Source organism: Mirounga angustirostris, unplaced genomic scaffold, assembly GCF_029215605.1.
Source record: "Mirounga angustirostris isolate CCGP_5_RB_7025 unplaced genomic scaffold, mMirAng1.0.hap1 SCAF_4, whole genome shotgun sequence".
NCBI classification, from domain to species: Eukaryota; Metazoa; Chordata; class Mammalia; order Carnivora; family Phocidae; genus Mirounga; species Mirounga angustirostris.
Window position 1 is genome coordinate 167,164,899 of NW_026991712.1, and position 141,200 is coordinate 167,306,098.

General features: G+C 54.2%; 2 protein-coding genes across 2 annotated transcripts; both read left to right on the forward strand.

Annotated features, from left to right (window-relative positions):
- Positions 1-245: 245 nt before the first annotated feature.
- On the forward strand, positions 246-25,237 carry LAPTM5 (lysosomal protein transmembrane 5). Its single transcript, XM_045898252.3, has 8 exons — positions 246-424; positions 16,306-16,399; positions 17,049-17,125; positions 18,721-18,852; positions 19,536-19,658; positions 21,086-21,181; positions 23,036-23,128; positions 24,405-25,237. Exons 1-8 carry the CDS (start codon positions 338-340, stop codon positions 24,492-24,494), a joined length of 792 nt encoding a protein of 263 aa, XP_045754208.1. The 5' UTR covers positions 246-337; the 3' UTR covers positions 24,495-25,237.
- Positions 25,238-36,267: 11,030 nt separating this feature from the next.
- MATN1 (matrilin 1) lies at positions 36,268-45,826 on the forward strand. The gene is made up of 8 exons (XM_045895470.2): positions 36,268-36,361; positions 38,472-38,818; positions 41,045-41,267; positions 41,986-42,111; positions 42,579-42,995; positions 43,577-43,729; positions 44,566-44,646; positions 45,308-45,826. Exons 1-8 carry the CDS (start codon positions 36,268-36,270, stop codon positions 45,355-45,357), a joined length of 1,491 nt encoding a protein of 496 aa, XP_045751426.1. The 3' UTR covers positions 45,358-45,826.
- The last annotated feature ends 95,374 nt before the right edge of the window (positions 45,827-141,200 follow it).

The following is a 141,200-nucleotide window of genomic DNA, read 5'->3' on the forward strand; positions in this document are numbered from 1 at the left end:
TGGAAATGAGCTTGGTAACTCTGCTTCCAGGAGCGATGGGGAGCAGCTCGTAAGCAGGGCGTGTGTCTGCTCACCCACCAAACTGCTGCGTCCAAGGTGCCGGGACATGCTCTCCCCAGGGAAGCCCCCCCGGGGGTGGCAGAGGGCCAGCTGCGGCGCTCTCGAGGCAGGCTGTGGCTTGTCCCCGCTGCCCCGCCCCCGTGGTGACAAGCTGGCCCCTGCCTGTCTGAGGGGCAGGAAGGAAGTGAGGAGGGCAGCCAGCAGCTTCCCCTTTTCTGCCCTGCTCCGGGTGCTGGGCTCCCCACCTCAGTGCCTAGGAGCAGGGGACAGCGGCACCATGGCCCCCCACGCGCCTGCCGCCCGCCAGACCTGCTGCTGCTTTAACGTCCGCATCGCCACCACCGCTCTGGCCATCTACCATGTGGTGAGTGTGCGGGCAGGCGCGGGGAGGCTGTGTGTGCCTGTGTGTGTGTGTGTGTGTGCGTGTGTAAGAGAGAGGGCCCTGACCTACGGATGCCCCCCGCCCCCGACCGCGGGAGGACGGCCGCCCACCACCTGTCTGCGGGACCCTGGACCGATCCCGTCCCTGCCCTGGGCCTCAGTCTCCCCCTCTGTCAAACGGCAGGGAGCCCTGCAGCCGCCTCCGGAGGGGAGCAGGGGTGGGAGAAGGGGCCTCATTCCAAGCGAATGGAACCCCCCATCTCCCCGAGGCTCAGTTTCTGCCTCTGTAAAATGGGACAACATAGCAGTTGTAAGGTTCAAATGGAACGCAGCCTGGAAAGGGCTGTGGAAGGCAGGAATGTGTGCAGAACTGTGGGCTGGGACTGTTGCCCGGGTATGGAGTTGGACCTGCTTCTTCCTGTGGGGGGCCAGGGCCGCTGGTGGGGTGGAAGGTGGGGATCTCTCCCCTGTGCTCCTAGCAGGGAGGGAGGGGGCTGGATCCTCCTGTTGATAGCTCGGCACTCTACTGCCTTCTCTCCACCAAAGAAAACTTGAGGTCTTGTGCTAATGGGTAGGATGGCTTGCCTGGCCCACACTCTGGAGGAGGAGAGGCCCCGCGGTTCCCCTTTGGAAGCTGGTATGCACAGCCCCGGTGTGGAGCCTCTCTGTCTTCTCTGAATGGAGAGTGACTCTGGGTGAGCCACAGCCCCTTGGGGCCAGAGGCTCCCCGCTCCGTCTCGGTGGGTGGACCTTGGGGTCTCTGTTCAGTCCTGCCCAGATCATCCCACCCCCCCCCCCCCCACTGCCCAACTCCGAGCCACACCCAGCTCCCCCAGACCCAGGCACCTTCCTCCTAGGGTGACTCAGGGCCTGTGGTTAACAGTTCTCTCATGAGCCTAGAAGGGCTTCCTCAAAATTAGCCTAAATCTGGCATTCCGTGGTGGGCTGCTGTAAGCTGCTTAACCTGGCTGCATCAGCTTCCTGTCGCCGGCAGGGCTGCGGCCAGAGCCTGGCCGTCCGAGCGGTGGTGCAACTCAGCGGTCAGTGCACAGCCTCTGGATTCACGCCTGTGTGCAAATCCTGGCCTCGTCGCTTCCTAGCTGTGCAGCCTCGGGCTGCTTACCTAACCTCTCTGAAGCCCAGTTTCCTCACCAAAAACAGTACCACCTCTCTGATAGGGCTGCTGAGAGGATCAAGGGAGTTCCCATCTACAAGGCGCATCAGCAGCGCGGGACGCAGAGGACGTGTTGTTATCAGCGTGCATCAGATGCAGCGCCTGAGGCTGTCAGACCCCAGAATGCTGGTTTGGGGTGTTGCTCAGCCAGCGTGAGAGTGACCCTGAGAGATGTGAAGGGCACCTTGGCTGTCCCCACACCAAATCCTTAGGGCCTCTTCAAGCTCTGAGATTGTGGAATGTTCTCCGAAGGACAGTGATGGACGCGGAGGTGTCCCTGTGGGAAGCGGGCCCCTGGGCCCTGACCCCAGCTCTGCCGCTAACTGCCTGTGTGACCTGGGACGATTTTCTCTCTTGGGTCTCAGTTTTCCCTTTAGAAAGATGATGGGTGGGGAGGGGGACTGGTTCAGAGGGTTCAAACTCCCCCTGTTTGTGGGCCAGACAGGTCACGGAAGTGAGTGCGATAGGGCAGACGGTCGGCGCTGACCTGGGGGCCCCGTCCTGGGTCTGTTCTGGAAACCGGTCTCTGCTTCTGCTGATTGTTGCCACCAAGGAATGTGGGCCCGGGAGCTGCTCTTCTGACATCTAGGGAAGTAGGGAAGCAGGAAACATAGGATTTTATGCCGCATTTTCTGATATATTTCCGTATCGGTGACTGATTCAAGGTGAAAAAGAAATCCCTGTGCTGGCCAGACCGGGTCCATATGCAGGCTGCGTGGGCCTGGCCGCTGTCCCGCACACCCCAGACTTTGGGACTCTTGAGGTTTCTTTTTTTAAAGATTTTATTTATTTATTTGACAGACAGAGACATAGCGAGAGAGGGAACACAAGCAGGGGGAGTGGGAGAGGGAGAAGCAGGCTTCCTGTGGTGCAGGGAGCCCGATGCAGGGCTCGATCCCAGGACCCTGAGATCATGACCTGAGCCGAAGGCAGACGCTTAACGACTGAGCCACCCAGGCGCCCCGGGGTTTCTTCTTGATCCCACCGTCTGAGGTCCTCACCTGTAGGTGGTGAAGTGATATCAGTGCCTGCCCACAGAGCTGGACAAAGTGTGGGCAAGTGATCAGGGAAGCCTTCTTGGAGGTGGTGCCATGGGTGGAGGTGTAGAGTTTGCTTGTGGGGAATATGGACGGGGAGGAACAGGTGTGCAAAGAGTAGAGGCTGAGGGACGGTGGCTTGTGTAGGGGACACTACCCAGACCAACCTGGAGGCTTCAGCTTGGGGTGCGGGAGGTGGTAGGCGCTCAGAGAGACAAGCTGAAGAGAGTGGACCTTCGTTGTACCACACAATCGATATTTGGGGCTGGAGAATTCTTTGTCATGGGGACTGAACTTCACATTGTAGGATGGTTAGCAGCATCGTTGGGCTCTATCCACAAGATGCCGGTAGCACCCCTGGGCTGTGATAACCCAAAATATCTCCAGATGTTGCCGAATGTCCCCTGGGGACAAAGTCACTCCCAGTTGAGAACCACTGTCTGTAATGTGAACCATGGGGAGCCAAGGGATGTTCTAAAGCAGAAGGCATGAGAATGGAGGAGAAGCCTGGAAGCTGTACGCCCAGCCCAGGCCCCTCTCTGGGGTCCTTGGTTGGTTGCAATGGGGGATCATCGTCTGGAGAAGCCTCTGCTCCTTCCCAGAAAGGGGCAGGGGCTGAGTAGCAGGTGTGCTGGCAGGGTCTCTAACATCTGGATGGAAAAAGAGAAGCTGCTGTCCAGATGTGTCGATGGCCCAGATTGTTGTCATCTGGAGCCAGTCATGGATGACAACTGCACACTGAGAGCTATTCCTGGACTTGGCCTCTCTGGGGAGGGTTAGATTGGGTCTTTGGTGTCCTAAGACAGCGCTACACTTTATTGGTCATCAGGGACCTTCTTATGGGAGGACCCTTCTGTGTCCAAGGGCTGGAGGGCCTCCCTCAAGGTCCTGCTGGGTTTGTGTAGAGGGTTTCCTCGGTCATGGGTGATTTCTGACTCAAACTTGCATGTGTAGGGGAGTCAGAGAACTTTCTTTCTTTCTCTTTTTTTAAAAGATTTTATGTATTTATTTGAGAGAGAGAGAGAGCATAAGCCGGGGAAGAAGCAGAAGGAGGGAGAAGCAGACTCCCAGCTGAGCAGGGACCCTGACTCGGGGCTTTATCTCAGGACCCTAGGATCATGACCTGAGCTGAAGGCAGACGTTTAACCGACTGAGCCACCCAGGCACCCCCAGAGAACTTTCTTAAATTGGCCTCTTTGGCCCTGGCTTGTCTGGCAACCCAAGTACGTCCTAAGTCAACTGTGGGGTGGAGAATCCCCAGAAGACCCTTTTGCCCAGAAATATCTCCCTCCCTGACTACTCCCCTACTGCCTAGAATTCCATTAGAAATGCATTGCCTAGATGAAAAGCTTACACCTGCTTTAGGCCAAGGAGGGAAGGAGGTTGATGCTCGCTGTCTCTGGGTTATAGGATTATGAAAGCTCTAATTCTTTCTACACTCCTGTATTCTCTCTGTTTGGTACAATGAGCATGTACTACTTTTTTTTGTTTTAAGATGATATTTATTTATTTATTTATTTATTTATTTATTTATTTATTTATTTATAGTATGAGCAGCGGGGAGGGCAGAGGGAGAGGGAGAGAGAATCTCAAGCTGGCTCTGCACTGAGCAGGGAACCCTACTTGGGGGTCGTTGGTCCCAGGACGCTGAGATCATGACCTGAGCCAAAATCAAGAGTCGGTCACTCAACCGACTGAGCCACCCAGGTGCCCTGAGCATGTACTGCTTTTTAAAGTAGACTTAATTTTAGAACGGTTTTGGATTCACAGAACTACTGTGAACACAGTACAGAGTTCCTGTACGATCCTCACCTAGTTTCCCCTGGGGTTAGCATCTTACATTAATACGGCACATTTGTCACATCGATGAGTCCACATTAATACCCTAACTCAAGCCCATGCTTTATTCAGATCTTCTCAGCTTTTCCCTCCTATCTTTTTTCTGTCTCAGGATCCCATCCAGGATACCATGTCACATTTAATCCTCACGCTTCCTTACGTTCCTCTGGGCTGGGACAGTTTCTCAGATTTTCCCTGTTTTGGGTGGCATTGACAGTTTTGAGGGGTACTGATCAAACATTTGGTCAAATATTCATCGAATGGGACTTGTCTGATGGTTTTCTCTTGGTTGGACTTGGGTAAAGTGTTACTGGGAGTGAGACGGCAGAGGTGAAGGGCCATTCTCAGCACATCCTATCAAAGGTGTGGACTCTCGACATATCTTATCACTGTTGATGGTGACCTTGATAACCTGGGGAAGATCGTGTTTGTCAGGTTTCTCCCCACTGCCCCCCTCCCCCCTCCCCACCCTCCATACTGTCCTTTCTGGAAGAAGGTCACTTAAGGAGTGGAGAGTTATTTCTTGAGGGCAGACAAGACAAATTTGGAATTTCTCATGGGAGATTGGTCTGTTCTCCTTATTTGTTCTAAAACTAGATGATTTATTTATTTACATCAGTAGAAACACACGGATATTTATTTTACGCTTTGGGTTATAATCCAGTGCTACTTTATTTATTTGGTTGCTCTAATATACTACTTTTTAAGTTGGCAAAACAAAAAAAGTAAAGCAACCTCTCTTATTTAAAGGCATCTGTCCCTAATGCAGATAGATTCTCCAGCCTGCCTTCATTTTTCTGTGCTGAGCCCGGGCCAGGGTCCGGGCCTGACACGTCCATGGCCTGTGCCTCCGGGGGCTCTAGGCCCGAGGGGAGCCATGATAGTGGCTTTGCTGGACGATGCCGACACACAGATGAGGGGCCTCAGCCCAGTCCTGGAGTGGAGGCTGCGGATTCAGGAATGGCTTCTTGGAGGAGGCCTGTGTGCTAAGGATGAGCGGGCATGTGCTTGGGGCTGCTGGGGAGGTGAGCAAAGCCTGGGGGAGGGAAAGGCCCTGTGATGTTAGGAACACTGATACGTTCATAGAGCTGGGGGTTAGGGAGGGATGGCTGTGAGGTGTGGTGGGGGAGGCTGGACCGAGTTCCTCATTTCTTTCAGGCTTCATAACCCAAGAGATGGATCTCTTCTTGGTCCAATCCTCTCCTTTTAGAGATGAGAAAGCAGGGGGCCAGGAAGGTTCCTGGCTTGCTCCAGATCACCGGGAGGTAGGGCTTGTCCTGGGTCGCCCCTTCCAGTACACAGGTGTGGGCAATGAGCCAGTGAACAAACAAATGAATTCCTTACCTGGCCCATGGGCTGGGGGTGGCCCGCCTGTCTGGGAGGCCCTTCCCTCACCCAGTCTTCATTTCTTCTTTATGGTCCAGCTCACAGGAAGCCTCCTCCTCCAGGAAGCCCTCCTGATTTGTCCTTCTCGGACTCTTTTCTCTTTCTGTTGCATTTTGGGATTGAAAATCAGCACTGTCTCCATCACTAACTTGTGATGTAACCTGGAGCAGGCAGACACCTTTGCCGTCTGGGCCTCAGTTTCCTCATCTGCTACCTGGGGCCAGGAGTCCCTGCCTCAAGGATGACTGCTTTGAGGTATTGAGCTGATGTGGCCCCATTGGAGTTGAGGGCCTGCCGGCTGGGGCCCATAGTGGGCTGGGGGAGCAGACCACACCTTTGAAAGCTCATCTGTTTAGGGCCAAAAATAGGCCCCAACTACCAGGTGGGGAAAGCCCCAGATGAAAGTCTGTTAGAGCCTCTGCCTTCATGCCTGATGCCTCCGTGTGGTCTGTGCCCTTCCTGAAGGTGTGAAGAGGCCGGCGGGGGTGGAGGGGTGGTAGGGTGGAAGTTGTGGCCTCTCCCCGGTGCCACGGCCCAGGGGCCTTAGTTGGAACCGAGTTACACTCCTCATCCCTTCTAACTTATTTATTTATTTATTTTAAAAAAAGATTTTATTTATTTATTTGACAGAGAGAGACACAGCGAGAGAGGGAACACAAGCAGGGGGAGTGGGAGAGGGAGAAGCAGGATTCCTGTGGAGCAGGGAGCCCGACATGGGGCTCAATCCCAGGGCCCTGGGATCATGACCTGAGCCGAAGGCAGACGCTTAACTACTGAGCCACCCAGGCGCCCCCACCTTCTAACTTATAAAATGTTGGAGGCCCACACAGCTACTTGAGGAGGCCGTTGGACCCACTGGACCAATTGGGGCCTGCACACAAGGTCCCCTGGGGGCAAAGTAAAACATTTGCTGTGGCACCAGGCCTGGAGGGCTGAGTGATGGAGGTCTTTGTCCTGTGAGGTGGGTGAGGATAGGCCAGACCCTAGGCTGGGCCTCATCCTCTCCTCACTTCCTGGTTCTCAGGCCCAAGGGAAGGGAAGGAAGGGGCTTCTGGGAATGGGATGTGGGCAGTGGTCCCAGCCTTCAGGAATCACCTGGGTTGAAAGGACCCATTGCCGTCAGAGCTCCATGGCTAGGGGAGACACAGGCTGGGAGGAGGGGGTCCTCCCATTCAGACTGGGCCCCACCGCTGGAGGGTGGAGTCCGGGGGAGCTGATGCTTCTCGGTCACCACCCTGACCCTGAGCCTCCTAGGAAGTGAGGCTTTTATTTTCAGCCCAGGGCAGCGGACCCAGAACCCAGACTTCACTCTGTGCTCCCTGCGGGGCTTGTGCTGGTTTCTTATGGGGAAAGGGGCCACAGAAGCCAGAAGCCCTAACGAGGCCGGAAGCCGAGCAAGATGCTGCGCAGGGGAGGGTGCAGGCTCCCTGCGCTTCCAGCCTGCAGCCCTGCTGTGAGCCCAGGGCATCCTTCCCCTAACGCCAGTCTCAATCTCCTCTCCTGGCAAATGGGGGCCAGTGACGCCGAAGTGCAGGGTCATTCTGAGACTCACAGGAAACCAGGTGGAGGCACTCCCAGGACCTCATGAGCACCCCACAAATGGCAGTGAACCCTGGAGCCCCCATTTGGCAGAAGAGGAAAGAGGCTTGGAGAGGCCAGTCAGCTTGGCAGCCTGTGGTGGATAAAGAATGAGAGGCTGGTGGTCTTGCTTGTGGCCCAGACCGTGGTGGGGAGGGCACGCTTCTTGGCAGTGACGGGGTAGGGGTCACCTGTAAGATCCAAGGGGCCTGGCTCGTCGAAACATGGAGCCCACATGCAAAGACGCAGTCTCAGTTTCACTCGCAAAATGGGGAGAAAGTGGGAATAGCAGGACTTGCCTCACAAGGCTGAGGTGAGGACGAAGGGCTGAGGGTGTCCCGAGGAGGCCCTGGCCTCTGCTGAGTGCCCAGCGGTTTTAGCAGTAGCCCTCATGGGGGGTGCTTCGCTCCGAGGGTAAAGAGGGAATTGCTGGTTTATGGGAAAGGTTTGGATGCAGGGTGTTTCCCCAGATGCTCAGGAAGTGGAGGATGATGGGGGTTTGGGCCAAGCCTGGAGAATGACACTGAACCCCCCCAAAGGGGCACCCCCCTACCAACCATGGAATGGCAGAGGCCCCTGGGATTCACTGGGCCAGGAATTTCATGGAAAGGCCTGCCATCCTGTCTTCTTTCTTAGGGGACGGTCTGAAAGGGCAGAGGGCAGAGGGCGGGCCTTGCTGGGCTGTCATGTGCCGGGGTGTGTGTGTGTGTTGGGGGGGTCGCTGAGGATGGCACGCTGGCTTGCCCAGATAGCCTAGGCCAGAGCGAGCTACTCCCCATGCGGTGCTCCTGCCTTGGCATTTCTTCTTCTTCTTCTTCTTCTTCTTTTTTTTAAAGATTTTTTTATTTATTTGAGACAGAGAGAGAAATTGCGCGAGAAAAAGAGCACAAGCTATGGGGCAGGGGTAGAAGGAGCGGTAGAAGCAGGCTCCCAGGACCCCCGGACATGACCTGAGCTGAAGGCAGACATTTAAGTGACTGAACCACCCAGGCGCCATCCACCCCTTTTTAAAGATTTTATTTACGTCATGGCACTTGGTATGCTACAGGGCGATAAACTGAGGCATGCGCCATCTGAATTGTGTTCTCTGGGAGCTCCCCGCCGCCTTTGGACAAGCTGTTTTTTCTGCCTGGAGAGCTTTCTCCTGGCTCTGCTGCTCCCAAAGCCACGCCCCGGTGAAACCACCGGCTCCCCCATGTCTTCTAGGTCCTTCCATCAGCCCAGCCACGCGGCAGCTACCATTTCCTGGGGGCCCACTGGGTGCCTGGCACATGGATGACCCCCGAGTCACAGTCCCCAAGAGAAACTTCTTGCAGTTTCCTGAATGGGGCTCGCCCACTTTTTTTTTTTTTTTAAATAAAGATTTTTATTTATTCACTTGACAGAGAGAGAGACAGCGAGAGAGGGAACACAAGCAGGGGAGGTGGGGGAGGAAGAAGCAGGCTTCCCACCAATCAGGGAGCCTGACGTGGGGCTCCCTCCCAAGACCCTGGGATCATGACCTGAGCTGAAGGCAGACGCTTAATGACTGAGCCACCCAGGCGCCCCAAGGGGCTCGCCCACTTTTGCTTTTGCTCCTGCCCTTCCCTCTGCCTGACACACCCATCCCACTGCCCTTTGGGAGAAAACTTTAAGACTGACTGCTTCTCAGAAGACTTCCTGAAGCCCCTAGTCCTGGACTCCGAACTCTCAAAATTCACCCCCATCCCAGGGCAGCTCCCCATTCCCAACTCCTGGGGCCCCGTGGACCCTGTCTTCTGGCCTGGAGGCCTGGAAGCCTGATTTATCTTTGTGATCTCCTGACACATAGTAGGTGCCTGCTAATCTCTATCTTATTTTACTTTTGCAAACATTTACATATCACAAGCGTACATCTTGATGAACTGTTTACAAAGTGAACACACCCATGTAACCTTCACCCAGATTGAGAAATGGGACGAGACCAGACCCAGAGGCCCTGCGTGCCCCCTCCTCATCACCACCCTCGCTCCACTGGCCTCTTCCAACGTGTGTTCTAGAACTAGGCAGGAATGAGATTACACAGCAGGTGCTCCTTTGTGTCTGGTTTCCTTCTCTCAGCACTGTGTTTGTGAGCTTCCTCCGGGTTGCAGTGTGTGGCCAGCTCATCCCCCCCACCGTCCACCATTGTATCTCATTGGGCGAATATATCACCGTGTATCTGCCTGTCCTTCTGCGGGAGGGTTGCTTCTAGTTTGGGGCTGTTACAAATAGAGTGGCCATGGCCGTGGGGGGCTTGTGGTTTGGTGTCCACACAGAAGCACTTCTGCTGGTCAGTGGGTCTCTCTGAGTGGGTCAGTCTTCGGTAGCAGACACATGTCACCTCATCGGCTCCTCGAGGCAGCCTCGAGAGGGGGTGGATCCTTCTCTCCATTCTGCAGATGAGGGAACTGAGGCACAGAGACGTAAAGTGGCCAGGTGGAGGGTTCAGTGAATAGTGGAGGGGGCAGGGGTGGGAGGGAGGAGCAGCCTCCGTGTGGGTGTGGGGGGGGCCCGGCTCTGGGGCAGGGCAGCCCGGCAGGGGCTGCAGCTGAGCCGGGGCTCCTCCAGGAGGGCCCGGCAGATGATATCCGGGGTTGGCTGGGGAGGTGGCTGGGGAGATGATGCTGTGGGGGAATGGCCCCCACCCAGTTGCCTTGATAAGCCTCTACAGGAAGTATGGGGTGGCAGAGGAGGGGGTGGGGGAGGAGAGCTTCCTCTTGACACAGATGCATCTGGTTCTCTTCTCCCATCCTCCTCCCAGAGAAGCCAGGGGCCCCCAGGGAAAACAGAGTGGGCGGCTGAGCTTCAGGGAGGGTCTGATGATGAGATGATGATGATAATGGTTTAAGTGTGCAGCAGCCCTTGGGTCGCTAGGCCATCAGAGCCGGAGGACACAGGGTCGGGGTGGAGCAGTCCTGGAAAGGGGGGGGGGCGGTCAGGAAGGGGTGAGCACTTGAGACCCACTTCCCATTTTGCAAACTGAATTATCTGTTGGGAAAGGGTTGAGGACATGCCCGGGCCTGGCTCCTTGTGCAACCTCTGCCAAGTCACACCCAGGCCCCCGTTCTCCTCCGATGTAAGTTGGGGGGACTGTCTGACCTCATAGATTTGCCAGGAGCACATGAAGTGGAAGGCTAGCAAAGGGCCCTGCACTGGCTGGCACCTAGCAGGTGCTCACCGAGGAGTGGGTCTCAGTAAAGGGTGCCCCCTGGCATCTCAGAGGGCGGGGCTCTGCCCGCCTGCTTCTGAGAGGGTGGGTCCCGAGCCCCCGGGGCTCCGAGAGGGTGGCCCACGTTCCTGGACTAGAGAGTGGTGTTTGAGCCCCAGAATCGGGACGTTCGTGTCTCTACCACCATCACCACGATTGTCGTCACCGCCATCATATCAAGATGTCACTGTCGGCAGCAAAGTCATGGCCGTTTTACCACTGCAGTCGATTACCACTTCCCAGCATGCCTGCTGGGCTTTTGTCCATCACCATCCATCACCCTGCCTCAGCCACGGTCACCTCTATTACTCCTGCCCCTGTCACCACTAGTCACCAGCACGCCAAACCCAGCCGCATGACCGCCAGCCCCCATGTCCCAGCACGGCCGCCACCGTCAGCCCCAGCCGGCCAGCATCTTGTCCACGACATTCAGCCGGGGCACCGCCCCCGTTCCTCCCGCCGGCCCTGATTCTGCTGCCTCTAGGTCGGCTCAAGCTGTTGGTTGCTCCTCAGAACCACCAGGCAACCCAAAGAAATTCTCCCGGCTTCCTGGCCACTTCCCCCATTGCTGAGCTTTGGGAGGTTGTGTTTGTTATTGAGAAAGAAGGGACAGGCTGGGGATGGGAATGGGAACTAAAAGCAGGAAGAAGCAGAGGGAAGAGGTACAAAAGGGGAATGGAGAGCAGGGGTGACGGCGGGGTGGGCTGAGCATGGTCAGCACCTATACGGTCTTGTCGCCTGAGCCCCGGCTCGGTGTCAGGACCGAGGCTGATTCTGGTTCTGCAGCAGACTTCCTGCGTGAACTTGGGCTGGTCACCGCATCTCCCTGGGTCTCACTTGCACACTGGGAACATCCCCTCCCTCAGGGTGAGGCATTCCCGCCCACGGGTTTCCCTGGGTCTGCCCTGCCAGCCTCTGGGCCTCCGCATACGGTGTTCCTTCTTCCAGGAATGCTTTTTTCTCTTTTCTGTTGGGAAACTCCTGCTTATCCTTCAAAACCCTGTTCAAACTTTTCCTATTTGTGAAACCCTCCCTGAGTCTTCTAGACGGTGGTGCTCACTCCCTCATCAGGGACCCATAGCCCTCTGCGTGTCCTTGTTGTGACTCTGAACACACCGGTCACCCGTGGTTTCCCCCGGGGACCGTGACACCTGCAGGCCAGGCCAGGGTCAGTGGCTTTGCTGGACAGGGCGTGGAGCCAATATGTGCTCTGAGGGTATTTACTGGGTGAACAAACAGGAGTGACTGAGTACCTACACAGACTGATGAACGCTGCCTACCGTATTCGTTTATGGAGCCCTTGCTGGATGCCTGGCTCTGTGCCAGCGTGTCATTTGACCTGACAGCAGCCCTACGAGGCAGGTCAGGTTATTGTCCCCATTTCTCAGGCGAGGAGACAGGCTCAGAGAGGTCAGTGGCTTGCTCAGGGGCACCGAGCTTGGGTTGGGCCCAGGACTATCCGAGCCACACACCCTAGCTCTACTCTGCACGACCCCGCTGCTGAAGAGGGAAGGCAGTGAGAGACGCTGTGCTGGGGGGTGGGGGTGGGGCGGGGGAGTAGTGGGAGGAGAGGAGCCCTGTCCCATCCCGGGAGGTCGTGGGTCACAGGAGAAGGCAGCTCTCTGTCCCGGTGGGTACCGGCAGGGATGGGGGTGAGGTGAGGGGCAGGTGAGGGCCAGGGGCCTGGGACATCTGGAACATGGGCGGCTCTGGGCCTCTCCCAGCATGCACTGCAGGTAAACCAGGTACTTTCCCGGAACTACAAAGGCTCTTGGTTAGGGACGTGGGTGGACCGGTGAGGGCCTTCTGATGAGCAGGGCCCAGCTCTGGGTGGGTCACCCTGGGAGGCCTCGGTGTGAGATGCCATAGTTTGCAGAGTTCGATCATCCCAGTGGCCCTGGGTGCAAAGGGGGGTGCCTCTCCTCATTGGCCAGAGGAGGTAAACTGAGGGCCGGGTGGAGCCAGAAACTGGCTAGGGTTACACAGCCGAGAGGCAGGGTGGGTGGCCTCGTGCTCCAGTTGCTGGCTCCTGAGCAGGGCGTGTCCAGAGCTGCCTGGGGAGGGTGGGCAGATGGTTAGCAAGACCAGGGTCTGGGTCCACTCAGCCCTGGGTGGAGCCCCAGACCCTTTGGGCATGGGCACCCCGGTTCAGATCCCTGCTGGGCCACGTGAGTTCTCCTCTCTGAGCCTCTGTTTTCTCATCTGTAAAATGGGGGAAGTGTTGCTTCTCTTGCAGGGTTTTGGGAGACTGTGATGTAAGCCTGTGTGTGCAGGTCTGAGCACACAGTAGGTACTCAATAAATGTCAGTTCCTCTCCATCCCATCTTCTAGGGAGCTGAGACTCCTGTCTTTCTCCCGGATTGAGGCTGGTGTCTTCTGCCGAAGGTTAGGGGCCAGCAGAGGGTCTGAGGCCGATTCTGAGGTTGCCTGTCTCTGAGACTCGAGGCTGGTGCCTGCCTTCTACGGGCCTCAGGGTTCTCATTTGGCAAATGGGGACAGAGTTCTCTCCCTCCCCTTCCCGGACTGTTGTAAAGGTAGAAATGGAGGAAAGGCTGAGCCTGGTTTTAAACCCAGATGGTTTTTACAAAAGGAAGACTACTTCTGGAACCTGCTGTTTTGGGAACAAGCTGTGGGGAGGGAAGAGATGGCACCCCTCTGACTCTGCTGGGGCACTGGCATGGGGGTGGGGAAGGCGGGCAGTCTTCAGGCAGAGGCCGGAGCTTGGGAGGTACAGGAAGGACAGTGGAGGGCATCCAATCTAGGGCCCATTGGCCTGGGCTTGAATCCTGGCCCTACCCATTACCGGCTGGAGGCCACAGACAAGTTACTGGACCTCTCTGAGCCTTGCTTCTCTCGTCTGTGCAGGAGGGGTGGGAGTATTCAGAACAGTCCTTTCGTTGGGTTTGGGAAGATTGTTGGGATGGTGAGGGGAATGCACCTTGGTCAGGGTGTACAAAGCTTTCTCCCTTTCTCTCCCCTTCTCAGGATCATAGGATATGGTGGGGGAGGTAGGGGGACGGTAGCTGGGATGCTAATGGCAGGATCATGGGCACAGTGGTGCGGATGTGAGAGATGTTTAGGGCCTGAATTGAGGGGTTGGGGACAGCTGTGGGTTAGCACTGGTCTCCAAAGAGGGGTGATGCCTGAGATGACTGCTGGGGCCTTAGGAGGACAATATTAGCATTTCCATATTTTTCAACTATATTCTTTATTAACTTCTGGATTTGTGTTTGTGTGTGTTATGATGTTTGTAATAACCAGAGCAGTAACACATGTATATAATTTTGAAAGAAAAAAATATAGAGGATGTGTTCAAAAGGTTTTGCTGACAAAGGTGCATGATCAAAATACTTACACCCTCTGGGGTCCGGGCTAGTGGGGACTCTGAGATGTTCTGGGGAGTGGGGTGTGTGCAAAGGCACCAGGAGACCACTGGAGGATTTGGACTCCAGTCTCCACTCTGTCCCCAACTTGTTGCATGTCCTTGGGCAAGTCACCTAACCTCTCTGAGCTTATCAAACAAGCAGAGGCTCTTTTAAGCAACTGGAGCTTGGGATTGTCTGATTCTGAGCTTCGTTCCAGATCTCAGACAATTCTGGATTCTTGGGACTGCCAAAGTCTTCTCTTGTCACACCTGGTAGATACTCATGTGCCCTTCTAAGCGCAGCTGCGTCTTATCTGTGCTCTGCTTGCATACCACCCCCCCAGGTGGGGAGCTCACCCTCTCTCAGGGTGCCCTGTCCTGTCCTGGATGAACCTGTCATCTGCCTCCCTTCCCCCTTCCCTCATTAAAGGTGAAATTGGGGAGGGCAGGGGCTGGAGCCTCAGGCTTCAGGGGCTGAGGAAGCGGCTTTTCTCTCTGGGGCTCTTTCCTGTGGGTGCCAGTCACAGCCCCCACAGCATCCATGTGCCTTCCGTTCGGGGCTGCTCTCAACCTTTTTGGTGAAACAAAGCCTTTTTTGGTTCACCCTGCAATAGGAGGGGGCAGCTTGAGCGAGCTTGCTGTCCACCCCCAGCACCTGCTCCTGGTACATTCCATCACCCCATGTAAGCTCACAGCAGCCAAAAGCAGATTGTGTTTGCTGAGCACCCACCGTAGGCCCCAGGCTCAGTGCTTTGCAAATACAGTGCAGTTTTTTCCTTACCAAATCCAGTGATTGTCAGTTTCCAGATGACAAAACTCAGAGAGATGAAATGACTTGCCCAAGGTCACATATTGACCTGGATTCAGATCCATCTCTGTCTGACTCTGGAGCTCAGCTCTTCATCACTCTTCTGTGCTGTCCCTTTGTGCCCCCTGAACGGACTGTAACATGGCAGGAAGACAAATTGAGACCTTTGTCTGAGCTAAAAAAAAACCCCCACACAGTCAGCAAGGGGCAAACAGATAGTGGGTATTTGGTTGCCTGTCAGCTAAGCATGAGTTACTAGTGCAGGACCACCCAGAAAGCCAATGTAAACTTCGGCCATATTAAAAGAGGTAGGGCATCCACTACAAGGAAGGAGATAGTCTTGTGATTCTCAGTGCGGGCAGATGGTTTCTGGAGAATAGTGTGCAGTGGTGGGGGAAGGGCAGAAGGCTTGCTGCAAGGACATGGACACACAGAAGACTGTAAGTTCCCCTGGCTGGAAGTATTTAAATAGAGGCTGCATGGCACAGGAGTCCTGTGTTGGATGGCGGAGGGCACAGGCAAGGTGACCTCCAAGGTCCTTTCAAACTGCAGTTTTGTGGCTGGACTCCGGTTGTCACCAGGGCCACAACACTCAGGCCCATCAGATTTCGATGGGGTACATTCATTTGTCCACCCATCCACCCATCCATCCATCCATCCATCCATCCATCCATCCATCCATCCATCCATCCATCTAATATAGTAGCTAGAGCAGTGAACAAGAGAGACATAAGCCTTCCCTGCCTGGAACCTACAGTCCAGTGGGGATAATAGCAATCATAACACTGAGCATAGGCACCTTAAGTGAATTATTCCATCTGGCCCCACTACAGGTATTATTATCTGCATTTTGCAGATGGAGAAATTGAGGGGCCATGGGGGATGGGATTGGCAGGGCTCCCCGGGGAGTCACGGATCAGGTGCTGCCAGGCCTATGTTGATAATTCCAAGAACCTGAGGCTCTATGATGCTCAGATGCTGTGACTAAGATCCTATAGTGCCCAAAGGCTGTTGTTGTAAAAGGGGGTGCAGAAGAGGGATCCAGTTACTGATGGGAGCCTTCAGGCCCCCCCAACCTTGACCTTCAGTAGCCAGAGTTATTGTTTTATTGAGACCCAGGCGTGGTTCTACGTGCTCTCCTGGGATGTCCTCACTTGCTCCTCATAATAACCCTCTTAGGTAGCTACAGGCACTGTCATTTTACAGATGGGAAAACTGAGGTATAGAGAGGCTGAGTAACTTGCCCAAGCTCACACAGCTGGGAAAAGGAAGAAGGAGCTTGAGCCGTCTATCTGTACAGGCCACACTTTATCCAGGATGCTCCATGGACCCAGCCTTCCGGCTGTCTCCTCCAGGAGCCTCCTTACAGCGCCCCCCACCCCCGCCCCCGGACTGCCCCGTCACCAGGGTGGGAGGGGGCAGGGGTGGAGCTGTGCAGGCCCCACTGACGGATGCTCTGTGTGCCCCCAGATCATGAGTGTATTGCTGTTCATCGAGCACTCAGTGGAGGTGGTCCACGGCAAGGCGTCCTGCAAGGTGTGGCAGACGGGCTATCTCAGGCTCGGTATGTCCTGGGGGGACTCGGGAGTGGGAGGGGCAGGTGCGGGGAGGGGCCCTGGCTCTGGGCAGAATGGCTGGGGTTTGATGCCCTGCCTCTTCCCTTCTGAGCCACAGGTCTTTCCTCTGCAAATGGAGACCTGTCCCCATCCAAGTCTCTAGGTGTGAAAGCAGAGAGAAAGGTGCTTTGCAAACCTAACCAGCTTAGAAGGTGACAGCAGGCTGCCCACCACCCTGGAGTAAGACAGAAACTCCCCACGGTGGGATCCCGCCCCTCTGGCCTCTCTGGCTCCGTCTCGAAGCAGCCCCTTGCTCCCTGTTCCTGCTGTGCCAACCACACGGAGCTCAGCCCCGTCTCAGCTGCCTGGACTCCTGGTCACTTGGCTCGCAGGCTGCCTCCTCAGAAGCCTTCCCCGGCCTACCCTGGCTAAAGCAGACCCAGGCCATCTTCCCACCCTGCATCCCATGTTACCTGGAATGTTCTGTTTGCTGTCTTTGTAGTCCCCCAAGACTGAGAACAGCAGGAGGGCAGGGCCTGGGCTTACTCCTCATTGTCATAGCCCCCATCCCAATGGTTCCCAAAATGTGGTCCTCGGAACCTGCGTGGGGTCCTGGGGGCACCTCCGGGCCCTTCACTGCTGTCCCTTGCCTTTCAGCCAACCTGATCTCCAGCTTCCTGCTCATCACCATGCTCTTTGTCATCAGCTTGAGCCTGCTGATCGGAGTGGTCAAGGTGAGGGCTTGGTCGGGGGAGGGGAATGGGAGTCAGGACCTGGGAGCTGGCCAGGAGCCCCAGCTACCCTCCTGCCCCCCCTCCTATTCACACCCACTGGGTGGGCAGCCCTGGCTGCCAAGAGGGTGGGAGGTGGGTATTTTGGGAGACCCCGCACCCTGCACCCTAGAGATCTTCATGCTTGCTTCCAGTTTGGAAAGCCTCGTTTCCACACCAGGCTTCTCTGGCTGGAGGCCTTGGTTCCCTACTAACACATAGCCTCCGTGTGGGGGGGTGTGCACACGGGTACTTTGTTGTACTAGCCAGTGACCCACATGCTTGGAAGCTGCAAATGCAAGCAGGGAATGTTGATAGAGAAAAGAGGAAGGGTCATTTCGAGGCGTGGGGAGAGGGGAGAAAGCAGTGGCTTTCGTAATCAGTGAGAGGAACTAGAGCTAGGGGAGCATCTGGCTCAGTTCCACCCAGCTAGCTGGTGAGAGAGAGAGAGAGAGAGAGAGCGAGACTGGTTGTGGCTCAGCTGTCTGTGAAGAGGAACCGGTCTGTCCCTTGGCCCCGGGAGGCAGGAAGCCAGGGCCTCACCACACAGCCCCTGGAGCAGGACTCAGCAAGAGCATCCTCCCCGGGGAGCCAGTGGCCTGGCACTTGCAGGCCAGCAGAGCGGGGCAAAGAAGGATGGGGGGCTGCTTTGGAATGTGCCCGCCTTGCCTGCACCGCCCCCACCACCCCCTCAGCTAACAGCACCCTTTGGAAGCTCTGTGCCCTAGGGAGTGATTGTACCTTGTGCAGGGTGGGTCCCGGGCGCTCGTGCAGAGACGGGCATGGTCCAGCTGGAAAAGTGGACCAGGGCATCCCAGAAGACCCTGAGATTGAGTCTCGGCTATTCTGGCTGACTCCCGAGTGACTTGAGACAGCCACGTGAGAAACCACAAAACCACCTCTTCTGTGATTTTGTCCCCAATGGCGGGTTCATGTGCACTCACACTGGTCACAGTAGTCACTTGCTTGAAGTTGAAGGAGAGGGACTTCAGCCTCGGCCTCCCAGGGCCTCTGACCATGACCGCACACCCCAAGAGTGGTCCACACAGAGGAGGGTCCCACCATTGAAGCCATGCGGGCTTCCCCTCTCCCCCACCCACTGGACCTTTGCTCGTGTTGGCCCTTCTGTCTCCAGTACCCTGCCCATTTCCCTCGTGGTTCTTCCCAGATCTGGCCTCAGCGTCCCCACCTCTAGGAAGTCCTCTCTGATGTCTTCTCTTCTGTAAAGTGGACACAAAGCCCTTCCTGGTTGGGTTCTGGAAACCCTGCTTCTGGAGGCCTGGGAGCACTTATCTCTGCAGATGGGGACACTTCCCTGTGTCTCCTGGGACACCAAGATGCCTGGCACTTGGGGCCTGAGTCTTACCTTCTTCCCATCCCAGAACCTCCCTCAGGGGAAGGCATGTGGGTCCATGTGGAACTACCTTGGCCCAGCCACGAGGGGATGATTTGGGAAAGGGCCATATTACCTAGGGAGGGAATGGAGCTGCTGGGGAGGGGGGCGTGTGGGGGCCTCAGGCTGCTGGGGACTCCGTGACAGTGCTGGGCCTGTCTTCTAGAACCGGGAGAAGTATCTGCTGCCCTTCCTGTCCCTGCAAATCATGGACTTCCTGCTGGGTCTGCTCACCCTGCTGGGCTCCTACATCGAGCTGCCCGCCTACCTCAAGTTCGCCTCCCGTAGCAGCCGGGTTGTGAGTACCCAGCCCTGCCCCACATCCCACAGCTGGCCAGCCTGGGGAGGTGGCAGGGGCTCTGTCCCCTGGGCCCCTCCCTCGTTGATGAGCCTGAGCCCCATCAAATCACGCCAACTTTCTTGCTCTGTAAAATGTGCCTGCAACGGCTCGCCATCCCACGTGTTACGGTTATGAAGTAAGGACAGTGTATACAGGGTGTCGGCACGTTGTGGGCACCCGGCAAATACCAGCCACGTGTGAGTTTACACTACAGGGAAGGGCGCGTGCCCACTGCTGTGCCCAGCCCCTGCTTTGTCCCTCCTTTGTAACCAAGTAAAGAAGGAAGATAAGTCGATTAAAGCCAACGATGAACATCCACAGGGCAGAAGCCCATGACGGAGGTGCCAATCCCTGACTCGGCTCCCCGAAAGTTACTTTTCAGACTTTCCTTAACTGTTGTCCTAGAAGAGGCTGAGTTGCTGGCCCAGGGCTGGGCATCAGGAGATCCTGGTCAGAGGCCAGGTCTTGCTACCAGCCCTTGGCGGGAATGTCTAAAAACTGGGCATCCGTTTCTTTCTGGGTCCTGTGGGTTGGAAAGTCCCCAGTGTCTCTGGCTGACTGTCTCTCGAACAGCCTGGGGATCTCTGGCTTAGGGCTTCATTGCTGGTTTGTCTCCTTCCTCCTGCCTTTGCCCTCCCAAGGGCCCCTCCAAGATCCCACTGATGACCCTGCAGCTGCTTGACTTCTGCCTGAGCATCCTGACCCTCTGCAGCTCCTACATGGAAGTACCCACTTATCTCAACTTCAAGGCCATGAACCACATGGTGAGTATGGGCCAGACACCCACCCCCATCACGGACTGTGTGGCACTGAGCAAGCTGCTTCCCCTCTCTGTGCCTCTGTGCTTAGGCTGGGTGCCCTAAAGGTGGAGCCTGGGAGGAGGATTCTTGTGTAAATGATTGAGGGAGACCTCTCAGGAAGACACTCGAAAAGGAGAGTGAGGCAAAGGGAAGAAGCCAGGTAGATGTGTGACTTTGGGGACGGCCTTGCCCGATCCCAGAGGGAGCCCTGGTCTGTGAATTGCATTGCAGAAATAATATCCATTTTTTATGCATGGAGAAAGGGGCACTCAACACATCTCAGGATGGCCCCGAGGCTTCTCTGCACAATTTTAGGGCACTACACCATAAAACTAAAGAAGACTGTCCGACTTCTCCAGGTCCTCTATCTACATCCCTTGATCAGTGATAAAATAGCCTGGGCTTTATAAAGATGCGTCCTCAGATTTTTGCAAATCTCCAAATTAACACCACTAAAGTATATAATTATCCCTTCCTTCCCCAATACGGTATAATTTTATCAGAGTAACCACACATACAACACATAAGAAACTACAAAAACATTCTGAAATGACAGGATGGGTAATTCCCAGGCTCACTTGTTACCTATATAACTTGTTCCCACACATCAACCTTGCAAAATAATGTAACTGTTCAGGAAGAGCCTTTTGCATCGCCTTTTATATAATCCCATGTTTTGGTTTAATGTTGGATTTAGTATTTCACTCCAAAGTGTGCATAAGCACAAAAGGAATTAAACACAACCCACAATCTCATTCTCAACATTGAAATTATTGTGGCCATACAGTAAATGATTCTGTGAAGTTCATGTTTCAATTCTATATATATTCTTAAGGCATGATGAGATTCTTGAATCAATGAAAATCAGAGTTGTCCCCAAACGTAGTGACTTGGAACAATACACAGTTGTTATCTCACACTGTTTCTGAGGACCAGGAATTTGGGAGTGGCTCAGCTGGGTCGTTCACACTCAGCGTCTCTCATGAGGTCTCACCAGAGATGGGGATGGGGCTGTGGACGCCAAGGGCTTGACTATGTCTGGAGGGCCCACTCCCAAGATGGCTTGCTGGCACGGCTGGGGTGTGCCTCCCACGTGTGTCAGGACCTGGCGCTTCTGTCAGTGAGCCTAGCCTCTAGAGAAGGGCCCACCGCAGCTGGGGGCTGGGGGCCGGGGGCTCCAGCCAGGTAAGAGCCAACTGGGCGGATATCCATTGCACCTGCTTCCCTTGGTTTGCTCGCCTGTCACAGGGGGCTGATGGTACGTAGTGCCGGCCTCCTAGGGCCCTGGCAGGGGTCAGCCAGGACAGTGGCTGTGTCATCCTTCCACGTGTGGATGCTGGAAGAGTTTCTTGTGGACAGAGGCACTGATGCAGCCTCCAAATCTGTTGCAGAATTACCTCCCCAGCCGGGAGGGTGTGGCTCACAGCCAGTTCATCAAGATGATGATCATTTTCTCCATCGCCTTCATCACTGTCCTCATCCTGAAGGTGAGAGTCCGCCTAGCACGGCTCTGGGGAGGGTGGGGAGCCCGCGCTCGCCAGGCCCTTCCATATCAGACTGTTAGGAAGCAGGGAAGTCTTTCACCGTCTTCCGCTGCTGCCCTCCCTGCTCTTGGCTCCTTCCTCCAGCCCTCCCACACCAGCTCCTTGGACCCCACTTGGGATCCTTGGGGACACCCCATTGAGAGGGAGGGGATCTGTGAAGACCACTTGCGTTCAGGTGTCAGGGACTTAATGTGCAACCCAAAGAGACCCTGATTCAGGGAAGGAGGAGCTGTTCTGTCTGAAATCAGATTCAGAAAGTCTTGGATGTGAGTCCCAGCTCTCCCCTTGCCAGCTTTGTGTGGTTGTCTTTCGAGTCACTTCTCTCTGGGCCTTGGGTCTCATCTGTGAAAGCGACAGATTCAATATTGCTTTGCCCCTGTCACAGCTTTATATGATTCAAGCACCAAAATGTAGATCGGTCCTGAGGTCATATTACTAGAGGTATGGTGATGTGAAGGAGGGAGGGGAATGGTTTTATTCTTCTCTGAGGTGGTCAGGCCCAGAAGATAGAGTCCCATGTCAGGTCCCCATTCTTAGAGAGCTATGACAGACTGGAGAGTGTTAACCCTCTGCCATCCGAGGGAGTCAAGGAAACCAGGGCAATTCGGCTTGGAAAGAGGTGAATCAAGGGGTCTCCAAATACCCAAAGGATGCTCATGGGGATTCTAGAGGCCAGCACTGGAGCCTGTATCCCAAAGCCCCGGGGAGGCTGATGTCGACTGAGCAGAAGGAAGGGCTTTCAAGAGTGTTCTTTTCTGATTGTGAAAATAACATGGGATCATTGTAGAAATTTGGAAACTACATATGAGCAGAAAGAAGGCAATCAGCTCACCCCCCACCACCACTCAGAGACCAGTGCTCCTGATACCTGGGCCCATTTCCTCCCAGTCTTTCTGTGTGTGGGTGTAACTGGACGTCACTGCCTCCTTTTACTGGCGGCCCTGGGCAGCTTCATGCCATCACCTAATGTCAGCCTGCAAATGGAACTTCCCTCCTCTGAGCCTTCCTTCAAAGGACAGGCCTAGCACAGGGGCTTCCATGAAGTGCAGTGAGAACTTTCCTGAAGGCTTAGGGGAGCCAGTGCGGGGGGGCGGGGAGGGGTTGACGTCATACACCCTCCTGGACAGCGACTCCCCAAGGCCCACCGCATAGCTCTGTCTCCCCCACCCCTCCAGTTCTTTATCCGCCTTGGGGGGAGTTCTCTCTCTGTTCCTCACTCTGCCTCATTGGCCACCCTCCTCCACCTGCCTCCTACTTCATTCTTTTATAATTCATTTTATTTATTCCTGCCACCTGTGTCCCCATCATGGGGGTTCCATAAAACAAGAGAACTTCCCGAAGACAGGACCCACTCTCCTTCCTTAGGAGGCAGTTTGGGGGCAGAGAGAGACCTATTGGCTATTATTCCTTGAACAGGCCCCTGGGGGCTTCACTCCCCACCCTGAAAATCCCCCCAGTGCTTATCCACTGTTAAGAGAAACATCACCGGCCATTTCAGGAGGTAGTGAGCTTCCAGTCCCAGGGGGTGGAGAAGAACGATTTGCAGGACCATTGCCAGGGAGGCTGGTGGAAGGGGGGTGCAGAAGCTCCCAGAGCCCCTTTCTGCGCAAGTTAGTGGAAACAGCAATCCTCAGAACACCTGGGACCGGCAGGTGAGGTGCCCCTCCACCAGGACCAGCCAGATGCTGCCTTCTGGGCTGAGCTGGGGCTGCCCAGGAAGTGCCCAGCATCTGTCCCAGGCCTGCTGGGGCAGTGAGAACGGTCAGCAAAGCATGGTCTGATCTGGCTGTTTCTCAGGTCTACATGTTCAAGTGCGTGTGGAGATGCTACAAATTCATGAAGTACATGAACTCAGCCGAGGAGAGGAGCAGCTCCAAGATGCTGCAGAAGGTGAGCCCCGTGGGGGGTCAAGTCCCAGCCCTGCCACTCCCTGGGTCATTGGGGGAAGGTCTCTCTCCCTCCCTGGGTTGTGGTTTCTCCCCTTTGTGGGATGATTGGACTGGAAGAAATGTGAAGATCTCTTTCGGCTCTGATAGTCTAGGATTCTATTCCTTCATTCATGCATTCACCATTTTCTGCCTCTCACTCTTTGTTGGCTTTGTATCCAACCTTGGGGGTGCAAAGAAAACTGAGATGGCACCCCTTCCTAGGGGAGTGTAGAGTCCACAGAGAATCCAGACACAGAGATCTGATTGCAATGAAGCATGAAGCATGGGGGAAATGGGAGCATAGAGGAGGTACCTGGCCTCATCTGGGGTATCAGGGAAGGCTTCCTGGAATGGGTGACACTTGATCAAGTCTTAGACTGCCAGTTGATACAAGTTAGCTGGGAAAGGGGAAGGGGCCTTCTAGGTAGAGAGATGAGGTGCACTTAGAAGCAGCTCATTGGACACATGATGGGAAAAGTGCAGCTGGCTTAAATTTCTGGTGTCACTTTCCTCATCTGTAAAATGGGGATTGTATTAGTCAAGACACTTTCAGTTGCAAGTGGCAGAAATCCAGCTCAATCTGACTTATGTGAAAAAAGGGAATTTATTAACTCCCAGAACCTGAAGGTCCAATGTAGGTCTGGTTCACGGAGGCTGGCTGAGTTGTGACACCTGGATGTGATCTCATCCTCTCTTGACTCTGCTTTCCTCAGTGTGGGCTCCATTTTCAGGCCACCCTTTCCTCATGGTGGAAAAATAGCTGCCAAAACCCCTAGATTGACATCACATCCTCTCAGCAACCCCAGCAGAAAGGCCCAGGAGCATGTCTGAGGGACCAGCTTGGGTCACAAGCTTATCCCCAGACCAATGATATTAGCCAGGGAGGATGAAGTTCTACTTCAAGTGGCCACACTCAGATCGCATGTCCCACCCCGGATCTGAGGGGTGGGACCAATTCTTCTGAAAGCATGTGGACGGAGAATGTTTTCCCAGGGAAAATGGTGCATCATTAACACCATAAGGGGGCTTGAAACTGGACAGGCAGAGGCAAGTCTGTCCCCTATAGCAATAGACACTGCACCTGTCTCGGGCATGCAGTCTAGCGTAGGAAGTACCCAAGGTGTGCTGGTCATCACCATCATCTGTTTTGCCAGAGGTGGGGGCTGGAGCTCCTTGACTCCAGGTTGGGATCTGGTTCCTTCCGGCCGGTCCTCAGTTCCCATCTCTCTTGTTCCCAGGTGGTCCTGCCATCCTACGAGGAAGCCCTTTCTCTACCGTACAAGAGTCCAGATGGGGGCCCAGCACCACCCCCCTACTCAGAGGTGTGACACCTGCCAGGCCCCAGCCCTGTGCTGGGAGGGGCGGAGCTGTCTCGCAATCCGCTTCTCTGCTTTGGTGGCCCCTGCAGCGGGGGTGAAGCACCCGGCTGACCTCAGGACAACCTGCTTGTGTTCCCCTCGCTGGCCTGCTTTTCCCATGGGGCCTGGGAGATGCTCACAACTGGGTCAACTTAAGGCCGAAAGACTTCTTGAGTCTCTTGGACATTCGGTCCAACAGCCCTCGGCTTATTGTGATCAGCCCCAACTTTTGTTTAAACCATTCGTCATTCCCAATTCAGTGGGTTTGGTTAAACAACTTGCAGCTTGACCCGTGGGACCATGTGGCCAACAAATGAAAAGCACACTTCTCAGTGCAGAGAACCAGTTTAGTCAGACCGCCACAGTCCATTGCATTGGTTTTAGACAGTTGTCCCTTCCCAGGGCAATGCGGCCAAGTCATCGTCCCTGGGTCCTCCCGACCAAATACATACGTCTGATTTCTTCAAATTCCTGGGTTCAACAATTATGGACAGCCAACCACCAGTCGATTCAAAGCAGGGTTAAAATTTAATAATAACAATAAAAATCAAATTAGCCCCAAACCATTCCCTTCGTTTGAATCCAATACCTGGCTGCCCACTCTGGTCAATCTGGTACTTCCGAGGGGCTGAGTGAAATTCGGGCAGTTGCCAAACGTCATCCGGCAGCTACTTCCAGGAAATAATAGTTGTCCCTATCATCCAACTGTCCTGACCAACACACAATTGTTTTTGCTGAAGACAGACAATCATCAGCAACAGTCGGCCACACATGGTCAGCATAGTTGCACAGCGGTGGGGTCCACGACAAGGGCGGCCTCCGGCGCAGTCGTGTCCGGCAGCGAGCTGCCACCATCCTGCAGCGGTGGCCCCATCTGTTGCCAATTCAAGCAGAGGCGCCTGCGTCCTGCCCAGTGCTTGTGCTTAAGCAGCAATTTAGCCCTGACATCAGGCAGGTCTGCTGGCTGGACTAAAGCCACGTGTTAGTTCAATCAAAGCCGGCAAACTCTTTGTGGGCGCTCGTGGCGGTGGTGGCAGAAGGGAAGGTTTGGGTCCCAACACCCCCTCTTTCGCCTGTTTCTCTGTGGGCTGGGGTTCCTGAGGGAGCTGCTCCCGAGGCGGAGATAATAGGGCTATGGAGGCAGGTTCTTTGGGGTCTGAGAGGGGGGTTCAGAGGCAGAGGGCTGTGTAAGAGGCTCCCCGCCAGCACCCCCTTGTTTAATTGCTTTGTGTGTGACGGGGAAGAAGTTTCAATAAAGCAGCACCACGCTTCACTTTGGCTGATGTGGTTCTTAAAATGTGTAGGCAGGGCTGGGAGCTCTGCATCCATTTCCCGAAAAACGTGAACACACACACGCACACCCCCCCCCACACCCACACCCATACTCAGCATTTATTCAGTCCAGAAACTCACGGGGGGTGACCCAGCACTGTTTCTGATCATAAGTCATGGACCACTTAAGTACCCAGATGTCTCCCCAGAGAAGGTGTGAAGCCCACTCACCTGGAGGGTGCCAACCTGGAGTCAGGTCCTGTGCTGGGTATGGGGGGTGACTGTAATGGGTCAGACTTGCCTCCAGTTACCCGCAGTCTGGAGAGGGGGAAGACAGATCCATAAGTGATTATGAGAGCCCGTGGCCAACACCACGATAAGGAAAGTCCCAGAGACCCCTACAGTCAGCAAAGGCTTCTTGGAGGACCTTTCACGAAGCGGAGTTGGAAGGATGAGCGGGCAGCGGTAAGCAAAGGGGGGAAGGATGCAGAGGGCCCCTGCAGAGATGGGGAGAGGAGCTGGGGTAGGTAGGTCACTGTGGCTGCACGTGGGGATGGGGAGCCTGGCGAGGTGGTGGGGCCTCTGCATTCATTACTGTCCTTTGGCCGCAAGCCCACCCTGGCTCACTTCAGCCAAGAAGGGCATTTGCAGGAAGGAGATGGTTGCAAGTAACAGAAATCTTCATGAGCCAAATTAATTAAAAAAAAAAAAAAAAGAAAGGTGGTTGTGGTATTTCTTGGCTCCCATAAATGACAAGTCCAGAGATTTCTGGCTTTAGGCATGGTTAGACCTAGGAATCAAATTCTTCAATAATCTCTTTCTCTCTGGGGTCTCCACCTCTGGCCTTTGTCCTCCAAGGCTGAGCTGCTAAGGACCTGCCTGAGTGAAGTCAGCAGAGAGCCCTGGGAAGTGTGAGCTGGGCTTGGTCCCCAGTATTAACGGGGCCTTGAATGTTGCACCCAGGAGCAGGGACTTATCTTGGGATGGGGGAGTCCCTGAAGGGTTTGGGCAGGGGAGTACAGGGTCAGGCTCTAGAAAGGATGAGATCAGAGGCAGGGAGCCACAAGAGGGCTGAGGAAGGAGTTACCAACCTTCTGGGGTTGTCAGCTTTTCTCAGGGGAGCAGATTTATTTATGGCTTTTATCACTCTTTGTCAGATCCCCAAGGAACTGATCAAGTGAGGCTCTGATAGAGATGGACGGCACTGGCTGTGTGTCCTGAGGACCAGTTGAAGTGACACCTCCCCCCACCCCATCCCTCCTGGCCGGAAGCCAAGGCTCAGGCAGAGATGTATAGCAGGATTGTGCCCTGTGGCCAGGCGGCCCGGAGGGGCTGGCCCGAGAAACAGGAAATAGCTGGGTTTGGGGAAGTTGTGTGGCCTGGCCAAGCCAAGCCAGCCCGCCGTCGGCTGGGCAGCCCTCACTACGGCCCTATCAATGCCCCATTTGAGACTCACACAGGGGTCCTTTGACAGGGCTGAGCTGGGACCCACTGAGAGGGCCTGTCTGAGCTGGAGGGCCCGGAAAGGAGCCAGCCCCAGGAAGGAGTGGGCTGAGCACAGGCTGGGCAGGTGAGGGGCGCCCGTGCACGGATGTTTCTCCCAGGGCAGGAGGGTCAGCAAAATCAAATCCGGGTCCCGGAGCAGGAGCGTCGGTTTCTCAGGACTGTGATGGTAGCTGGAACATTCCCCTGTTACTGAGTAGACTTCAGTGTCATCTCTGGGACTCTCCCCCCGGGGCCCCATGTGGCAGGTGCTATGTGATGATTAGTCCTGAGGCTCAGAGCTGGCAAATCACTCGCCCAAAGTCATGATCAGTTGGAGGGCAAAGCTGAATTTGACTCCAACAGGCCTGACCGGAGTCTGAGCTTGTCCCCCTGGTCCTTTCCAGCCTACTGCATCCACCTGACGAGGACATGATTTTAGAAGCTTGGAAAGCCCCTTGAAGATAGGGACTGATGCATAACCATCATTGTGCACTTGATGCTGAGGACAGGCCTGGGTCAAGAGCCCTGGTGCCGCTTGTGGTGGAGGACAGGGGTGCATCGAGGATGCAGGACCCAGACAGAAGGCGGATGGGGGCGTGGTCCAGGGGAGGGAGGCTGGGGGCATGAACTCAGGCAGTGGCCATGGGGCTGGGTAGATTCAAGAGGCATTTGGGAAGCAGGATCCAAAGGGCCTGGACATAGAAGTGAGGAAAAGGGAGGGTCAAGGCTGGTGCTTATGTTTGGAGAACATATGAGAAGGTGGTGCCCAGCTTTGAGCTGAGGACACAGGACAGGGAGCAAAAGAGGATGCCTTGAGTTTTGTTTGCATTTGTGATACCTTGGGGGACGCATGGGGCAGGAGCTCAGGGACACCTATGTCTATAGGTCTGGAGGTCAGGAGATAGAGGAAGGAGGGAGATTGGGATGTGAGTGTCATCTGTGGATGTATTGGGGGGATGTCATGTGGGTGGGGTGTCACCAAGGTTCATGGAGGTGTTAACCCATCGTGGGACATAATGCTGACCTCTGGCCACCCTAGATGTATCCTCGGATGAACGCCCTTGCCTCCTTGCCCTGTCTAGCCTCTGGCTTCCCACCTGGTCTGACTGCTTGTAGGGCCCATGACCAAGGCAGCATGTTCGAGGCCTGATGGACATATGAGAGGCCTCATACGCAGTGGTGTGTCCCAAAGGGACCATGGACAGGATGGGCACGCAGCTACCCCTCAGCAGCCGGGGGTGTGGGGATGAGTATGCCCACTTTGCTGATGAAGAACCCTTGCCCTGTGCTTACAGCAAGTTCTCCACTTTGTGGGGTCCCTTCAGACTTTTGGGGAGACCAGATTCATATCCACTTAGGCACTCTGAGAATGTCCCCAGTTTGCAATGAAAAATGTTGAGGAAAGCAGTTCCCAGGTTAAAGGGAGAGGACGATCCGCCCTTGGGCCCACCTTGGATTTCTCTGGGTGGTGCTGGAGCCTCTGCTGTGGGTAGAAGCAGCATCTGCTGCGGGTCTCTGTCCACTATCTGCCTGGATGGGCTCTCTGGGAGCCCGTGCTCACATTCCAGTTTCCTGGTGCTCTAGGAGGAAGCCTGCCTAATTAGCCACCAAGAGCGCCCTGATAGGCAGTGGGCTCGGCAGAGAGTGGCCAGCACAGGGGAGCCATGGCCCTAAATAAACAGAGTCCATCTGGTCAACCTCAGTGGCCCAGCTGGTCAGGCAGGACGCTGGCTTTCAGCTTCCTCTGTTCCACGTGCTGGGGGAACAACCCAGGCAGAGAGACACCCTGGGCAAAGACCTGGAGATGGGGCCGCATGTCAGGGGGTGACTCCAGCCCGGAGTCTCACCTGTGACGACCATTCTGAGCTTACAACATCACGAATACAGTCAGCCTTGACCTTGACCAACTTGCTGAAATTTTATAGTCGGTGGAACTGAATTCCTAACTGAGGGCTTTGGGAAAAGCCAAGTTATTCTCAAGCACTTTGGGTGGGCCATAGGAAGAAAAAAGAACATGCCAGGAATCTTACTCCTCACCTTCCCGGCCCCTCTTCCCGGGGAGGTGACTTCGGGTATCTCGGGGAGGCGGGGGAAGGAAAGGTTTAAATGTCTCGGGCATTGGACATCCTTAGGAAGGCTGGTAGGGGGAACAGCTTCAACACTAAAATACTCCTCGGTGCCTGTAGTCACTGCACGAGCAAGAACAGCGCCAAACCTTGCTCCCCGGTCATCAAACTCCATGGGGCACTTTTCCCACCCTCCTTCATCACCGAAGGCACCACGGAGGGAAGGGCCTGGAGACCAAATTATGAGACTAACCACTAGGCTGTCACTTGGGTAAGTTAGTTAACACCTAGTCCTTCCCGTACTGACCCTGAAGCAACTTTCCCCAAACTGAAGAGTGCCTTATTTCCTTCTCTGTGTCCTGCCCTCTTCCCTCCTTCCTGCCCTCCCTCATTCTACACTGGTCTAGACCACCTGAGCTAGGCAGAACTCTAGGATGGCCTCCAATGACCTCGTGTCTCTCTTTCTCCCTGAGTCTGAGTGGAGCCCGTGAAATTGATGGGAGAGTCACTCCTGTGATTAGATTATGTTTCGGGGCACAGCAGACTTTAAGAAAGGGAGATTACCTTGGGTGAGCCTGGCCTAATCAGGTGATCCCTAAAGGGGACCAGGCTCCTCCTGAAGACGGTGCTCTGCATGGGGGAGATTTGAAGCTGGAGTGGGCCTGGGAGGAGACCACATGACAAGCTGCTGAGAGTGGCCCCTGGTTAACAGCCAGCAGGGGATGGGGGTGGAGGAGGGGGTCCAGTCTGACTACTGCAAGGAACTGAATTCTGCCAACTGCTGTGTGAGCTAGAAAGAGGATCCTGAGTTCCCGAAAAACGAGGCCCAGCCAACGTCATGACTTCAGCCTCGTGAGGCACTAAGCAGAGAATCCACTTTAGTGGTGCCCAGATTTCTGACCTACAGGAACTCTGAGGTCATACATTTGTGCTAACTCGTTATATAGCAATAGAAAATGAAGGTACCACTCTTGCCCAACTTGGAGGAAGTTTATTTTTCCTTCCTTAAACCGCTAAGTGGCCACAGAGCCAACAGTCTTGAAGGTCTGAGGTCACGGTCAGTGTAGATTCAGAGTTTTGACGCTGAAGGATGAAACAGGTGAGTCGAACACCGGTCGCACATCTTCAGTCTCCAGTGGCTCCGTTTTGAAGTCGAGGGGAAAACAGCAGGGACTTCAGGCAGCATGAAGAGAGGTGAGGTAGCCTGGAAAATGGAGGAGAAAATATATTCTGTTCTGTGAGCTGGAGGATTATATTAAATTCAGAGCTCAAATCTTTAGGAGGGAGGGAGACAAATCAAAATGCCCTGGGAGCTGGCAACAGGCGGGTTAAGGAACCAAAATCCACGTGCTGTTAAAGATGGTGGTAGGAAATGAGGATGTTTTCCTCGGGGAAGAATCAGCTCAGTGGGGCCCCGACCATGATCTTTCAGGTCAGCGAACTTGGGACACAGGAGATCTGCCTGCTCTCTGAGCTGGATGGAACGCCCTGGGGGATAGCAAGCTCCCTTCCAACAGGTGTCCCTCCGTAGGCTGGACAACAGCTTTCCAAGACAGAGAGAGAGTTTAGGTTTATGTTATGAGACTGTGGTTTAGTTACATCAGGACTGCCTAGAGAGCTCCGAAATGCAGATTCACTGGGTCTGGGATAGACCCTGGGAATCTATTTTTCTTTTGAAAAATCTTAACCGATCTCTACTGATAAGTTTGTGGGTAACTAAAGGAAGGATAAAACAGAGAAAAGCCCATAAATGCAGGTAGGTGAGGATTCTGCTCAGAGCCCGCAGATCCTGGCTGGCCTCAGGGTCCGAAATGGGCATCTCTCTTCCCTCCCCTCGCCTGCCCTGCCTGTCAGAGGCCTCTTCTCTCTTCCCTCCCCTCCCCTGCCCCACCTGTCAGAGGCCTATTCTCTCCCACCCCCAGAAGGGCCCCAAGCACATCCTTGTCTTGGTCTCCCACACCTGGGAAAGCTTTGCCTTAGCTTCGTTTAAAATGCTCCCCAAAGCAGCTCCTGAGACAAGAACTTGGGAGCGAGTAGTTTATTTGGGCGGTGGCCCCAGGAAATATAATGAGAGGGGAAGCGAGACCGGGAGGGGATACAAGCCAGTAAGAAGTGCATTGATAAACGGGTTGCCTCCTGCATGGGACCCTCCAAGGAACCGCATGGGGTCCATGCCAGAATTGTCCAGCGGGGAACGGGGAAGCTGTGTGTCCCCGGCTCCTCTCCCTCACTGGCTGAGGGCTGCTCTGGGGACGTGCACTCCCCAGGCTGCCTGCAGCAGCTGGAGGTGCACACGCAGGTGGGCTGAGGGGCGTGGGACAGGCACCAACTGGCTCTGCCGTGGTTCCGAGCGCTAAACCTAAGCCTCCCCTCCAAACGCTCATTCCTCTTGCCGGCGTGCTGGACAGTGGGAGCCATTCCCCATGGAAAGCTCCACAGCTGCCCCTAGGGGTGGGGGCGGGCCCTCTGGCCCCAAGAAGGCACCAACGTGGGGGGGACTCTATTTTTGACAGGCGTCTCCAGGTGAGTCTGGCAGTGGCCAGGCTGGATCTACTGCTCTAGATGACCTCTGGGTTTCCTTCAGAGCCCAGGAGTCAAGGTTTTAGGCTTCCCCCATAGCAAAACGAGTCGCCATTTATTGAGCACAGACTGGGATAATGTGCCAGTGCAAAAAGCAGAGGTTCTACCTGGGAGGCCCCCACGGGCTCACGGGGCAAGAACCAAGAGCACCAGTCAGTAAAACCTGAAGTGGAATTTGCTGCAGTGAAGGCAAAAGTATGCTTTGCTCAGTGCCACAGAAAAGAGGGGACAGAGCAGGGGAGGCAGAGAGGGGACAGAAGGGAGACTGGAATGGCCCGGAAAAGGTGGCAAGAAACGGATTGTGAGAAGGCTTGAATGCCCAGTTGAATCTGAATTTTCATCTAGAAGTGAGGTGGGGCCAACAGAAGATTTTTTTTTTTTCACTTGGGAAGGGTGACACTAAATACCCATGTCCTACTCCTGGGCTTCTAGGCAGAGCCAGGTGATGTGTATTCCTTATCAGAGGGCATGAAGAGGGACGCTTGCTGTCTCCGTCACGTTCATGCGGCCAGAGACAGAGGACTTGGAAATGGTGGGCTAGTCAGATGGAGGTGGCTTTGGGAAGAGCCTGCGCAGGGGGGCCTGTGTCTAGCACTGGGCTGTGTCATGAGAGAGAAACACGCCCTTGTGCTAAGCCACTGCCATCCAAGGGCTTACTTGTTACCGCAGCTTAGCCTGTTCTCTTCTGACCGATACAAGAAGGCAAGGCAGAAACAAGAGACGTGGATGCAGCGTTCATCCATGTCATTCTCAACCGTCCTGTGACGTGGGCGCTGAGGTTCCAACTTTGCAGACCTGAAGCAGAAGAGAGAATGGTGAGGGGGTTCACCCGAAGTCACGCGCAGCCGGCGGGTGAAGCAACAGGGACTCCCACCCGGGCTGTGTCTGATTCCGGAGCTTTGCCCTTCACAGGATTCCTCAAAGTCTGGCATGCGTGCCACTGGCAGAACACGAGGTAATTTTCGGTGATGTGCGGATGCAGAGGTCAAATTTAATTAATTTCGAATGTATCTGGAAGGCACATTGGAATACCTTTATAAATGGTACAGCAACCCAGAGATTTCACGGCTGTTACTTCTTAGGAGGAGGAGGAGAGTGTTTTTCACCAAGTGAGTTGGTTGGTTTAGAGTTAATTAAAGAGACAGAGTAAATAAATAAGAGTAAAGGTATGTGTGGATCCAGCCAAACTGCGAGGTTGGCGGGGGGAAGGAGGGAGGAGGAGCGCGCGATAACCAGGTTTGCTCTTCAGGAAAGGAGTGGAGTCCTGGGGGCGCGGGAGGGGAGCCCTGCGCCCCTTGCCACGGAACTGCCTGCCCGGGGCCCCTCGCTTTAGTGCCAAGGCGCTCTCTCGGACAAAACACTAAAGGCTTTAAGTTTCTGGAAACCCGAGGTGTGTGAAAACAAGGAGAGGGAACAGCAGGAGCCCTTGACGGCTGCCTGTCTGACTTGCGAGCCTTTTTTTCCTCTGGTTCATACCGGACACACTGTTCCCGATTTTCATTCCTGGGGGGAAAAATGCTTCACATTTTGAAAACACAAATATTTATTTTCTTTCCTCAATGTATAGGCTGAACTTCCTCCCCCTAAGCCCTTGCTCCCGCTGTGGAATGTGAAAGCTGCCCCCTTTGGGGGGGGAACCTATCTCTGCTCCTGAAAACTTACCTGTGGCCCATTTCTGTGGCCCTGCTAATGAGCAGATGGGTGACACGGAAAAGGCGCCTGTGTTCCTTGGAGGAGCCCATAGAACGGCCATTCAGACTCGGGGCTGAAAGAGCTGTTTCATGGGCCCAGCTGCTGGCCTGGCCAAGAGAGCCGTGTACCCCGAGCTCCGGCCGCGGTCCCGTGCATCGGGGAGGGGACGCGGGGCCAGGAGGCTGCGGATCACGTTCTCCTCAGGCAGCTCCAGTGGGCCGCGGCCACCGCTGCAGACCCCAGCCTGACCCTGGTCGGTTCCCCAGGAAATGCAACCCGTGTGTTACCTGTTGCTTCTTTCAATGTATTTCTTCATTTGCTGACCAGATACCCTGTTCCGGCGTCGTGCCGGGTCCTGAGGGTCAGTGGCGGCTGAGTCGGGCCAGACGCCCCCCGCCCCATCCCCCAGCTCGGAGGGAGCTGATGGCCAGTGGGAGGCAGCTAACACATTTATGACCCAATTTTGGGAAGTGAGAGGCACTGCCGTTGTTTTGCCCTGCAGTGTCTTTGGAAAAAAGAATTATGCTTAAAAGTTGTAGAGGGATAAGGGACCGGCAGCCTTGACTAGCGTTTGGAGCTGGGGACGGCTATGAATGATACGAATAAATGAAATCTACGTGGGAAATGTCAGAGGGAAATGCTGTTTGCTTCCTCCTTCTCTAAACCGGGGGCAAAGAGGGATGAGGCCTGAGTTCCAGGCTGGGCTCCGCCCCTAACTGGCTGGTGGCTTCAGGCAAGTCATGGACTTCTCTGGGCCTCAGTTGTCTCATATGACAAATGGGCTGATGCCCTTGGAGCTGCTGACCTCACAGGTTTGTTTGGAAAACAAGGAGACACAGTAAGAGAGCATGGTTGCCATTGTCGCTGAAGATTGTGAGACTATTGGTTGGGTCACTTAAAAAAAAAAAGTCTGTACATTTCTTTTTAAGGCATAACTCATACAGGGTGAGGCACACAGGTCTTAAATGTTAACGATCCTGTCTGCTGGAAAGATGATAATCCTTTGACCCCCATCTCCCCTTCTGTCTTCTCACTGCCTCCTCACACGGTCCCAGTGAGGCAGGCAAGGCAAGAACTACCATTCCCACTGCATGATAACAAGTCGAGGCTCAGAGAGGTTACGTTAGCAGCTCTAGGTCACACAGCTGTTCAGCCACAGATGGAGATCTGAACCTGGGTCTCTCAGTTGGCCAAGCCCATGCTCTTTCCATATTACCAGACCTCCTTGCAGCAGCAGGGGCCATTCCTGGTGATGTTCCTTTACTTATAAGCCTTTATTTTTGCCTTCCAGTGCAGACCCTGGGCTGGGCCCAGATGCAGGGATGAATCAGTCAGACTCTTACCAGCTCCTGGGTGAGACACACAGTGATGGAAGCACGGGAAAGGGGTCCTAATCCTGGAGGAGCAGGGGAGAGAGGCAGCTCCACCAAGCTCCACCCAAGCAAGCAGGGTGGCTGACAGCACTGACCTGGGGCCCTGTTCTGGCAATGATACTTTTTTAAAAAAAAGATTTATTTATTTATTTTAGAGAGAGAAATAGCATACGTGCACACGTGTGAGGGGGCATGGGGAGGAGGGGCAAGGTGAGAGCGACAAAGAGAATCTCAAGCAGACGCCCCACTGAGCACGGAGCCCATCTCAGGGCTCGATCCCACGGCCCTGAGATCATGACCTGAGCCGAAACCGAGTGTCGGACACTTAATGGACTGAGCCACCTAGGTGCCCCGGCAATGGTACTTCTTAGCGGTGTGACTTCCGACAAGTTACTTCATCTCTCTGTTTTTCAGTTCTTCTGGAAAATGGGGATCATAATAGTAGCTGCATCACGGGGTTGTCAAGGGAATTAAATGAGACGATTCATAGAACCCTGCTCCTCTCATCCACCTTAGAAGGTAGGCTCAGAGAGGTGAAGCGACTGGCCCACGGTCACACAGGTAGCATCTAGCAAACCCAGGTAATCTGGCTTCAAGTCTTTGCTCCTGACTGTCCTCTCTACCGCCCTGAGCACACAGGTCATTTCCAGCGATGATCTTGAAAGATTCTGTTAGGCAGAGAGTGAATGGGAGGGAAGGGCGTTGGGGGCGGGTGACCCGGCCTGTACAAAGGTCCGGAGGGCACCTTGGAGACCCCAGGTGAAGGTGCCCGGCAGGGAGAAGGTGGAGAGGTAGGGGACAGCCGAGGCGGAGCAGGGTCAGGGCTGGATGAGGAAATGGATGCAGGTGAGCGAAGCGGCGCGGTGTGGGGTGAGGGTGCAGGGCTGGGCTGGGGCTTGAGGCTCCTGGGCTGGGCTTTCCCTGGGCTCGGAGTGGCAGCTTTGGGTCAGGGCCCGCTCCAACCCCTGGAGGAGCCACTCTCCACCCACCTGAGATTTCCTGAGTTCCGGCTGCAGCCCGGGCTGCTTCTCCAGGCAAAGGAGCCCTTGTGGTCGGAGGGGCCTCTTGAGCCCAGGCCAGGTGGCTCCCTCCCTCTCTGGGCACACACACCTCCATTCAGCCCGGGCCACGCCCCCCAAGGGGGCTAGGGGCCCGGGCAGCCGCCCCCACGTCAGTGGGGGCCGCCTGGCTGGGAGGCTGGGCAGCGAGGTTGATAAGCCCGGGACCCCCCTGGCCCCCAGCACTGTGCCGGCTCCTGCCCGCGCTGCCGGAACCATGAGGCTCCTCGCCGGCGCCAGCCTCGTGACGTGGGGCCTGTTGCTGCAGCTCCAGGCCCTGTGCACGCTGGGCCTCGCCCCCCACGCCGGAGGTGAGGGGGTCCACGGGAGGTGGGGGACAGGGGGCTGGGCCCCGAGATGAGCAGAGGTTGGGTGGGATCCTGGGGTGGGCCGGGGGGGGTAGCAGGCTGGCACGGGGGCCGACAGCAATGGTGACGTGCGTAAGGGCCAGAGCAGGGGTGACGCTCAGTCTGTTCCATTGAGGGACAGGGGTGGGCCTGTCTCTGCAGTCTCAGAGCCTTCCCTGGGGCTCCCCAGCTCCCAGGCCACCCTCGGGGACCACGCATGCTGCCAGGGCCAGTCTTGTGGGTCGCTGAGGACAGAAGATGGAGCTGCACCAGGCCCAGGGCCGAGTGCAGCTCTGGGGTGGCCAGGACTCCACCCCCCTTTCCCCAGCCCTTCCAGCATACCTGGGTGTAGGCTCCTACCTGCTGTACCACTCCCAGAGCTTCAGCCTTGGGCACTGAATCCCAGAATGCCCAGCTCATCCTGTACAGATGGGGAAACTGAGGCTGGAGAAGGGAGTTCTCTTGGTTCCCGATCCACTGCTCCATGGTGTGGCTAATTCCCTCACCCTCTGTGGACCTCAGTTTACCCATTTGTAGCTTAACTAGTAGGGACCAGAGTGCGGCTGCAAGGTCATTCCTCAGGTCCCTTGAGGAACTCTGGTACCTAGGGCACTGTGGCTGGGGGGCTGGGACGGCCCAGGACCCCTTCCCTTTCCTGAGCCTTCCTGCATCCTCACTTAGGAGCAGCTCTGCTCAGTTCCGGGACGCAGAGGGAAAGGCCTGTGTACTGAGCCCCGCCTGGCTGCAGGGCCAGGACAGTGACAGTACCAAGCAGTGAGCTTTATTCTCCCCACAGGACAGATGAGAAACTGAGGCTCCTAAAGGTGCAGTGAGCTGCCCAGGGCCACAGCGGGGCTGAGCCGGGATTCAAACACCACTCTGCTTCATTCCAGCTCCATGCACTTTCCAGCACATGGTGCTGCCTGCCCGGGGTGTCTGGAAAGATGTGCCTCTGTAGGGATATGTTAAAAGAAGAAGAAGAAGAAGAAGAAGATAACAGGAGGGGAAGAATGAAGGGGGGGAAATCGGAGGGGGAGACGAACCATGAGAGACTATGGACTCTGAAAAATGAACTGAGGGTTCTAGAGGGGAGGGGGTGGGAGGACGGGTTAGCCTGGTGCTGGGTATTAAAGAGGGCACGTTCTGCATGGAGCACTGGGTGTTATATGCAAACAATGAATCATGGAACACTACATCAAAAACTAGTGATGTAATGTATGGTGATTAACATAGCATAATAAAAAAAAATCTCAGCCTCGGGCAACTCACTGCCCCTCTCTGAGCAATCCCCTCTTTACAGGATCCATCAGGGCTGAGCAGCAGTGCGTGCAGGGTGCCAGGACAGGGCTGGGCACCAGCCTTAATCTTAATCTCAGTTTGTTTCCTGAGATTAAGAATTCCTCATATCAGTGAGGTCATATGATACATGTCTTTCTCTGATTGACTTATTTCGCTCAGCATCACACCCTCCAGTTCCATCCACGTCGTTGCAAATGGCAAGATCTCATTCCTTTTGATGGCTGCATAATATTCCATTGTATATATATACCACATCTTCTTTACCCATTCATCTGTCAATGGACATCTGGGCTCTTTCCACAGTTTGGCTATTGTGGACACTGCTGCTATAAACATTGGGGTGCACGTACCCCTTCAGATCCCTACTTTTGTATCTTTGGGGTAAATACCCAGTAGTGCAATTGCTGGATCATAGGGTAGCTCTATTTTCAACTTTTTGAAGAACCTCCATACTGTTTTCCAGAGTGGCTGCACCAGCTTGCATTCCCACCAACAGTGTAGGAGGGTTCCCCTTTCTCCGCATCCCCGCCAACATCTGTCGTTTCCTGACTTGTTAATTTTAGCCGAGGCTGAGATTTGAGCCTCTGTCTTTCCCACGGGGCTGAGCTGTGGGGGCCTTTGGCAAGTGGGTTGCCCGGGTGTCCACATGCTGACAGAAGGACCTACCCGGCCTGGCTCAGCTTCAGTCTACACTGCCGGAGGCCTCCAGTCTCGGTCTAAGGAGCCCCTGACCTTTGCCCTTGCTCTTGGCCCTCTCCCTCCCGTCCCCTCGCAGGGCAGCTCTGCCGGACCCGGCCCACGGACCTGGTGTTTGTGGTGGACAGCTCGCGCAGTGTGCGGCCTGTGGAGTTCGAGAAGGTGAAGGTGTTCTTGTCCCAGGTCATTGAGTCGCTGGATGTGGGGCCCAATGCCACCCAGGTGGGCGTGGTCAACTATGCCAGCGCCGTGAAGCAGGAGTTCCCGCTGTGGGCCCACGGCTCCAAGGCCTCGCTGCTCCAGGCCGTGCGCCGCATCCAGCCGCTGTCCACGGGGACCATGACCGGCCTGGCCATCCAGTTCGCCATCACCAAAGCCTTCAGCGACACTGAGGGGAGTCGTGCCAGGTCCCCCGACATCAGCAAGGTACGTGTCCCGCCCTTCCCCGCCAGCGTCCTGCTGTGAACCGCCTGCAGGATTCTCCAAACCGGCTCACAGTTGTGTCTTAGACCCAACGAAGCCAAGTGGCAGAGCTGGGATGTGAACCCATCTTTATCCACCCTCTGACCGCAGGACCTCAGTCTGGTGAGAGCTCGATTATTTCAGTTTGGTGGACTTGGCTCCCCGAGGCCAAGTGAGGCAGTCCAGACGCCCCCCACTCCCCGGACTGGCTGTGTCACCCTGAGCAGCGCGTGCAGCTCCTTGCCTCAGTCCCTTCACCCATAAAACCACAGTAAACCAACTTTCTCGAGGGGCTGTCGGGAGGACTCTGTGAGTCCGTAACATAGAGTGCTCAGAACAGCGCTGGCCCTACCAAGCCCCACGGAAGGGTTAGCTCAGGTTTTATTTAATCAGCCTCTGAGGGCAGGGGTTCAGAAAAATGAGATGATGCGCCGCAAGCCAACGTCAGTACGGACTCCAGGCCGGGTGCCGAGGACTTCACAGACCTGGTCCCCACAGCGGGATTTCCCAGGACTCAGCCCAGGGCCTGCGAGGCTGGTCAGGTGTTCTCTTCCGCGGTGGTCTGCCCACAGACGCCCACATCTCCCCTTCATAGCCCTCAACGGCCCCAAGGAGTCACCCTTTACCTGCCCAGGGCCTCGGCCCCGGGGACGTATTTTCTTACCCCCATGCAGGACATGCCTGACACATGAGCGCCGAAGGAATGCAAACTTGCTTGGAGGTGGTATCCTCATTTTGCAGATGAGGAAACTGAGGCATGGGAGGCTTAAGTGTCTTGCCCAGTTAGTAAGTGGCAGGGATGTCTAGAGATAATAGCACACAATCCCGGCCACTATAGCCCTCGAAGAAATGGCCTGTAGGGCAGCCTGTTGGTTGTCCTTTGTGGGGGCCCTTTACAAGCTCTGACGTGAGGTCCTTGAGAGGCTGTGATGACCTGGGGTGATCCTAATAAGAGAGAGGTGGTGAAGGGGATGGTGGTGACGTCCGTAGCTGTCACACCCCCAGTCACTTGTGTCAGTCCACATCAGGCCAGTGGCCTGGCGTGGGCATGTGAGGACAGAGAGTGCCAACTCCCCCAGACCTGGAGCGTCCAGCCTGGAATCCACCTGTGGGAGGCCCCTACAAGGTGAGTTCAAAGTCCCAAGGCTGGATTAAAGGGGGACAGTTGGGGTTGCAGAAGGCTGTGGGTCTCGGGGGAATGTGGCAGCCTGTGGCTGTGGACAGTCTCAGCTAGGTGAGCCTCGGCCTCTGGTGGGGAAGGGATGGTGCAAGATCACTCCCCAGGGGGTCCCGGGCAGTGATATGAAAAATAATCTTCCCCTTCCTGGCCTCGGACCATGAGTCATCTCATTAGATGACTCAGGAGGGTGAGCCGCATTTCCAACCACCATACTACAGGTCACTAAGACAGGGGTTTGGGGACCGGGGTCCGAGGGTGGGGACCCAGGAATCAGAAGCAGACCCAGGTCAGAAGCAGAGAGGCGCTGTGAGGACCCTGGCTTCAGGGCAGGCTCAGCTCAGGTCGGGGTGGGAAGGGCTAGGCCTAGCGCCAGGGTCCCCTCTGTCTCCCTTCCCAGGGCACAAACAGGGGAGCCTTGTGGGGAGGGGAGCAGACAGTGTTCTCCCCTACGGAAAGGACATGTAGCATCCTGGGGAACGGAGGGAGAAGAGGGAGCCATCTAAGTGGGAAGGCCGCCCCCACTCCAGGGCCTGGAGGGGAAGGATGGCCAGACTGGAGGCAGAACCGCCGTTCTTTAGCCTCGCCCGCCCTCTGCTGGCCAAAGGGCAGAACTGCACGGTGTCGGGCACACTTGCTGGGACCTGTCCTCGGAGGCCCCAGTCTGAGGAGGGAGACATGGTCCTGCCCTCAGATCATCACAGAGCTGCCTCCCCGAGAGGGGAGACACCCACAGGCGCTAGTCAGATGGGAGAACACCTCAGCCATGTCTTTCAGTCAGAGGAAACCTGTCTCCTCTTCTGCGAGTCAGGTTCTCCTCCCTGGGGCAAAACCCTGGCGGGGAATCAGATCCACCTGCCGTGGACTAGCTGTGTGACCTGCGCAAGCCACTCTGCCTCTCGGGCCTCAGGGTCCTCTTCTGCCAGTGGCCCCGGGGGCTTACTGGAGGGCTGAGCGGCCCAGCCCAGCGCGGGAGGGAGACCTGGTCCTCACACGCACCCCGCGTGTCTTAGGTGGCCATCGTGGTGACGGACGGGAGGCCCCAGGACAGCGTGCGAGACGTGTCTGCACGGGCCCGGGCCAGCGGCATTGAGCTGTTTGCCATCGGCGTGGGCCGCGTGGACAAGGCCACGCTGCGGCAGATCGCCAGTGAGCCGCAGGAAGAGCACGTCGACTACGTGGAGAGCTACAGCGTCATCGAGAAGCTGTCCAAGAAGTTCCAGGAGGCCTTCTGCGGTGCGCCGGGAGGGCCAGGGGGTGGACAAGGCTGGGGCGCTTCGGCGGAGCGTGGGGGGTGCTGGCGTCCCGGCGGGGCCGCAGCGGGGGGCGTGGCTGGACGGGGCGTGGCGTGACGGAGAGCATCGGGGCGGGACTGAGTCCGCATCGGGGGTGGGACCGGGGCGGGGCGGACAGGGATGGATAGGGCCACGGGGCGGGGCCAGGGCAGGGGCAGGGCGGGATGGGGGCGTGGCTAGAGAGCCCATCGGGGCGGGGCTGGACCGGAGGGCTGGACAGGGCGGGACTGAGTCTGCATGGAGAGCGGGCCAGGGCGGGACCGGACGGAGATGGACAGGGCCGACTGAGCGTCGGGGTGGGGCAGGGGCAGGGAGGGGGGGCGGGGGCGTGGCTAGAGTCGATCGGGGCGGGGCTGGACAGGGTGGGGCTGGACAGGGCGGGACTGAGTCTGCATCGGGGGCGGGCCAGGGCGGGGCCGGACGGGGATGGACAGGTCCGGGGCTGAGTTAACGACGGGGCGGGGCTGAATAGGGCGGGAGGCGGGGCTGAGAGTCAGCATGGGGCGGGCCAGGGATTCCGGCCCTGGGCTGAGGGTCTGGGGCTCAGACCTCACCCAGTTGGCGGCCTCAGTCTCCCTGAATGTTTGAAGGGCCACCCTGGCTGAGATGTCCAAGGCCCTGTGACAGTGAGATTCTGAGTTGTCTTCTTGTCCCCACAGTGGTGTCAGACCTGTGTGCCACAGGAGACCATGACTGTGAGCAGGTGTGCCTCAGCTCCCCGGGCTCCTACACCTGCGCCTGTCGGGAGGGCTTCACCTTGAACAGTGATGGCAAGACCTGCAATGGTCAGTGGGCTGGACACAGGCAAGCCCTGGGGAGGGTGGGGAGGGGGGCGGCTTGGCCACTCTCTAGGAAGCCCATTCGAGCCTCTCTGCACTTTGCTTCTGGACCAATCTGCAAAGGTGATAGATGCCTCCTAGAACTTGGTGTCTGCAGAAAGTTACCTTCTGACTTCTGTCCCTCTTTGTCACGGTGGGTGGTGGGTTTAGTATGGTGGAAGGAGTTACACAGTCTTGAGTTCAACTCTTGGTGCCACTCCTTCTGAGTTGTATGATTTAATGGCTTTGGAGCTTCCATTTCCAACGCTAAAGAACAAGGCCAGGAACCTTGGCTTTCTAGAGGGAGTTCTGAGGACAAAACGGGCTGGGATAATCCTCAGTACAGAGTTCGGTGTGTGATGGGTTCCTGACTAGTGGTCAGGGTGAACGACTGGTCCCTAAGCTTCACCTCCTCTCCTTGCTACCCTTCCTAGCCTGCAGCGGCAGCAGCGGCAGTTCGGCCACTGACTTGGTCTTCCTCATTGATGGATCCAAAAGTGTGCGGCCGGAGAACTTTGAGCTGGTGAAGAAGTTCATCAATCAGATCGTGGACACGCTGGATGTGTCCGACAAACTGGCGCAGGTGGGGCTAGTGCAGTACTCGAGCTCTGTGCGCCAGGAGTTCCCGCTGGGCCGCTTCCACACGAAGAAGGACATTAAGGCGGCTGTGCGGAACATGTCATATATGGAGAAGGGCACCATGACCGGGGCTGCCCTCAAGTACCTCATTGACAATTCCTTCACTGTGTCCAGCGGGGCTAGGCCTGGGGCCCAGAAGGTGGGCATTGTCTTCACTGATGGCCGGAGCCAGGACTACATTAACGATGCCGCCAAGAAAGCCAAGGAACTTGGTAGGTGATGCCTGGATCCTGAACGCCACTGATGGCCAGGAGTACCTAGGGAACAGCTCGACTATAGGTTGTCTGTTACTAGTGCCCTAAACTCAAGTTCAATGTGAATGAGGAGGGATGGGTTTGTCCAACTCTTTCTTATCGGGGATGAGAAAACGGAGGCCCCAGAAAAGTAAGCAGCTTGTTTCAATGGTCCTTTTGTAGGTGGGGTTTGGAGGTTTTCCAGTCGAATGTTCCCCAGAACACACCAACTGTTGGAAGGCAACCCCACTTTGGGACAAGCCGGAGTCTCTGTTTTTAACACCTATTTAATGAGGATAATAATAGCCACCAGATGGATGGTCATGGGGTGTATGAGGTTACGAAGCTCCCGGTCCAGAGAATCAGTACGGGTCTGACATAGGGTAGAACCTCAGTGAATGTTGGTTTCCTCAAGGTCTTTGTCCTAGGCACTGTGCCTGTAATTCCAGAAGCTGCCACCAGGAGGTGTCTGGTGTTGATCGCCTGGGCATTGCCCAGGAAGCTCAGCTGCGGCTGCCTGTCCCCATGACCACTGTCACTCATCTTGTTCCTCTTGGCAGGCTTTAAGATGTTTGCTGTGGGTGTGGGCAACGCCGTGGAGGACGAGCTGAGGGAAATCGCCTCAGAGCCCGTGGCAGAGCATTACTTCTACACGGCTGACTTCAAGACCATCAACCAGATTGGCAAGAGGTTGCAGAATAAGATCTGCGTGGGTTAGTGAGGCCAGGGATGGCATCGATGGGAGGGGTGGGTGGGGCTCCGGGGGGAGACTGGGGAGCCATTCTGGAACTGGATGTGGGTGGGGAGAAGCAGGAGCTGGGGTGGCAACAAGAGTTGGCAGAAGCAGGAGGAGGGCTGGCCAGTCTCACTTTGGCAACCAGCAAACATAGGCTGAATGCTTATTACATGAATGGCACTGTTGTTAGTACTCTCCAAATATTAAATCATTCAGTCCTAATTGGTAGAAATATTATTATTCCCATTTTACAGACAGGAAAACCGAGCCCAGAGGGGTGGAACAATCGTTAATAACCGGAGGCGCCAGGATTTGAACCTTGCTGCCTCCCCCGATCCTCCCAGTGGTAGAGAGGATGGATTCCAGAGTCAGACATGCCTGAGTTTGTGCGTTTGCTCTGGCAGGAACTGGCTGTTGGCCAGGATCCCGTTGTTTCACTGCTCGGGTTCTTTATTTGTAAAATGGGATGATTAATGACTTCCAACCCAGAGTGTTGGATGAAGCTGCCAAGATGACCCCGAGGCCCCTAGCAACAGTGCCCTGCATGCAGTGGGGGCCAGCACGGAGATGCTGGTATTGGAGGTTTTATCAGGGCTCTGTGGGGTTGGAGAACATTCGGAGTCTCCCCGTCCATCACTCCTGGGAGTTCTGCCTCAGAACCCTACACGTGTCTCTGTCTTCTCAGCTCTCCCAGGCCCCCCGCACTCCCCCAAGACTCCCTAGTCCTGGCCCTAGGTTGTGACCGCTCCTCGCTCCCCCGCCACACCACCACTCACCTTCCCTTTCTCTTTCCCTACTTCCTGCCCACTCCAGAGGAAGACCCGTGTGCCTGCGAGTCCATTGTGAAATTCCAGACCAAAGTGGAGGGGATGCTGCAGGCCCTGACCAGGAAGCATATCCTTTCCCAGAGGCCATTGAGGGGCGGGGATTGGGGGGGGCAGGGCACTGCAGGGCGGGAGAGGGAGCCACGCCCCTTGTGTGTGGGGTCCCAGGTGGGACTCTGCCTCCTGCTGGAGATAAGCTGGACTCCGGACAGATGGGCTGGCACCGGCTTTGGTACTGATCCTGTCAAAAGCAGAGGCTCCTAGAGGGTAAACAGAGAAACTGAGGCAGAAGCCAAGATCTAGAGACTGGACACACATCCAGAGTCCTAGCCATGCTCAGGAAAACATGGAGCCTGTGGCCTCCCCTTTTCTCAGGCTCTCAGTGACACGAAGAATACCAGTCTCTACTCAGATGAGGCTGGGCCTGGAACAACTCCCCTGCCTCTGTCAGGACGGGGTGGGGGCTCAGGTGGGGGACCCAGCAGGCCTGAGCTGCCACTGGGCAAGGCTGGGCCTTCAGGGCACACTGTAACTAGCGCGTTTTGGGGAAGGCACCATTCTGAGGGCAGTGACACTGGGGAGGACGCAAGCTGTAGATAGGGTGAGAGAACCCATGGAAGAGAGGCTCTTGGGAGGTGGGGGACACAGGAAGTGGGGTCCCGAGTGCAGGTGGGACAGCCATCACCCCCCTGCTCTGGTCAGCCTGCGCCTGTCCTTAACCGTGAGTCCACTGGAAGCTGTGAGTAAGCGGCTGGCCGTCCTGGAGAACAGAGTCGTCTGAGGCTGCCTGTCCCCGCCACAGCCTCTCTCTCTCCCCACCGCAAGCACAGCCTGCCGAGTCCTGCGTGTGTCCCCTAGAGCCCCGAGTGTAGTCTAGCTTTGCCATTTCAGTGAGGGGGGAGGGGCAGGCCCTGAGGGCACCAGGTCTCCCCCACCATCCTGCCAGCCCTGCTGGGTGTGTGTGTGTGCGCGTGCATGGGCATGTGCACATGTGTTAGGAGCGTGGCTATGTTTGGGAGCATGCGTGTGCGTGTGTGCATGCCTGAGGGCAGGCGTGTATCTAGAGCAGGGATGCGTGTGTGAGAGTGAGAACACAGGGGTGAGTGTGAGAGGGACTGCGTTTGCATTTTTTCAATTGAAAGCTTAATATATTCCTTTTTTTTTAGTTAACCCTTTCTTGACTGCGAGTGCTGTGAATCTCTTTCCTGATTTTTCTATTCCCTTCTGAAAAACAATTAAATATGATTTAACTTAAGCCCTGAATGGGGCCAGAGGCAGTGTGGTCATTCGGGGAGCCGGACGAAGGCCTGGTGAGGGCGGCGGGTGCAGGGGGCCCCTGCAGGGTGGCAACAGTGGTGGGAATAGTGGTGAAGGCCGCTACCCCGAATCCAGCGTGCGGTCGTCCTGCCCTTACAGGCTCTCCCTTCCTTCTCCAGCAGCCCTGCCCACGGTGGACTTGAGACGCCCTCATTATACACACGGGGAAGCTGTGTCTGGGTGTTCAGATGACTTGCTCAGCAAAGCATCAGCTGGAGAGATAGGACTTGTATCTAGGACTGCAAGACATCAAAGAAAAAGAAGAGCCATGACAGCAGATAGGCCGATTCAGGCATTCATTCATTCAAGCATGCATGCATGCAGATGACAAACACAGAGCACAGGCCCATGGCAGGCAGTGGGAAGATGGTCGCCTACGAGACAGACACAGTCCCTGCCCTTAAGAGACTTACAGTAGAGTAGAGTGCCCTATCACCCTCACCCAGCTGGGGAAAAAGAGTGGGTTTAAGTTGTAACAGGAGCCTATGGGCTGAGTGTATGTGCGTTAGTTAGAGATGCTGGGAGGGTCCCAGCCACACCGGCCCTGGCCCCAGGTGCCCCTCCCCCCTCAGCCCCACACCCATGTTGGAGTCCTCTCTGTTCCCTCCTTGGGCGTCAGCAGCTTCGCCTCCATCCCAGCACAGACGGCAGCAGCCCCCCACCTCAGGGATGGCACATGAGAAAGTGTCCTGATCCTCATGTCCCCTCAGGCCTACCTGGGGTCTGCCGGCCTCGCCCAGGCCCCTCTGGAGCAGTGCCCCCTGCAATCTCAATCCTTCGTCTCCCAGAGTGGGAGCTTGGGTGATTTGCTGAACTCATTCCTGCATCATGGGGCATTTTTAGTGTTACTACTAGAGTCACACTTGAGAGCCCGTAAAAGGCTTTTACGAGAGACTCAGACCATCCTGAGAGGTCTTCCTTAGAGGCAGTTTAAGCAGGCGGAATTACACCCCTGCACCCACCAAAACTCAGTGGCTCAAAAACAACCACCTGTTACTGTCATGGTTCTGTGCGTTGGCTGGGCTTTGTGGGGTGGTTCTTCTGCTCCATGTGGAGTCGGCTGGGGTCACACTCGTGTGGGTCTCGACTAGGCTGGAGCCTCCAGCATGGCCCACTCACCTGCGCCAAAGCCCCCTGATGTGACCGTTGTGGGGGGAGACGGGGCTGCAAGGCCTGGCCTCTCTTTACTTCTCTCTCCACGTATGTCCCCAGGGGCTCTCCGGCGGGGGAACCAGACTTCTTACCTGGCAGCCCAGGGCTTCTGAAAGCTTTTTAGGTCTGGGGCCCCACATTGGCATGGCGTGACTTTTGCTGCATTTTCTTGATGAAAGCAGTTTCAGGCCAGCCCAAACGCAAGGGGCGGGGAGGTACACTCCTCTTCTCCATGGGGAGAGAGCAACGAAGAATTGGCGGCCACTTTTCATCTGCCGCAGGAGGGCACTCTCTGGTGTCCCATTCTGGCTACACTCCCTGCCTTGACCGTTCGTGATACCCAGGAAACCCTCACGCCGAAGTGAGACGTACGTGGCTGAGCCCATTTCTGTTCCATGCAATGTGAGAGCCCTGACTCAGCCGATCTTTCACCTCTGTCTCCAACCCACGTGGTGGCCTTGGTGTCCTCGTTCTTGCTCCTCAGTTCTGGGGCCATCCTGGGTTCCAGGACCATGCCTCAGCTGCCTGGTAACTTGGTGGGGGCCCTTCACCCCTCTGGGTCCCCCACCTACATCCAAGACAAAGGATTCTGGCACCACCTCTCAGGTACTGCGGGGTGTCAATGAGGTGGGTGGGGGCACCCAGCACCGGGCCCGCCCACACTTGGCACCCAGAGTGGAGTTGGCATCATTGCTGCCTTCTAGGGGGTGTTTCCCAGACTCAGGGACACATCCAAGCCTGTCGGTGACTGAGCACCTCCCTTGTTCCCATCTGGGGCCAGTGTCCCTCGGGACACTGCAGCCACCTGGTCTCCAGCGGCTGTACCACCCGGGGCACCTGTTACCCGCTGGGAGACCAGAGTGTGCACCGTGGCTCTGGCCCACCTGCGTCACGTTGGCTGGCACCGACCCCCCAGCTCCACCAGGAGGCAAAGACAAGGACAGGCCTGCCTCTGCTTGGAGGGGTGCCAGCACATGCGTGTGCCGCGGCTCAGGGAGGCGAGGCGTGGAGGGCGGCGTGAGCCTGCGAGCTTCTGGGGACAGTCAGCCACCTCCACCACTTCGTCCTGCGGCCAGGGATTGTCCAGCACCCGTGCCAGGCCCTCGTCCAGACAGCAGGAGTAGAACGAGCCCAGAGACGGCACAAGCCCCTGCGCTCCGGGGCTGACGTCGCAGCCTCGGTGTGTTTCTTGCTGTGTGAGCATGGACAAGCCATCCCTTCTCCCTGTGGGCCTTAGTTCTTCATCTGTTGAATGGAGAGAGGATCCAGAAACGAGCAGTCAACAAGGAGAATCTCCCGAGGGACGCACGGTGTCACTCAGAGCCCGAGGGCTGTCATTACTTCCTTGATGAAATCAGACGAGAGAGAAGCGTGCCCGGGGGGCGCCTGTCTGGCCTGGCAAAGACCAAGCATCAGGCTCCGAGCTCCCAGGAACTATCCCATGGGGAGGTGACAGCGGAGGGGTTAGCAATTTGGGAGCCAACAGTCCTGGTGTGAGACCCCCCCAGGCCCCCTTGCCTTGGACAGACTCCTTTGCCCTCCGACCTCAGCTTCCTCGACAGTAAACAGGGCAACAGCACCCTCCTCACAGTGTTGGTGCTGAGGGCACCCAGACGGGGGGTGGGGGGCTTGGCATGGTTGTGGCCAGCCCTGGAGGGCTCCCTGGAGGAGACGGCAGAGGTGGCTTAGCAGGGGGCCTGGGCGCTGCCCCTGCAGGGGAAGTCTGGAATGTGAGGGGTGTGTGTGGGGGGCGGCTGAAAAGGGGCACATGACTGGGAGGGAGGGGCAGGGGACAGTGAAGTCACCCTCCCCTCGTTTTTTCCTTCCTTCCCCATTTACTGAGCATTGCCAGAGGCCAAAGCACACACGAGGCATTCGGGATGAAATAGAAAATGCCCAGTGGTTTCTGGCCTCGTGGTGCTCCCAGCCTAGAGGGGCAGGCAGACATGGGACAGAAAGCCTCACAGGGAGCCCAGCTGTGGTAGTGGGCCTAGGACTTGGGGTATGCCACAGAGGGGCTTCCCCAGCCGTGAGGAGGTGGAGGAGGCTTCCTGGAGGCTGAATCTGAAGGCACTTTGGGAGTTAGGGAGGTAAAGGGGGCTGGGGAAGAGCGCGTCAAGTGGAGGGAATGGCGTGTGAGAGGGCCCTGAGGAGGAAGGTGTGTGGCCCTCATAGAGCCTGGATGCAGCTGCCTGTGGCGGGGTCCAGGGTGCAGGCCTAGGACCAGAGGAGGCGGGGACTGCACCTGCAGGGTGGTGTGAAGGCACGGGAGGGTTTTAGGAAACGAGGTGATGTGATTAGAAAGTGGGATAGAACTCTGATTAGACATGCGGCTCATGTTTTTCCCCACAAACACTCGATGGGGTGCGAGGCGGGCTGTGAAGCGACCTCAGCCGGGATGTGCAGGGACCGAAACCTCCCTCTCACACACCCACGGAGGTGCGGTGACCTGGAGGCTGGCCCTGCTGGGTCTTGTGCAGGGCGGCTGACCTCCCTGTCACCGTGAAGCAGTGACATCCTTACTTGCAGGGAGAGGGGAGAAACTCCTCGGGACGGTGGCCCTGAGGACGCCGGCAAATCCTTCCAGTGACCCTGTTTTACAGGTGATGAGATTGTTCAAGTCAGCGCGGGCACCAATTCCTGGGTTGACCCGAAGCTCAGGCCTTTCTTAAGAGCAGCACAAACTTAGCTTTGCCGCCTATGACGAGTGTTAAGCCGTGGGCACATAGTAGGCCCTTGGAAAGTCCCAGTGGCCGGTCTCTTCCTCTGTCCTCCTCCCAGGTGGCCGGCAGGCTCAGAGTTTGGCAGAGGGCGGACCTCGTCCTAGAGGAGCCTGGAGCTGGACCCAGGAGCCCCAGGCAGAAGGGGCAGGGTTGGACCCCCATGGAGGGGCTGGTGGGAGCCAGGCAGGGAGTGAGCGCCTTGCCAAGGAGGCTGGGGGTTGGAGAAGGTGCTGGATGGGGAGACTGATCAGCACCCAGGGGCTTAGAACTGGCAGGCCTGAGGCTGTTGTTGGCCTGGCTCAGGCCCTGGTCGAGGCCGAGCTGGGGTGGGTTGGGAATCTGGGACCTCTGGGGCTGAGCCTCAGGATTTTCCAAGAAAGGACCAAATGGAAGGGGGTATGTGCCCAGAACTCGCCCATTTTTGAGTGGGAGAAGGTTGCTTCCTGTTTCCAACAGTGCCGCCTAAGCCATCCCATGGCAGGCGGGGGGAGTCCCAGGGAGGCCGGCAGGAGAAGCAGGGCAGGTCAACCACCTGGAGACCGGCCGGCTGGCACTGTGGCTCAGAACGGGCTGAGTTAGGGCTGGGTTGCAAGTGACAGAAATACCACACCAACCAGTGTCAGCACGAGAAGGGAGTTGATGGGATCCCCGTGATGGAGGGTGCTGGCAGAGGCGTTGGGCTTGGGGGCGTCTTTGGGCCTCCGGCTCTCTCCCCTCTTTTTTTTTAATTTTAAAGATTTTTATTTATTTATTTGAGAGAGAGAGAGCACAAGTAGGGGGAGAGGGAGAAGCAGACTCCCTGCTGGGCAGGGAGCCCGATGTGGGACTCAATCCCAGGACCCTGGGATCATGACCTGAGCTGAAGGCAGACGCCCAACTGACTGAGCCACCCAGGCACCACTGGCTCTCTCCACTCTTGACTGGTCTCCACCCTGGTGACCTCATGTCCAGCCAGACCCTCGTCTCAAGATGGCCCCATGCCCCCCAGCTCTGAGTTCACAGCCTTCAGCCTCCTTGGCTCAAGTGCCCACCCTTGAAAATCACTGTGGCCAGGGTGATGCAAGGCTCGGACTGGCCAGGCCGGGCTCTGCTTGTCCCTGGGTGACGGATGGATCGGGCACACAGGACGCCCCAGGACTAAGAAGACTGAGTGGTTCCTCCAGGAGAAGGAGGGATGTGTAATCAGATCCAGGGTCTGGGTGCAGGCTGAGCAGAACCACCCCATATCCCCAACAGGTAGGCAGAGCGAGGGTTTTATTTAGATCCCAGCTGGAATAGATCCTGTGGATCCCATTCTTCCCTGTATGGGGAAGGGGGGACCACATCGCCGGGCTCTGAGGAAGGTGAGGGCCGGCATCTTGGGGTCTTCCAAACCCCAACTCCTGCCAAACTCATCTTGATTCTCCCCACGTCGGTTGCGGGTCCCCAGGCAACCCACCCTCTCCATGTAATTCCCGCATCTTTCCCTGATCTCCGTTTGATTAACAGAAGGTTATAAACAAGTCCCACGAAGAAGGAAAACCAGCACCTCCCCAGGGCACCCATAGTCTATTGGCAGATGGCAAGTTACTTTGTAATCGGTATTTTTGTTGTTTTGATTTGTGTATAGATAAACAGGACTAAACTAATTAGGATTTTTTTCCCCCTGTCTTTCCCCAGGTCTTGGATTACAATGGGAGTCCCTTGGCCCCACAGTGAATTGGTTACCAGGTTTCAATAACGGGTTTGTCTTTGCAATTACAGTTCATTAATGGATTTACAAGGGAGGGAAGACGGCACAGTCCGCTAAGGGGATTGTTTTGCATTTCTCCTCTTTTAATTACACGATTTTCTCCTGGATCAATGCTCTGTGAAAAATGGTGGTGGTGGTGGGGGGGTGTAGTCCCAACACCCCATCTGTTCCAGATGCAAATGCAGTTAATATGATAGGAGACAGTAGCTGCACAGAGGCTTCCTGCTGCCCGGGTTAGGCCTGCCTCCTCTGGAGCTGCTGAGTGGCTGGGCAGCTCAGTCACCGTCGGGGGGGCTCGGGAGCTCGGTGCACACGAGGCTTGGTTGGCGTGGGGAGGGGCCGTCTCTGCTCTTGGGGCCAGAATCAGTTTTAGGACCCCCACTGAGTTACCTTTTCTTTTTGATCATCCACTAGATGTGAGCTGTTACACACACAATTTTGAATTCAAACTTCTCAGTGATGTTGTGAATAAATTTGTTTTGCAAACGGAGAAACCAAGGCTGCCAGATATAAAGTGCCACACAGCCAGTAAGTGGCAGGGCTGGGGTTTGAACCCTGGACTCTCTGGCTGCAAAGTCAGGACTCTTTCCAGAACATTGCCTCTCTGAGGTTCAGACTCACTGTGATGAAGAGGGGGTTCTAGTCTTTTCTCTACAGGTTGGGACCATAGCAGGTTAACTGGCCTTCCTGCCTTGTTCTTTAGCCCATTCTGCATACTGATATCACAGTGATGGTCCTACAGTGCACATCTGATCAGGTCACACCCTTGCTCAAGATCCTTCTCTGTCTCTCTTTTGTCTCCAAGATAAAATTCAGACTTACTTGGACACCCTAAGACCTATATAGTTTGGCTGTTGCCCAGGGCTGTTGAATTCCAAATTTCCTACTATTTTCACTTACCCTTTGCTGTTACCTGGGTGACCCAGTTTCCCCATCTGTGAAATGGACCCCTGACACTGGGTAAGATGATCTCAAGGACTGCCTTGAATCTTGAGGTTGAGGTATCAGATAGTGGCCTGAGGCTGCTAGGGAGGAATCTGGCCACAGGATGGCGGCATCGGCCCAGGAATGAGATGGCCAGCCAGGCTGGGGGATGGGGTTCTGCAACAGTCACTGTGAGCTGGGCTAGTTCCTGTCACTTGTGGCACTCAGTAGCCCACGATCTAATCCTTTCAAACTGCCCCCTCCCTGCCACATACAAAGGTTCCCAAGGAGACAGCAACCCGTCTCCAGGGGCAGAGCGTGGGTGGGGGTCTCCCCCGAGATGGTTGCTCTCTCCCGGCTCCAGCCGGCTATGTTCTCATATCCCTCACCCTGACATGTCCCGTGAGAGGCCTGGGCTGGATGCAGCTCTGGTCTCCCAGGGCCTGTCCCGGGCTCTGCTGGGCTAGGGGTGGCAGCTCAGACCTGGATGTTGGGGACTGGGCGGGGGGCTGGGTAGGAACACCCTGAGGGGCGTCTTCCTGTTGCCCTCCCCTCTCTTGTTCCTATGGGCAATGGCCAGGTCTTTTGTCCTTATGTCAGGATAGAAGAGTCTTCAAGCCAGAGTGGGGGGAGGGGGATATTAGAGACCCCGAAATAGACATGATGGAGGGGTCCCCAAAAGGCTCCTCTGGCACCCTGGACAATCCAAAGAGCTGGGGTGAAGCCCGGGCTGTCGCAGACCTGCTGTGTGACTTGGGGCATGTGACTGCCCCTCTGGTCTCAGTTTGCTCACCGAGGAAATGGGGAGAACAATTCCCACCTGGGGTGGACTGGAATGAGACACCGGGCGCGGGGTGAGGGGTGGTCGGGGCTCTGGACAGAAACCCCATCTGTGCCGGGGTTTGGGCCCGGTGCCCCCTCGGCTGCAGGTTTCCCACCAGGACTTCAAGGAGGAGACAGCACCCCCTCCCTCATGGCAAACCTCCCCACGGGTCAGAATGTGTCCACTCCCATTGCCCCTCAGGTTCGCGGGGCCTGAAGTAGCTCCTTCCCGTCTGCCCCCCCCCCAAAGTGCAAGTGGCTGTCCTACCCAGTGGTGGTGACCGGGAGTGTGGGGTCTGCAGGGGGACCGCCTGTGTCCAGACCTGGGTGTGAAGTGGGGCTCCGCACTCAGGCCTGTGTGACCTTGGCGAGTCCTTCACTCCCTGTGCCTCTGCACCGCTGGGGGCTCGGGCTGGGCGGGCACGCAGTGGGCACCTGGTCCAGGTGAACGAACTTGCCACTTCAGCAGCCTACCAGCTTCCCCAGTGCTGTCTTTTCTAAGGTGCGCACCTGAGAAGGCACCTGTGCTCAAGGAAGCTCCGGAAGTAGCTCACCTGGGCTTCCCAGGGCCTTGGTAAATAGATATAGCGAATGAAAGTGTGATATGCGGGCCACACAGAACATATCTGCTCCCTCTGTGTCCCATAGCCTTCCGGTGGTGATAGTAATAAATAATTTACAAATAGTTATTTATACTATATTACAGTACAGATAGTATATTATATATACTTATATATAACGCATTATAATACAGATATGAAATATGTAAATATGTAATATAACCACGTGAATAATAAATATAAATATAATATATAAAATATATAATAAAATTTAAATTATAATATAATATAATAAAATTATTATATAATAATATAGTATATTATATACCTATAAATAGTAACTTAGAAATATAAATCCACGGATAGCTAACATGTATCAGTGCTCACTATGCGCTAAGCATTGCCCTAATAGCACTAACCTCATAGATTCCTTGTAGTTACTTTGGATGACAGGACTATCCCCATTTTACAGGTTGGGTAAAGTGAGGCTCAGAGAGCAGAAGGGGCTTGCAGAGGCAAGTAGAAGTTCTGGGTCTTGAACCCAGGCCTGTCTGTGCCACATGGCCCCTGAGTCTTCCTTCCTCCAGGGGGACATCTTCTTGTTGCCCTAAGTGCTCTTTGTAGTTCGTAGGTTGGGATCTGGCCCCGCTGGTTCTGCCTCTGGACTCCCTCCAGCTTAGCCACAGGCCCTTACAGGGAGGGCCAAAATCCTTCCAGGACCCTGCAGCCTCCACTGGCACCTGGAGGCCTCTCTGCCTGCCGCCTCCCTCCCCCCACGGCTGGCTGTTTGGGCACGTGGCCACAACTTGGGAAAACACTTCCCTTCTTCTTGGTATCAGATTTTCCCTTGCAGTTTCCTGCCTTCATTCCTGGCAGGAGCCCTTGGCCCACGGACAGCCAGCACCTCCCAACCCCTCTCCTGTGGGTGGTGCAGAGCCAGGGATTCTGTCCCAAGCCTGGGGCTTCCTCCAGGAGCCAGGACTGGTGGGGCGCACAGGTGGTGAGCACCCCCATATGCACCCCATTCTCAGAGGACCATTGGGCCCATCGCAGCCTTCCCCACGGGGCCTCCCCTCAAGGGGCCCGTGGTCAGCCAGGCCCCCTCCGGCTGCCCTGGTGTTTCCTTTGCCAAGGCCCAGGCTGGGGTGACAGGCAGGGTGCGGCCTCCCCAGGAGAAAGAGAACCGCCTCTGTGCTGGGCTGGGCTGGGAGAGGCCAGGCCATGTCCACCCACCCAGATGCCACCCCCTCCCCGCTCCTCCCTGCCTCTCTGGAGGCAGGCCTGGCGCCTCCCAGGGAGGAGGACCGGCTCCCGGTGAGTCGGAGGTGACTGCGGTGGCGCACAGAGAAACTATATTTTATATTCCACCAGTCATGTGTTTATTTTCATGAGTATGAGAAACCCCTCCCACAAGCAATTAATGCATGAACCCCTTGATTTCATGGATTTTATGGCTCAGGGTGAGGTACATTGAAATTGGAGCCTATTTCGAGTCGATCTGAAGGGAACTTGAGTCCACACGGTAGGAGGCGGAGCTGGAAAGAACTCAACAGGCCCAGAGAAACCACCCGAGTTGGGGGGTGCCGAAGAGGTCCGTGAGCTCCGTGTGAGATCCGTGGGGGCCGGCCTGGCCCTGCCTGTGGCTAAGGGAACTTGGGCAGGCCACTGCTCCCTGGCGAGCCTCCCTTGGCTCCTCCGTCACGTGGGCTGGGCAGCAGTGGCGTGCGGGGGGGCTGAGGAGAGGGTGAGGTGGGGTGAGAAAGGTGGAGGGCTGGCTCCAGCCTGGCACGGGGTCAGCGCCCCACTCTGGTGGCAGCGGGTACTTTTACTATTGTTAGCATCAGTGTCCCTATTCACCAGGGGCTCATTCTGGGTGTGGGGACTGATGGTTTTCATGGGGGAAGAGAGCTTGTCACCCAATCCTCAGCCCAGCCTCACGCCAGCAGCCCCACCAGGGGCGCCCTCCTCACGCTTCCCAGCTCTGGGCCAGGCAGGCCTGGGTGTGTGTCCAGCTGGGCCACCGGCTAGTGGGCAACACAGCTTCCTGGAGCTGCCATGTCCCTGACTGTAGGCTGATAATAGAGACTCACCTCGCAGGGGTGTGGCTGTGGGAAGCAACAAGAAAAGGCAGGTCAAGTCCCCAGAACAGTAGGCCTTCATCCTGTGTGAGTTTGTCCTCCAGTGGAGTGAAGATCTGCTGGTTGGACAGGGACAGTTTGGTGAAATCCGGGGGTGGGGGGTGGAGTGGTCAGAACCAGCTCTGAGTGCTAGATGTGTTATCCTGGATATACTTATCTGTCCACCCATTCATCATCCATCTATCTGTCTGTCCATTCAGCATCCATCCATCATCCATCCATCCACCCATCATCCATCCATCCACCCATCCACCCATTGTCCATCCATCCATGCATCCATCCATCATCCACCCATCCACCCATCATCCATTCATCCACCCATCAACCCATTGTCCATCCATCCATGCATCCATCCATCATCCATCCATCCACCCATCATCCATCCATCCACCCATCAACCCATTGTCCATCCATCCATGCATCCATCCATCATCCACCCATCCACCCATCATCCACCCATCCACCCATCATCCATCCATCCACCCATCAACCCATTGTCCATCCATCCATGCAACCATCCATCATCCATCCATCCACCCATCATCCATCCATCCACCCATCCACCCATTGTCCATCCATCCATGCATCCATCCATCATCCACCCATCCACCCATCATGCATCCATCCACCCATCAACCCATTGTCCATCCATCCATGCATCCATCCATCATCCACCCATCCACCCACTGTCCATCCATCCATCCACCCATCCACCCACTGTCCATCCATCCATCCATCCATCCATCCATCCACCCATCCACCTATCCAGTAAATGGTGGCAGGGACAGCAGAGCCATGATGGGGAGTTGGGATGCTCTCTTGATTGTGACAGTTGCTGTCCCTGGTGTGGACAGGGGAGGGACATGAGTAAATTTGGATTTGAAAGTCCCTCTGGCCACTGCATGGGTATGGACAGGGTTGAAGGTGGGGGGAAGAGACCAGTCAGTGGCAGTGGCTGCAATGCAGGCTGGAGGTGTGAAGGTCAGAGTGGCCTTTACAAGGGCAGTGCCCTGGGGAATGCATGGGGACTGCGGCAGGCCCCAGAATGTGTGTGGGGAGGCAACTAGCATCCACGGCTGATTTATGAAGTTCCCAGGATTGGGAGGAGAAAGAGGGTGATGGCTAGTGGGAACATCAAGTTCAGGTTTGCATGTTTGTTGTAAGGTGAGAGAGACTTGAATGGACAGATAAATCGATAAAGAGATTAAAACTGCTCTTCCCTCTCCCCATGCACAGATTGGGGATGGGAGGGACTGGTTGGAGCAGGTCTGGGCTGCAGACAGAAGGAGGGAATGGGATCTCCATCTTCAGGAGGAAGGGGAGGAGGGCCTTGTGAGTGTGGGAAGGTTTGGGTATTTGGTGTCAGGGATTCTAGGGAGTTCCTATTTTGAGCCTTGGATTTTTTCTGGATAGAGGAAGTGAGGCCACCTGCTGCTAAGGACAGGGGAGTGGGAGGGGAGCATGAGGAGGGGCTAGGGGCTGAAATCATCCCCTTGGTGATGAGGCCTGGGGGGCAGATGGAAGCTGAGGGCTGACTCCAGGATCCTCTTGGGCTTTGTGGGGGTGAGTGAGGTGTGCATTTGTCCGCTGGGTCATGGGCTGGGCTCTGGGCGGGACTGACCATGGGCCATTGTCCAGGCTGGCCCCCAGCTGATATTTGAACTTGTTGTGTCCCTGTGTGCCAAGAAACCTGCTGTGAGGAGGGCCCTGAAGCACTGGGCCCAGGACATGCACCTGCCTCCCAGCTTGTCCCCTGACTCATGTCCAGCTCAAAGCTGTTGGAGGGTGCTTTCTAATGTGTGAACTTTATCCTGCCATGCCCCAGCTCGAGAACTTTCAGTGGCTCCTAACTGTTTAAGTTCAGCTCTCTTAGCCTGGAATTCAAGGCTTCTCAGAGTCTGGCCCTGCCTTCTTTCAGGCTCTGTCTTCTCCCTGCTTCTTCCTAATACAGGCTCTTCTGTCCCTCCTTTCTTTGGCATATGCTGTGCCCCTGCCCCGAATGCCCTTCCTGCTCTGCTGAGGCTGGTGATCACTTAGGCACTCTCTCCTCTGGTCCTTCCTGACTCCCCCAGGTAAAGTCTGCTCCCTCCTTAGTGCTTCCTTGGGGCTCCACCAGGCCTCTGTTCTGGCCCTAGCCAGCAGTCCTCCTTGTGCTTGTGGCTACTCTCACTGGGCTAGAAGGTCTGTCAGAAATCAGTGACAGTGTCTCCCTCTAATCCCTGTCCAAAGTGGTTCTAGGTTCCTGCTATGAATCAGCAAGAGGATGATTGGATGGACGTATGGGTGGATGGATGGATGGATGGATGGATGGATGGATGGATGGGTGGTTGGATGGATAGATGGATGGATGGATAGGTGGGTGGATAGGTGGGTAGAAGGATGGATAGATGGATGGATGGATGGATGGATGGATGGTTGGATGATGGATGGATGGGTCAATGAGGTGGCTGGCTGGATGGGTGGGTGAGGTGGGTGGGTAAGTGGGTGGATGAATGGATGGGTGGGTAGATGGGTGGATGGATGCACAGAGTCAGACCAGATCTCCAGGGAAGGAAGAAGCCTGCAGAGAGCTCACTTCCTGCCTCACCTCACATTTATTGGCGGCCCACTATGTGCCAGGCACATAGGCGTCACTCTAATCCTCACACATTCTAACCCCCCACAGGTAGGATCATCACTGCCATTTTACAGATAGGGACACTGAGGCTGAGAGAGGTCCAAGGCACACATCTAGGAGGTGAGGGGGCCATGGTTTGAGCATGTTTCTCCACTGTCAGTGTGGGGTCCTTCCTCGAGCTTATACCTATTGCCCTGAGCCCTGTGCTCTGTGCCTGATGGAGCCTGTGGTGACTGGTTATTTCACGTCCATGTTGCTTAGGCACAAGGAAAATCATGTGCATTGGAGACACATAGGCCCAAGTGGGGATCCTGGCCCTGTCACTGAAAAGCTGGTGACTTGGGTGTGTTGGATCACCTTGGACATTAGTTTTCTCATCTGAAAAATGGGACATTAACAGAGGTTTCCAGGGCTGTTGTGAGGGTTACATAAGGTAAACGATGCGACGCACCCACCCAGGGCCTGGAGAGGAGTGGGGGCTCCACGCACAACCTGCCGCCCTCCCCCTCCCCCTTCTCTCCCAGGCCAGCCCCTCCCTCAGGTCCTCAGCCCTGTGTCTCTCCCTTCAGCCCTGCCCCGGGCCCACCTGTGTCACCCCGGCTGTGTGTGTGGTTACTATAGCAGCGACCCGAGCTCCTGGGCACAAAGTGGCACCCGGGCCGGAGCGGGAATGCGGCCGCGCGGTTCTGGGCCAGCCCCCGATGACTCTGGCTTCCCAAGCATCTTCCCACCCCGAGGGGGCCTGCTGTCTGGTCCTTGAGCCAAAGGCCTGTCCTGCCTTAGCCTGGGTGGGTGCAGGTCTCCCCTCCATTTCTATCTGGCCAGAGGAGGCCAGGCAGCTGCGGCCAGTGATGCCCCCTGAACCCCAAGTTCACAGGAAGCGGGTTGGTGGTACCCTGGCTGCCTGGCCACCAGCGAATGTCTCTCCTCCTGTGTGGAAATCAGTCCCTGCCTGAGGAAGGTTTAACCCCCAGCAGCCCTGTTCTCCTCCATGGCCAAGTCTGCCAGGCTCTGGGCTCCGGGGTTCCCTCTGCCGCAGGTGCCCGGGGACCCCAGCTTTCCTGCGGAGGTCTGGTGGGTGGGGAGCGGCCCCTGGGCCGTCCTGGAGGACTGAGTGCAAATCCAGCCTCCTCCAGAATTCCAGCCCCGCCGGCCTACTCTCCACTTCTTCCCTCCCTGGATCCAGTTCCTTTCCAGAGAAACCCAGCTGAACCCACAGGGCAGCTGTTGCTCAGAGCCCACCAGAGAGCACCCCAGATTAACAGTGAATCTGGGAGAGACTCCGTGATGGAGCAGGGCGTGTGCATCAGGAACAACAAACAGAACTGAAATGCAAGGGGGCTCCTACCTTCTTGCTCCCTAAGCTGATTATTTTGAGCAAGCCACACCAGAAAAATTCTACTTGGCCTCCAAAGGCTCTGTCCCTACTATTGTCATAATTCTCAAGGGAAAAAAAAATCCCTGCAGTGTTAGCTGGGACCAGGCATCCCTGTGGTGACCTTACCTGGGATATGGCAGGTGACACCCTCCCACCGAGAAGGTTCCCCTGGCAGAGCAGTGGGGGGTGCAGCCCACACCTTCCTCCCTGGGTTGGGGGGCTGGGGATGGGCAGGGAGAGAGAAGCTGGAGGGTACCCCAGCCCTGTTCTCCAAGCTGGGGGGTGGTCCCCAAGGGAAGAGTGTATAGGACAATCCATACAAGCATTTTCAGACTAGTGTCAGGGACCAAGGGAGGGGTCCCTCTCTGTTGGCAGGTTACCCAGGCTGTGGTGGGGGTGGGCGGGGGACAGAGAGGTGGGGACTCATGGATGTGTCATTCAACACTGAGGGAGAGGCTGGGGTGAGCCAGGGGAGGCTGGGAGAGAGGGGGAACAGAAGGCAAACTCCCAGGGACGCCACTTCTTAGAGCCGAGAGGTCCCTGGAGATAAACCACTGAATTCCCTCCTTCTACAGATACTGAAATGTGAGCAGCCCATCCCTTTCCTCGTACAGCGGGAGCATTTGTGGATGTCAGTACCATTCATAGCATCCGAGATGCACAGAATCTTGGAATTAGGATATTTTTCACAGATTCAAAGATGTGTTTTAGAGAATCTTTGAATTGCAAGGTCTGAGCATCTTGTCTTTATACAGAATCCTAGAATTATAAGATCACAGATGCATTCATGGTCTCCTAGGCCCGCAGAATCTCAGGATTTAGGAATCTCTACAAAAGACTTGCAACAACATAGAAGCAGTCAGAGAGGCTGCGAATTGAAATCGAAGTCTTGGAATCAGGATATTAACACAGGAAAGGGCCTTAGTCCAACTGCCTCCTGTCATATAGGAAGCCCTCTCTGCTGTCCTGTAATAACTTGAACACTTCCAGGGACGGGGAGCTCATCATTTGCCAGGGAAACTTGTCTCACTGTTGAGCAGATTTGGCTGCTGATGCTGAGCCTAAATCTGTCCTCATGTGACCCACCCGTCCCTCTCTCCCTGGCCCCAATCCCTGCCCTCCCACATCCATCTCAGAATGCTGAATCAGTAGAACAAGTAACACAGACACCAAGACAGAAGCTCAACCATCTCCCGGCTAAAAACACAATGACTTCTGAGGGCGGTGGGGTTGTGGGAGGCGCACGCCAGGATACCTCTTGGCAGACACCCTTCCTTCGGTGCCCTGCCCAGGTGAAGGCGAGCCATCTGCAGCCTGCCAGGCGTCATGCTTCCCCTCCAGCACTGCGGGGGCAGGAAGTCGAGCACACTGAAAACCACGAAACAATCACGGAAAAGGCAAGATCTGCTTCCAGCCCAACCCCAGCCAACAACAACAAGCATGATTGGACGGTGAAACCAAGCGCCATTTTGACAGGGTGCTGGGTTTCACTGGGTTGTTTTGAATGTCGGCTGGGGGTGGGGTGGGGTGGGGAGGCAGTTCTGACGAGCCTCGGCCCCGATGCTAGCCCCAGCATAGCTGGAAGTGTAGGCCCTATGGCTGGACTACCTCAGACTAGCTGTGTGACCTCAGGCAGGTTGCTAACCTCTCTGTGCTTTAGTTCCCTCTCCTCTGAAGAAAGGAGAGTGGGAATACAGCCAGTGTGAGCTCTAGCCTTGTTTGATCGGGTAGGCTTGCTTCCTTGTGTGAGTAATCCACACTGTCATTTGCCCAGTGCATTCATTTATTCTTGCCACCGCCCACTCTCCCCATTCATTCATTCATTCACATCAGTTCACGTGTGCCTCCACTCCCCCGTCCATTAATTCATTCATGCATCCCGGCATGCTCAGCCTTGCCCTCCAGCCTTTCACTAGCTTGTGGGCAGACGGTTGGCATCCTGGAAGTGACTCTAGCCTTGGGGCTGGCAGAAAAGCAGGCATCACTTCCTCATCACTTATCAGTGCTGGGGATCGTAAGGATCTAGGACGTGACTTCATTTGGGTAGCATGGCACCAGATCCCCACCCTGTCTCCTCCTCCACCCTAGTCACTTGGGAACAGAGTGACCCATTAATGGGTGGACCCTGCGGTGTTGGTCGGGCCATCCGATCAGGAAGGGAGCCAGTTACCCCGCTCAGCGGTCTCTGTGTGACCTGCACCAGACCAGCTGCCCTCGCTCTGCCCGGGCAGGTCCTTTCACCAATGGTGAGTGGTGTCTGCGCACCCGTGAGCTCCGGTGGGAGAAGGCCGTGCCTGCAGTGAGTCTGCAGGGAACAGAGGCCTGCCGTCCATCCTGCTACTCCCGGCCCTCTTTTTCACAAGGTGTATTATGGCATAAGAACACAAAATAGCAGACTCTTTATTCCAGAAAATGAAGGAGTCCTTTTCCCTTGAGTGTCTCCCTTCTGACCAGGGGGGCTGAGGGTGGGGACTGGGCCCAGTTCAGGGGTGGCTCTTTTGACCCAGGAGGTGATGAGGTGGATCATGTCCAAAATCCATTCTGTGTGTTACAGCAGTTTGAGAGCATTCAGCAGCTAAATGCCCATTGGCTGGTTGCACTACTTAATTGATTATTGCCTATACTGGAGCCACGGCATGCAAATATATGCAAATGACCGGAGGAGCAGGTTGAACCCAAAGTCAAGTGGGTGTGTGCCTGGATTGGGCTGATTTTTCTGCTCACCTTTACCTTTACAAACCACCCCCCGTGGGCCACCCCCCCGCCCCATTCCCAGGGAACAGGAGGGTGAGGACAGGAGCAGGGGCCTTGGAACCACAGGCTGGGTTCAGGTTCCGGCCCCACCTCTTACTGCTGGGTGCGATCTTGGGCAGGTGTCTTCACTCTCAGGAGTGCCTAAATCACGCATTTCTGAGGCAGTGGGGAAAAGAGTGCGGCCACTCTGCTCCGCAGCCCTGGGTGAGCTGGTGCTTCTGGAAAGGAGAGCGCCGTGATTTCCTCCAATGAATGGTACCTGCTCATAATCGGCGCCTTGCCTTCTCTTCCTGTCCCATATTGTGTGTTTAATGTGCAACCTTCGCTAAAGGCAGCCATTTCTCTTTGGATGTAGGTGAATTAGGAAAAAAATGGGAATTTAAACATCCTGAAAGATTTATTCTATGTAATAATGGAACAACCCCACAGAAACCACACACATTACATTGGGAGGAGGAGGGCAGGGGTGGGCTGGGGCCGTGGAGGGAGGGATGGGCCTGGGGGTTTGGAGGGAGGGGTGGGGCTGGGGTTTGGAGGCTGCAGGATAAAGGACTCACTCAACAGCTCTGAATTGGATGCAGCTTACAGTTTGCCCGCCTTTGCGGGGGAGGTGGGCTCACATTTACTGAGCGCCTACTTTGTGCAGGGCTGTGCCCATGCTGGACCCATCAGCCCTTACTCTGTCCCCCAGGTGGGCACTGCTGCTCCCACTTTTCTGGAGGGGAGTTTGGGGCCCTGAGGGATGAACTGCCTTGTCCGTGGTCACTCAGCTCATTGGTGGCAGGAGGGGATGTGAGCCCAGGCCTGGCTGACCCAAGTCCCTGTTCTTTCCCTGGCCCCATGCAGGAGGGACATGGGGATCTGTGCCTCCGGGAAGCTGGGACTCCGGACACCAGTGGTGGGATTTGTCACGGGCCCAAATGAGACTGAATCTGAGTTCAATTCAGCTGAGCCATGAGCATTTCCTGTGAAGCAGAGGATAGGCCCTTGGAGGAGGGTCTGAGAGAGGCAGGTCCTGGGCCCCTGGGAATGTCCACCTCATCTGGTGCAAATAAGCAGCTGGGGAAAGAGGCACAAAGGCATTTTGGGGAAGCCCAAGGCCTCCCTGAAGAAGGTTGTGGAGATTGCCGACGACGTGGAAGGACATCCGGGGGGGAGGCCAGCTCGGAGGTGGGAATCCAGGTAAGGGGTGAAGGCTGGGAGGTGGGAATCCAGGTGGGGGCGAAGGCCGGGAGGTGGGAATCCACCGACAGATGCCTTCATCGAACACACCTTCATTGTTGCTGCCCTGCCCTGCTATTTTAGGTTCTGGGGATACAAGGAAGACTTAGGAGCAATTCCTGCTTGAGTTGCTCACCATCCACTTGGGGCGACAACTGGGGATATGGATCATCACAGAAGTGGAGAGATAGGGGCTCCCCTGTTTCTTGGCTGTGTGGCCTCAGGCAAGTAGCACCACCTCTCTGAGCCTGTTTCCTCATCTGTACAGCAGAGATGACAATGATCTCTACCTCACAGGGTGGTGGTGAGGATAAAGTGAGGTGGCCAGGTAACGGGTGAGGACAGAGCCTGGCACGTGTTCGGGGCTCAGAGCAGGTTCTCTACTAGCTGTCTGGGGTGGAGCTGAAGGAGCGATTAGTTCTGTCTGGAAAAGCCTTCACCAAGGAGATGAATTCTGAGCTTTGAAGGATGCATAGGAGTTCCTCAGAGGGAGGAGGGGATACAGCTGGAGCAAAGCCCTGGCAGGGTGGGGGTGGGTGAGGGTGCTGGGAGCCCTGTGAAGACCCGCTTTGTCTGGAGCTTTCTGGAGGGCAGGGATGGGAGAGGTGGTGGGTGGTAAAGCTGCCGAGTAGGGAGTCATGATGGCTCAAGGCAGCCGTCAGTGGGAGCCACAGCAGGTCCTAGAGCAGTGATGCCTGTGACGTGGAGGACAGCTGTCCTGCCTGGCGACCCCCGATGTTGCGTGGGGGCAGGGGAGGTGCGGGGCAGGGTCTGTGCTTCAGGACTCATGAGGGAGCACGAGTAATCCTGGCGCACTGGGCTCCGGGAGGGCGGGAGGTCAGGGCCCTGCACACAGTAGGGCTCATTGAGGGTGGCCCTCTTCCCTGTCCAAGCTCCTCACTTCACTGATGGGGAAACTGAGGCCTGGACAGGGCAAGTGGCCTCCCCAGGGACACACAGCAGGTCTTGCTCGGGGACTCCAGGCGCTGCCTTTGCCTTGGGGGGTAAGAGAGGAAGGGGAAGGGGCAGCCTAGGGAGGGGGGACATGGGTCTGGGGACCCTCACACTGTGTCAGCAGAATTATAATCCAGTTAAGAGCACCTCCTTCCTAGGGAAGGAATGAAAGCTGCTCATCCGGGGAAGCCTTTGAACTGATGGTTCCCTCCACCTGAACATGTCTCTCCTCTTCCTCCTGCTCCTTCTCCCAATCCTCCCCCTCCTCTCCCTCCTCCTCCTGATCCTCTCCCTCCTTCTCAGGGCAGGTTTATCTGCTGCTCACCCCCAGGCCCCAGTGCAGGCAAACTGGGTGGGGGCCTCCCTCGGACTCGCTTGGACTGTGCTGCCCCATCAGGTCCCACTGTATGGTCATCTCCTGGTCCCCATGGGCCTGGGGGCCTGGGGGGCCGCGATGGTGTCTCTGTCCCCGTGGGGGGCACAGGGCTGGCCTCCGTCAGTTCTCTGTGCCCCTCTCTGTGCCCCACTCTGCCTCCTCACTGGCTGTGGGGCTTGGACGTCTCCCGACCACTCGGAGCCTTGGTGTCCTCATCTGTGGAAGGGGACGACAGTCCTCATCTCCCAGGATTGCTGCGGTACGACATGAAAGCGCCGGACACCGTGACACCCTCCTCTCCCTGCCTCCCGCCTCGCTTCTTTCCCACCTCGCCTCTGCAGGGCTCCCGCCACCCGCTGTCCCCACCTTCAGAGCGCCTGGGTGGGGAACTTCCTCAGGCCTCCCATCTCCCGACCTGACCTGTGTGTCTGATGAGCGCCTCCCGTGCCCCCGAGTTACAGGCAGCCCTCCAGCCCCGGCGGGGTGGGGAGCGCGGGGCCACCTGGTGCCTCCTGACCGTGTGTCTCTCATTCTCTGCGCCCCCAGGCCTTTTGTCTCCCAGAATCCGAGTTGGTTTTCCTGCGTCTTATGTTTGGGACTCAGGAGCGAACGACGACACTTGACGGAGTCACGGGGGGGGAAGTGAGGGCCACGAGGGATGTCACAGAGCTCGAAGCCACCAGCGCCAGAATTCAAACCTAATTCATGTAACAGACATTTGTCAAAAGTCCAGCTGTGTGCCACGACTCGGAATGCCCCACATGTAGTAAAATCCAGCGTTCTCGAAGCGCGCTGCATGAGCCAGCCCGACGCCTGTGTCTGGAGCATTGCCGGTGCTGGGCTCTGGGTGGGCTTCTTGCGTCATGCTCACTTTCATTCCCGTGGCGGCATGGGCAAGCGCCCACTGTCATCCCCGTCACTGCCGTCATCCCTGTCACCTGCCGTCATCCCCATCACCGCCGTCACTGAGGGCATCACTGGAGCCCTGGGAGAGGAAGGAACTTGAAGGTTTGAGGTGGGGGTCTAGCCCTGGGCCACTGGACTCCGAGTCCAGTGCTCCATCCAGGAGGCAGGAGATGGGCTCAGCTGTCAGGAGTGGGGTGAGTCACATGGAGTGAGGGCGGTGTTGAGAAGGTCTGAGGTTGGCACGTTCAGGAGAAGGGTAGGGACATCTCCCCCTGCTCTCACTCCACTCCTAGACAGTCACTGAGGCCTGTGGGTTCTGCCTCAGAATGCCTCTTGGACAGTTACGGGGTTGGACGTGGGCACTCTTGCTTAATAGGGGTGACTGTGGACACAGCCTCATCCTCACCAAGTCCCAGATTCCTCACTGGAGATGCCCAAACTTGACAGCAGGGGGCGGGCAAGTTCTGATGAGGAGCATGTGGGAGCCGTCCAACACAGAGCCTGGCACCCAGGACATGTTCGGGGACTGCTAATTCATGAGTCAATTCTCTCCTCGCTTCTCCTCTACTGGGGAAGTCTCTTGGGGGTGGCTCTAGATGCCCCAGTGGGGAAGGTCATGCAGTGTCTGTGCCGAGGCGGCTGGGTCCACAAGATCCCAGAGCTGCCCACGTGTTGGCAGTGAGGCTCAGAGAGAAATGGGACCTGATTTGAGTCCCTGTGTCTCCCTAGCTTGGCAGCTCCCTGCCCCGCGCCTAAACCACACCCCCCTCAAATTCTCATGGATAGGAAGTACTATGTGGGCTGATGATCCAAACCCTGGAGGATGCCTGTTGGCCTCCCACCAAAGTTTCAGTCCTGCTGTCCCATCAGATGGGGGAGACACACAAAGAAAGAAATCACAATGTAGTTGTAAAGGACCTGTGTGGAGAAGCTATATACTTTAGAAGCAGAAGAGAGGAGAAGATTTACTCTCCAGGGGTGGGAGAAGGCAGGGAGGCTTTCCAGAAGAGGAGGACTCTAATCTGGGTTTTGCTGGATCAATAGGAGTTTGCCAGGTGGACAAGGTGAAAAAAGGCATCTTTGAGAAGAACAGAATGCACAGTGGAAACAGGAACCGGGTAGGTTCCAGGGTAGTAGGCCAACTATTGGAGAGGGAAGGCCAGGTCAAGAAGGTCCTCAAGTACCAGGCTAAGGGGTCTCTGGTTACCTCCATGCTCTGGCCTGTTTCTGCTCCTACCCGTCCTCTGCAGAGGGAAGTCAGCAATGGGCTGTCTGCCCGGCTAGATCCAACTCTATCCCACTGGACTCTCTCTTCCAGATCTCCTCTGGCCACGATCTCTGCTGCTCGTGGGTCAGTCTTGACCCAGTGGTATCAGCAGAGGTTCCCAGCTCTGGAGGGGCTGAAGTAGAGCAGACGAGTGGTGTCAAGAGCCCGGACTCTGGAGTCACAAAGACCTGGGTTCACGTCCCAGTTCCATCACTGACTCAGTTCTCTGAGCCTCCCCTGTGACTTGGGGGTCATAATGCTGCTCCCAGGGCCATCAAGACGAGGCAAAGATGGCAGATAATGAAAGCAGCTCCTCACTAAGCAGGTACTAGGGGTCCACAGCCCTGTCCCCACTGAACACACTCACCTCACCGGCTGCTCTCCACACCTGTCCCTGTGGGCCCCAGAGCACCCAAGGGTGGTCTCCTGGGGCTGTGATTTGGCGGCCCTGAACTCCCTCCCTCTGCCTCACCTGTTTCTATCTGCCTCGCCCCACCTGCTTGACTAGAGGACCCACCATGGACCCCGCAAGGGAACTGGGGTGCACAAATCCCAGAGAAGCAAGGGCAGGCGTGGGCCATGAGGTGGGTTGGGTGGCTGGTGGAGAGTGAGTCCCCACGTGTGACAAAGACACACACGCACACACACGCCCGTCAAGAAACCTGAATGGGCTGGTTAAGTGGGACGAATCTCTCTCTGTTCTCCATCTGCGCTCTCTCTCTTCCTCATTTGCCTGGGCAGACACGTGTGTCCCAGCAGACGTCACCACACCTGTGCACGGACATCTCAGGTGCACATGGTCCCTCGTCTGCTCAGGTCCCGCAGTCGCACCCCTGCGCTTTTCGCCTGTGGTCACCGGCCTGCCCGGTGCCCAGGTGGGGTGGGGGGACATGGGCACTCTAGGTTCCCCTGAGCACCCCGGTGGGCTTGAGCCGATGGGTGATGAGCTCTTGCTGACGTTCCAGGTGCCTGGCTGCTGGTTTGGGGTAGAGCAGAGCCTTCGAGGGTGGGGAGGGTGGAGCAGGGAGACCCCATGGGCAGCCGCAGAGATGGGGTGCTGCCTGGTGGGGTAGTGATGGCAAGAAGTGGTTGGAATGTGGCAGACTGTTGAAGGTAAAGCACTGGGACTTGCTGGTGGATTGGGTGTGGATTAAGTTTGGGACGCCCATTAGGCATCCAAGAGGAGATATCTCGAAGGCAGTTGGCTAGAACAACCTCTTGGGAGGAGGTGATGTTCTCAAGCCTGATGGAGGAGGGAGACCCCAGCTGCCACGTGCCCAGGCCACGTAGCTGGCAAAGAGCAAGGCTGGGACTTGAGGCCTCATCTGACTCCAGGTCCATGCTGGGAACCACACGCCGTGGGTCCCACTGCGTGCCCGCCCTGGGCTGGGACACGGGGATGAAGGACCGCGTCCTGCCCCCTGAGGGTCCCACTGCGAGTCGGGGAGTTGGAGATGAACAGTGAGTAATGAAGAGTGTGTCTGGGTGGTTATTCTATCTGGACGTCACTCCACAGATGGGGAAACTGAGGCCCAGATTGGAGCAGGGGCTTGCCTATTATGATAGAGCCTCTGGACCCTTCAGGAGGAGGAAGGGAGGTGAAGGGGGAAGGTCAGGCACGCTGCGTGGGCCTGGCAGTGTGTTCATGGAAGATGCGGGGTGAGGGACCTCTCTCCGGCTGCTGTGCAGGGGCTCCGGGGGGGCTCACCGTGGCAGCTGCCCAGGGGGGCGGAGGAGAGAGATGGCCGCAAGGGAGCTGCCCCTTGAATTTAGGTCATGCTGACGTGATGTGGAGGCAGGTGGTTGAAAGAAGAAAGATTACAGAAAACCCACAGCAACATCAGCCCCCACTTGGCAAAATCTGAATTGACATGATGTTTGGTCTGCTTTGGAGACCCAGAATGGCCTCAGAGTGAAGTGCTGTGAAGTTGTCCCTTCGTAGGGACAGAGGGAGGGCAGATGGCCCAGGGCCGGGCAGAGTCACTGGCAGGGGCATGGGGTGGGCAGCTTTGTCCCCATCTCTGGAAGTCCTTCTGCCCTCCCAGGGGGTGCTGACAAAGGCCTCTGTGACCGATGGCCTCAGGAGTGGAGAGAGCAGGGAGGCAACAGTGGCCCCTTGGCTTTGTCTTGGCTGCCTGGGGGTAACGGCCTGGTTTCTCAAGAGTCCCCTGTATCCTACAGAATGTAGCGCCCTGATGGCAGGGCCTGCTGGGTGTTCTCTGCTCACCCCCTAGCTCTGCAAGGTGCCAAGCATGTAGTAAGTGAATAAGAAAATGCAAGACCCTCTACCTTTCCCCCCACACTCACTCCAGTATGTATCTGGGGCAAGGGGGCTCAGTCACTTGTACAAAGTTTCAGGACTCACTCAATGCCACACAAGGCTCCCCAGGGCCTGGCACTTGGGTCTCCTGGCCCCCAGCATGGTTTGGGAGGGTGAGGGACGCCATCCCTGTCAGAGCACAGTGGGTGTAGGCTCTGGAGATAGAGGACGTCTGGGTTCAAACTGTAAAGCTACCTTTTTTTTTTTTTTTAAAGATTTATTTATTTTGGAGGAGGGAGAGACCCATGGGGGAAGGAGCAGAGGGAGAGGGAGAGAGTGCATCTGGAGCAGACTCCCTGCTGAACGTGGAGCCCGAGGTGGGGCTTGATCCCACGACCCTGAGATCATGACCCTGAGCCAAAACCAAGAGTTGAAACGAAGAGTCGGATGCGCAACCGACTGGGCCACCCAGGCGCCCCTACAACTATCTTTTACAAAACATGTCATAGTGGGTGACATTTTAACTTGTCTGAGTCCCAGTTTCCTTTTCTATAAAATTCTGCATCAGAAGATGTTTTGGAGGAGTCAATGAAGAAAAAACGCACATGGAATACTTAGCCTGGAGCTGGGCAGAAAATAAGCAACCGAGGAAAGATGATATTATTATTTTAGTAGTTGTTGTTGTTTATCATGATGCTTGTTCATGGAGCAGGGGCCCCGCCTGGCCTGTCGCTGCTGTGTCCCCTGAGACCACGCTGGCCCAGACACAGCAGGTGCTCAGAGGCCGCTGCCCGTGGCGGGGTCCCCTCCGTCCAGCAGGATGCAGCCCCTCCGCCCCGACGCCCCATCTGCCACAGGGACGGCAACAGAACCATGTGACTCTCGAAGAAGGCTCTGTTTCGTGGAATTCTCCATCTCTTTTTCCCTTCAGCCTGGGATCCATCGCCTTATTGACTTGAGCGGCTTTACGTGCCGCTCGTCTCTGGCAGAATGACAGAGAGCCAAGGTCTCGGCGCCCTTTGCTCGGGCTTTTATCTGCCTGATTTCAGGCGGTTGGAGCCCCGGCCGCCACTCAGCGGGAGAAACGTCCAAACTATATTAAATCCAAGATGTGGGCAGGTGACAGGAGAACACTTGTCACCCACCTCTTGACCATCCCCCTGGTCCTGAGCCTGCAGCAGGGAGAGGTCTCTGTGCACTGAGCCCTGGCTCCTTGTACCTTCACTTCTCCATAATCAGTCTTGGAATTGGAAGCAATTTTCTCGAGATGAGAGCTGACAGTGACCAGACGCAGGAGCTTCATGCCAGGACAGCACCCGGCTGGAGTGCCCAGTCGAGCGGGTACCTCACAGGAGCTCCTGGGCTGGGTTGTTTTCTCCTTTTAGTTTTTATTAGTTTTTTAAGCTATGAAAGTGAGGTAAGCTCACTCTGAAAGTCCTAGCCATGTGGAATCATATAAGGGTTTTTTAACTGTCCTGTTCCCTTGCCTGAAACTCACTAACTCACTTCCCAGATGAAACACTGCAGATATTGATCACAGCGAGCTCGCTGGATCGTGCCCACTAGGGCCCTTTGGATTCACTCCTCCTTCAACCCACAGTCATCAGCCCCAACTATCCTTTTTAAGGATAGTTAAGGGGCTCAGAGTCACAGGGTGACCTCCAAGGCCACTCAGCTGGTTTCAAAGCAAGGGCTGAATGCACATCTCTGCCTTCCCACTCGACTCACGCTGACTGTTAATGGCTTAGCATATATAGGTATTTCCTAAGTGTATAAAAACTTGTCTTTCTTTTATGAACGTGAGATCATACTCTAAGCATCGTCTTGCAGCTTGCTCTTTAATTTGAGGGTATTTTCCTACGTGTCCCTTTCCTCCCGAACGTCCTTTGTGTCGGAGGCACCCACATTTGTTTAGCTGGTCCTTCTCAGGTGAATGTTCAGGTTGTGTTGGGTTTTCCGCTATTATTGGCAAGGCTGCAATATGCACATAACTCTCTGACTTCTTTTCCAGATATTAATTTTGATGGTACAAGCACTATATGTATACATTCTCTTTGTCAGATAGTTGAACGATTGAGACAAAGACTTCCCTGGGCTACCCTGTTCTGCAGTCACCTCCACATTTCAGTCCCCTCTCCATAGTAACCTCTGTTATCTGGGTGACACATAATCCTTGCAGACCTATTTCTATGCATTTCTATGCATACATATGCATGTGCTTTTGCTTTGGGTGTTTTAAAAAACATGCAAGGTATCACGCAATATGCATTTTTGTGCATTTGGCTTTTTTCTCCACTAGGGACATCTCCGACATCTTTATATGTTGGTACGTAGAGAGCTACCTCATTCCTTTTAACGAGGCTGTGTGTCATGTTTCGTGGTACAGATGCATCATCTTTTTTAAAACCATTTCCTTATTGATAGATATTTAGGTTCCTTCCATTTTTTCCCCTCTCTATAAAAAGTACTGCAGTAAACATCCTTGTGCATGCCTCATCCTATGCACGTGGGAGCAGATCTATACTAGAGAGTATAGATCCCCAGGCATGGGATTGCTGGGTTGAAGGAATCGCCAGGCCCAGTCTTATCTGAGGCCACCGGAGGCTGGGGGTCCCAGGGGGCAGGGGGCTGGCTGTTGCAACAGCATGAGGCGTGATGACAGGGGATCCACTCCCTGTGGCCGTGTTCTCAGTGGCTCCTGAGGGCACTGTCAGCTCCAGGAAGTCCTGCGGTCCGAGCAGCTCTCTGGGCAGCACTGTCGGAACAGCTGTGCAGGTCCCACTCTCTCTCTCCCTCTTTGTACTCACTGGAGGGTGGGCTGGCCCATCCAGACTGACCAGTTATTTTGGTGGTTTTGGTCTGTTTCTACTAGTTAGCTCTACTAGGGAAGGTTGGGGGAAAATGGCCCAAGGGTTACCTGGACAGGTGTCAGACAGAACCCTGCCCTCCAGGAGTTGCAGTCATGCAGGGACCCGGACTTCTGCCATCTGACCAGGGCTGTGACAGGGGTGAGCACAGGATGCTACGGGGGCACCAGGGTGCTTCGCACAGAGCCCGGGGTTGGGGGGGGCAGTCAAAGGAGGTCCTGTTGGAGGGGCTAGCTGAGTGGGTCTTAAAGGACGTGCGTGTATATACTCAGAACATCTATGTATTTATATGTTTGCTTGCTGGTTATTTATTCGCGGTTGGTTTGTTTTTAATCCCATCACCAGTCTCCCCCTTCATCTGTTAATGGTGCACGCCTCTGCAGTTTTGATCTCCGACCGAGCACAGGGATGGACATGTGATCCCGGCCAGCCAATCAGAGCGCTTCATCCCTGAGGCCCCAGGAAGCCGGCCAGCTCCCGCCAATCAAGGCCTTCCCTGGGATTTTTCTGCTGGGGTTGGTGGGAGAAACCCCCTCTTGCCTTCTGAGGCGTGGAACTCAGAGTGGAGGCTTGGGGTCAACCTTCTTGGACCTCATGGGGCATGCCCAGGTGCAGTGGGAGAACCTGAGGCCATTTTGCAGAAAGAAGCAGAGACAGAGATGAAAGAGGGTGGAGAGAGCGTGCTGAGATCCTGTGTCTGGCCGTCCTTTTTACTGCCCCAAGAGCTCTGAGCTGCTTCTCGGTCCCTGGGGCCAAACATCCCTCCTCTAAAAGGCCTCAGGGGCTGGACTGGGGTCTGTTGCTGTGGCCCAGAGCCTTGGCTGATATTGGGGGTGGGCTCATGAGGTTATGAGGGCTCCAGATGGGCAGAAAGGGCGGCTGGGTATGAGGGTCCCTCTGACCCAGCTTCCTGACGTCAGGATCTCTTCCTAGCCTCTGTCCACTCGTCTTCTAAAACCCAAATCAACCGTGATTGTTCTTTCTTAAAACACTTCGGTGGCTCCTCATTTTCCTTAGGATCAAGCCCAAACTCCTTAGCCTGCTGCACTGGGCTCTGCATGGATTGGCCCTTGTCTGTCACACCTCACTGACCACAAATTAGGTTCCATCCCTACCACACTTCTTGATGCTCCATGCATAGGTCCTTCTCTCTCCTCCAAGCCTTTGTACATGCTAGTCCCTTGGCCTGGAATACCTGTCCTTCGCTTTTCTACCTTACCCTCTCCCCACTTTTTTATCAGGACGATTCCTACTCCCCTTCTGGTTTGGAAGTAAATATGCCTTCCTCCAGGAAGCCTGCCTGCCTGCTCTCCTGCTCTGAGCTCCCACAGCGCGGCATTATCTGGCTCATTATGGGACTCTGAGCTCTATGAAAGCAAGTTGATGTTCATCTTGTTCATTACTGCCCTCATGCACACCAGCTTCCTGCATACTGTTAATAGATATGGGGGGGAATTAATCAACATGAGAGTCCTAGTTCAAGAGGCACAGGGTGTGATGGAAGCTGCTTGACTTTGGAACAAGACAGACGTGGGTCCTGATTGTGCCTGCACTTGGCTATCCCTTAGCAAATTACTTCATCTTTCTGAGCATCCATTTCCTGAAATGCAGATGGCAATATTCTTGCCCACCTATTGGCTATTGTGAGAAAGACAGGGGAGGTGGTAGCGTTTGGAGAACTCAGAGGCGTTATGCAAATGGTAAGCTTTGTTTTTAAAGCAACAGTTTAGGGCGCCTGGGTGGCTCAGTTGTTAAGTGTCTGCCTTCTGCTCAGGTCATGATCCCGGGGTCCTGGGATCGAGTCCCACATCGGGCTCCCTGCTTGGCGGGAAGCCTGCTTCTCCCTCTCCCACTCCCCTGCTTGTGTTCCCTCTCTCACTGTGTCTCTCTCTGTCAAATAAATAAATAAAATCTTAAAACAAAGCAACAGGTCAATGAGAATCAATACATAGAAATTCTTCTGGCAAATTTTCTGGTCTTTTTTTCCCCCTCAGGGTGAAGGTACTGAACACCCTGGCTATAGGGAAAGGGAAAAGGAAAGGCAGACACACCAAGAGCTACAAAGTATCAAGATCTGTATTAGACAAGTTGAGTATATTACTTTTCTCCAGAAAGGTTTCCAATGACTTTCATTAGATTAATTGCTAAGTATTTTATACTTTTTTTTTCTGTTGTAAATGGCACCTTTTTTCTTTTACTGATGCGTGGAAGTGTAATTAGCATTATATTCAACAAAATTGTTAAGCTTCTTTATTTTTTATTGAGGCATAAATTGACAAAACAGTAAGATATTTAAAATGTACAATGTGATGATTTGCTATATGTATAAACTTCTTTATTAATTCTATTTTTTTAATCTGTACATTCTTTTAGCTTGTCCACATAGACAATCACATCATCTGCAAATAATGACAGTTTTGTTTCTTTCTCTCGCCTTTCTTTCCTTTTCTTTCTAATCTTCCTAGCAGTGGTGGTGGCAGGTACCCCTGTCGTATTCTGATTTCAAAGAGAAAGCTGTTTCTGTAGAGCCATAATGTATGACGTCTGTGCTAGACTTTTCAGAAATGTTCTTTATCCTGCTAAAAAAGCCTACTTTATTCTCAGTTACCTAGGAGTTTACCCTTGAAAGGATATTGAATTTTATTTACATCTTACTGAGCTATTCATATGGTTTCTCTCTTTTAACCTTTCAGTGCGATGATTCACATTAATTTTCTGATATTGAACCAACCTTGCATTCCTGAAATAACCCCAACTTAGTCGCAATGTGTTTATTGTTTATACATTGATGGATTTCATATGCTAATATTATGTTTCAGAAGTTTGCTTTTTTTTTTTTTTGGCTTTTTTATTTTCACTTTTTTTTTTTTTTTGGCATTTTTGTTCTTGAGGGAATTTGGTTTGTAAATTTTCACTCCCATATTGTTCTTGTCCAGCAAACTGGAAACCTTTTTGAAAGACTAGATTGATCTCTATCTGAAATGTTTGAGAAAGCATGTGATAAAACCATCTGGGCCAAATGTCATCATGGGAGATTTTTACTTCTAATCCAGCTTCCTTAATTCTGTCATAATGTTATACAATTATGTAGTTTTTAAAATGCCTTTTTTGAGTCAGTTTTTGTAAATTGTATTTTTACAGGAATGTGTCTGTGTCATCTGTTTTCACATTTATTGTCATAAAGGTGTCCCGATATTCTCCTACTTATTGATCTGTTTAATCCTGGTGGCTTCTATCATCTGGTCTCTTTCCCATGGTTAATGCTGTTTATTCATGCCTTCTCTCTATTATTTTCTTTTCTTATTTCAACCATGCCAGGGGTGACTCTTCTTTTAGTCTTTTCAAAGAACCGACTTTTGGCATTGCTGATGCTCTCTATTGTATGTTTGCTTTACCCACTCTGTGCCCCAGTGTCTCCAACTGTAAAAAGAGGGACAGTAACTGTATGCATCCTGTATGCTTGTTGGGAGGTTTACTTGAGCTAATTCATGCTAGAACTGTGCTTGGCACATAGTAGGTCCTCAACAAGTGTTTTCTCTCATTTCTCTTTGCTCTTCTTTTTGTTAATAACTTCTGTACACCCCTCTTTCCTTTCCCCACGTTTCTTTAAGTTTATTCTGTCATTCATTTCCCAACTTCTTAGTTTGAATACTTCAGTTTGGAGTTCTTTTCTAATGTAAGCATTTAACACTATGATCCTCCAAATGCCACTTTCCTGGCACCCAACAAGTTTTAGTATATTGTAGTGTCACCATTGTTTCCCTGTGTAATTTGGTTTTGACAGTTTTGTTTCTTTCTCTTGCCTTTAGAGATACGTTTTAATGTCTAAACATAGGGCATCTTTTTCTAGTTACCTCTTTTTGTAGTACTTTTTTTTTTTTTTGAGAGAGAGAGAGGGCACGAGTGGGGTGGGGGGCAGAGGGAGAGAGAGAATTCCAAGCAGACTCCCCAATGAGTGTGGAGCTTAGAGTGGGGCTCAATCTCATGAGCCTGAGATCATGATCTGAGCCAAAGTCAGACGCTTAACCAACTGAGCCACCCAGGCGCCCCTTGTTACTACTTTCTAACCTAATTGCTTTGCCATCTGAGACCAAGTTCCAATCCTTTGAAATTTGTGGAGCTTGTTTTATATCCTGGTGTAAGGTCTGGTCTTCGGTCTATTGAATCTCTTCTTCTAGCACTTTTCTAGATGTTTGAAGATGCCTACTTCATCTAACGAGTTGTAAAGTTAATCAGTATTTTTATACTGCTTCTAAATAATTCAAGAAGCCCAGAATGCTCTGATCACCCTTTACCTGGGGTTCTTTCATGGTATTTTTATTCTCTCTTGTTAATTTCTAGCTTCTGAAATGAGATATTATTATTTATTATTGTTGTTGAAATTTATCATTATGATTATTGTCTCACACATTTTATTTAGTGTTACTTTAAGCTTCCCAGGTGATAATCAGCACATCATCATTTTGTCTCTCAGTCCTTACTTGGTGACTTGATTTCCTTCTGCCTAAACCACATCTTTTGGCATGGAATAACCTTTTGCCTGAAAGAGGCATGCTTCAGAATTTATCTCCTGCTGGGGATACTCCTTGTTTTCGTTTGTCTGAAAATGTCTTTGTTTGCCATTTGTGAAAGATAGACTTGCTAGCCTTTCTACGTCGATGGTGGGTTTTTCTCGGCACACAGAAAATCGTACCTCACGGTCTTTTCATGCCCCTGCCATCGCTGCTGAGAATTAGCCACCTTTGCTTTGTAGGCACCTGTCTCTTCTTCTTGTGGCTGCTTTTAAATATTCTCTTTCTCTTTCTTTCTTTTGGTATTCAGCAGTTTTACTATCTATATTTTGGTGCGGCTACTTTAAAATGGATCTCATGTCATGTGTTTCGGATGAAGTTGCTGTCTTCCAACAGTTCTGGTTCATTGTCTTCAAGCAGTTGTCCACTGCCATTGTTTCTTGGCCTCTCCTTCTTTTCCATCTTGCGTGCTTGTGCTGCGTCCTTCCAGCTCACAGACATGCTCTGCACCAGTTTCTAAACTGCCATTTTCCTTAGTCCATTCTGAAATCTGTCTGTCGGTCTGTATTTTTTCAGGAATTGGCTCATGTGATGGTGGAGGCTTAGCAAATCCAAAATCTGCAGGGTAGGACATCAGGCTGGAAGAGCTCCACATACAGAGTTCCCAAATTCAGAAGTGCAAGACATAAAGTATTTTCTCTTTCCATGACTGGTCTTGACATGTCTGGAGCCCATTCTGCAGGGCGGTGGGAATCCGACCTTGGTTCCAGGATGACTCCCTCCTTTCCCCAGGGTTATGTCCCATCAGGGGCCTACTCTCCATCTTGGTACCTGTGGAAATATCGCCTGCCCTCCCCAGGGCTGTGGAGACATGCAGGGAGTTGGACCTCGTCCACCTGTGGGACCACCCTGAGCTAGCCCTCTTTTTTGAAGTTCTGGGCTGCACGACCCCTGAGGGGGCAGGAAGCAGGGAGGGCAGACAGGAAGAAGAGAAAATGAGCAGATCCTGTGCCCCACTTTCGTGCCCTCTTCCCGGCTGTGGTCCCTGAACTTGGGTCCCGTGTCTGAGTAGGGGCAGGAACAGGTGTGTGACTAGACCAGACAGAATCTGTCAGTGCTGGCCCATGGGCAGGATTAACCCTACGCAGGGCTGTGGGACCCACCTGGGATGCCTTGGGGGTGAGGTGGACCTGAGGCAGAGCACATTTGCAGGCCGACTTGGTGGGCCTGAGGCAGAGCACATTTGCAGGCCGAAAAATGATATCATTTTTGTTTATGTCTCCATCAGGTTCAGCCCATTCAATAGACTGAGTACATATATATTTTGTATTTTATAGTGGGGCATTGGGACTCCCATATGCTTCTCCCCAAAAGCTTCAGGCATAAACATACTTACCATAGGCTTACCTATAATAGAAAAAAAAAAAAACCCCAACAACTTGACAAGATGGGTTTGGTTAACTAAACTGTGAATCATCTGGAATATTCTTTTTTAAAAAATATTTTATTTACTTATTTGAGAGAGAGAGAGAGCGGGGAGGGTGGGGAGCAGAGGGAGAGAGACAAGCAGACTCCGCACTTAGCGCAGAGCATGATGTGGGGCTCAATCTCACGTCCCCAGGATCATGACCTGAGCTGAAACAAGAGTTTGACGCTTAACTGACTGAGTCACCCAGGTGCCCCTGGAATATTCTGAAGGCAATGTAAATATTATTTATGCTTGTACTAGAGGGGAAATGCCTCATGCTATAATATTAAGTTCCTAAAAAACCCTAGGATGCTAAATTATTCATACAGATCGATAATAACTGTGCCTAAAAAACTGATTAAAAAATACGGGAAGAAATGCAACCAAATGTTAAAAATACACCTTTGGGTGTTGAGAATACACAGTAAAAAGAAAAACAAAACACTTATTTTTTTTTTTATTGCCAGTATACACTGCTTTAATTTAATTTTTTTTTAAAGATTTTATTTATTTATTTGAGAGGGAGAGAATGAAAGAGAGATAGCATGAGAGGGGGGAGGGTCAGAGGGAGAAGCAGACTCCCCGCTGAGCAGGGAGCCCAACCCGGGACTCGATCCGGGGACTCCAGGATCATGACCTGAGCCAAAGGCAGTCGCTTAACCAACTGAGCCACCCAGGCGCCCTTAATTTAATTTTAAAGTGCATATAGTTATTGTTGTTTTTCCTAAGTAGCTGGCGGAAGCTTTCAAACTCTCCTTCCACCCCCTCCCACTCCCCCTCCGTGACTGACGGAGGCAGCCGTTGGGTTCGCAGACTGGAGTCTTTCCTGGTTATGAGAGTACGATCATACTTCACGCAACACCATTTCCCAACAATTTTTTTTCCCCTTCTAATTTGTCTTGGAAATGTCTCTCTGACAGCATTATAGATGTACCTCATTTAAACATAACAACTGTGTTTCATTCCGTTGTGTGGATGACCATGATTTATTAGCAGACCCCCCACTGGTGGACATTTGGGGGTTTCTGGTTTCTCCTGGTACAGGGCTACTAGGAACACCCCAGAATGTGTATGCTTTCTGCTCTTCATGAGCATTTCTGTAGGTCAGACTCCCGCATGTGGACTTGCTGGGTCAGAGGTTATAACCATTTCAATTTTGGTCAACATTTCCCAATTGCTTTCCAGCTGGTGGGAGGCCTGGGTGGGCGGGGCGGGGGGGGTGGCGCTGGGTATTGCTTTCATAATAGAGATAAGAATAACAAAATAAATTTTAGCATTATTTTTTAAAATTTTAAATAATTGTCCCTAAGCCTCCCTACTCCCATTCTCTTGGGCTGCAGGATGTCCTGGGCCATCAGGCCTCAGGTGTGATTCTGAGCAGCGAGCTCAACTATTTACTGTAAGACACCTAGTTGTAAGGAGACGGTGCACATTTTAATGCATATTTTTAACATGGGCCAAAATCGTGGAATTGATCATTTTCTTTTTGGTTATCATGAGCACACCTAGTCTGAAGAAATCTACTTTTTTTTTTTCTTTTTGTAGAATAATTTTTGGCATTTCACAGACTTACACTATGAATGTCAAGGTAATACATTTTATTTTTTCATTGTTTTGTGGCAACTAAGTGGCAAATGATTCAAGTGTATTTGAAATCAGAACCAACCAACCAACCCCGCCACCCCCATTCCTCAAGGTTCTGCTTAGAATAAGCAACTGGCCATGGGTCAGGAGGACCAGGTTCTAGGCCAGCCTCTATCACTTTCTTATTGTGTGACCAACATGCCTGAGTCACCCTATCTGTGCAGTGGGTGCTCAGGGCCTGGCTTCTGGACCCATCCCCTATTCTGGCTCGACCTCTCTGCCCCTGGGGCTTGTATCCAGGGTTGGAAGATCTGGACATTTCAGGAAGATGCATTCCTTTTCGTCCTCCGTGGGATGGGAGTGCTGATGTAGTCCTAGGACTCTGGTCCCCCGCCAGGGCTCTGGCTGTTATTTCTCGACTTATCAATTCCAGAGCACAGATGTGCTCCTGTTCCCTGTCATGAAGGACAAGCTGGGGGAGGCAGCATGAGTCTCCTTGTCACCTTGAGGGGCCCTGGAACGTAGGTGAGGTCTCTAAGTTTGGGCACTGAATGCCAATCAAGGCGGGCGAGGGAAGGCACCCTGGCTCACAGGGGCAAGCTGCTAGGTGAGCAGGTCATCCCAGCTCAGAGACTTCAAGTAACTCCCCCAAAGTCACACAGCAGGTGGCAGCTGATTTAAGCCCACTTTCAGAACATGAATGCTGGAAAGCTCTTTACAGATGTCCAAGATGAGCACCCAGTGCACAGATGGGGCAAATCAGGCAGTTGGCCTCGGGTCACACAATGAGAAAGTGACAGAGGCTGGCCTAGAACCTGGTTCTCCAGACCCATGGCCAATGGCTTATTCTAAGCAGAACTTTGAGGAACTGGTTGGGGGTTACGGGGACAGAGGGAAAAGGGCACCGGGGTCTGACAGGAAGAGGGAATGGTCTGGCTTCAGACCGGGGGGCTGTTTTGATGATTGAATAACATGATGTACAGGAAATGCCCCTCATACTGTCTGGCCTGGTCGATGGGAAACAGTTGTATCTGTCGTGGTTCTTGACTTTAATCTTCCTACTCACTGTCTGCTGTCTGAAGGATCATCATGGCCAGAGTTTACACACCACGGACTCTAACCTCTCCGCAGATGGGAAACCTGAGGCTCAGAGAGATCAATAACTTGCCTAGGGTTACACAGCGAGTGAGTGGCAAGACTGGGGTTTGAACTTAGGTCCATGAGATGCCAAGGGCTTGTCCCGCACCGTGGCCTGCCTGCAAATCCTCCTCGCTCCCCTATAGGGCTGCTTTACTGCCTCAGCTGCATTAAGGTAAATCATTTTGCTCCATCGGTGGGTCGGGGCTCCCTGTGGGCCTGTCCCTGTGGTTGGGGCTGCAGAGGGAGGGGGCTGCTGGGCCCCTGCTCTGGGTTCGCACTTCCCACAGCAGTTGGTTGTTTATCTACTTACTTCATCTGGGGAGGCCCAAGAGGCAGGTTCTGAACCCCACAATAGGAGGTCTCCTCTGGAATTCTGATCACCTTCCCAGGTCACGGGGAAGCAGGAGAAGGTGCTCATGCATGCATTTCTCCCTGAACCCTGCCTCCTTCCTGTCCCTGTCCTAGGCCCCCTGTCCCTTGTCCTAGGGCTCACCTGGAATATTACTGCAGTCTCCTGACACCCCACCCCACCTGCATACTCCCTCCCCCCACCTCAGGTATTCCGCCCTCCATGTTGGCCCAGAGAGAGCATTCTTGAACACAGCTCTGATCCTGAGCTGCTTCTGCTGCACGACCCTGGGTTGCCAAGAGACAAAGTTCAGAGGGCACAGGCTGCATGTGTCTGCCAGCTGGCTGTCCAGGACTCTGATTCTCCTCCGGAGAATTTCCCTTCTGCCTATTCTGACTGTTGGTTTAAGCAGGACTGGCCCTGCTCCCAGCTCCCTGGGGCTTGCCTGCAGCTTTTTGGATTCCCAGTGTGGATTATAAACATGAAGCAGGACTGGTGTTTGCCTTTGGGTTCAGTGTTCCTGCAGGGAACTTGCTCACAGCCTGTCGTGTCCACTGTCCTGTCCCCAGAGGCTAAAACAGGGACCTGGAATATGGTAAGCACTCAAGAAATGGTCAATGAATGAACAAATGAATGTCTGCCCAAAGTTTCGCCCTTTGCCATCTGCTGTGTCCTCCTTGCCTGTCGAACTGTGGAGGCCGCCCCCCCCCCCCCCCACAAATGACCTTGATCTGCACTTAACCGGGTGTGCCAGGAACCAGTCTGACCTACCTCCCAGGAGACTGGGGCTCTCAGGCTGGGGCTGTGTGCCCTGGAGCAGTTTCCTCTGCTCCCTGAACCTCAGTTTCCCCGTTTGTACCCTGAGGTTTCTGGGCTAGCTCCCTCTCCCTGAGTCTTTTCTGATTCTCCAGCTCTGACCCGCTCAAGTAGGCCATGTGCCCTGGTGGCCTCGCTGGCCCTGTGGGGGGGGAGGGGGCTGGGCCATGTTGAGAAGCCTGGCACGTCCACCGTTCATGTCTAATTAGTCTGGTAACTGTTTACTGCCTCTTGAATTCCCTTGGCAAACAGCCCCATTACTGGGAGTAATTTGCCGGCACCGACCTGGGCTGTGAGGCACGGAGGATTCAGAGGATTCGCCCCGGCCCACCTCAGCCTCCACACCCCCGGCGCTCGCCCCTCAAGCCCCCGAGGGCAGAGCGCCCGCCTTCTCTGGGGCCCTGGGACGGGGACTCTGGGGAAACGGGCGGTGCTGCCCAGGGCTTCCAGCACACACTCAGGAGCACGATGGATGGGGCTCGGGTTCCAGCCCTGCTACTGATGCAGGCAGAGTGCCCCCTCGGGCAAGTTCCTTCTGCTCTGACAGCCTCAGTTTCCTCGTCTGTAGAATGGGGATGGCCGTCTGCCCAGTTGTCTTCCCTCTTCCTGGCATCTGCCCCATCCCTTTCCAGGTGATGATAGGTGGGCTCCCAGGGTCTGACCGGATCCTGCCGCCACCCCTGGCCAGGACTCACTGGTCGACAAAGGTGGTCTCCTGACGAGAGCTAAGCCAGTGCAGGCCCGATGCCCTTGGCCTCAGTCACCGAAACTGCAGTGAGAAAGTCGGTCCCTTTCTGGGACTGAAGATGTGACTTCCAGCAACTGTTGGGCCCTGAGTTTTCAGCTGGTGGAAGCAGCCAATGCGGAGGTAAGAGACGGAGCCTAGCGGCCCCTGGCCCCCGGTGGGCCCTGCTGCACCTCGTTGTTCCAGGCTTCCTGCTATCAGCCAGGGCAAGCTGGATTTCTGTCACTTCAACCAGACCAGTCCTGAAGATTCAGGACCAGCAGCCGTTACCGCCCCACTGGCTGTGAGGAAACAAGGTAATGCTGAGCTGCCTGGGGCCCTACTCCGGGCTGGGGGAAGGGGGGTGAGGCACGGGGGTGGGTTTCCTGCTACCCTACAGTCCCATCCTGGGTACATGGCCCCAAGAGCCTGGGTCAACCTTAAACCCAGAACAGAGAGCATCCTCTGTCAGGACCTTCGCCTCCTTCAGTCTGGATGCTAAATCTTTATTAATAAGAGCCCAGCAGAGAGTAAGGCTCAAAGGGAATGGCCGCAGGCTTCTAGGGGAGTGGGCTTTATTAATAATGAGGAATGGAGGGAAAATGCCTTAACTCTAGTCTGGGCCCACCTGAGGGGCTGTTACTGGCATTGTGAGGATGGTGGTTGGGGACCAAGTTCCTTCACAGGAAGTGCCCGCATGGTCTCTGCACCTGATCACCATTCATTTGTTCACAAATGGACACTGAGCATCCACCAGGAAGTCCCAGGAGCACCCTGGGTGTACCTGATGGCAGGTTCCTCCTCTCGCGGAGCTCAGCGATGGGCAGGGAATGCCCACAGAGGGAACAGAGTGCTGGGCTTCAGGAACAATGTGTGGTTTGGTGAGGTTGGAGTGGACTGGATCTGGTCTGTAGGAGGATGGGGCTGGAACTGCGGAAAGATGGGGAGTAGGCTGGATGGATGAGCAGGTGTTCCAGAACAGAATTCCACTGCTTCTACGGGGGCCCTCCGTGATGGGGGCGTGCAGGTGCCCCATGGTGTGCATGGTGAGAGCACCTAACCTTGGGCCCCCCTGCCAGCACCACATAGCTCTCCAGATGACCCAGGGAAGAAAGCCGGGAATAAACTCTCCTGGATCCCTGCCTGGAGGAGGCACGGCCCTCAGCCTTCAGGCTTTGCAGGGCAATGGGACTTTGAGGCAAACTCCTGGGTGACTCCAGAAGGGGGCGTTCTCTGGGCCAGGTGCTTGACAAGAGCTTGTTTCTGGGCAGAGACCTGCCTGAGGGAAAGCTCGGACCAGGGCGGCTTCTGTCTCTGCACGCTGCCCTGGAATTTTCCTCCTCCTGGGTGGTGAGAGCATTCAGTGTGGGGTCGCTGGTGCCTCAAGGCAGGCTGGGACAGCAACTGTTCATCTTTGGGGTTTGGCATTTGAGGTGTTCCCGCTGCATGGCTCTCTGGGCCTGGCCCCCGGGGGTCCCGCGGCTCCCGGACCCGGGATAGAAGCCGGGTCTGGGGAGATGGAGCCTTGGCCAGCCCAGCAGAGCCCAGAAGAGGCCTTTGATTCATGAACCACTGGACTTGGGTGGAGTTAGCCACCGGGTTTCCAATTGATTTCCAGGGGGAGGAGGATGGAACTATAAACTTCTAGAATGCGCTTGCAGCCTGGCGGGGATCTGAGCCCCTGCAGTGGGCAGGAAGTGACTGACCCACCCAGGCCTCCTAGAGGGAAAATAATGAGGTAAGGAAAACCCATTTTTGTGGGGCTCGTCTGGGGCCTCAGAGACAGAACTGCTGTGTCTGGAACACGTGCCCAGCTCTTCAGATGCAAGGGGCCCGGTGGAGAGAAGGTGGCCTCCCTTCCCCTCCCCTCCTGGCTCGGAGGAGGCTCCGGTTTGCAAAGGATGAGGTCGGCAGAGTCCTGGCAGCTTTAGAACTCAGGGGTGATCTCCGGGGACGTGTCCTCCCCACAGCCCCCAGCCGGCGCCTGTCCTGCAGCCTCCTTCCCCAGGTGGGCCCTGGGTCCCCTGCAGGCTCCAAACAAGGAAGGGAGGAGGGAACCACCTTCTCTGTGGGTTTGGAAAAGGGAGCCCTGGATCAGAATTCCATGGGCTGCTTCCACCTGCTGGCTGCGGGACCTCAGGTTAGCTCCATGCACACCCTGGGCCTCAGTTTCCTTGCCTGTGAAACAGGAGGCTGCGGGATGAGATGAGATGCCACGTGGGGGTGGGATGTGTGGAAGGGTCCCAGGGCGACGGATCCCAGGTAGAGAGCTGACTCTGATGGCCATCGTCTGTGTGATCCTGGGCGTGTGCCTTAGCCCCTCTGAGCCTCAGTTTGCCCCTCTGTGAAGTGGGAATAGAGTGATGGCCAATGCTTCGTACTGTGTGGGGCATGTGGTCAGTCATCAGGGTGCTTACCGACCCCCTTCTCCCGGGTGGCCCGCCCGGCCAGGACAGCAGCTGCGGGTCTGACCCTGTGTGGGCTTGGGTTGGAGGAGGGGCTCCGTGCTGATGAAGCTGGTGGATAAAGCATCTCCCCCCCCATCCCCACCCACTGGTGCTTAGAGAGGAAGTCATGACACCGAATCTGAATCCTGGCCTGGCTGTGTCACTGGCTGTGAGGACATGTCCCCTCTTTGCTCCTCAGTTTCTTCCTTTGTAAGATGGGGAGCACGATAAAGACCGCAGATGTTCCCGAATGACTATTCTATGCCAGGCATATTGTAAATACTTTACATATAAGAAGTCATTTAGCCCTCACGACAATCCCATGAGGGTAGTATTATTATCTTCCCACCTTACAGGTGAGGAAACTGAGGCTCAGACTGGCAAAGCAGGTTGGCTCAGGTCACACACAAGCGGGGGTATGAGCCCAGGTCTTTGACTCCAAGGTCCAAGCTGGAACCCATGGCCATGTGCTGCCCCCATGGTGTTTCTAAATAAGACAATGATTTGGATGGGCTCGTTCAGCGAGATGGATGGGCCGAGCCCAGAGCTGGGGGTGATGGTGGGGACCTGGGTGGTCCAAGGAACTCCTCAGGGGTGATGCACTATGCTTGGGGCTAAAAAGACTGGTTGGATTTGGGGCCCAGGTTGAAGGGACAGTGCTGGGGACATGGAACTCCATGCCACTGAGCATAGGCTGGGAGGGCCAGACCTCAGGGACAAGATTCACCTTGGGGGCAACAGGGAGAGCCTTTGGGAATTGCTTATGGGGCTAGAAAATGCTCAGGCCTGGCTGCAGGCTCTGATATTCCTGGGTACCACTCATTATCATGTTAGCTGGTTTTCTGTGTCTTTTATTAGGCAGTTGCATGTTTTCCAATATTTCAATATTATTGTTTTGTCAACTTGATGTCTTAGATCCTGTAATTGGGGGAAGAGTTGAGACTTTTCTCCTCTGCCATTACTCAGTTCTATGGACTTGTCTTGCCTTATTACTTAGCAAGTAATATGTTTTCATGAATTTTCATTGATTTCCAGATAGAAATATTTCTTGATGCCTTTTTTTTTTTTTAAGATTTTATTTATTTATTTGACAGAGAGAGAGATAGCGAGAGCAGGAACACAAGCAGGGGGAATGGGAGAGGGAAAAGCAGGCTTCTTGCTGAGCAGGGAGCCCGATGTGGGATTCGATCCCAGGCCCGTGGGATCATGACCTGAGCCGAAGGCAGACGCTTAACGACTGAGCCACCCAGGTGCCTGATGCCTTTTTTTTTTTTTTATCAAGAATCCAGTTTCATGTATCTTAGCATCAGGTGAGAGCCTTCGGACCCTTGTTATTGTAAAGATAACATCAATACCTCACTGGGGACATCTGGGTTCTCTGTTGTGGCATCCCACTGAGGCCACATTAGATGACACGTGAGAAGTCTGGATGAGGAAACAGAGAGGAGTAAAGAGCCCAGAGGCTCTTGGGTGATCCGCACATCGGAACAGAACATGCCAGTCTGGCCCAGGTCTGGGTGAGTCAGAAGTGAGGGAGTTGGCCTCCCGATGCTGGCAGGACCCTCCCACCCCTATGACTGGGGACGTGTCGAGTGGCCTGTCCCACAGGGACCGGCATCCGTGGGTGGAGGGGGTCTGGAGGCTGGGGAGCACCCGTCTCGCCCCTCCTCACAGTCATGTGCACCTTCTAGGGTGACATGGTTCCAGCAGTGACATCAGTTGGAAGGCTGGGCTGGGCTCCAGCCACAGCATCCCCAGCATAAGAGGAAGTCCCTCGCTTGGCACTGACACGCTCAGGGTGGGTCGCCAGGGCTCACCAGTGTCACTCTGGGCTGACACAGGGTTCTTTGACCATCTCAGCCCACTGGGCGCTTGGCTCTTAAAGTTCCCTCCAAGTGACAGACCCAGCCTCTCACATCTCCTTGGCCAGAGCAGGTCACAGGCCCCATCTACACTTGAAGGTGGGGGTGGAAAGGAGCCCCACCATGAGTCAGAAGCCAGGGCAGGGCCTTGCGTCTCAGCCCCGAGCTGCCTGCCCAGGGCTGAGCATGACGGGGGAGAAAACAAATGACCTTCAGTCAGTTCAGTTCAGCACGTGCTTCATGCCCCTCCTGTGCCTGGGTCTGGGGGCCCAGAGATGACAATGACACAGCCCCCGGAGGTGGGTCAGATGCACAGAAGAGTCACCCACCCAGCATGGGGCGGGCAAACCTTTGTCCCTGTCCTCCTGCCCAGGGCAGTGACTCTGGGGGTCCACACTCCCTAACTCGGCGCCTGGCCCTCCATGGGCCAGCTCCCAGCTCCCCACCTTGTCCCTCCAGGCCAGACTGAGCTGCTTCCAGGTCCTGAGTCCGCCATCCCCTCGCTCTCGCCTCTGAGCCTTTGTAACTACTGTTCCCTCTCCCTGCTCATGGCATGAGGGGGGCCAGACCCTCCAGCCTGAAACCTGGCCCTGCCATTTACTGGATGATGATCAGGTGCCTCAGTTTCCTCATCTGTAAGATGGGAATAGTAGTATCTACCTCGCACTCGCGGGGGTAATTGTGAGGATTTAGTGAGTTAATACAAATAAGTCCTTAGAACAGGGCCCAGGACACAAGAGATGGACAATCAGCCGCAAGCTTGGAGGTCCCTCCCTCGACCTGGTTGACGTCTTCCTCCCCCCGCCCCCACCTCACAGGAAAGCATCCGGCATCCCTACAACCTCGAGCACAGCTCAGGGCCCAGCACAGACACGCCAGCTGCCCCCAAAGGCCACCTGAGCCTGACGCCCCCTTCCTGGGGCATTTGCCTCCGGCAGCGTCATAAGGAGCCAGCGACGGACAAAAGCAAAACGCCCAAGGTGAGCAGGTGCCCGGCCCCGAGCCCCGCACAACCCTTAGGGGGTGGGGGTGGGGGAGAAGGCCGAGGCTCTCCCGCTCCCAGAGCTCCCCGTTCCTGCTGGTCGGGGTCTGCAGCTCATCACCCCTGTTTGTGCCCCATGTTTGGGACATTTTTCTCTCTTGGTTGGCTAGCAGGAGAGTCTGATGTGCTGTTTGGGGCGATATCAGAGCATTTCGATATGGCCTAAAAAATAAGCCTTCACACCTTGAGCAATTCCAAAGAAGTCAGTATGTTTGAGGCAGAAACCCTCACTGTGTTTCCTAGAGATCTCGGCCCGTCCTGACCCGGGGAAGGGGAGGGGACAAGGGTCTCGCCGGGCCACGTACTTGGCGATGAGAAGCGGGGATTGTACATTTGGACCCTGGGCCTGTCTAATTGGCTACCTTCAGATGTCTGGCTTTCCAAGTGTCAACGTAGAGTAGGTTTAACTACTCAGCTACTTGACCTTGCTGGACCGCAGTGAGGAACCTTGGAGCTGAAATTCAGGCATAAATCCCTGCTCAGCTGTTTACTAGTTGTGGGAATAGTTGCTGGCAATTCCTGAAATTAGTAAATGGCTGCTGGTGTCTGCCCCACGGGGGACCAGGTTCTGAGCTGGGCCCAGGGACACCAGGGTGGGTAAGACAAGGTCCCTGTCTTCACGGACCTCACAGTCTGGTGAGGAGAGGGGATGCGACAGAGGAGGGAGTAGCCCCTGACCAAGCCGGGCCAGTCAGGAGAAGCTTCCCAGAATCGAGGGCCACAATGTCCTGTTGCACAGGCTGTGTACTACACAACTCAACCCTGTGCGATGACATGGATGGCTCTCCCCAGAGTTGGGCAGTCAGCAGCCCTGCCAGAAGGTGTGCCTGAGCTGTTTTGAAGGATGGAGGGCAGGTGTGGAATCATAACAACACACATACACTGAGCGCTTCCTCTGGCCAGGCACTGCCTGCCCCATCTCATTTCATTCTGACGCAGGACTGTTGGTCCCGTGTCGCAGTGAGGAGGCCGGAGTCACTGAGAGGCTGAACAACTTGCCCGAGGCTGTGCAGCAGGGAGTTGCAGAACTTGAACCTGGGTCTGTTTAAACACTGGGCTGGTAGGAGGGGAGCACACCCCCGGGAACACCATGTACAAAGGTGGGGAGCGCACTCAGGAATGGGCAAAGCTCATGTCAGTTCATGACCTACTGTTCTGGCTGGAGCCCAGGCTCCCTGCTTCCCTGTTCAGTGCCCCTTCGACAGGTTGGATGGACTAGTGTGGTGGGAGAACGTGGGGTCCGAGGTGAGGACTCGGTCCAAATCCCAAATCTGTTCCTCACCAGCTTTTTGATGACAAATCAGTAGTTTTCCCGCTCTGGGATCAGTTTCCCCAGCTGGAAAGCAGGGAACCTCTGGGGCATCCCTGAGTCCAGAGGAGCCCCTTCCAGGAGCCCCTGGCCGGCTTCTCCGTGTCTGTGGGTGTCTGGACTAGATGAGCACCAAGCACTCAGGAGTGCAGACTTCATACTTATTGGCCGGTGACCTCTGGTCAGGCTCCTCAGGTTCCTCATCTGTGCAGTGGGGGTGATCTGTCCCCCTTCCTGATCTCTGTGAAGATTCACCGAGGTGAGGCATGTGAAGGGTGAGTGTGGGGAGGGTGCCCGGTGAGTCCTGCTCAGTGACTGTCAGTGGCAACTGTCAGGCACTCGGAAGGCTCAGCCAGGCCTACCGGCAGGGTGATACCTCAGCTGCTGAGGATCCGGTTGGGCGGGGCGGGGGGCTGCTGACGGAGTTGCTTCCGTCTGAGTTAGCAGTGAGAATGAGAAGAACAGTGGTAAGCTACTTAACCTCTCGAAGCCTCGATTTTCTCCTCTCTAAAATGGGGACGCAATTCCTAGCTCAGAGATGGGTCCTGCAAAGTGCTTAGTGCTGTGCTCGGCACACAGCAAGTGCTCAATAAACGTTGGCTGCCATTTGCCGCTGGTAGGGGGCTTTGAATATGAGCTCCACAAGAGAGCTTTGTGTTCTGTCCCTTGCAGCTGCAAGTGCCTAGCACGGAGCTCGGCACGTAGTAGATGCTCAGTGAATATTTGCTGGATGAAACACGATTGCATGTCAGTGTGTTTTTATTGACACCTGATGTGGTGGGGCCTTAGCCGGGCTGCCGGCCCTTTCGGCTCTGGGCTGGGCTTGGTTCCCGACCGCCTGCAGAGCCTGCCTGGGAGCCCCACGCCTGCTCTGGGCAGCTGAGGAAGCCGCAGTGCTGGTGTCAGGCTTGAAGGCGCGGGTCGGAGCCGCCTCCCCCTGGGCGCCATCACTGAGGCTGGCCCCTCTCCGTCTCTCTGACTTCCATACACAGCATGGGGTCCCATCCCCGCTTCTCTGCCTGGGCCACCCTCTCACAGTTAGAACTCTAAGAGTGGGTGGAACCAGGGCCAGAAACTGCAAGGTCCCAAAGGCCCTTCCCTCCAGGATCTCCTTCCTCTGAAAATAGAAGATGTTGTCCCGGAGGCCCAGGCACCTGCACTTCCCCACTCAGCCAATCATGCTGCTGCAGACAGGGGTTTTGATGGGGTGGGGGGAAGCAGAGGGCTCAGGGGCGGGGTTCCCAGGGCCAAGGGAAGGAGCTGGAAGGGAGAGGAGGAGGTACTGGGATCCCCTTATGCTCACTTTTCACTGTCCCCAGTCTGACGGCCCTGATTTCTTCGGTACACGTTGACCTAGATTCATCAACAAGCTCAGCTAGTGTCATAGCCCCCTAAGGAAGTCTCTGGGGCCTCCTTGGCCCTGGCTTGGGGTCCACTGTGACCCCCTTCTTGCTCTGCCCTTTCCCACATGAACTCAAGACGACACCTGGTTCAAATTTGTCAACCAGAAGAGATTTTGCTTTTCAGGGGACATTTGGCAAAGTCTGGAGACATTTTTTTTTTTTTAAAGATTTTATTTATTTATTTGACAGAGAGAGACACAGCGAGAGAGGGAACACAAGCAGGGGGAGTGGGAGAGGGAGAAGCAGGCTCCCCGCGGAGCAGGGAGCCCGATGTGGGACTCGATCCCAGGACCCTGGGATCATGACCTGAGCCGAAGGCAGACGCTTAACAACTGAGCCACCCAGGCGCCCGACATTTTTGATTGCCCCAGGTGGAGCAATGGTGGTAGGAGCCCAGACAGGGGGTAGAGGCCAGGGATGCCACTGAGTGCGCAGGACAGTCCCCACAACAAAGAAGTATCCAGCTCCAAATGTCAATAGTGTTGCTGTTGAGAAGCCCCACAGGACTTATGGAGAATGAGGCTCAGAGAGGGGCAGTGGCCTGCCTAAAGTCACACAGCACCTCAGTGGCAGGTCCAGGAGGACAGGCTGGACCCACCGACTCTGGCTGATCTGGCCGGGGGACCAGGCACCTCTGCCGAAGGCCTCCGTCGTGCCGAGCAGCCTCTTTTATTTCAAGTCCGGCTTCCATTTCTCTCCAAATAATTCCAATTTCAGGAACATTTTTGTCAATATTTTTATTCTCCTTGTCTTTCACGGGGCTTTCTCTCTGGGTAATCTGAGGCTCGCAGGCAGCTAAGTACGGCATGTACATTCCAATGAAATACAATACAAAATAATTGAGCATATTTCTGTCATGTCTGAGAGATGGATTAATCTCCCTGACACAGCCTTGCTTCTTTCTTCCCTCCCACCACTTTTTGTCTGAGTGTTTCCTCCCTTCCCGGAATCTTTGAAATTCCAGCGGCTTCGTGGCACCTGCCCATTGAAAATACACAAAAAAGATCTGACTTTATAGCCTGTGTCTCGTGATCGATACCAATGTTCCCGAGCAGCGGGACCCCCAGCATTTGTGTGGGCCCAGGAGGGGCGGGGCTGGCTGAGGGAGGGGGCCTGGAAGGGATGCGGGGTCCCTCCTGAGCAAACAGATTCTTGGCGCAGGCCCTGTGGGCGCTCCGTGCATGCAGGGTCAGCAAGGATGCCCTGGATGGGACCGAACCGTAGGTTCAGCTCAGGAGGAGAGCGAGAGGCACTGGCCAGAGCTCAAGCCATGGCCTCGGAGGAGACCCGAGACCTGGCGGGGGGGAGGGGGGCAGCGCAGAGCCCTCCCTGCGAGATGGAGGAGGTGCAGGGCGGGAGCATCTGGGTCTCCATCCCCAGAGCACTGGGGAGCCCCTGACTGTTTGAAGTGAGGGAGGCACAAGGCGATCGCTGCAGTGAACCGCTCTCTTGGGCACTGGTCAGGAAAGGATGGTGGGGCGGGAGCAGCAACCAGAGATGCCGAGGAGGCTGCGGGAAGGTTCAGGGGCGAGCTGATGTGGGGGGAAGAGGCCTTGGGACTGGGGGAGAGAGAGAGAACGATCCTGTTGCCTCCGTGAACATTTATTTTATTTATCTCTGTATGTCCTAGAATAATGGCTGAATGAAAGAACGCACAGTCACTCCGGAGACTGGTCAGAGGTGAGCGCTGGTAGGAGGGGCGTAGGGTGGTGGGAGAGGAGCAGGCAGGGGGGAGGTGGGCAGGGGGAGGTAGGCAGGGGGGAGGAGGTGGGCAGGTCGGTAGAAGGTGAGTCAGCCGTTGGGAGGTGGGCGGCACGTAGGTGAGCAGGCGGGTAGGAGGTGAGCAGGTGGATGGGAGGTGGGCAGGCTGCTAGGAGGCGGGCAAACTGGTAGTGAGCGGGACATGGCAGGGGGTGAGCAGGCTGGTGGGAGCGGCACAGGCGGGTAGGAAGTGGCGGGCTCATGGGAAGGCAGCAGGCTCTGGGCGGTGTGCAGCCTGGCGGGAGACGGGCAGGCTGTCTAGGGAGTCCCGGACCTCACGGCCGCCCAAGGAAGGGGCCCGCAGTGGGGGTCGGGTTGGCCTTGCCCGTGGGACACAAGCCTTCCCAGGTGGCCCAGAGCTCAGGTGAGTGTCTGGGTGTTCCAGGCCCAGCTCAGGCCCAGGTCGGGCTCCCCTGTGGCACCTGCAGGAGCAGCCGTGGGGACCCTGCTGGGCCTGGTCCTAGCGCAGCAAAGGAGACAGGCAGCTCTCACGACCGTGGGCTCCCGGAGTGGGCAGTGGCGGCGCGGTCGCCATGGGCAGGGGCTCTGAGCTGCCCTGGGTGAGCAGGGGGACGATGCTGGCTTCACGCTTGCCTCTTTGCCTGGTGTCCTGGCAGCCGGCCTGGCCGTGTCACACCGAGGTCACCCAGGGCCCCTCAAGGTGGTGCAGCAGAAAGATTTTAGAATTTAGAGTCACAGCCCTGACTGGGGAATGCTGGCTTGGCAGCTATTGTGTGACCTCGGGCAGGCGCTTCCCTTCCTGGAGCCCCTGTCCTCGCATCTGGGAAATGGGCTCCATCACTCCAGTTGCCAGAGCTGCCCTGCCCCAACACCCGGCTTTCCGTGGCTCCTCGGTGACCGCTGTGTCCTCACTCCTGAAGAACACCATGAGAGGCCCCTCGACATCAGAACTGTCAGCTGGTCCGTCCCTGAAGGAGATTGTGGGAGTTGCTCCTTCTGAGGAACACATCCCTTTGGGCCTCAAAGGCTGCTCCTGTTTCCAGAAGCCCCTGAGAAAGGCCACCATCCCTGGGGTCTCACCCGAAGGCCTTTGTGAGCCAGTGCCCCCCGGGGGCTGGGGGCAGGTGTCCAGGAGCAAGGTGTGGGTCCCTGAGGAGGGACGCAGTGGGCTGGGGGTGAGGGAAGAGAAAAGGGGGAGGGGGCATTGGTAACAATAACAATAACTAACGTATTTCCACTTTCAGTTGGGCAGACTGGTCCCAGAGGGGTCAGGTTTCTGTCCAAGGTCACACAGCTGGGGTTTGGGCCCAGGGGTTCTTGCTCCACAGTCTAGCTCTCAACCACGAACCTGAAGGGGGAATGTGGGCCAGGGGCACCAGGGGAGACTTCAACCAGCCTGGCACAGTTCAGGGTCCTGCCTCCTTCAGGCCCAGGTGTGAGGTGACAGGTCTGGGGCTGGCTGTCACCACCTCTGGGTAATTGATGAGCATGGAGCACCCAGGTCTCTCTGAGGGGAAGGAGCTATTCACAGGTAAAATCTTAAATGGGAGCCATTAAAGCCGACCTGGGTGCAGCTCATACAAACTTACATGTCAGGCCCATAAATCACCCATTTAATGCACCCAGAGATGCCATGGTGGTGGGGAGGCCTGGAAGGGGCTCGGGCCCGTCAGATACAGGCATGGGCTGGGGTGATGCTGATGCTCTATTTACTAGGGAAGGAGGTGGGGGTCGCTTTCCAGATCTGAAGCCACCCTTCTGCTCAGAGTCAGCTCCCACACGGTCTGCCTGCCGCAACTGGAAAGCAAAGTAAGGCCTGAGCCACGGGGAAGGCCTGGGAAAGGTGTGTGGGAGAAAGCAGGAATTCATGTCATCATTTAGACTGGGGTCTGTGCCCTGGGTCTGACCTCCTATAGCTGTGTGACTTTTCACATTACTTTACTCTCTGGGCCTCAGTGTCCACATCTGTAAAATGGGGCCAATAGCATAACCTACGGCAGATCGATAGAATAAATGAGAAAACGGGTATGCAGAGCTGAGCATAGGGCAAGAGGGGCGCAGGAGGGTCCGTTCTTGTTATACTGACATGTGTGCTGGAATCAGGGAAGGCAGGGTGAGCGGGGGGGAGAGGCATGAGGGAGGCAGCAGAGGGGGCCTGGTTTGCTGAGCACTCGCTCCCAGGTCAGGATGGAGCCCTCCGAAGCATGCTCTGTCATGTAGTCATCGAAGCTCTGAAGGAGGTGTCGGTGTTGGCCCCTTTTCCAGCTGAGGAAACAGGCTCAGCCAGATGAAGCCCAAAGTCCCAGGGCTAGTAACCAGCCACAGCCAGGATAGAGACCTCGGTTTGCTGACTCCAAAGTCCCCAGCCTGCAGATGCGCCTCCCAGATCTACGTGGATGGTCCCAGGGACCGGGTGGGGACCTCCCATGGTCCACTGGGCCTCCTCAGCCCTCCTGGGAGTTTATGCGGACACGTCATTACCTGGCATAATTAGTCCTAATGAGGATTGAGGATCCGTCACTGATCAGGAGCAGAGTCTGTCACCAATCTGGGACTTCTCCTCGCGGCTTTCCCTGTGGCCCAGCAGTGCCTGCAGCAGAAGGGGACCAGCATGCCCAGCCCGTCAGAGGCCGGCTCTGGTGACCAGAAGGTGTGGCCCAGCTGCCTCCCTGACCCCTCCCCAACCTGCTCTGTCCTCAGCTCTGCCCGTTTGAGTCCCCCAGGCCCTCAGGCTCGGGGACCCCCTTCACTCTCCCTCCTTCCCCGCCTTCCCTCCCCTGGCCTCTCCTGTTTACTCTTGGTCATGTCCCCGTGGACCCCTGACAGCCCCTTCCAGTTCCCTCCCTTCCCATGGTCATCTGGGGCATTGGCAGCAGAGAGCCCTGGGGCCCTTACCGGCCTCACCTCTCACCAGTGTAGGAAGCCAAGAAGGAAAGAGGGAAGAATGAGTCCAGACACTCAATTCTGGATGGAACACATCGAGAGTTCTCACGATGGAATGCGTTTTGTTTAAACCCTGATCTTTTGTCGGTTGGAAAAATGAATTCTGTCAAACCTCTTGAAGTCAGCTGTCAAAGTAAAGCATTTTGGGGAAGACAGATCTCTTACTGATGGCAAAATTCATTTGAAACGACCCTTTAATCCAGTCTCGCTGCGAAACTTGGAGCTGAAATTTTCAAACCTGTTCACCCTGCATGTTGGGTCCTCATTTTCCCGCGGCCTCCTCTTCTGGTGCCTCGTCCTTGGCCTCTTACAGAATAACTCAGCAAAGCGCGGCTGGGGTCATGGTAACCATTGGTTTCTCAGGACAGTTTTAGGGGGAAAATGACAGAGCACAAAGCCTGCCTCTTGGCGTCTGCCTGGGGAGAGAGGCACTCGCCGACAGAGGCTCAGCAGCCCAGGGGAGGCCTGCGTGCGGGGTCGGCGGGGGATTCACGGACCTGGCAGCTGTGGTCTGTGCAGCAGGGGGGAGGGGCAGGGGGAGTCCTGGAGGATGGCCGTGCCTCACCCCTGCTGGAGCCGGGGACTGCTGCTTTTCCTCTAATCCCCCCTCTCCACCCTGTCCTTCTTCCATTCCTCACCTCCTCCCACCATTTCAGATCTGAATCCTGCATTTGGGCCTAGCACTTCACAGTTGGCAAAGAACTTCATTTGCTCCTTAATTCACCCATCCATTCATGTTATTTGCACTGTGGTATTTGGGGCCCACTGTGGGTCATGATCCGTATGAAGCTCTGGGGTTACAGAGACCTACAAAACACAACCTCTCCCTCTCGGACCCAGGGTTTGACGGCAGAGATGGGATGTAGTTGAATGGCCATGACTCTTATGAGAGATGTGTGCTGGGCACATAGTAGGTGCTTTCCTCAGTTGGACTGTGTTGGGCAGCTTGTAACAGAAAATCCAATAATGACTCAAGCAACAGAGACATGTAATGATCATGAGCAAAAAGATGTCTGGAGAGAGGCAGTTCTGGGGCTGGTCAGATGCTCAGTGATGACAACAAATCAGGGCCTTTTCCTCTTCCCTGTTGATCATCCTCAGCTATGTTGGTCTTTTACCTTAGCTTCTTGCCCCATGGTAGCAAGACGGCTGCCACAGCTCCAAACATCATCTCACAGGCCAGCATTCAAGTCTAGAAGAGGGGAGTAGAGTGAGGCAGGAAACTATTTCCCAGGAGCTCTCCCTCCACCAGCAGATTTCCCTCACACCTCAATGACCGGATCTGGGTCACAGCCCCACTCCTAAAGCCATGTCTGGATTTTAGGGGGGTGGCATGCCGGGCATGGTTTCACCCCTGGGCTGAGGAGGCCCACCAGGTCTGTTGCTGCAGAAGGAACCCAGGGCTCTGCGAGGGAAGGAAGGAGCGGTGGGCTGTGGGGTGGGCGGCCACCCGTGTCCACCACCTTCTCCTCAGCACTGTGACGGAGTGTCCCGGGCAGGATGGGGTCGGGGCTGGTGGCCAAGCCCAGTCCTGGGGGCCGAAAGCCCTGCACTGAGCCTCAGTCCCCACGGGCCATGGGATCCAGTCCACGGCACAGCCTCCTCCCCTGTGGAGTGGGGGCCACGACAGCACCTGCTGAGGGGGGTCGTGCAGGGGCCAAGGTCGTGCGTGGAGGCACCTGGTGGGCGGGGGTGTTAACAGCTGTTAGCTGTGGCCACGACGAGCCCCGTCTGAGAAGTGGGCCCATGGTGCCTCCTCTGTGACTGTGCCGGGGGTGACAGAGCAGAAGAGCAGTTCACACGCGGGAGTGCTTCCTCCGTGTGCTGGGCGCCCCTCACTTGTGCTCGCGCACTGACTCCTCCCAGCGACCCCGTGACGAGCTGCCCCGTCCCCATTTTACAGCTGGGGCGCAGGACAGTGACCCCAGGTCAAGTGCGGGCAAACAAATGCTAGCCACCGTGCTCTGAGCCACTGCAGGGCCTGGCAGGAGCCGGCACAGGCAGGCGCGCAGGTGACCCCTCCCGGCCCTGCTGCCCGTCCCCGGGTCCCAGGCTGGTGGCTGCGCCTGATCCATCTTCTTACCCCGATCTCTGTCCCTCGGGGGCTCAGGGCCCCAGAACCTGCCAGGGGGAGATTTGCCCACCATCTTGCTGCCCTTCTCCCCACGATAATGAACGGACAGTTCTGTGTCATCAGTGATGGGAACACATGATCATCAAGCTGGTGTCACCACATCTTGGTCGTGAGTTGGCAACTTGCATTCTCGGGGAACAATATGCACTTATGCAGAACATAAGCATATGCTAATGATGGGTAATTATACTCCATATTTATAGATTTACCAAAATATGTAAAACCCCCTCTGGCAATCATACACCTACAGTCACATCACGATTTAATAACCGCACAGGAGGCTCCTGGCCAGCATCGCAACGTAAGCTGGGGCACCCGGTGTGGGACGAAACGTGCAGCCCAGCCCTGCTGGGGGGGCCTCGCTGTCCCCACTGCCGGCCCCCACTCAGGCCTGCACCCATCGCCGCCCTTCCAGCCTTCCTGGTCCTCCTGGCTTCCCAGAGAGATGGCCTAGTCTGTGGGGGACATCCAGGCAGAGTGAGCCGCACTCACCAGGGTGCTGGGGTAGGGGCGCTCCGCAAGGAGGCTGGAGGAGGTTGGCAGGGAGGGCCTCCCAGATAGGGTCAGGAGCTAGATCGAGGAAGGTGAGCTGCATTAGGGAGGGGTGAGGACGGGTGAGGAGGGTGAGGAGGGGTGAGGAGTAGCTTTTCTCTGTCCTCCTGTCCCCTCCGGCAGTGGAGTTGAGGGAATGAAACCCCAACTCCCAGGCTCTGGGCAGAGTCTGAGAACTGGGTGCTGGAGATAAGGAGGAGGGAGGCAGGGATGGGGGTGGGGGTGCCCAGGCCCGGGACCCTTAGGGGGATTTTCTGTCATCAGCGGGGGGGATCTCCCAGGAGGACTCATTCCCTGAGACCCACCTCCTCCTGACTTCCTCAGTGGATGCCGCAGCAATGCGCATACTCGGGTGAACCACTAGGTGCAGGTCCCATTGCCGCTAGTTAACCATGTTGACTTGTAAAACAGCCATTTCAATCGATCCAAAGTGCATTTTTGCCACCAGCAGGGAGCAGGTTGCTTTTCCTCCATCAGAAACCCGCTCAGTGGGCAAGATGCCTCACCCCACCCCCAACCCCGGCCCTTCTCTTCCCTCCCCTCCCTTCCTGGAGGACAGAATCCACACAGAACTGAGAGATCCTCCAGAGCAGCATCTCCCTGATGTTGACCTGACATTTGGCTTCATCAGCACCATCCAGGGGCTCTAAGCAGATGGAACCCCCAGTTCCACCCCCTGAGACCCCCAATCAGGGGTTGGGTGGGCCCTGCCCTGCTCAGGGACACCCACCTGCTCCCTGTTGCCTGCTGGAAAAATCCAACTCTTTATCCCAGCATTAGGGTCCCTGGAATCGGGCTCACCTCACTCTACGCGCACCCCCCAACCTCCCCTTCCCCGCAGGACTTCCTGGCAGGAGGGGGTCTGGTCCAATATGATTGGATGAAATGAGTTTTACTGCACAGCTGCTGTTGGTCCATCCCTGGACCCGAGGCTGGTCCTGTGCCCCCACTCATAGCTGGGGAAACAGAGGTGCAGGGGGCTCAGGGGGCTGAGCTCAACTCCCATCTCTGTCCACAGCCATGGCTGCTGCTCTTCCTGCCTCATGGCATTCCTCCTTTCGTTTATCCATTTGACAAATATTTATTGAGCACCTGCTACATGCTCAGCTCTATTCCAGGGGCTCAGGACATAACGGGCAACAAAACAGACAGCCTGCCGAGGAAGGTGGTCAGATACGGTTGGGGAGTCGGACAATTTATTACTCAGACAGCAAAAGCAAGATCAAGAAAAGTGCCAGTTCCCTGTGTCCCATGTCCCATAGGATGACACCAAAACACAAGGGGCCAGATGACAATGCGACATGGGAAGCGGGCTGATCCGGGGATGAGGAGCCAATCCCATGCATACCGTTTTGTCACCTGCAGCTGTACCCTAAGGAAGACGTGCCCGTGTTCTGAGAGGACCTCAGGCCATTCAGCCAAGACCTATCAGCTCTGACTGTCTTGCCTTCATGACCTGGGTGGAGAGTGCAAGGTGGCCAGGACACCCAGACACAGCCATTTCGCTAGGCAGCCCTGTCCTCATGGGACCCAGGCATCAGGTTGTTTTAAAGCTTCCAGGTAATTCTAATTGGCAGCCTGAGGTGAGGGCCTTGGTCTAGATTTTGCTCAGATTTCTGAGGTTTCCTTGCATCACTGCCTGATACACAGACAAACACATTGGTCCTATACTCTGTATCACATAGAGTATAGACCTGTCTATCCACCACTCTCTGTCTCTGTCTCTGTCATATACAGTACTTAGCTGGTAAGCACCACTCATCTCTTACACGTGTCATTGAGAACTTACCTGTTCTACAAGGGACACCTTCCATCCCTCTACTTTTTCGATGAGGCAAGTGAGTGGCTCCAGAGAGCCAAGATTTAAATCCAGGTCTGCCCCCTCAGTGCCCCCACCCCTGTCCCTCACGCCACTCCAGCCGCTCTGAGCCCGAGATGCTGATGTGCTCTGTCAAGATTCTGTGATGTTCTAAGCGTCTGATAATGTCCCATGCTAGCACCGAATGATTTTACTGTTTTGTGAACCTTACTTTGTGATTTTGATAATTCTGTCTTAATGTTACACATTTTTTATGTCCAATGACTGTGACTTATTATAATTTCCCTTTAGTAGTCTCTGATTCTGATATTCGGTGAGTGGAGCCTTCTGGGGCTGGGAAACGCCCCACCCCCGGAACAGGCAGCCAGCTCCCCAGGCTGAGTCTCCCCCAGGCTTCCAGTTACCTCTTCTTCCCTTCCAAATCCCGCCAAACCATCTTCAGCTGCTGCCTTCTCCGGGCCCGCTGCCGATGTTCTGAGTTGATTGGCTGTCACAAAATGTTCTTAGCCGTGACAGTGACAATTAGGACAATAACGCTGGGTGACAAAGTCCCGCCAGATTTAGGACCCGCCGTGAGTCAGGTCCCTGGAGCCCAGGCGGCCACCCAGGCACCACCCAGTGATGCTGTCCCTCTGGAGAAGTGCTGCCCTGCGTCAACCCCCACCTGGGCCGGGTTCCTTGGCTGTTCATGTTCCAGGCTCCCCCCTCCCTTCCCTACTGAGCCTCCTGCTCTCTCCCCTCCCTGTTCTCAGGACAGCATCTCTGCTGGGGCCTCTCTGGAGGGTGCTGCTGTACTCAGAATCCCAACCCCGACAGTGGAGGCTCAGTCCCTGTTAATGGTCCCGAGCCCATGGGGCGCCTGGATGGCTCAGTCAGTTAAGTGGCTCCCTTCGGCTCAGGTCCTGATCCCAGAATCCCGGGATTGAGCTGCGTGTCGGGCTCCCTGCTTGGCGGGGAGTCTGCTTCTCCCTCTGCCCCTCACCCCACTCATGCTCTCTCTCTCTCTTTCTCAAATAAAATAAAATAAAATAAAATAAAATAAAATAAAATAAAATGGTCCTGAGCCCAGGCACTGCTTAGATGACAGGCTTTGGCCCATCCAGGTTTCCAGTCGGGGCTCTGTCACTTCCTTGCTGTGGGATCTTGGAAAAATTACTTCACCTCTCTGAGCTCAGTGGCCTCACATGTGAGTTGAAGATAATAGAAGCATCTGCCTTATGGGGAGGAGGCCAGACTTACATGGAAGTGATAGTACAGTTATTGGCTCAGCAATCACCCAGAAACACTCCATTGCTGAGGGCTGTTATTATTACTGCTGTTGCTATTGTTGTGTCAGGGCTGGGGAATTTCTCTGGTGCCAAGTGCACGGAGATGAGCAGCTTCTCCTGCATTTGGAGGGTGCCGGCCCTGGCTGGAGCAGTGAGAAGAGAATGAACTTCCACCCCATGGGCCTGGGTGCAAATTCAGCCTCCAGTGCTCACTTGATGTGTGACTTGGGCAAGGGGTGGAGACTCCTCAGCTTTCCCCTCTGTAAAATGGGCACAATAATACCGACCACGTAGGGTTATGTAAGGATTTGCTGAGGCTGCCTCAGTGGGAGGCAGTTTCCTAGGCTCAAATCATTTGAGGCTGTGACTTCTGGGGAACTTCTCTACCTCTCTGTGCTCCACATCCTCTCTGTAAAGCAGTATCTGCTCTCAGCATTCCAGGCCCTGAGGGAGTGCGGGCGCTCAGCGGCCCCTGAAGATCTCCCTTCCTGAGACTGCTGCGCTGACAGCTGAGAAACCCAGGCCAGGAGACATTAGATTAAACGTTTGGGAACAAGACCATCTATGGCCGTGCTAAATTATGCAGGGCGGACAATTAGAGAACGAGAGGCTCTATAATAAGGGGCCCACTGGGCGGGACAGAGGCTCTGTGAGCAGGAGCCAGAGGTGAGGGAGAGGCGCCCGCTGCCCGGGGCAGGTGTTCGCCTCAATGATGCTCATCTTCCCCCTTAATACAGTCATGCACGCTCGCTGGGAGGCGGGAGGCGTTTGCAAAGTGCCAAATGGTAAATATGAGAGCACTGAAGTCACCTGATGCCCCGCCTCCCAGGGACAGTGGCCCGGAAATTATTGATGTCTTTCTTTATTCTTTGTTTCTCCCCGTACGCTGTTTTCACGTCGCTGTCAGGAGGAGCTAGGGTACCATGCAAGAGCAGAGAACCCTCCAGAACAGTGAAGCTCTCTTCTCGCTCCTGTTACAGGTCTGCTGGGGTCAGCGGGGAGGGCTCTGCTCACCGCAGACACCCGGGGACTGGGCTGATGGGGCGCCACGTCCTAGGGGGTCAGCAGGTCCTCCTGCTTCTCAGTCACGGGGACAGGGAAGAATGGACAGGGAGAAATGAGCTCTGACCCTTAGATGCTACCTCCTGGAAGATTCACTCCCCACCTCCATTCATGTTTCTTGGCCAAGGCAGGTCTCACGGGCACCCCGACATGCGGGCGATGGGGACGTGCGGTTCTCCTGCAGGGGGGCCCAGAAAGACAACTGGGTCTCAGCAAACCCCGGCCTTGTCCTCCACATGCTGCACCCACAGATTTGGATGCTTCTCACCTGACACTCTGGTCCGACCAGTTTTCTGTCTCTTTTATATTCCTGGAAATAGTCATTGGACTGATGTTCCTTCTATCCTCCCATTTTTGAAGTTTGAATGGTTCCATTCTTTCTTACTCTCGTAAATAACACTGCCGTGGATTTCTTCATTCTTCAATCTTCCTCCAAATGTCTATTTTGTTAAAAGAGATTCCTGTAAGATGTTGGGTAAAAGAGCATGAAGTTTTAAGAATTGAAAATGGCTAATGTTTAGGGAGTGAATAATCCTCGAGTTCTGTTTGCTTGGCCTTCATGTGACCCCAGATCTGGAAGCTTCTCCAGCTCTGCAGGCTCCCACCCTGGCCCCACCACCATTGTGCTTGCGCCCTGCCTCTGCTCTGACCCTGTTCCCATCACTCTCTCCCCAGCAGCCAGGTGACCCCGTGAGACTCAGGGCAGAGTCATCCCTGTCCCGCTCCACGCCCAGACTCCTACGTCACTTGGCACAGTCCCCCCAGGGACCCTGAGGTCTCCTGCTCCCACCCCCCTGTCCACTCCCCACCCATCCCAAGCCGCACTCCTCCGCAGCCCCTCGGGCTCCTTCCTAGGCCTGGAGCCCTGTGCACGGTCAGCCTCGAGGCTCGCCTTTGCCCTTCCCTCCAGCGGCAGCCTCCTCTCCACGTCTGCCCCGCTCCCTGCAGGGATCTAAAGGTCTTTGCCCCAGTGTCATCTGCTCTGACTGGCCTTAGAGCCAAGGACAGACTGGTTCCACCCACCTCAGCAGGCTCAGCACCTGCCACCTTTCCCCCATTCAAGGTGGTCCAGTCACACAGCCTTTCTTCTGCCAGCTGGACCTCTGAGCCTTTGCACATGTTGTTCCCTCTGCCTGGGGCATCCTCCAGGCCAGTTGACCCAACTGACTCTGCATAGAAGTGTCACTTCCTCTGGGAAGCTCCCTCCACAAGGTGGGGCCCTGTGGCCCTCATCACGTTGCAGCTGATGACAGTTACTGCGTTCATGTCAGCCTGTCTTATGACTGGAAACCCCGCAGAGTACAGACTGTGTCTGCCTTAGTCACCGCACACCCAGGGATCTAGCTCTGGGCTTGGTACACGGCGGCTGCTTCACCAGCCTGGGGACCCAGCCTGTCCAGGGCCCTGGGAGAGAGGAGGAGCCTGTGGGCCAAGGACGGGAAGGATGAGAACCGGGGACATGGGCCTGCGTGTGCTGAGGGATGCGAACTGGGCTCCCTGCTCTGCTCACAGCTGCCTGGACCATCAGGATGGAGCCAGAAGGCCCAGCCCTCCGCGGACGAGGCCCGGCGAGCCCTGGGTAGTGGGCAGTGGTGAGTATTCAGGTCACGAGCCCTCCTTGTGGGCCCTGTGGCACGGGAGCCAATGGGGCTGGTGCATGAGGAAGCGAACAGAGCTCATCCTTAGTTAAAATAGAATTTGGTTAAATGACTTGCTCACATCATTTCCCTGTAATCACCCTCGGGCTCTGCAACTGCCTTTCTTCTCCGTTTTTCCTTCCCTTCATGATGGTTTATCGCTTTTCTTATTCTTCTCTTGGTTTAACTCTAAGACAGGAGGGTGCTGAGCTGACTGGGGAGCCCCTTTTGCAGGATCCGAAGAAACTATTTTGCAAATTGCAGGGACTGATTAGAAATGAGAATGGCAGTTCCATCAATTACAGCAGGAGGAGGAGAGAGGGGTGGTCTCGGGGAGGGGGGGAAGGGGCGGGGCAGTGACGGGGGCAGGTGGGCAGGGGAGGTAGCACCGCCCACCCCGGGGCCTTACCGAGGCCCTGCAGGCTCCACCCAGAACCTCTGCGCGTGAAGACAGGGGTGCAGACACGCACAGCGCGCACACGGACAGACAGACTCACACAACACCCGTCATGAGCACCTGTGACTCACACACAAACATCCCCCCATGCACACACAGGCCCACAGGCACACACTCATCCCACATGCACACACGCCACCCAATCCAGCCCATCCCCCTTCTTGGATTCCTCTCAAGTCACCTGTTTTGTTTGTGCCCCGCCCCCCCCCGCCATGACTCTGTGTGACCTCCGTCAGCTCCCCCCCGGATCCCTGCAGCGCCCCCTCGTCTGCACTATTACCCTTCCTCAGTCACGGATTCGGGTCTGTTGAGCCCCTTCGATGTGGCAAGTGCTGTCCCGGCACGTGCGAGGCGGCAGCGCCTGATGGAACCCACGGTCCGCCACAGCCTGCTGTTCTCCCATCCTTGTTTCCCTTGGAGGTTAACCCTGCACCAAGAGGGCCTGGAAGGGAGTAGATATTTAACTTATTCTGAAGGAAGGAAGGAAGGGAGGAGGGCAGGCAGGAAGGAAGGAATGGGTTCTGCACTGATAGCAGAAATAGTCTCTGAGCTTCATTGTTGAAGGGTTCCTGTTCCGCAGCTTGGAGCACTTGCTAACTCCTGCACACTCGCATCCCAGTGGAGCCAGCGAGTGCTCGAGCTGCCAGGGAATGACTGCTTCCTGCTACGGAGGGAGAAGCTGGGGCCCGATGCAGGCAGCAGAAAGTCCAGTGGCTTAAACTATCAAGCTGGAGGTAGACTGGGTCTCAGGCAAGGCTTGATCCAGCATCTCAGCTGTGTGACCAAGGACCCAGGCTTTTCCATCCCTTGGCTGTGCCTCCCAGAGTTACCAACTTTACCTTCAGTCTGGCTTCTCATGTGGTTGCAGCATCAACGTGGGCCACGTGCTTCCTCTTTTCCATTCCTGGAAGACATTGGCTCTCCCAGTCCTGGAGGTAGAGGTGGGGTCAGGCCTGCCACCCAAAGGGGGAGGCCTGGAGTGGATGGTAGAGGGACACACATGGCGTCCCCTCTTCCCAGGGTACAGAAACTACCTGGCCCAGATGAGAAGCAGAGGTCGGTCTAGAACCGGGGTCTGAGGAGGAGGGCAAGTTGTGAGGCTGATTGAGGGAGAAGGGAGTGTGTGTGTGTGTGTGTGTGTGTGTGTGTGATTTCCTCCTGCCCCCCGCCCCCACCCCCCATGCCTCTGCCTCAACTAATACTCCTTCTTTGGAGTGTTGGTTGTGACAGTTGACAGGACTGGAGACTGGGACACGCAAATCCAGGCTGGAGCTACTGCCCTCACCCTCTCTGGAGCTGACAATGGATTCTGCTCCCAGTGTAGACGAGATCCTCACCCAGAGCCCCCTCTCCCCCCTCCCCCCACCACTGCTAACAGCCCCTGTGACAGGCACAGACGCTGCCTCCTGGCTCCTCATCAGAGGGGACAAGACATGGTCCCCCAGGTCCCCGCAGCTCCGTGCTCTGGGCAACCACACTTGCTGGAGACTCAGGGGCCGTCAGAGCTGGGCGGATGGGGAAACTGAGGCTTGCTTTCTCTCCCTAGAGCTGGGCTCCAGATCCTTGTTCTCAGACCTGGTTTTTCTGTGGCATCACACAGAGTCTCCCTCCCGTGAACTCCCCGAGTTAAAGCTGGAGGCCCACCCCCCACCCCCACCACCCCACACCCCCTGTCTCCCCAGTCCTCCTCCTGGCTTCCCTCACCCTCAGACGCGGAGGCCAGCCAGACTCTCCAGCCTCGTCCCCCCACCCTCACCTCCTCTCCGCCCCTCAGCCCTCAGTCACACTGAGCTCTGGAAAGTTAATAGTCATAATACACGACGTTTATTGAGAATGTAGAATGTTTCAGGTGCTGAGCTGAGTAGTTTACATGCATTGTCTCTTTCATCTCTGCAACATATTTGTGATGTTTTCTATGTGCCACATGCTGTGCCAGATGCTTAGGAGATAATCATGAACAGAAACTCACTTCTTGGCCTCTTGGAAATTCCCGTTTCGCCAGAGAAAACAGACATCAGCCAAAGAACAAAGAAATAAAATTACAAAAGATTCCAGCTCCCGGTTCCAGGCCTTTGGAGAAGATTCTAAACTGAGCTGTAATGTGGTCTATAATCCCATTAAAAATATCATTAATTTATTCTTCCTTCATTCGTTGGGCACTCGCTGTTCCCTCCCATGGCCAAGGGCTGGAGCCAGAAAGCGAAGGAGGGGGTATCGAGCACCTGTCGCCTGCCAAACACTGTTGTCTCGTTTTGTCCCCACAACGATGCCGCAGTGTAGACATTACTTTCCCTACTTTGCAGGCGAGGAACCTGGGGCTCGTGGCTCAGGGCTGAGGTCACACAGCACCTGCTCTGTGTCTCTAGACCATCCAGTGAGGGTCAGACAGTCCACAGCATCTTTTCCCCATCTCTGGCTCCCCAGGAAGGGGCTCCCATTCTGCGCAGGAGCCTGTCCTATTATCATTATGATGACAGTGATGGCCCCGCCAGCAGCAGAAACAGTCACAGTCACCCTTCCTTGCAGAGCCCACCATGCGACTGTAGATGTGCAAAGCACGTTGCTTATATGATGTCATCTCATCCACACGACGAGCGGGCAAGGCAGGTAGCGGCCCCATTCATACACACGGTAGCGGCCTGGTGGGAATGAGGGACGAGCCCCAGGGCACTGGGGAGTCAGGGGCAGAACTTGAACCCAGAGCTGCTGGGTCCTTGACCGAAAGGATGTGTCATTCATTCAAAGAGAGGAGGGAAGTCTATTCCTGACACAAGAGAAGAGAAGCCAAGGAGCAGCGGGAAGAAGGAAACAGATGCATCAAGAGAAATCTCCACGAGAGACCAGGAGCCCCAGAGAGAGGGGGATCAGGGCAGATGCCTGGGGTCCCATGGGGACTCCAGCTCCTGGTGCCAGGCCTGCGTCAGGCCCAGGTGCTCCCCAAGTTCCCAGAGATGCCCTTGGAGTCTGGTACTCTCCCCTCCCCATTTTTTTTGCCTAAATGACTCTGAGTGCTTTTCTGTTATTTGCAAAGAACCCCGACTCAGATGGCAAGGAAACCTGCTTATTAAAAAAAAAAAGTGCTTAAAAAAGGGGAACAATTCCAACAATGAGTGTCTCTTGCTTAGAGAGCCTCATCAAATAAGAGGAATGAGGTTTTTGCAAACCTATATGGAAATTAAACCCACAATCTGGACACACACTTGTTTGACAAGTGATAATTAACTGCTGACAATATAATTTCAGTTTGGATGCAGACGTGTTTTTCATTAAAAAGTAATCAAAGAGGTACTTGCATCTGGGAGTCCAGCCTCCAGTGGCAGGAGCTCGGTTCCTCTGCTGGCTTTCAGGCCTGGCACTGAGTGCCCACTGTCCTTGGCCAAGTGGGCATGGACCCCAAATGTGCCTGGAGCTGGCCAGCAGGGGCGAGGTGCCGACCCCAGCTTCGGGGACGGACGGGGTGCTCTCTTCCCTCCAGCCTCTCCTATCCAGGTCCTGCAGGGGTCATAGCCCATCCCCTGTTGTACAGAAGGGGAAACAGGCAGAGACACGTGGGCATCACCTGTTTCGGATCACAGCTGGTGAAGAGCCAGCTGGAGATCTGAACTCTGGCTGGTCCGACTTCTAAATCTGTGCCACTCACCCCACCTTCCTCCTTTTCCTCAAATCAACTCAATGCTGCGCCTGTTTCTCATCTGTAAAAGAGGGTAATAATGGTACCACCTCATGAGCTTATTGTGAGCCTTAACTAAGTTCATACACAGAACAGTGTTTGGTACATAGAAATCCTTTAGTAGATATTAGCTATGAGATGCATTCACTAATTCACTAATCAGTGATGTCATTGTGCCACCTTCACCCTCATGCCTCCTTCCCGTGAGACCCGCTGGCTCTACCCCTGCAATCATCTGAGTCCTGTCCGGGCTCTGTCCAGACCCCCCACATCCATTTGACAGGAGCCTCATTAGCAGCAGGTGCAGAACGAGGGTTTGCTGCCTGAGTCCTCTGAGCACCAACGTCTCAGCTCCCGGGGACAGTTGTCACAGAGGCTCCACTTGCCTCCCCCAAGCTCAGTTTGAGCTGTGGAGTTGTTTTTATCTGTATTTTTATCCCCTAAGTCTTCCCAGACGTCCATGGAATTCACAACCCGCACCCCCTTGTTCCTAAGAGCAAGAGCAACACAGAACCACTTGCTGCCCCTGGAACATTCTCTAACCTTTACTATCTCTAGCCTTTGCACGTCCTGTATTCTCTGCCTGAAAAGGCTTTCCCTCCACTCACTTCCTGATTAGTGAAATCTGATCTTTGGAGACCTGATGACTCAAACATCATCTTCTTGATCACACCGTAAGCCTGGGTCTATTTGACCTGACTCTGAACATGGAGAAGGGGCTGTTTATGTAGTATTAAGCCCCTACTATGTGCTTGACTTAGCACATCTAGATATGTGTCATGCCAGTTAATCCTAACCCTGTAAGGTGATCTATAGTATCCCCCTTTTTACGGATGAAGAAACCTAGGCTCAGAGAGGAGAAATAACTTGCTCAAAGTTACGTATCCAGTAACTGCCAGAGCCTGGGCTATTGACACAGCTCTAAGCTGTGTCTTTTTTTATCTTTAGCTTATATGAATCCATTCAGTTTCTCCCGTAAAGGCAGCAAGATGTCGTGCCCCCTAAATTTATATTCATACTTGTCCCTGACCTAGACTTCAGATGCAGAAGTACCCACTTCCACCCACACGAGCCCAGGCACGTGCAGGCAAAGGAACAAAACCTCAAACACATCCACATGGGCATTTGCACTTTCCCAAAGATGTTAGTGAGCACACCCACTGTACTCCCAAACTGTCCATGCCCCCAGTCCTGTGTACTGCGCCCTGACCCATCCATCCGACTCCCTCCTGAACACCTGGCCCCGGATGACCCATGGATCCTCAGGCACAGGGTGGGTAGGGCAGAGGACAGACCCGACATGGGGATTGGGTTCTGACTTCTGCTCTGGAAAACCTTCCCTCTATGAACTCTAGAAACATTTGATCAAATATAGCAAAAGGGCAAGGGCCATCCCCTGGAGGTGAAGAGGGACTGGCAGCCAGGTGGCAAGTGTGTGAATGGGTGCGGCAGCTGCCATATTGCGAGTGGTGGTGGTAGACAGTCACCGGCTGAAGGATTAGGCTTTATGCCCTCCAGGGACAGAAAATGATGTTTGGGGTGCAATGCAGGAAGCTGCATACAGCTGAGACCTTCAAAGGGCTGAACCTTAAAGATAGAGTATTCAAGCGTGCCTGGGGGGCTCGGTTGGTTGGGCGGCTGCCTTCGGCTCGGGTCGTGGTCCTGGAGTCCTGGGATCGAGTCCTGAATCAGGCTCCTTGCTTGGCGGGGAGTCTGTTTCTCCCTCTGACCCTCCCCCCTCTTGTGCTCTCTCTCTCTCATTCTCTCTCTCAAATAAATAAAATCTTTTAAAAAATAGAGTATACAAGAAAAACAATTCATTTCTAAGAAATAGGATACAGAAGGGAACTATGTCAGTTTCCACTTGGACTCTGAGAGAATTGACAACCTCTTTGGGTGATAGTGGCTACAAGCCTGTGCTGTGCTTGGGTTTGTGGCTTTAATTTATACTGTAGGCACTGTTCTTAAACCCTGCATGGAGCAATTAACATACAGTTGGTCCCAGGCTGGTGATACTTCTGGGGCATCTGGCAGAAGCCCATGCAGAGTAGTTCAGGAGGGGCACACCTTTCCCTCTGGCTGCTCAGAATTCCCATGGATAAAGCCTCGCCGAAGATGAGCTAAAAACTCAAGTTATAAACAAATAAGAAAACAATTTACCATCTGTGAGAGTTAGTAACCATGTAGGCCAGGACAATAAAAACCCAAAGAACTTCAAATAATAGAGCAATTCTGATAGGAACTATAATATAAATGTATTTTTTTAAAAGATTTTATTTATTTGACAGAGAGAGATACAGCGAGAGAGGGAACACAAGCAGGGGGAGTGGGAGAGGGAGAAGCAGGCTTCCTGCTGAGCAGGGAGCCCTATGCGGGGCTCAATCCCAGGACCCTGGGATCATGACCTGAGCCGAAGGCAGATGCTTAACGACTGAGCCACCCAGGCGCCCCTATAATATAAATGTATTTAGAGTGATTAAAAATACAAAAAAAAGTTACAAAAGCACAAGAATAAGACACTATTCAAAAGGGAGCACCTGGGTGGCTCAGTTGGTTAAGCATCTGCCTTTGGCTCAGGTCATGATCCCAGGGTCCTGGGATGGAGCCCTGTGTTGGACTCCCTGCTCAGTGGGGAGCCTGCTTCTCTCTGCTCCTCTCCACTGCTTGTGCGTGCTCTCTCTCTCTCTCAAATAAATAAATAAAATCTTAAAAAAAAAAACAAACACAGTTGAAAAGAACAACTGACTAGAAAAAATAGAAAATCTAAAAATGAAATTGATAATCATTGCAATTTAAAAAATCCTCAAGGGTGGATTGGTTGGTGGATTAGGTAGAACCAGGGAAAGAATCAGTTACCTGGAATGTGGACAAGAGGAAATTACCCTGAATGCAGCACTGAAAGGAATGGAGAAGAAAAATATGGAGGAGAGATTCAGAGACACGCAGGAGAGAATGAGAAGTTCCATCAGACCTTTAGTAGGAGTTCCAGAACACAAGAAGAACTAGAAAAAGCAATACTCAAATCTACAAGGGCTGTGACTTGTACAGAACATACAAAAGGCTCAAATTTATAGTTTCAAGAAATTGAATAGGTACAATACAAAGACATCCACAGGACTCCCTGTTTCAGCTCCGGCATGTTAAGAGCTTGGAAATTGTCACTTCCGTTCTTACAACAAGAGAAGTTGGACATACAGAAAATCAAAAACTGTTCTTGGCTCCTACAGAGAACTCCAGGTGCAAAGCAAACTGTCACCCTAAAGTTTAGAGAGACAGATGATGCCAGAGAGTTACTGCTGAGACCTGCCTGCTTGGAGCAGAAGCTGCTAGAGCCATGAAAGGTAGGAACACTTACATGATAATTCTGACAAATTGCTAGAGGCTGGATGTAGAGGTGAGAAACTCCTTGGGTGCCACAGTCTTCCATCAGAAGTCAGGAGACAGAAGTCCTTTATCGGACAAAAAAACAAAACAAAACAAAAAAAACCCCCCAAACCTGAAGGAATTTGTCACTTCTGGACCTGCCCTGCAAGAAATGTTGAGATATTTTCCTGAGGCAGAAGGAAGGTGATACGATCCAAGACTTGCAGATACATAAAGAAAGGAAGAGCATTGGAGAAGAAATAAATGAAGGTAAGCGTAAATATTTTTCTTATTCTTTTTTTTTTTTTTTTAAAGGAGATAGAAGTTTATTGAATATACAGCAAGGGAGCTCCAGGCAGGAGGAGAGACTGTTTGCCCTCTTTTTCTTCTTCTTAATCTAAAACTGTTTAAACCATTTAAAGTAATAACAGTAACTTTGTATTGGGTGACCACAGTATAAGGATAAGTGAAATGAAGGCCCACATTGTTACAAGTGATGGAAGTAGGGTCTGGAACTGGGAATTACCCTAAGGTATCTGCACTAACGTGAAGTGAAATAGTGTTGTTTGCAGGTAGACCTGGGTGAGTTGAATGTATATATAATCAACTCAAGGAAAGCCACTAAAATTACTTTTAAAAAGAAGTATAATTGATACATTCAGAGACAAGATCAAATAGAATCACACAAAATGCTCTCTTAAAACTAGAGAAGGCAGGTAGATCTTAGAAGTTCTTGTCACAAGGAAAGAAAATTCTGTAACTCTATATGGTGATGGATGTTAACATTTATCATGGGGATCATCTTGCAATACCTACAAATCTACTGTCTTCGCAATAATTCTGTAAATCTAAAACTGTTCTGAAATGAAAATCCTATTAAAAAATAAACGCACATCTAGACACCTCATAGTGAAAATGCAATAAATCAAAGAACAGGAGAAAGTCCAAAAATCCAATTAGGATACTCTAATTTATGACATGCTGAAGTATTGTGGAAAGATAGTCTTTTAAATAAATGGAACCAGATCAATAGAATATCCATATACTAAATAGAAAAGGGATTTGACCTCTTACCTCGAACCACATACAGTCAACTGAGATGACTCATACATTTAAATATGAAAGGTAAAACAATAAGGCTTCTAGATGACTCAATTTAGAGGAGTATCTCCAGGAACTTGGGGCAGGCAAAGATGTATTAAACAGGTGACAAAAAGTACTAACTATAATGGGAAAAATGATAAAGTACTAACTATAAAGGGAAAATCATTAAAAGTTAAGTATAAGGACAGCCACAGAGTGGAGAAACATATTTGCAGTACCTATATCCAGTGATGTGATGACATTGGCTCATTCCATCTTGTAAGAACTCATTGTTAAATATTCAAAAATTTTAGGAACTATTAGTTGTGAAACTGTCAGTAGCTTGAAATTGGCCATGGTGGGTGTTTTAACACCATGGAAATTGGCAAATGCAAAAAGGCTATCTTCCCCTTTCCCCAGAGTGCTGGTTTCCCAGCACACCATGGCAGATATTTGACAATGGGCTCATATGCAGAATAAATAAAAGTTCCTATAAAACAACAATAAAGAGATAGACTACCCATAGAAAACTGGAAAATGACTTATTTTACAGAAGAGTTTATGCAGGGGCACCTGGGTGGCTCAGTCAGTTAATCGTCTGCCTTTGGCTCAGGTCATGATCCCAGGGTCCTGGGATCGAGCCCCGCATCAGGCTCCTTGCTGGGCGGGGAGCCTGCTTCTCCCTCTCCCACTCCCCCTGCTTGTGTTCCCTCTCCCTCTGTGTCTCTCTCTGTCAAATAAATAAATAAAATCTTTTTAAAAAAAGAGGTTATGCAAATGACCTATAAACACATGAGAAGGTTCACAATTATTAGTCACCAGGAAAATGTAAAACTACAATGTAATACCATGATACACTTGCTAGGATGGCTAAAATGGGAATGAGAATATCAAGTCTTGGTGAAGAATGGAGCCACTGGGATTCACATTCACAGCTGGTGGGAAAATCAGCTGGTACAATGTTGGTGGAAACTTTGGTAGTCTCTACTAAAGTTACATTTCACTTATCCTATAAACCGGCCACAGATTGTACTCCCACCCATGTAGGTCTGTTTACTAGTAGAGATATACAAGAATCTTCACAGCAACCCTCTTCACAATAACTTCCAATTGGAAACTAAATGTCCATCACAGCAGAATGGATAAATAAAGTATAATACTGAACAACAATGAGAATGAATGAACCCAGACTACATGCAACATGGATGAATATCACACATATAATGTTGAGAGAAGAAACCAGACATAAAAGAGCACAGAGTACCTTATTCTGTTATATAAAGTTCAAAATAGGCCAGAGTATTCTCTGCTGTTAGAAGTTAGGACAGTGGTTATGCCTGGTGGGGGTGCAGTGAAGGAGTTACAAGGGGGCTTCTTGGTTTGTTAGTAAGTTTTGTGTTCACTTTGTGAAAATTTATTAGACTCAATGCTTATGATTCAGACATTTTTCTGCATGTATGTCATGCAGCGATACAAAGTTTGCATTAAACGAAGCAACCAGAGAAAGACTTGATGATCTACCAAGGAGAGATGATAAGTTTGACAACAGACTTCTCTGCAGCAACAACAGAGATCAGGAAACAATGGAATAACATTTCAGTGCCAAGGGCTGGGGCTATCAAATTCTGTAGTCAGCTAAACTATCACTTCACGTTGAGGGACACCCTGGTTGAAGCAGGAGGCACTAAGACTCATCTGACCAGTTTTCTCTTAAAGCCATTTCCATGTTGAGGATGGTGATGGGACTCAATTATATTTTTAAATTTCAGTCATTCCTGATAAATAACAAATCTGAAGAAATAAAAAATATCTGAAATACAAAACAAAATTTGAGGGAGAAAGAAAGGTATCTTCAGACAAAGTCTCAGGGATGTCACTCAGAGGACCTTGCTGAGAGAACTGGCAAGTGACGTATTTCAGGGAGGAGCCTGATATGAGGAGGAAGGAGTAAATCACGCATACAACACTGAGTGGAGAAACAGGTCAATGTGCGTTGATCATATAACACCAGAGCAGTGACAACAATGATAGGGATGTAACTAATTGGGAGTGTAAAAGAGAGGGAGCCATCACACTAAGATGGGGGGGGATGAGAATTGGTGCATTCTAATATCTGATTGGAGGGGGGGAGAGATATTGACTCACTTTAGACTGCATTGAGTGTGCTTATTAAAATGTAAAGATTAACCAATAAAGAAGATAAATGGAATGTATAATTTCCAAACCAGTAAAGAGGGAAAAAAAGGAATAAAAACTTGATTGATACTACAAAGAAGAAGGTAGAATCTTGACCCTGCCACTCACATCCATGAGTGACTTTGGGCAAAGGATTTAGTGATGTCAACCTCTCTGAGCCTCAGTTTCCCCATCTGCACAGCGGGGAGATGACATCTCCTTGCAGTCACCGCAGGGATGTAATCAGACTGCCCATCTGGTCCTCGGTGCAAGGAGACACATGGAGGGGCTGGGGGCCACCCCCGCCTCTTTGCAACCAGGAACCTTGGGTAAGAAATGGGTTTTGTGAACATTGCAGGATGAGCCTCTTCTTTTTTCTTTTCTTCTTTGGTGATAAAGCTTTCTGCAGTGGAGCTTTATTTTGTCAGAAGGATACGAGATTATCAAACTGGCTCAAGCCATCTATTGAGGAAATTTCCACAGGGACAAAGAGGCAAGAGGCGTCTCTCCCAAGACAACCTCTGCTTTATCTTTGCTCGTCACTTAGTTGATCACAGCAGCAACCGGTTTGGGGAATGTCCACAGTGCCCCACGTTTTACCCGTGCTCTTCCGCTCATGCCCCTGAGAGACACGCTGCCTCCCGCTCCGGAAATGGGGAGTCGGAGGTTTGGGAGGTGAAGTGCAATCTGCCCATGGATGAGTCTGAGCTCGGACTCAAACCCAGGTCTGTCTGACGCTGAAGCCCCTGGTTCTTTGCTCCTTAAATACCCAGAACCGCTACTCACTTAATTATTGAAGCATTGGCCCTAACCAGGGATTAGTGCATCATTTGGAAAAGATATTTAAAAATTTTCATGTTTAATTATTGATCTTTTTCACAGGAGCTACCTCTGTCTATTTTTTTTTCTCTTTTTATAACTTCTTCCTTTCTCTCTAAGAGTAATTTGTAATGATTAGGGACCATTTAAAGAATGCGGCAAACCAGAAGAGGACTTCTGGCCACCTGTCTGGTTGCTGGTGTCCTTGGGGCTGTCCTTGGCTGCCTTGGAAAGGTGAGCAGGGATCCCTTGACCCAGTTCCTGGTGCACCTGCTAGGGCTGCCCCCTGTGAGGCTGGACTTGCTCCAGGAGAGCAGAGGGCACCGACGAGTCTGAGCCAGGATGGTCCTGCTGGGCAGAGCTGAGTGGGTGACCGGCTGGGATGGTTACTGGGTCTCTGTGCCCAACACCATTGGCTGAGACAGGAGACAGGAAGGTCCCAGAATTGGTGGAGGGTCCTACAGGCAAGATGTCCCAAGGCGATCTGTGACCACACTCCCTGGGGCTACGGAGGGGCCGCCTCCAAGGTTTGACCTCCCTGAGCACAGAGCAAAGGTCCTGCTCAGTAGAGCACCTGCCTGGCTGTGCAGAACCTGCTGTGGACTCTCTGCCTTAGGAAGCCATCTGCTCCTCGTGCAGAAGAGAGTCCCCACTCCTCAGCGTGGGCACCAGGGCCCTCTGTGACTGACTGGGACTCTCTCCTCTGCTTGTCTTCCTTTCCGCCCAACACACACACACACACGCACTCACACTTTCACACACACACACTCTTTCACATACACACACATTCTCACACACACACGCACACTCACACACTCACACTCTTTGACACAGACACGCACGCTCTCACACACATGCACATACTCTCTCACACATGCATACTCTCTTTTGCACACACTTTCACACACATGCACACTCTCCCTCACACACACGCACATTCTTTCACCCACTCTCTCACACACTCACTGACATGCACACACTCAACGTATGCATGCACACCCTCCTCCACACACTCACACACTCACCCACCCACATGCACACACTCATACATACACATGCACACACTCACACATGCTCTTCCACATACTCACCCACTCTCTCACCCACATGCACACACTCACACATACACATGCACACACGCTCTTCCACACACTCACCCACATGCACACACTCATACATACACATGCACACACACGCTCCTCCACACACTCACACACTCACCCACCCACATGCACACACTCATACATACACATGCACACACACACGCTCTTCCACACACTCACCCACTCTCTCACCCACATGCACACACTCATACATACACATGCACACACTCTCACACACATACACCCTCTTCCACACACTCACACACTCTCTCACATGCACACACTCTCTCACACATGTGCAGACACACGTTCTCACACACACGTATGCATACACACACGTGTGCACATACCCACACACCAGCTACATCCATTTACTACTTATAGTTTTCTAAACAGCCCAATCTCTCACTCAGCTCCCCACTTTCTCACAAACACTCCCTTTTCCCAGAATGCCCCCCTTCCCCACCTGTCTGCCAGGTAAACTCCCATCCTCATCCTCCACGACTGAGCTCTTGTTCCCTCTGTGCTTCTGAACTCAATGTCAGCGTCCTTGAGCACCACGTGTTCACCCCATCAGGGCGCCCACTGCCAGGGAGCACTTGGGGGGACAGCGGGCTGCTTGAGTGCACAGAGTAGGCACTGAACACATATTCGCTGACAGATCAAGGGTGAATGTGAGGACTCAGTCACATGGTCTTTCTGTATTGGTGACGGGGAGGGGAGCATTCACATCAGAACCCAGCCTGGGGCCTGGCACAGAAAGGACTCTCAACCAGTGTTCATCGAATTAATCAATAGATGTATACAAAGCTGCCCATGCCAGACCAGGCTTAGCTGGTAACCATCAGAATCACTGAATAGCCCCATAAAAATGTTTCGAGTCTTCTCTAGACTGGTCTTCTCTAGCCTCCTCCCCTGCCCTCCTCAAGGCCAATTCCATCAGGTGGGATTGGAGGAGGCTAACGCATCCGGAATGGAAGAAGTGGGCACAGGCCAGAGAAATGAGGCAGTCAGGTGGGGTCCAACCCAGAGAAAAGGCTCATTAAGCCTGCAGGTGCAGGCCTATCGGGGCAGGATGCTCAGTCTCAGAGACAGAGAAGGCAGTCGGAGTGAGCTGGGCTATTTAGGAAAGCAGACTTCTGGAAGGAGGCAGACATTCCAGACTCCCAGGTGCAGACCCAGCACTCAGTCCGCACGGAGGACAGCAGGGATGCATCCCGTGTGCAGTCAGGGGCCAGCGTCCCTGTCCAGCTCTGCCAGACTCCCATGGGGACTCGGCAGGTCCCAGACCCACAAGCTGACCTCTGTCACTGGCGGGTCAGGTAGTGGAGATAGGAGATGCGATGCTCCCTGTGCATGCTTCCTCAGAGCAGAGCCCCTGGGCCCCTGGTCAGAGACCTGGTGCTCACGTCCCGCACACTTGTCCCTCAGGGTCCCTCCTTCTCAGGCCCCGGATGTTAGGGGGGCACATGGGAGGTGGCAGAGGGGCCCAGACAGGCAGACGGTGGTGGAGGAAAGGGAATAAGTCACACTGGATGAGTATCAGAGATGGGTGACAGTGACAGGCTCCATGAGGACCTCGGGGAGGGGTTGTCTGCTTATCAAACCTCATTGTCCTGAAAGGGACTCAAGGCTGCTTCTAAAGCCCGCACGACACAGTGGGATCCAGTGGGTCCTCCCACCAGCGTTTGCTGAGCACCTGCTGTGTGCAGGTCCCACGCTGGGTGCTGAGCACCCACTGAGGACAGATGGGTCCCAGCCTCGGTCTGGTGGGGGAGAAACGCGGGTCAGGAGGAGCCCCCCTTCCTGTGACAAGGATGGACCCTGCACTTGGGGGCCAGGGGACAGTGAGGAACTCTGCTAGAACAAGCCCCTGATTCCCCCATTCCCCAGGGAAGCTGGGAATCAGGGCATCCACCTGACTTTATAGGACAGGGGACTGAGCCCTGATGACTGAGTGACTTGTTTAGTGTCACATGGCAGTGGACGGGACATAGGACCCAGGCTCTGAGCTCCCAAACCTCCTCCCCGGGCCACATGGCCTCCTCACGGTCTCACCAGACCATCCCGGCGACCGCGCCAGCCCCTTTCCTCACTCCCGGGCCACTCCGCAAACTTCCCCACGCCGGTGGTAATGCACCTGCCGGAGGCTGATTTGTAAGGAGACGGTGGAAGCAGTTATTTTAATAGTGATTATTGAAATCATGCTGGGGGTTTGCTACATAATGGGTAATTATCTGCAACCAGGTTGGGAAAACAATATAGTCGATTCTATTTAGCTCTTTCCACGGGACCCAGAGTTAATCCTGCGGAACTGCCACCTGACGCCCGAACTGTGTAATAATACTCTTATCTAATCCAAACAGAAGCCCCTTCAAACACCTTCCCGGGGAGGAGTGTGACCAGTTTGCCAAAACCTCGGCTCCAGGGGGGTCCGGATGGATTTCCGTGGCGTGTGGCAGTGTCTCACCCCACAGCCCGCCGTCCCCTGGGAGCTGGCGGGGTGGCCCTCAGCGCTCGGCCACTCCTGCACCTTCAGTCCCTCATTCACAGTCGGTCCTTCTGCTTTTATGTCCATCCTTTCATTCCCTCATTCCCTCATTCATTTCCCTGCTCAAGCAGGCTTACGATCCATTTACCAATGGTTTCTCACACTCGTTCTGTGTGAACTTAGTCCTTCCTTCCAATATTGTTCACTCGTTTCTTCTTCCATTTGCTTGCACTTCGTTCATATGTTGTGTCCTCAGTGGTTCATTTGTGCATTTAGCAGCTCAGTCAGTCCATCGCTTGTTTATCTGTGTGTTTATTCATTCTGTGATCGGCTCATCCATTCGTTTGCTTACGAAGGTATTCCTTCAGGTGGGACTTCATCCATTCACTGTTCCTTTGTTCATTCCTGGATTTGCTCATTCATTCTTTTTTTTTTTTTTCATTCATCAAACATGTCCTGTGTGCTCATAACCACATCCGATGGATGTCTGGTCTGACATGACCCAGTCTTGCACATCTCTCCCGTGTTTTCTGGGCCTCCCATAGAAAATGCCCCTTGCTGTTTTCTTAGGTAAATTCTGTCTGAGTGTGACAGGGTGAGGTCCCATGCTTCGGTGACTGGGGGAGTTTTTCCAGTCTTGGAGACTGAGCACACAGGGGGAGAAGCGAGTTGGGTGCAGAGGAGATAAACTCATTTTTGGGACAAGTTGCATTTGAAGGTGCTGACAGTACCCCCCAGGAAGAGATGTCTGGCACTTAGAAGTGCAGAGATGGATGGAAAATGCCTGGGGTTGGAGCAGGAGAGCCAGGGCGAGTCTCCCCTCTGTGGCCCTCTCGGAGTTGGGGGGCTGCAGTGAGCAGGACCCACCGCTCCCGTCCTTTCTGCCTCCCGCTGCACGGGGCGTAAGCAAGAAACGGTGAGGTCGGAAGCAATTGTCAATGATGTGTTCTCTTTTGAAATTGGTTTTGGGCTCCTAAGACGGCCAGGGTGAACTTCGCTGCCTGGTGGAGCTGCTTCAGACGCCCCTGAGCACCTGCCGGGTGGAACCCAGAGTTTGGGATGATGGGATCAGGCTGAAGTGGGTCATCGTGGGGAGGTCTGCAAGAGAAGTTGAGCCTGCAGTATTGCATGCTTCCCGTTCCTCCCCAGCCTGTGGCCCAGGGTCCCTCTTCTCTAGGCAGGTACGGGTCCCTCTCTTGGGGCCCCTGCTCCCACAGCCGGAGGGATGTGGGCAGCCCAGGTGTCTGTGCTGAAACCCTGTTTCTGGGGCGGTGGGGGGTGGTGCTGTCAGGATCTAGAGGGTAGAGTAAGAAGCTCACTGCCCCCAGCAGCTTTCTCCAGCCAAATTCCAGCAGGTACGAAGCCCAGTGGATGACCCCATGGGATGAGGCTGCTTTCCTCTTTGGTCCTCCCCGGGGGAGAGATGCCAGGTCTGCAAGCCCCACCGCACACACTCTCGCCCTCAGCATTGGGCGTGGAGGCGCAGAGGTGCGACCAGCCGCAGGTCCGTCTTCCTCCCTGTGTTGAGAACTCAGGACTCAGGCATCTGGAGCAGGGGGAGGATGTGCGATTCAGAGTAGAGAACTGAAACGAGTTCTGGCAGGAGACTTGGATCCTCGTGGTTTTGGGCATGTCTTACCACCCCTCCGAGGCTCGGGCCCCACAGCCGCAGGATGGGATGGCAACACTCACCTCCTGCGACTACAGGACGCTTGAGCAAGACCATGGAGGTAAGGGCATTTAGCAGACTCTGCCACTTCATCCACCTGGGGTTGGCCCCGCACCGTCAGGGAGGACTGTGCTTTCCACACTTGGGTCCCACAGATCGAAGTCCCAAGTGCAACAAGATACTATCCCTCCTGCCTCCCCTCCACTCCTTCCTCCTTTCTCTTCATTCATCTTTGATTTGTTTATAATTTTAGAACCTAGAAGGAAGGAATCTTAGAGATGAAATAATCTCTTGTTTTATGCATCAGAGAAACTGAGGCCCAGAGGGGTGGAACAGCAGGCTCCAGATCACCCTGCCAGCCTGCCACCCAGTCCCGACCCGCCCCCTACCCCGAGAGCTACAGCCCCATTTTCTTGCTCTGCTGGGCTCCACCTTCCCCCTCTCTGAGGTCACTCGGATGTTGCCTTGGCCTTCTCTCCAGATGGTTCATCATCCCAACAAACTGGATAGAGGTTTTTGAATGGCTGAATTGCTCCGGGTATTTTTTCTTTTTAAACCACACACACACACACACACACACACACACACACACACACACGCACGCACCCCCCAAGCAGATTCTCTATTCTAACCTGGCTGTCAGCTTCACTCCAACAGAATAAATGCATGCGATTGCCCACCTGTGTGAATGGAGCATGGCTACTGCTGTAATTACATCTAGCTAAAATCCCACAGACAGAATATATTACTGGAGGGAAGGGTGCCATCTGGGAGAACTGAAGTCACCGCACACACATATCTATTTTACCTCTCAAACTTTTTTTAAACCAAGAAAGAGCAAATCATTTTTTAAAGGTTACCTTCCCCTTAAAAATATTCTGGATGTGCATCTTTAAGCACGTGTAGAATGTGTGAACGTTAGTGTTTTATCACTTATATAACCCAGCCCTGTCGTCTTTTCCACTGTTTCGAAGACCTCGGCAAGGGACTTCGCCCTCCCCGTGTCACTGGTAATTTCTCTCTGCAGCCCAAGGATTTGTCCTTTGTAATGCCCTCTGAGACTCAAAACATAGTTACTGGGCCGCAGACGGAGGAGCGCAGGCGGCCGGGAGACTTTGTTGCGGATTCTCAGCACCTTCCAGCCACCACCTCTGAGGCCCTACTGTGTGCCAGGGGCTATGCCGGGCACCTAAACATGTCCCTCGTCTCTGCCCCTCACGCCCCCTCTCTGATCTGAGCCACCATCACCCACAGCCCGGATTCTTCCTGCCAACTGCCTCCTCCTCGGTTCCACTCCTGTCCCCAGGGGTGTCTTCTCCACTGAGCACCACGAGAGAGCCTTGAAAAACACCAGTGCAGCTGCTTGTCTCCTGTGCTCACACCCTCCATGGCTCCCATCTTCCTGGGGGTAGAGCCAGAGTCCCCGCACAGGCCCCCTGAGCTCCCCCCACATCCCTCCCCAGCCACCAGGCCTCCTTGCTGATCCTCCGGTGCCCCGGGCACACGGCCACCTCCCGCCTCTGAGCCCGTGGTTCCCGTGGCCCGGGGTGCTCTCCCCAGGTACACGCACCCCACGGCCTTACGTCCTTGTGGTCTGTGCCCACATGCATCCTTCCCGGTGAGGCCCTCCTGACCAGCCACATAAAATTGTACCCCGACTCCCTGCACCTGCTCCTCACGCCTCCTCCTGCCTAATTTCTCTGCCGATCACTGCGCTGACGTACTCTGTATATTATGAATTTACCTTGCCATCCGCCAGCTCCCCAGCTACAGTGCAAGCTCTGTGAAGGAAGGGGTGTTGGGCAATTTTGCTCACGGATGAATCCCCAGCCCCTAGAACATTGCTTGGCACATAAATACTTATTGTGTGAATGAATGGAAGGATCTCATTTGGTGTGTGTGGAGTCAGGGACATTCAGACAATAAACAGGTTGAGAGATAAAAGTATAATTTGCAGACCGTGTGGAAGAGAGTGACATGGGGCTGCTTTGGGCTGGAGTCCAGGAAGGCCTCTTGGAGGAGGTGACGTTTGAGCTGAGATCTGGATTTTACAGACCAGGCAGCAGGCCTGGGAGGGAATGACTTGTCCAAGACCTGGACGGTGGTGAGTCATGGAGCAGGTTTGGAGGCCCCGGGGGAGGTGTGCTCAGGCTCCTGGGGAGCTCCCCTGCACACCCAGCACGGACATAGCCCTGGGTCCTATGGTGTCCTGTGCTGACCGGGCCCGGCCTTTGCCCCCGTGTTGGGGTCATGACTCCATGTGCTTTCTCCTTCCTCATGGGGCCAAGAGTGTCACTTGGTGAGATCAGTGGGGCCTCAGGCATCCTTTATCCCCAGGGTCAGTCACGGGGCCTGGTGCACAGTGGGGCCTCCGTAGGTTGGTTTTGAATGACCCTCTGGTGAGGCAGGTGAGGGTCTGTTGCAGACTGTCAGCTTCATGGACTATCGAGCTGTGGATGCTGTTGGGGGAAGGGGTTCATTTTATTTAAACAGGAGTTGAGACCCAGGGCAGAGTATGGATGTGCCTGAGGTCACCCTATGAGTGGGCATCAGCATTTAGTCTTGAACTCTGGTCTCCTGCTCCTGGTCCTTCCCATACCACTGCCTGAGAAAGGGAGGCTCAGGGAGCCCGGCCTCAGACACGGAAAGCCGGGTGACGGGGAGAGTCCGGGCTCCTGCCTCTCTGGGGAGCGCAGGAGGAATAAAGCGAGGCTCAGCAGATGAGGTCTCGGAACACGTCCAAATGGAGAAGTCCCTAGAGACTCGTGCCCTGGGGTCGGTGTCAGCTAGAGTCCCCTGGGGGGGCAGAGGGGACTGAGTCTGCCTACGGCCAGGGTTACTTCTTACAGAGGAGGGGGACCCAGGGCCAGAGAGGGTGAGAGATCACCGGAGGTGAGACAGACAGACCCGGGAAGGGCCAAGGCACCCGCCAGCTTGCAGCCCAGACCCGGCTGTTAAGGCAAGAGACTTTGAAAGCCCCAAACCTCAGTGCATTGTCCTGCTACCCTTCTGAGCTCCTGCCATCAGTCCCCTCCTATCCCCATGCAGCGGGTCTCTCAAAGCTGCTTGCTCTTTGGGCTTTTTTTTTTTTTCCTGGAAAGATTCTTAACGAGATCTAGTGTGCAGAGAGAGCGGCAGTGTCCGGACGCAGTGTGGGGCACTGGACCCCTGTGTGCTAAATCCAGAGGCGGCAGGGGATAGGAGCTGAGGTCCAGGTTCCAGCCATTGTTACGGGGCATGGTGCAGTCAGGCTGGGCGAGGGCTGGAATAGGGTTGGCTGGAGTTTAAGATGAAGCTTAGGTTACCGTCAAGAAGTCTTTGACCCCTGGCTGTGTGCCAGGCCCTGTATCATCCAGTGCAGCAATGTAACGAATTCGTCTGAATCGTTATCCCCATTTGAAGGATGAGAAAGTAGAGGCGTAGTGGGGTGGCTTCCCTGGCTGGCAGCTGGGCTGGTCTCACGCCAGGCATAGCACTGTGCCTATTTCTGAGGCTCAGAAGTTAGGCTTTTGATTAGATGGATTAGGACCAGCTCAGGGGCAAAGTCAGGACCGGCCTCCTGGACTTAGGCTCCGTGTTCAGAAGGGGGGTTAGTGGGGGACAGAGGTGTGGGCTGAGTCAAGGGAAACCCTGAGCTTAAGGATAGGACCCAGGTTGGGCTCCTGAGTGGCTCAGTTGGTTAAGCGACTGCCTTCAGCTCAGGTCATGATCCTGGAGTCCCAGGATCCAGTCCCGCATCGGGCTCCCTGCTCGGCGGGGAGTCTGCTTCTCCCTCTGACCCTCCCCCCTCTCATGTGCTCTCTCTCTCTCATTCTCTCTCTCTCAAATAAATAAATAAAATCTTAAAAAAAAAAAAAGATAGGACCCAGGTGGCCCTCGTGTGAGGATATTTCTCAGAGCATGAGTACTCCTCCAGGGATTTGCCCCACGAAGAAAACATTCTGAAGGCTGATGCCTTATCTTTAAATGCCCTGTGAACTTTGCATGGTCGTATTTTGTTCATCTTTCCCCCCAAGGATCCACCAGACCCGTTGAGCCTTGGGTCCTCCTCTGGCTGGTGAGCCACCAATGGCGTCCTTCTGCTCGAGCTCGGGCACTGTTTCCTGCTCATCAGGTGCTGGTGGTAGCTTTAATCTCCTCAAAGCTGGTAGAAAGGAGGCAGGTGAATGGGGGACACATCCCAGGGCCAAGCGGGGAATGTCTTCCTGTTTATTCCCAGGAGAAAGAATCAGGTTAACTCAGATTAATTCAAGGCCAACCCAAACTGAAGAGTAAAAACAAGCCAGCATTTTCATTTTCTTAGTTTGGGATTATCATCAGCTTAGTGCTCAGGGAGAAAACATGCTTCTTCAATAGTTTTCAAACTGAAAATAATGCCGCATTAAGTTAGACATATGGACTTGAGGACCGTGTTGATGTCAGCCCGACTAATGAAGGTCATTACGGGAATGCACGGCCGTCTGCAGAGGGGCCCCGCCAGCCACTCGGAGCTGTCTGCAGACGCGCTCGGCTGCTGTGCTGGGGCTGGGGTCCTCCAGGGAGAGAGGGAGGTGGGGGGAGAGGACGGAGGGAGACAGAGAGAACGGGGGATGATCCTGCTGCCTTGGCCGTCCCTGTGGATGACGCTGCCTGGTTAATTCAGGCAGTTTGGGCCGCTTGAGAAGGGCATGAGAGTAAGGGAGGATCCTCGTGTGATGTTGTTTCCAAGACGAGAGAAGTTGGCTTTAGCTGTTGGACAAGGAGAGTTTCGGGGTTCAGGGCTCAGGCATCCAGCCCCAGATACGGCCAGCCTTTATTGAGCCAAACAACATGCTTTTTACTTGTGTTGCGGGGCGCACCTATATATGGAACACACATATAGAACAACATATGTAGGGAAGCCTCGGGGACACCCAGGTGGGTGTTTTTGCCCAGCAAGGAACACAAGGCAACTCAAAAGCATGACATAGTGACGTACCCAAGGTCATCCAGTTTTAAGTGAGACAACTGAGATTTGAACCCAGCTCAGGGTGACTTGGGGTGGAGAGACCCCCTCACAGCTCACACTGACCCCCCTCTCTTAGGTGGGTTGTCTGTAAGGCCCTCCTGGCTCCCATTCTCTTAGGGTCTGTAGACCCACCACTCGCCCTGTGTGGTGGAGAACCTATGTGATCACACAGCAGCTACAAGGTGGGGAGGAAATCCCCCACACCTAGGAGCCCATCTGTCTCGGGAACTCACCTGCCTGTTGTGGGGCCTAAATGAGCTATTAAAGAAAAGCCCCTGGCTCACAGCAGGTGCTGGGGGCGGGCACTGGTCCCTCCCGCTCTGAGCCGGGCTTCCGGTCCATCCAGTCGGGATCTGGTGTCTGGCGAAGGGCCCCCGTGGGTGACTGCGGAGCTGCTGAGCTGCCCTCCTGACGTCCAGTTCCAGGCCCCATGGTCCACGCACATTCCCTGAGCTGCCGGTGGGGGACGGAACTCGGAGACAGCTCCCTGATCCCTGGGGGTCCACAGCCTAGAGGGGAACATGGGAAAATGGCAGAAAGAGATCCGGGCTGAGGGTGGGGCTGGGAAGAGAGGGGAGCATCTGGCCTCGAGGGGAAAACCACTGGGAATGGCTCAGATCGAGGGGGCTGCCAGCTAGAGGCCTGGCTCAAGACTGGGGGAAGGGAAAAAAACGGACATTCGGATTTGCAGTCTCCAACATCCTACCCTCTCTCGGTCCCAACGCGCTCTGTCTTCTACGAATTTATTCACGAGGGAGTGACCATCTGTTGAGCCTGTATCAGGACCCAAGTGTGTTCCTTTACTCTGTGATCTCATTTGATTCTCATACCCAAACGCCAACCCTGCGTGTTGGTGGTCGTTATCTGCGCGTGTCTGGCGAGGAACTGGGCTCGCTGGTGCCCAGCAGCTGCACGAGGATTGTCACACCCAGAGGTGGCAGAGCTATGGCTCGCTCCCCCTGAATCTGGCCCTAATGGCCATGGTTTCCCCACAGTAGGTCCTGTTGGACAGTGTTCGTTCTCCCCATGGACTCCCTGTTCCTCCCTGGATCGGTTCCCAGTCAGGACATGTCCTGTGGGGGAGACACGAGGACTCACTGAACCCTTCTTGTCTTGCTTGCAGGAGCCCCTGTGTGTCACACAGTTCCGAGGACCTTAGTGAGGCCCGGGAGCCACTCTTGTGATGCAGAGCTGACGGTCCTCCCACCCCGCGAGCACCTGCTTTTTCATAAAGTGTGCTCTGTGCACCGAGGTAGCAACTTCGTTTCAGGCTGGGGTATACTTCATGCAAACTCCGTGAAATGCTCTCTTTCCAATGTTATTCTGTCTGCAATTGTTTCTTTAGTGAGGCTATTCCCTGCATGCTCTACGATGACAGGGACCATGCGCCTGACACAAAGGGTGAGCACATAATCAATAGTTGTCAAATGACCGGATGAAGGAATGGCTGGAGGGAGACAAGCATTCTGACAACTGAGTGTCTTTTCACTGTCTTTCTAGACACGGGAGAAATTCCTCTGGTCTTCAGGAGTAAAGGTGGTGATTGAGGGAGCGTTTGGAAGAGGGAAGGTATGAGCCGTGTTGAAAAATGTGAGTGTAACTGCTTTGGAATCAGAGGTATGGTGTATCAGTTAGCTCTTATTGTATAACAGTGTTGCAAAATAACAAGCATTAATTTAGTTTAGGAATCTGTAGGTCCGCTGGGTGGTTCTGCTGCTGTGGGTTGGGCTGGGGCTGGACTGGGTTTATCAGCATCTCAGGATGGCTGGTATGGTGGCTGGAGGTTGGATGGTTTGGGACGGGCTCTACCGGGATGGCTTATCTCTGCTCCTTGTGTGTTCTCATCCTGCAGGAATGAGAGACTATCTCCAGAGTTGTTCTCATAGTGAGGGCAGGTAAGAGAAAAGAGAGCAGGAGTCCCCAAGGCCTCCTGGGGTTTAGGCTCAGAAATGGCACAGTGTCACTTCCTCAGCATCATATTGGCCAAAATAAGTTATAAAGCCAGCTCAGATTTAGAAGTGGGGAAGCAGATTTTACCCCTTGGTGGAAGGAACTGCAAAGTCATGTTGCAAAGGGCGTGAACATGGAGGTCTGCAAATGGGAGTCAGAGGGAGGTGAGATAGTGAAATGTGTTGGCTTTGGCATCAGACAGACCTGGCTGTGATTTGCAGCTTGGGTGTTTGAGGGCAAGTCACATAGACTCCATGAGCCACAGTTTCCTCACCTGTGAAATGGGTGTAACAGTATTATTTATGGCATTGGCTAATTGGGAGGCTTAAATGAGATAATATGCTCAAAGCTCTAGCCTAGGGCTAGGCACACAGAAGCTCCCAGTGGCTGAGAGTCAATGGGAGTACTATGGTCCGTGTGGTATTTTTTTATTGAGGGCATTCTGACATGGAGTCCCTGACACTTGTCCACTTGCAGAAGTCAGAGTCTTTGGAAACCATGTCTCTATTAATGTGTTAGAATCAAGAGGCTGTCCCTGGTGTTCTCTCAGCCTCTAGAAATGGTCTCTGCTGGTCCAGAGTCCCTGCCTGGCCTCCCTTTCCTGATGGACTGTGGTGCTGGGGTGGCATTTCGGGTCTCCTCACTTCCCACTGCCCCCGCTCATGTGAGGATGCCCGGTGTCCAAACTGTGGGGGACTGTGGGAACCGGAGGCTGTTCCCCAACATTCATGGGGTTTTAAGAACAGAGACCCCTCTGGGGGTGACCTGTGAGGGGCCCCTCTGTCCCCACATGGGGCTGATTTGCTCTGAGTCTTCCTTAATCATCCTCTCCAGACTCTGAAAGGACGTTTAATTTCAGCTGGAGGAAAGATAATTAAGACTTGTAAAACCTTGTTGTGGACAGTGCTCCAGGGCTCTGGGCACAGCGGCCCGTTTTTTATCATTTCTTGGTCATTGTCAAAGGCCCCCTCTGTGAGCGACTGGCCACTTAGCACTTGTTAATGGATCTAACTTTCACGGGCTCTAGGTGTTTCCGTGGAACTGATCTGCCTGTGAAAATTATGCTTGGGAGACATGAAATAACCATCAGAGAGCCTTGAACGAATTACACTTTATCAAGAGGGGAAACAATGTGCTTGAGACACGCACTACAAGGAAACGGAGGGCTTCCCGGCTGGGGGTCGAGGAGGGGGCCTGCGTGCGGCTGTTCCCAGGGGAGCCTGATGTCCCGGGTCACTTTTTGTCATATGAGGCGGCATTTCCTGCTCTGATCCCCACCGGCTCTGGGAGAGGGGTGTCGGAGTCACTCCCCTCCCCTCTGGGGGGGCCGGCTTTGCCTGGAGAAGGGAGGTGGGGAGGGGTCCTGCTCTTTCCTCAATCCCCTCCCTCATCTGCTGGGGAATGACCTCTGGAGACACTGGGCAAATGGGGTGCAGGGACCCCAATCCTCTAGAAATGGGGTCCTGTGGAGACATCTCACCAGAGAGGGGAGCATTGAGATCAGCCCCCCTGCCACCCCCTCCCCGACAAAGGCCTGAGGAGGGGGCTCTGTTCACGTAGGTGCTCGGGTGGCAGGTATCTGCTGAGGCCCAGCCTGGGCCGGGCTCTGTGTCTGGGTTGGAGATGCGGGCCCGACGAGCCCCGGTGCCCACCCCAGTCTGCACGCAGTGGGGTCACGGCAGCCTCCAACTGGCACACAGTCACCTGTGTCCCCTCACCCTGCTTTGTGTCCCCTTAGCGCGTGTCACCACCTGACTCTAGATACAGCTGAGTCTGTTAATGTCTGTCACCCCACTAAACGTCAGCTCCAGAGGTTGGGGCTTTCTCTGTCCCTCTCAGAGCTGTGTCCCCGTGCCTGGAATAGCTCCTGGCACATGGTGGGTGCCCTGTTTTGTGAATGCCGTTGGGCGCGCTCTAATGGAGGGAACAGGAGGCACGGAGAGCCGCAGGGGTCCTCCGTGGGCAGCCTCCCTTGGTGGGTGAGGGTGAGCACCTGGGGACATGGGCGGGGCACCCAGGGCTCTGCAACAATCACTAAGAGCATCCGGGGCACGGAGCACACAGGGCTCAGAACCAGCCAACTCCACCATCCCAGGACTGATGTCAGCGCAGGCCGCCCCCCCCCCCCCCCCCCCCCAGCCAGAGACAGATGTGTCCTTGCACTGCAGCCGGGCCTCGAGGATCTGCACGGTCCCCACCAGCCTCAAGCCCAGCCCCCCCTCCCAGCAGGTGGAGAGTGGACTGGCTAGGGCTTCTGTGCTGCATCGTGGTCGTCAGCCCTCTGCTCTCTGCTCAGCGTGGGCCTCAGTATTTTGGGCCCTTTGTGAGGCAGGCGGCAGAGGTGCTGGGAGGCTTGGTCTGGCCATCCCTGAGCCCAGCCCTTCAGAGAGAAGCTGCTTCCTTTTGAAACCTGGCGGAATGTTCAGATGGAAAGGTGGCTCTTCCCCGTGGGGGAGCTTTGATGAGCCTCCAGCTTTGAACCTCATCACTGACAACACTGGAACACACGTGACACCTGCTAATGGGGCCGAACAAGAGCAGCCAGAATTGCACTGCCGATCCCAGCAGGCACCTCGGGGAGCACAGATGCACCCCGGGCCCAGGGCCCAGGCCAGTTGCTATCTAGGGGGCTGATGTAGGCTTGTGCAGGTGCTGAGTCCTGGAGGGGGGTGGCTCAAGGCCACAGAGACAGAGGATTAGGGAGACTAAGGGGGGAGTCACTTCCATGTCTGGGCTCAACATGGGGTGGGAGAGAAGCCTGCGTCCGACCAGGGTGGGTGAAGGCAGCAAGGTCCTATCTGGAATCCAGGCTCAGCCGTCAAGAGTTGGATGTTGAACCATAAGGACCTGGGTTCAACTCCCAGCTCTGCCACCTGTGAGCCTAAAATCAACACCTTGGTTTCTTTGTCTGAAAAATAGGAATAATCAATCTTTTAATATATTTTTATTTTTAAAGATTTATTTATTTATTTTAAAGAGAGAGAGAGAGAGAGAGGGTGCAAGAGGGGTGAGGTGCAGGGGGAGAGGGAGAGAGAGAATCCCAAGCAGACTCCATCTCATGACCCTGAGATCATGACCTGAGCCTAAACCAAGAGTCGGACACTTAACTGACTGAGCCACCCAGGCGCCCCTATAATCAACCTTTTTAATTTTTAAATGAAGCAGCAATAAAGAGCCAGGGCCCTGGAGTCAGATTACCTGGGTTCCAGTCCTGGTTCTGCCACTTACTAGCCATGTGACCTTGAACCCTCACCTCGCCGAGCCTTAATTTCTCATCTGTAATGAGTGGAGATAATAGGGCCTGCATCATAGGGTTGCCGTGAGGATTACATGAATACATATTTAATGAGCTTAAAGGAGGGGCCTGGACTTTGTAAGCATGTAAAGTGATTGCTATTATTATGATGATTATACTTTATAACTGTTCATATCCATCCTCTGCTCAGAGCCCTCACTGGGTTCTCATCTTGTTTAGTGTAAAACTCAAGAGTCCTGGATGGTCTGATGGTACCTACTCCTCTGAGCTCACCTCTCCTACTCTCCCTCCTCTCTAGTCACATGGTATATTCCTGCCTCAGGGCCTTTGCACTCACTCTTCCCTCTGCCTGGAATGCTCTCCGAATGAGGCTCCTTCCCTGGTTTTCTTCAGGTCCCTATCAAATCCCCATCCCTGGCCACAGGACCCTCCCCCATGGCCCTCTATCCCCTAGCCTGCTTTGTTTCTCTTCATAGTGTTAATCTGACATTGAGCTATATATTTGTCTGTTTATTGTTGGTCTCTTACTGGAATAGGAGCTCCACAGGGCCAGGCAAATGAAGAGTTTTGACTGGCCAGACCACGGTCACACGGTCAAGCCCTGGGCCAGGATAGAGCCCTTCCCAGCCACCAGGAAGAAGAATGGATGGGGTAGATCCTGCCCCTCTCCCCCTTAGGAAAAAACCCAAATCAGGGGTCCATAATGGTAGAAGGGGACAGATGGGGCCGAGGTGATGGGAACCAAGCTGTTGACTGTAGAGGTGGCCAAGATCAGGGATCAGAAAATGAAGGAGGCGTGGAGCTCACAGCTCCACAGTGTCTGAGTGGGGCTGGGGAAGTTCATGGACTCTGCAGTGGGGGCCACTCTCAGTTTATTAAAACCTCTCTGAACCTTCTGCATGGAGCTGACAGTCCCCACCTTGCAGGGCTGCCATGGGGATTGGATTCAATGTGTTCATTGATGCCCAGCACATGGGGTTGATATCACCCAGACTCTGGGGGACTTAGCACTGCAGAGGGAGTCAGGAGGCCTTGCTTTGGGTGTCTGTCCTGCCCTTGTTGGAACATGGCTTTGGGATGTCATGACCCCCCCACCTTTGTTCCCATGGGCTCTGTGAAGGGAAAGGGGCCTGGCTGGATGCATGAGGAGACTCAGCATCCTGGAGCTGGGGGAGACTTGGAGGTGATTCAGGCCCCCCACCTCCCGATGTCACAGGAGAGGAGACATGCAACATTCTCCCCATCCTCAGGTGGTCTCCAGCCCCAGGGGTGACCAAGGAGCTGAGTGTGATGGTCTTGCATGGTTCCTACGGGCCATTCAGACCCTTAACTTTTCATGTAACCACCCAGGGCTCAGCCCCTTTGCCTGTGGAGGCAGCCTGGTGTCCTGTAAGGAAGCTGTTCTTCAGCCCCAGAAAACTGAGGTCAAGTGAGAATCCCCCAGGATGCTCTCCACACCCAAGTACACACAACTCAGCCCACTCTGAGGTGTGCTGAACCCACTCTCTTTATACCTCGATTCTCTCCAGGCTCCACTCCCATTAGGTGACTTTTCCTGGCTGCTTCAGTCCCTTCGGGGTCCCGGAGTCAGACCGGTCAGTGTGAACGCAGAAGGGGTCCTGCCAGGCTCCTTTGGCTGAACCCGATGTCCCAGATCCTGGCGCCTGGATGGGTCTTTGTTACCCAGCTCAAGGGGTACCCGAAGGGGACATCGGCCCAGGCAGGGAGGCGGGGGGTGGGGGCTGGGTAGCAAGAGTGCAGGCGGCAGCTCTGACATGGAGTCGGGTGGGCCAGCCTGGCAGCAAGGAAGGGGACACCTTCCCCATGGAAAGGGACAGCCAGAGGGAGGCACACAGGGAGGCACCAGGCCGGGGCTCCGGAAGGGGCCACAGGGCCAGGCAGGCAAGGCGGGTGGGCAGCCGTTGTATAGTGAGGACTGGGCCCCCCGCCTCCTGCCAGAGAAGGGCAGCTGGTTTCAGCTGGTGCCCAGAGCCCTGGGCTCCCACTGACAGGTGCGCTCCCAGGCTGGGCTGCAGAGTGCATTCCAGAGCCGGCCAGTGGCAGGGCATGAGCCCCTCCGGTACTTCCTGCGGTGGCCTGAGCTGGGATCAGAGAGGGAAGGAGACAGAGCCCCACTTACAGAGTGTCTCCTGGGAGCCAGTATGTTGGGTCCATGATCCCTTAATCTTCCTGACAGTCCCCAGGGAAAGGGGTGCAACCGCTGGTTTTCAGAGGGGAAGGCAGAGGCTCAGGGAGGTGACCTGATGAACGAGCATCACGGAGGGTGGCAGAGGAGGGAGGCCAAGGCTCCAGGGCTCCTGGGACTTGGATGCACCTGTCCTGAGGCCACGTGGGTGCAGCTGTAACCCCAGAGGGTGAGGGGTGTTGCCCTGAGCTGCTGCTTTTCTAGCAAGCCCCTGGGTGATGCGGCTGCTGCTGGTCCACGGAGTGCTCGCTGAGGACCCAGGGCGATCAGAGCTCATCTTGCTCATGCGTTCATGTTACAAGTGTTTACTGAGGGCCTGCGGCGTGCTGGGCACAGGGACATGGCAGGGAGCAAGATGGGCTCGGCCCTGCTCACATGCTGGCTGGAAACACAGACAGGGACAGGCCAGTGGACATGGGCTTTATTTTGCAGTTGGGGGCAGGAAACTGAGGCCTACGGAGGGAAAAGGAGGTGTTTTTTCCCACTTTGAGGTGAGGAAGCTGGGATTCAGAGCGGTTAGCAACTTGCCCGAGTGACACAGACGGTAAGTGTCCAAGCAGGATGCACACGCACCCCACTGTCCCCCCGGGGAACTGCCTGCAGGGAGCCTGAGGGGGGCCCAGACTCTCTCGTCTTTGCTCTCTGCTCCTACAGTGTCAGGGAGTTGGGGGAGTCCTGGTTGGCTCCGCTCTGCGGCTGACCATGGATGTGGATCACGAGCCCTCAAAACTGCACCGATGGACACCTGGGAGTGGAGGGGCAGTGAGGGCCGTGGTCAGGGGCAAGGGCTGGTGTCAGTCACTCAGACCTGTGAAGACTGGGCGATTTATTACCTTTGCAGGGATTCCTTCAGCTGTAACATGGGGATACTGTTGGTCCTTTCCTTAGAAGGTGACCTTGAGAATTAAGGAAATGATGGCTCACGGTAAGCCCCTGAGCAATGGGAGCAGTGGTACGGTTGGTGCTCTTATTGTTATTATAATGATCATGGATTGAAGAGCCTGAGGTTCATTCCTCCTCCTGGTGTCCATCAGCCCTGAGCCCCTACATCTGTACAGCCTGGCCCTGTTCTGCTTCACCCTCTCCGCTCTAGGTATAACCCTAAATACATTTTCTTTCTTGGGAGCTGCCTAGGGGACGGAGGATGTGCTGAAAATGTCTGGAATTTGAACTATATTTTCCCAAGGAAACATTGTTATTCATGGCTGTTAGTAGTAGAAGCCATTATAGCTTTTATCTTGACTAATTATAGTCTATGGTAGAGTTTTGTGAAACAATATATATACTGACTTTCAAAAAACTTATGGGACACATTTCTAAGTTGTTAGAAAAACTAATATCCACCCTGTACCTATTGTATGTTAGGCATTGTGCTAAGTACACTGCATATGTTATTGTTCTTAATTTTTGCAGCAACTCAATGATATTGATGGCCTTAATCCTGGTTTAGGAAAGAAGTGATTGATGCTCAGAGAGGCTAAGACATTTGCCCAAATTTTCCAACTATTAAATATTGGAGTCAGAGTCAAAATCTAGAACTTTCTGATACACTGGACCTGCAAATAAAATCGTTACCTTTTGATATAGTTCCACTGACAATACACCTTTACAAAGAAAAGGGAGGTAGAGATTTACTGGTTTTTGAGACTGTTGACATATACCACCCCCTGATGGCAGCTACTGGAATTGCAGGCCAAGTGCTTTGTAAAAATACCTCCCTTTCCTGAGAGATTGCAGCCTCACCTAACAAATTAGTGTCTGACAGAAGGTTCTGGAAAGGTTTCAGGGAGGAGGTGAGACTTGAATTCTGTCCTTGAGTTCAAGCATTGAGCAGGCAGTGGTGTGGAAGGGGAGCTCCAGGCCAGGTGATGTCACCTGAGAAGTTTGTGCAAAAGGTGGAGAGATTGGCCTGCTGGTTTCACAGGACCAAACTATTGGATAGGGAAGGGAGGGGCCTGGGTTTCTAGCCTAACTGAACCAGACAGAAAAGCTGCAAACTTGAGGGCAAGAAATTGGGGAAATCAGCATTTATTAGGCACCAACCTTGTTAAGACACATTTCATAAGGAACTTCATTTGACCCTCACTATCTGCCCATGAGGTCATGTCTTCATTAGGTTGTTTGATTGCATTTCTTACCCATTTATCAGCAGTACCACTTTTATGGGGGTCATCCCCTTCTCCACCTTCAGTTCATGGGTGGGGATGCACCCACAGCTCAGAACTGAGCCCCAGGCTCAAACAAATCCATTCAGACCATTCCTCTGGCTACAGTAATTGGCTCAGGGATAGGCATGTGACCCAACCAGAGCCACTGTTTTACCATGAACATTTTACTGGGGCTTCTGAGAAATAGGCTCTTGCTCTTCTCATGAATTTGAACTAGATTCTTCCCACTGAACTTGAACCCAGAAGTTCATGGTCTAGAGTGGTTGCTACCACTTCAGGTGTAGCCTGACAATGAAGACAACATATGGAAGAGAAATAGAATTGTGGTCTTGATGCCATCACTGGGGACCCCAGCAAGTTGTTCCTGACTCAATTCTAACCCTGCAAGCTCCCAGTACACCACCAGTCATTGGATTAATCCTCTTTTTGCTTGAGCCAGAAATGAGTTCTAACTGGTTAACAAACCCATGGAAAGAAACTCAAGTAGAAATAGGGTTAGGATGCCTTGATCCCAACATAGAAGCCCACCAGGTATCCTGGGACCTGCGAGTCACCTGGCAGAGACCCTCTCCGACTCTTTGTGCCTTCCCTGCCTTTCTCCCTCACTGGGTCTGCAGGATGACTCATCTCTATTTCCCTTCACCTAGCTTTTAAATTTCCTAGTAGACTGGCTTCTCTGCACACTGGGGACTCAAGATAATAATGGCCTCTACTGGCGGCTGACGGGATTGGTTCTCTGCAGATGTTTAACTTTGCCTCCATGTTCCAAACTGAAATTCCCAGGAGAGACAATCTGATTTTTCCAGCCTCGATGAAGGGTCCACTCCAGGCCTGCTAAACTGTGGGGCTTGGAGAGACCCTTGGCAGGCTTTGGGCTGATAAGAAGAGATGTGCAGGAGAAAAATATTTGGCATTTCTATATACATGGGAGTGGTAGTCCTGCTTTGCAGATACAGAAATGGGGACTCAAAGAGGTGAAGTGATGTGCCAAGATCTTGCAGCTGGCGAGTTGTAGACGTAGGATTCATATCTTATTCTGCTGGACCCTGAACTCCAAGTTTTTTCCACAATTGCCTGCCCCAGAGTTCCTTTGTGGGTTGCCCCCAACAGCTCCTCCAGCTGGCTCACTCTGCCAGGTGACCAGAGCAGGAAGCAGGAAAGCTGACTTCCCTGAGAAGGGAAGTTGCCACGGGGGCTGGTGAAGAGGGAAGGCCCATATTCACCCCATGCAGCATCTCCGACATTTAGAATTTTCTGCTGGAGCGGGCAGGTCCTGGCTTCCCTTCCAGAGATAGCCCTGGACAATTGGTGCTGAATTATTTAACACAGATAAGAATTCAATTAAAATTTCATAGCAATCGTTGTGTTTTACCCAAAGAGCTAAAGTGATGGCCTTGCATTTTTGCCCGAGTCCAGTAGTCCCACCGCTGAGCTCTTCATGTGAAGCCTCCCAACCTCCACAAATCAGTTTTAATCACAAGCCCTCCCATGGTGGCTACAAAGTCTGAGGTGGGGCAGCTTCCTGCAGACAGAGTGCACCGTGACTGTCAGCGACACAAGACCTCTCGGGAGCGGGGCTGGGCTTTCACATGTGTCTACATGGTCCTGACCTCCGGTGCCAGAGATGATCTCAGACATTCACTCAGCAGGACCAACGTGCTGACTCCTGCAGGTGGTCAGTGTGGCCTGGACTCAGAGATTTCAAGGCATGCTGGGGGCAGGGAGCTGCTTGGGCCTGCTCTAGAGAGAATTCAGACTCTACAGGGATATGGTGGTGGATAGTATTATATCTCAATAAAACCAAAAGACAAAAGACAAAACCTCAAAAAGAAGAAGAATCTACAGGGAAAGGGGAAGCCTGGGGATCTGGGGCAGGAAACAGATCTAATCTTGGAGGAAGAACAACTGGATTCAGAGTCGGGAGACGGGGTTCTGGGCCAGACTCTGCCTCTGGGTCAGTCTGGTGACTTCTAGGTCACTGTGGGCCTGGGCCCTGGACTTCACATCTGCAGGAGGAGAGGCTTTAGCCAGATGACCTTCATGTCCCCTGTCAGCTCGGCGTGATCCATGTTCTCCTGGCCCCCTCACTGGCCAGGGCTTTCCCAGCTAGAATCAGTCTCCTGTCAAAGGAAGGATGTACTCTTCTTGTGTTGGGAGAACCTGGGGAAGATCCATCAGGGATCCGGCCGTCTGTGAATGGTGCTCTCCATGCCCCATCAAGGCCACCCGTGCACAAGCTTCTACCCCTTCCATGTGTGAAGGACATTGTTCCAGCAGCACTGCCCATCCTGAATCATCGGTGTTCCTCCTTCCATGGGTTCATCCCCATCAGGGCAAAACATGCCATTATGTCTCCCATAACTCACTCCTGCTATAGCCCCATCACATGGCTTCGTTTTACTGTTACTTTGCTTGGCAGAGTTTTCTACCCTGGTTCCCCTCTGCTCCCCACCTCCCCTGGGGCACTTGTGCTTGCTGAGCTGTATCTGAGGAGGCTCCTCTGCACCTGGACCTGCTTTAGATGGTGAGACCCCAGGCCTTGAGCCTGATGACACCCTTGATGAGCCTTTTGAGGGGGCTCTAGGGACAGGGTGAGGCTGTTCTGCCTGTGTCTGCTGGCTGTTGAGTCACCAAAGCTCAGCCCAGATCCAGAGGGAGGAACGTAGGACCCACCTCTCAGTAGGAGGGGTGTTAGCAAATTTGCAGACCTGTTTTTAAACTGCCATGGACCACATATATCATTCTCATGCAAAGCTCTGTAGAGGTCTGAGTATCTTCCTGCTTCTTAATATTTCTATTGAGGATAGAAAAATTCTGAGTGTCCTGGATGAGATAAGAGAGCTGTGAGGACGTGTGAACCCTCAGCCTGATTTCTGTCCTGCAGTCAGACCCCCTGCTTCGGGAACAGTTGTCCCCCAGTGATGGGAGTGACTCTGGGCTTTGGACCATGGGATAGATGGCAGCTCCCCAGACCGAGGGAGGGGATAGTGGGGTAATAGCTGCATATTGTGGGCACTGCTCCTCCTAGAGAACAGAGGGAGAAAGAAACTCTCTGGGCCAGATTCTGTGTCTTGGTTTCCCAAATTTTCTGTCTCATAATAAAAAAGTTATCAGGCTTTATCTGATCCTGAGTGGTTGAAATATTTCTGATCTGAGCAATTGCTAAATAAAACCCCCAATTTAATAGTGGGTGTCCTGGGTGGGCGGGACTGGAAAGACGATCCGTATAAAGTATCCACTAGATACTATATGTAATATTTAATTATTCAATAATATTTATACATTAATATTATGCATTCAACATTAACACACATATACATATGCATACATTTATAAATTCACAGTGTCACAAGTGAGGGGTATTTATGGTACAAAAGGATCCCACACTTCTGCACTTTACAAAAGGATTTGCCAAAGCCTTTCTTGAAGTGCTGTGCTCTCCAGGGAGCAACCGAGAAGGACTTTGATTTTCAAACATTTTCTTTTCACGCTCCAATGCAACCTTGAAAGCACGTTCAATTTCTGTTTAACGTTCTTTTCGACGCAACCAGTGTTTCCTCGAGCTCCTATTAAGTACTGGACACTGTGCTCAGCACAGTGGGGGGACAGATGATTAAAACCCATATTAAAAGGTAAATGGATCCTAAAGGCTCTCACAGAGGTGGCTCTTAAAGAACAATGTGCCCTGGAAGCTGGCGTCAGGGCAACTCTGTAAAATCTTTTTTTTTTTTTTAAAGATTTTATTTATTTATTTGAGAGAGAGAGAGAATGAGAGACAGAGAGCATGAGAAGGAGGAGGGTCAGAGGACGAAGCAGACTCCCCGCTGAGCAGGGAGCCCGATGCGGGACTCGATCCCGGGACTCCAGGATCATGACCTGAGATGAAGGCAGTCACTTAACCGACTGAGCCACCCAGGCGCCCCAACTCTGTAAAATCTTGAGCATTGTCCACAAACATCCCCAGCAGTTGAACCCGGGGAGGAGCCTGTAGTGTTCCTGGCTGGTGGGGAGGCCAGAAGGGTTTGCGGGGCAGGGAGGAGAGAAACCACACTTCCTCGGCTCTCTTCCCTTACCACCGGGCATACCTCACAAGAGTGGCATTTTTCGATAAACAGGGCAAGATGTTGACATGATGGCTTTTGAAGCTACCAGTAAAGCCACTAGGAAAAGCCAGTGACAAGTCCCAGGTTCACCCTGAGAAGGCAGGTGAGAAGTGAGGGCACCTTTAGGATTTTGTCCCCCGGTGAGCGGGTACTTAGCCCATAACAAATCCCATGTCCAGGGCCATCCACCCTATTTCAAACCTGTTTATGCCTCTGATGTGGGGCGTATGTGTGTGTGTGTGTGTGTGTATGTGAATCCCTGGGAGAAGTACAGTTATTTCTCCCTTTGTCCTATTTTTTTTTTTTTCATTTTGGAGAGCGGCTTCTTTCACTTAGTGATAGGCATTTAAAGTTCCTCTATGTCTTTAAAGCCCGTTTTTCCTTAGTGCTGAATATTATTTCACTATCTGGACGTATCACAGTTTATTTACCCATTTATCTACTAAAGGACAACTTGGTTGCTTCTAAGTTTTGGAAATTAAGAATAAAGCTGCTACAAATGTCCATGTGCAAGTGTTGGGATCTTTTATTTCCTTTTCTTGCCTAATTGCTCTGGCTAAGATGTCTGGTACTATGTTGAATATAAATGGCAAGAGTGGGCAACCTTGCCTTTTTCCTGATCTTAGCGGAAAAGCTTTCAGTCTTTTACCTTTGAGTATGTTTCCTGTGGGCTTTTCGTATATGGATTTTATTATGTTAAGATACTTTTTTTTTATTCCTAGTTTGTTAAGTGTTTTTATCATGAAGAGGTTTGGGTGGGACTGGCTTGTCGCTCTCAGCACTTCTTAGGCTTTAAAGTCTCAGAGCAACACCTTGTGTGGGGTTAGTTTGCCAGCATAAAGTCTGTTCAGCCCATAGCCTTAGGTTTTTTCTTTGCACCACTCTTCAGAGAGTCTTTTTGCATGCTCTTGTTGGTCTTTCAGTCCATCCCTTTGCCTCTAGGCAGGAAAGCAGTGTTTCATTTTATAGATGAATCAGAGAGGTCATCCTCTCTGTTCAAAGTCACATGGTCAACACCTGCCAAGAACCCAGATTTCCAGCACAACAGCCACCACCAGCCACAGTAACAGGAGCAGCCTGGCAGCGACATGCCTCGTGTGCCCAGCATGTGCCCATCGGTGGGCTGTGAATGTCCCAAGTCCCACCTGGTTCAACTCTGCTGCAGACTGATGAGGTGTGGACTCCCACCTTCAATTTATGTCTTCATGGTGCTTTATTTTGTCGGTCCAACCAAGCACAACGACAATATATGTTTGTTTAAAAAGATTTCAAGCAATAAAGTGAGAGTCCCCTTCATCCCATACCCTTAGTCGCATTTAACAGTTGAAGAAACTGAGGTGCTTTCTACATAATGCAGCCTTATT

Bases quoted from the DNA above. Each gene is read 5' to 3' on its own strand.
- LAPTM5 (XM_045898252.3), top strand. From the start codon at position 338: ATGGCCCCCCACGCGCCTGCCGCCCGCCAGACCTGCTGCTGCTTTAAC. The intron at 16,400-17,048 runs GTATGTCCTGGG...CTTGCCTTTCAG, and splicing joins GACGGGCTATCTCAGGCTCG to CCAACCTGATCTCCAGCTTC. The intron at 17,126-18,720 runs GTGAGGGCTTGG...CCTGTCTTCTAG, and splicing joins TGCTGATCGGAGTGGTCAAG to AACCGGGAGAAGTATCTGCT.
- MATN1 (XM_045895470.2), top strand. From the start codon at position 36,268: ATGAGGCTCCTCGCCGGCGCCAGCCTCGTGACGTGGGGCCTGTTGCTG. The intron at 42,996-43,576 runs GTAGGTGATGCC...TCCTCTTGGCAG, and splicing joins CAAGAAAGCCAAGGAACTTG to GCTTTAAGATGTTTGCTGTG. The intron at 43,730-44,565 runs GTTAGTGAGGCC...TGCCCACTCCAG, and splicing joins GCAGAATAAGATCTGCGTGG to AGGAAGACCCGTGTGCCTGC.